We start from the raw sequence: 105,000 nt of genomic DNA, 5'->3' as shown, positions 1-105,000 counted from the left end.
TCAGAACATAACTTGGTATAACAGACCAGATGAGCCATACAGGCTCTTTAGGCCTCTTGTTTGAAGATGTTGATACAATACAATTATCTTATTGTTTATTTGTGATATGGATGTCAACACCATTTGATATTAAAGTTATAAGTGACGTAATTTTCATACCAACGAATCACGAAGAGCTTTTCATATTTTATTCACCATCAGATATTGTCAATTTTGAGAATAATAATACTCACAACGCAAAGGTTTTGGTTTTATAAGTAAATAAAGTATAAACATTAAACATGATTCTGAGCAGTACTACCAAGCATCATCTTATTTATCTATATAGTCATGAAATTAGTACATGTGGTCTAACCATACAACCAAGAAGTTCACAGTTCATACATTCTATGTTGCAAATAAAGTTTATTAGGCACCATACGTGCTAATCCATTATACTGATTTGCACAGTTTATAACTCATTAAATCTGATGGTTTTCAATATAATACTGAAGAATATATAAAATGTCAAAATGTTTGCACCAATACGGTACATACAACTTAAATATACTATTACATTAATTTGCGTTTCAGTTTTCTTTTCTTTGAACTACATGAAGACAATTTATGCATTTTTAGTACTTTTTCTAAATTCCAATACCATTCAGATTTATAAACATCCGTGAAATATACAGGCAGATAACACAAAATTGATGTATATATTGGATGATTGTTTTTTAAGACTAGACAAACAATTGTTGATTGTGTACAACCTGTTCGAATCTTTTAGACCATTGTATTAACTGTTCACCCTCGGTCAGTAACCTTCCAGGGATACCAACCGATAATGTCATGTCCTATAGGGATCAACCAACTAAATAAAAAAAAGACCTTCGAAATGGCCCCTGTGTATACAAGATTGAGCCCAGGATAGAATTTTAACCCGGCCGCTGATTGGCTGGCTAATTATGAATTTCAAAAGTAAAAATATTTTCTGACAGGTAATTATTCCTAGATAACCATAATATCAATTTGGAAATTCATATTGAGATTTAGGTTCAAAATATCAATTTTGATAATGAATAGGTAAAAACATTACAATTTCGGGATATTTTAGTGCAAAATGCGCCTGATTTCAATAAAGCTACCCTGGTTGGAGTTTGAGCAGAAGGACCCAAACTTTTTTTTTCTATCTAGTGTTATATGAGAACCTAGACTTTAATTATAGAACACAATACCTAACTAATGTTTCTTTGTTTTAATAATATAGTACAAAACTTTAACAAAGTTTAACACTGTGGTCTATGTAAAATCATTTAGTTGGTTGCGCTCTATATACACAATGTATACAATTATGGTCAGATGGAATATAATCTACTTGTAATTTAAAATGCATGTGAAGTATGTATTACGTATATGGCCCTGCAGGTAGGGCGTTAGAATTGTACCTGCTGCCCCTATTGCATGATCGTAAAAGGCGACTAAATTTAGGATCTTATCTTTTCTATTCTTCCTACCTGACTTTATCCTTCCTAATGCCTCCCTTGGCACCGCCTCACTTTTGGCCTTGAGTTGAGCGTTCGCCCCTGTGAGGAAGGCTCTGGGTTCTGTCCCCTGGCCGAGACACACCAAAGTCTGTAAAAGTGGTAGTTTCTGCTCCTGCTTAGTGGGACGACTGGTTCGCCCGTTGTCAGTTGCCTGGTGTCTTCAGCGGCATGCTTCAGTGATATAGCACTATAAAAAGGGCAACAGTTCCACTATACAAGAAGACACAACACGAATATACCGCAGTCTCCCAAAACACGCACCTCGCGCAACATACACGCAACACACTGCATACATGGGAGGCCGTCCTTACATGACCATAGCTGTTAATAGGATAGGACGTTAATTAATCAAACAAACAAACAAACAAACAAACCGTTGTCAGTATAATGTGACCGGATGGGGTGTGTTGATTGGTGTCTTCGGCGGCATGCTTCAGTGATATAGCACTATAAAAAGGGCAAAAGTTCCACTATACAAGAAGACACAACATGAATTAATACCGCAGTCTCCCGAAACACGCACCTCGCACAACATACACGCAACACACCGCATACATGGGAGGCCGTCCTTACATGACCATAGCTGTTAATAGGACGTTAATTAATCAAACAAACAAACAAAATATATGTACAAATATGAACCAGTAAATCAACTGTTAACAATTGTAACGTATCTATGTCAAAATAACACTGACAAAAGGTTTCATTATTAACAAAGCAGTCTTAAAACAACTGAATGAAGTCAGTGAATGAGTCGGTGCTTTAATTTACAATGCACAATAACACATATTGTGTAATGGGCAGAATTCTTTTGATCAGAATACAAGGCCAATTCAGTAAAAGATTAGTAGATAACATTCTGTTGTAAACTATAAACAAAAAAATTCCCAAAAAATTGGAATTTACGTAACAACCTTGGCACATGGAAACTTGTTATTGTAGTCTAATTATAATAATGGTATTGGGTTTCAACATTTTGAAATCGATATATTAAGAAATAATTACGACTTGTTTAACTGTCGTCAGCCTAAAGATGTACATCATATTATATATCATGACAGGTGTAAACTGCGAATGGGCTTTTAAAATAAACTTGGCCGCTACTCCCTTAAGTACAACAGTTTCATGTTTATTTACCAACCACTACTGAATACCGTTTTCCTCAAATGTACATACAGATGTAATACTGGCTGGTTTCACACAATACACTCAAGCTGTACTACATGACCATCCATGCATTACAGCCTCGTGACGTCATAGCGTTAAAAATGCTTTTTTTATTGGTACAATTTTATTTTTCTCGGAAAATAGGCTTTTGTTACTTTTAAAGATACGAAAACGAATCGTGAGCACAATTTGTTACATTGTGAATTCCTTTATACGTCAACGCAAGACGGCTCCTTTTAATTTTATTTGGAACTTGATAATGATATACCACTGGCAATACAAATTCTATATGGCTCTGCATGACATAAAAGTAATAGAAATAAGCGATACTTGATCAAGCTCAATGCTTTGACAGGGTAACCAATAAATATCGTTGAATATCTAAAATCATTTTTATCTACATGTAACGATGTAAACTAGGAGACCTTTTATATCAAATATTTTTTGATCAATGTCTTAATCCTTAAATATCATCCTCAATTGATAAAATATTAATCGATATTACTTCAATTTATTAATATTACTTTAATGATTTGTATGTATTGTTAATATTTATGGCGAGGGCGGGGGTCATGTAGGGAGTTGGAAATGATACTTAACAATACTTGCGAGGTTTGTTTGATTCATTAACGTCCTGTTAACAGCCAGGGTCATGAAAAAACGGTCTCCTATGTATGCGTTGTGATGCATGTATGAAGTGCTGATGTGTGTTTTGGAATGCAGCGGTATATTCTTGTATGGTTGAACTGTTGCCCTTTTTATAGTGCTATATCACTGAAGCATGCCGCCGAAGACACTAAGCAAGACACCCCACCCGGTCACATTATACTGACAACGGGCGAACCAGTCGTCCCACTCCCTGTATGCTGAGCGCCAAGCAGGTGCAGAAACTACCACTATTATAGACTTTGGTGTGTCTCGGCCAGGGGACAGAACCCAGAGCCTTCCTCACAGGGGCGAACGCTCAACTCGAGGCCAAAAATGAGGCGTTGCCAAGGGAGGCATTAGGAAAGGGTTAGGAAGAAGAGAAAAGATAAGATCCTAAATTTAGTCGCCTTTTTTAGATCATGCAATAGGGGCAGCAGATACAATTCTAACGCCCTACCTGCAGGTCATAGAGTGTAATGAAAAGCATAATGTAATATAAAAGTCAAAATAGATATAATGCACACCATCGAAACCAAATAATTGTATCATGAAAATTGATACAATATTTTTATATTGATTAGCTTAGCAAACGCTTAAATATCAAGAGAACATTTGTTTGATTGTAGTGATTTTGAGAATATCGTTTGTTTAATTAGAAAGTTAATATGTTTAGGAAAGATAGATGCTTTATTTAGTGTAAATAGGGAACATTGTTATAGTCAAGTCAATCTGTTCTACTCAAGTACGGAGGCCTTTGAGTACGGTAAAGGCTGTGTAATAGTAGTCTGGTATAGGTTTACGCATCTCGCTTTGGTTCGTAGATAGCACCTTGCCATTTAAACGCTATAGTTTACGGAGACACTGAAAGTCAGTTGTTTACACGTAGTGATCATCTAAGTAGAGATGTGTACACTATTTTGGTCAGTGTCGCATTGTGGACATCGCCTTGGTCTATATTAGGCACATGTTGAGCACGTGCATAAGGTAAAAGGTTAGGATTAGTCAATTAAACAATTTGGGAGTTAATAAATATTAATTATTGATGAAGCCGTATATATATAAATATAGGTGCGCGCTTTACATTAAGAGAGTTTTTCCTGTAGTTTTAGAAGTAGGTAGAAGTGCCGTTACTTTGTGAGGATGGGCTTGTAAATAGACTTGTGTGAACATTGTGTGAAAGAGCCAGGATAAGTGTGCAAGTACGATGTGGATTTATACTGTGTTGTCAACTGTATGTACTTTGGATTCACTGTGGATTAATAAGTTTGGAACTGTATTCATTTTGTCAAGTCGTTTAGTTAATCGCACCACGTTTCATCCAAAAAGAACACGTAAACGTTAGATTATTCTAACGTCCTATTAACAGAAAGGGCCATGTATGCAGTGTGTAGCGTGTGTATAGTGCGAGGTGTCTTGGGAGACTGCGGTCTCTTCGTGTTGTGTCTTCCTGTATAGTGGAACTGTTGCCCTTTTTATTGTGCTATATCAATGATACATGCCGCCGAAGACACCAAGCAACACACCCCACCCTGTCACACTATACTGATAACGGGTGAACCAGTCGTCCCACTCCCTGTTTGCTGAGCGCTAAGCAGGAGCAGAAACAACCACTTGTTAAGACTTCTGTGTGTCTCGGTCAAGGGACAGAACCCACATCCTTCCTCACAGGGGCGAACGCTCATCTCAAGGCCAAAAGTGCATTAGGAAAGATAAAGCAATATAAAGCAATTTCAAGGATTTGCATCTATTTCTCTTTTGTTAGTCCTAGCAGTGAGACCCTAATATTGTCCCCTTTCCCCAGAGGATGTTTCTGGTTAAATGTGGTTATAATCTATGCAGGAATTCATGACTTGTAGCGATTAATAGGATTTTCCTCGATCTCCCCTATTGAGCCGCAGGGGTCAAATCCAAAATCATACCACCAACTGTTCCCCTTACCAAAAGAAAGCGTCTCGCCCATACGGAACTCAGTGATGAATAGCAAATTATATTGTTGAACTGTTCCCCTTTTTATAGTGCTATATCACTGCAGCAAATGTATAAATCTTGGCCCGAACCCCCTGGAGCAGAAAGAGTAGAAATATATTTAATTCTTTAAAATCCTTCAGAAAAGAAACAATGGTTCTTTTATCAGAACATTACATGGCATAATATACCAGGTAAGCGATACAGACCCTCTGGGTTTCTTATTTGAAAATGTAGATACATTGTAATTATAAGTGCCTAATTTTTATACCCACGATTCACGAAGCGCTTTTCATATTTTATTAACCATCGATGTTAACATTGGATGTGATTGTTTTGATTCCGTAAAACATGTTCTTTCAGACCTTTGTATTAAATGTTTTTCATCAGCAAGCATCCTTTCAGATTACGTCATATCGTATATATAAAAGTTTGGTTATGTACTCTAAAATGCATGTGGAGTATGTATGTTTACGTCACGTATATATACACATATAAAAACCAGTAATCAGAACTGAAGTTAACAATGGACAACGTCTCCATGTAACAATAATACTGACATAGGGTTTTATTGTTAACAAACCAGTCAAAGGACAATGAATGCAGTCAGTGAATGAGTCGCTGCTTTAATCTATAAAGCACAATAACTCATATTGTAGTTGTGCAATTGGCGGAATTCTTTCGATCAGAATAAAATGGCAAATTGAGGAGTAGATTATATTCTGTTTAAAAATACAGAGCTTCCGTAACGTAACAACCGTGACACACGGAAACTCGCCAATCCAATCTTTGAATTCGATATGACGACATGTTTACCTGTCGTCCATCTGATACAATGGTACATGTATCATATATCATGAAAGGTGTACATGTATATCAAAAATGTGTTGATTTGCCTCTGATTAATGTCTAGTTCGCTATATATGCGCGTATATACAAATGTGACATTTTGGCCATTTTTGATAGCTGAAATCCAAGATGACCGCCCTATGACCCTCATGGGACATTAGTTGTCAATGGCAACAAGCAGTAAATGAAACTAGACATTATACCGGTCCTAAAAACCATGTTTCGAAAAACTGCCAGAGAGGTACATGGGAATCTATATAATTCAATATAAACTTGGCAGGTCCTTATGATATATTTTACAATATGTTTTCCGTAAACAGATCCAAATATGGTGTTAATAATTTGCCAAAAGTGATTCCATGAAATCAGATTGTCATGCACTTGTAAGTCTTTAAAGGAGTACAGTCTTGGCACAATAACTGTCTTACATGTTGTATATGAGTTAGTCTAGATAGGTTAGAGATTAGTACTCTGATAACATGCACAGACAGCGGGTCATTACTTTTTGTTTGTTTGTTTGATTAATTAACGTCCTATTAACAGCTATGGTCATGTAAGGACGGCCTCCCATGTATGCGGTGTGTTGCGTGTATGTTGTGCGAGGTGCGTGTTTCGGGAGACTGCGGTATATTCATGTTGTGTCTTCTTGTATAGTTGAACTTTTGCCCTTTTTATAGTGCTATATCACTGAAGCATGCCGCCGAAGACACCAAGCAACACACCCCACCCGGTCACATTATACTGACAACGGGCGAACCAGTCGTCCCACTCCCTTTTTGCTGAGCGCTAAGCAGGAGCAGAAACTACCACTTTTACAGACTTTGGTGTGTCTCGGCCAGGGGACAGAACCCAGAGCCTTCCTCACAGGGGCGAACGCTCCACTCAAGGCCAAAAGTGAGGCGGTGCCAAGGGAGGCATTAGAAAGGATAAAGTCAGTTAGGAAGAATAGAAAAGATGAGATCCTAAATTTAGTCGCCTTTTACGATCATGCAATAGGGGCAGCAGGTACAATTCTAACGCCCTACCTGCAGGTCATTACATTAATTATAACAACTGCATAAACGCATGGTAAGCTAAACATATAGGGACCTGCTTTAAATTCATAATTTCTTGCAATTTCCAGTTTTACTCGTAATTTTCTAGTAAATGTAGCTATTCCATTTGATTAGGCTTTAATCAATTGCTTTAAAGGCAATTATTAATTTCGAATACCCTAAATTTTTTGTAATCAAAATATTTATATAATAATATGGACTCATGATGAAATATAGTGTCGATGAATCACTGGATATGGTGATTTTTTTGTTTGTTTGATTAATTAACGTCCTATTAACAGCTATGGTCATGTAAGGACGGCCTCCCATGTATGCGATGTGTTGCGTGTATGTTGTGCGATGTGCATGTTTTGGGAGACTGCGGTATATTCGTGTTGTGTCTTCTTGTATAGTGGAACTGTTGCCCTTTTTATAGTGCTATATCATGCATGCCGCCGAAGACACCAAGCAACACATCCCACCCGGTCACATTATACTGACAACGGGCGAACCAGTCGTCCCACTCCCTTTTTTGCTGAGCGCTAAGCAGGAGCAGAAACTACCACTTTTATAGACTTTGGTGTGTCTCGGCCAGGGGACAGAACCCAGAGCCTTCCTCACAAGGGCGAACGCTCAACTCAAGGCCAAAAGTGAGGCGGTGCCAAGGGAGGCATTAGGAAAAATGAAGTCAGTTAGGAAGAAGAGAAAAGATAACATCCTAAATTTAGTCGCCTTTTACGATCATGCAATATGGGCAGCAGGTACAATTCTAACGCCCTACCTGCAGATTTGGCGACTTTTTAGCCCTTTTTTTACTTCTACCCCCTTTATTTCTTACCCAATATCAAAGTACAGATGTACTTAGAGCACTAATGAATAAAAGCTTTAGAGTCATAGATTCGACTAGACATTATGCTATGTCATCGAGCAAAATTAGGTCATTGTGATCTCTATTTTGAATGTTTACCTACGTAAAATTAATCATTTCTTATGAACAATTCTGTACACCACTCGCTATAAGTATTTTTACATCATGGGCTTATTTTAAGTTTTAAGTTTAAGTTTGTTGTACGTGCCGTAAGTTACATACTGACGAATCAATAACTTAGAGCGTTACAATATAAAAACATATTTTTAAAAAACGAAATAAGTTAAACAACTTATGCAAATCACTCTCAATTAATCGGATGTAAGTGCGCGAGGGATCTTAGTGTGGGAGGAAACCGAAGTGGCCGGAAAAAAACCCACGTGATCGGGCAGGTGATCCTTAACCTTTTCACGTCCGTGCCGGGGATCGAACCCTGGCCGGCTAGGTAAAGGCGAGTAGTTGAACCACCACACCACCCGATCACCCAGATAGAGCGTTTCTAGGTTATTTACCACCAACGGTTACCGATAATTGCAATTTGAGAATTACAATACTTACAATGCATAGTTTTTATTGCAGTAATAAAGTACATACGGTCAGGTCTTGAAGCCAAATTGTGGTATATGATTTCAGTTAAAATTTGGTTACAATTGAAAAGTAACTTCTGCAAATATATTTTAGTTTGTTAGTTTGTTTTGAGTCAATTAGTGCCAAACTAACAGTTAGGCATTAATATCAGGATATAAACAATGGCTGTATCTAAAAGATCAGGATAAGAAAAGACAAGAAAGAACTTAATCACAAAGTGTAAATGCTAATTTTATAAAAAAAAGAGTTGCATGGGATAAAATAGTTTTTGCTATAACTCATACACTTTGTTTGATTAATTAACGTCCTATTAACAGCTATGGTCATGTAAGGACGGCCGCCCATGTATGCGGTGTGTTGTGTGTATGTTGTGCGAGATGCGTGTCCTGGGAGACTGCGGTATATTCATGTTGTGTCTTCTTGTATAGTGGAACTTTTGCCCTTTTTATAGTGCTATATCACTGGGGCATGCCGCCGAAGACACCAAGCAACACACCCCACCCGGTCACATTATACTGACAACGGGCGAACCAGTCGTCCCACTCCCTTTTTGCTGAGCGCTAAGCAGGAGCAGAAACTACCACTTTTATAGACTTTGGTGAGTCTCGGCCAGGGGACAGAACCCAGAGCCTTCCTCACAGGGGCGAACGCTCAACTCAAGGCCAAAAATGAGGCGGTGCCAAGGGAGGCATTAGGAAGGATAAAGTCAGTTAGGAAGAAGAGAAAAGATAAGATCCTAAATTTAGTCGCCTTTTACGATCATGCAATAGGGGCAGCAGGTACAATTCTAACGCCCTACCTGCAGGGCTAATACACAATATTGATAAAACGATGCAATGTTGAGTGACATCTTAACATACAAAAGATGCTGCATGCTTGTCTGTATGTTTTAATGAATTCCACGTTTTAATTAATTGAATACCTATAATTGTCAACATATTGCTGCTGAAATAATAACAAAAGGTAAAAATTTCGCCCAGGTATTACACATATAACTTTAAAAAAACGATCCTTTTAGCAAAACGTATATCAGTGTAGCCTATATTTTAACCTTGTGTATTCATTAAAAAATATACTGTGGTTTTGATGCTACATTGTAAAAGTGACCATCATATATTTAGCCGTGACCTAAAGATAAATTTGCAGTACCAGGATTACAAACTTACATGTATATAAATGTAAATGTTTTCTATTACGATAATTATGTATCGGCTCTTGCTGTGCCATATGCTAATTTGACTGCGCGAAATGATAATACTGTCCTTAAGTTACCCCACGTTTTTATTTATAATTAAAATTTTTAAACAAGTTATTATACCAAACCGTATACTAATGAATACCAAACCGTAATTTTGTGCGTACCAAACACGTTCACTCAAGTCGTACAATGTAACATGCTTACTAAACATCATCGATTATGGCACAAAGGATGCATTTACGATAAATTTGAAGTGATAGATAGTTTTTGTTCTATCCTAATTCTTCATTCAACACCTTATCTTAATTATTTGCACCCGATATCTTGTGATATATTTATATTTGCACACATTTTTTTTTCCGGTTTTGTACGGAAATACGATCCAAGTTACATGTTTGAATACTAAAAAGGAAACTTTATGACCACTTTCACATACAGTTGTTGGACACATTAAAATTTAAAGTTTTCAGTAGTAGATACCAAACAAGATCCGTCAAAACTGATTACACAGTAATGTACTATTATCGTAGTCAACAGTCAGATTTACTTCGATGTTCATCTTTATCGATCCTAAGGTCTCAGGCGAATGAAAAGTCATGATCACGTAATCAGACTTATTATAAAATCTGGGTTGTAAAAAAATAGGGTCGCTTGTCAGGTTAGACAGGTAGTCGCTGAAAACAGACCCTTTATATAGTAAAATACGTTGGGGGTCTCAAGAAGGTCACATTAGACAGGGAGTCTCTACATACAGGGGATCGCCCAGACAGTCTCGACTGTACCATAACAAGAGGCCGCAAGTTATCTGAATGCTGACAAAAATATATAGTCAAAGTATATAGTAAGGAAAAAATGGTATATTACAAAAGGTTTCAATGGGCTAAAAATGCTTACTTTTTTACTAACAAATGCTCTTCAATATAATTTTTAGTGTTTGATATATTATAAAACTGTGTTCATGAGAGAAGGTCAAGCTTTCCAAGTTTACACATTTCAGAGTGCTTCATCCAAAATGCTTCACGCGAACTATCCGGAATTCATTTAAAAATATCAATCATGCTCCTTGAATATTTCCATATATTTGAACTCTCTGTAATCTTAACAGCGGGGACGCCCCCTTCGATCCAGTATAAAGCGTCTCATGTACTGTCAAGAAGTCGTTTTAGAAAGGATTTTTGCCAGTTTGGCACATATACTGTGATTCAATGTCAATGTCGTTCATTTGAAACTTTGTTGACCTTCATACAAGAATACTTGGATAATATTTCTAGTGTATTCAGTTATTGAGAAAAAAGGTGTTTTAATCGAAAGCTTATGCACGGCAACAGCGGAGGACAAATAATTGTCGGCCAGCCTGCCCCTTCGGATCAGATATTGAAATGTTCTTTGTTGGATGGTTTTTGGTTTGGTTTGTATAGTTTTACGTCCTATTAACAGCCAGGGTCATGTAAGGACGTGCCAGGTTTGTTGGTGGAGGAAAGCCGGAGTACCCGGAGAAAAACGATTTCCATCCTACAGGAGCTTTGTCTCAAAATACCTGCATTCATGTTTTTAGGTCATCTGACCCGTCCGTCGTGTGCCGTCCGTAAAATCTATCAAACGACTTCTAACTAATCAAAAGGTCCAGGGTACGCATGGTTGGCCTGTAGCATGCTGAGATAAAGGGCTATCAAAGTTGTGAAAATAAATGACCTTGACCTTGGTTGAAGCTCAAGGGGTGAATTAGGCTACCAGCTTTGAACGATTTCTTCTAACTTACCGAAAGGTCCATTGTACTTGTCACAGCGTGGACACATTTTATTTATATACTGCCTGAGTAGCAGTGCTTTAACTGAGCAGAGTGACAACAAAGGCCTTGGTATACATTTAACAATTTAATAAGCATACAACATAGGTAAATATCATAGTGTGGTCTATGTGTAGGGCACCAACTACACTTACGATATCAATGTTAAAGTTCTTGAATTAACATCCGTACACCGTCAACGACACCGCGCGTTCGCGTTCTGATATCTTCGTTCTTGAATCATCTATGTCATTTCACAACCATACTATGATGCGAAACAGTCATTCTTCACATATGTATGAGACATTTAGTCCATGTTATCACCGAGCATACTTAACCGTAGTGTTATTTGCTCCATCATTTTGCGTCACCTCCTTTTTCTCCCTTCCCGCGTCGCGTCCAAGCTTACAATACTGTTTCTGGTTTACCTCACGTTTTTCACTAAGGGAGGAAACTCTTCCTGTCTATAATATATAGGAACCTCTACTCAAAGTTCTGAGCACTATCACATGTACCTCCAATGTCTTTCACAAATATAGTGCCCCCACACACATAAAGCAATATCAGAGAGTCTTCGAAAGAACGGTGATTACACAAAAATTAACTCTAACCTTAATCAAAATTGTCTATTTTGACAGTACTCAAATTTGGCCTGTAGCATGCTGGGATAAAGGTCTAGAAAAGTTGTGAAAATGAATGACCTTGACATACTTTCATGGTCACAGGGGTCAAATATTCTAAAATCTTGAATTTTGAACTTCGTCTCAAGTACTATCTTTGTTGAAAATTGCATGAAAAGATTCTGACATTGTCCCGACCAATTGTTATTTTTTAGGTAGATCCGAAATCCAAGATGGCCACTACAGCCGTGATCAGGAAAAAACATCTTCAACTTCTTCTCAAGTTTTACCAGTGCGATTTGGCTGAAATTTGCATGAAATGATCCTTACATGGCCCCGATCAATGGTTATTTTTTGGTGTGATTCAAATTCTCAGATAGCTTGAAAACATATTTTTAACTTCTTCTACAGTTCTACCAGTGCGATTTTGCTCAGACTTGGCTAAAATTATCCTGACATTTTCCTGACAAAATTATTGTTATTTTTCGGGTCGATTCGAAATCTAAGATGGCCGCTAGAGCCGCCATTTTGAAAAAAACATTTTGAAATCTTCTTCTCAAGTTCTACCGATGCGATTTACCTGAAACTTGTCTGGAATTATCCGGATATGATCTTGACAACTCATATCTGGTTGATGCCAAATCGAAGATGGCTACCATGACACCATATCATATCACCTTTCTAAGACTATTTCATATGTGGATATGACGGATATGGATATTCTGCCCTCTGGTTCACAAGATGTTGCAAAACCCTCGGCAAGCCTCGGGTTTCACTACATTTTGTGATCCTCGGGTAGAATATCCATATCCGTCATATCCACATATGAAATAGTCTTAGAATCTCACATATACTCATTCAACTTTAACAACATTAAGGCCACCAATCTACCAACACATATCCTTGCGCTATGACAAAAGGCCAGAGGGACATGGACTTTAACGGTTGAATACAGAATGAAATAAAGACATATATACTCTATATAATGGACCATCAGACAGTCAATGATTATATCAATTTGACTTTTTATGTATATGAAGAGCATTTAACTCCATTACATCTGTTACATTTCCTATAAAATTACAAAATAATTATCATAAATGTCTTTCCCTGTATATTAACTAAAGCAAATTTGACACCATTCCTAGGGAAAACGTGAGTTTAAAATAGTGATTAATTTGAGACCCCACGGTCACAAATACTGTGGAAAGTCTTAAGACTTTTCAATCTATAAAGTGTATTTGATTCCATGATATCTTTAAATTCAGAAGATTTTTGAGTTATTAAACATTTTGACCCCGTTTGGCTCCGCCTTTCTGGCCGCTGAGGAACAGGGACCTATATGGATATGATGTTAACATACTATCTCATGCTTACAATTGTAACCAAATTTTACTCATTTCCTATGAAAAAAGCTAATAATGCTCATAAATTTGTTTTCCCTATATTAATTATAGTAGATTTTGATGGGACCAAATACACTTGGTCAGGTGACCTAAAAATGGTGCCAAATTCCGGTATGCAATGATGGTTAGTAGTCTTTTATGAAACTGGTTACTATTTGTCGTGGCTGTCGTCAAGATGATCCTATATCACCCTATTGGTTTCTACTAGTTGCAGAAATCCTAGTTCTTATGGTAAAAAAAGTGATTGTGCGAAACTATAAACTCTCGCAGTGACCATACACCATTCAGTTTTAGATGGATATCAGAAATCGGATGATGAAGCTATATATGAAGGTATACTAGATCGTTATGGACAAATAGCAAGCTTAAAAATAAACAAATGATATTTGGATTGGAAGTAAATACAATTCGGCAGATATCTTTCATCACTGTTGGAAGTTAACATTATAAAAAACAAACAAAATATGCTTTGTTGGAATTTTCAGAAAATCTTGATCAAATGCGCGATATAAATTACAATAAAGCAATTAATACACTATATAAAAGTATGGTACAGAGGTCCAAACGATTCTTATAGAACAGTCTTTTTTATCCCTTCCAAAGGGAAAATGGTATGTTGAATAAATCTTTGCATGATAAACGTCTGTTTATAGAATAAAAAATAAGTATTGTCAAGAACTATGTAGAAGGTGGCTTAGAATGATTGACCTCAGTAAATGTATAAAAAATCTCAAACTAACTTGGACGCTTAGAAAAGAATAGATCAGCATATAAACAGAGCACTTAAAATATTATTGATAAAGGAACAGAAACTGTAAAAATAACAATACATTTTGGGAAAAGTTTGCAATGCCTGGTCAGCTATGAATTTGAACTGAATTACAACATGAAGAATAATTGCAATCTCCTATTTGGTACTGCCCAGCTTTAAAATTGGCTGTCTCTCCTTCTTCAGAGAATGATATCAGGAGGGAGTGAAATTTGACTTTTTAGATTCAGATCAAACCTGGGTTTTTTAAATGTTAACCAAAAATTCAAAGAATAAACTTCAAATTTCTTGTTTTAAAAGGAACATGTGAATCAATTTAATTTTATTAAATTAATGATTAAATAAAATAGAAAAAGAATCAAGCTCTATTATCAATAAACCTATTATATTCCATTATGTACATATTTAAAAAAAACACGATGGGATGTAAGGATATGTATAGAAATCTGATGTATTAAAATATTTTGTTGATAATTGTACCATCCATTTGCATCTTGTTTGCAATGGCATTTGTTCAAACCAATAAACCTTTTTATTCGACATAATTTAGTCTTATAAAAACAAGATAGAATGTAAGGATATATATAGAAATCTTACATAATATCAACACACAATATTAATACTGCAGAAATGAAATGGCTTTTACATCCTAACATCCATATAGAAACTAGGAAAAAAATACATGAGTGTATAAACAAATATCTTCAAAATGACACTTGCTGGACACTACAATACAAGGGCTCCAATAAAGGCTGCGACATAGAATTATTCCCCCAAAACTTTAAAAACATTGGAGCAAAGAATTGCAACAAATGTAATTCATGTTAAATATAAACAAAAAGTATTATACATTTATTTTTGGGAATGTGATGAAATTAAAACTCTTTGGCAACATATCATTAGATGGATTGAAATAAAATTGATAAAAAAGTAGCACTAGATATAATATCAATAGCATTTGGGGAAAACAATAATTATCAAACTTACTTTTCTTACTTTCAATAATAATACAATATCGATTTAATGTTAAAAAACAAATGACTTAAAATCAAAACGACAGAGATTTTTTACTTAATTAATTGTTGAGTTTCGTTTGTTATAATACCAATATCCTTACGTTCAGAACATTTAACAAAAAAAATCGATAAGAACAAAAAACAAATCACAAAAATATATAGTATTCAAAAGCATGTCCGTCGTGCATAAATATATTTCTGTTACATTTACAGAATGTCAATGCAATATTGACCATTTTTCTGTATCCCATTCACCAGTCATTCGGTGTTAAATTCAAGGTCAATAACTGAAACTGAGGCCGTATTCGGACGTTGTGTATCCTTTTCCTTACAGAATGTCTGCTCGCGTGACCATTTTGTTTTCTCCCGTTCAGCAGTCATTTGGTTTGAATCTTTTGCCAGACCAATAACTGAAAGTGAGGGCGTAAAAGGATGTTGTGTATCCTTGTCGATTTTGTTACTATGTAATGTCTGCTTGGATGAACATTTTTCTTTCTCCCATGCAGTAGTCATTCGGTTTGAATCGTCTTCAAGGTCAATAACTGAAAGTGTCTGCGAAGTTGTAGGTCTGTCTTGGTTTACTCTGGATTTCGTCGAGAACAACTTAGCCTTGATTAGTCTGTAACATAAAAGCGTATATACATTACCTCCTTTACCATACCTTACTGATAACGTTTTCGGCATTTCATCGAATTACAGAACGAATGTCTCATCAAGATATGTACTACAGGTAAGACGATAATAGGTCTAGTGTGAATACATCAAATTGTTTGCAGCCCCGAGTAGAATGGTTACGTGGATAGTATTATTTTAGTGTACTAAAATTCATTAAATTCGCCATTAATGAATTGTATTTCTTATCGATTTTGGGTCGGTAAAATAACGAGTGTCTATCACAGCTTTTTCGTATGTACTATGCACAAATGAAGAAATGACAAGCTTGATTTAAATGCAAAAGAATTATAAAGATTTTAATTAACTTTTTAAGCATTGGTTGTCATATCTTTGACATGTATTGGTGTGTAACATACATTGGGTGTTCTAGCATAGCTAATGGTGCGCGTTAGCGCACCATGATAGATATACTGGAACCCCAATGTATGATACACACAAATGCATGTAAAAATATGACAAACAATGCTTGAATTTACATTTATATAGTCAATCGTGTTATAAAAAGAAGAGGAGTAAAAGTATGAAAATAAAACTTAACACGTTTGTTTAGTGAAAAATATCATTTGATGGAACAGCCAATATTTGACGGGAAAGGGTTGAGTTCTTGTAACTTCCGGAATGTTGCCACGGACAACCCACTAAACAATAACAGTAGATAAAATAGCCCCATCCATATAATGGCATAATCAACGATCAGTTTAACATTGTATCCCATTTCACATATTTTCATAAGAATATATTTCCATATTGATCATTTTTCAGAATATTGCTATATTCTTCTACTGACGTAAAACCCAGTCATTCCTTGACCTTTTGAACTCTTGATTGTTGTGTTAGTACGCCAGAGCCTAACTGCCAATATAAAAACTGAAAAATATCACACATTGGGTTAAGTAATAACATATATGTACTGTGCAGTGGTAATGAAAATATGTATTCATATTCAACACTAAGCAGTCGTCGTGTATAGATGGTTGTTGAGTTGCCTGTGTAATGACATGCATTTATATTATGTGTAGTTAATATCTTTGTCCAAAACATGTACCACAACATTCTGCTCTAGTAATTTTTCTCCATATATAACCATAAAGGTATGGTTTTTAAATGTATGAGCAAGCGCTCATCCCTGTGAGGTATGCTCTGGGTTCTGACCATCGGCAAAGCCACACCATAGTTTTAAATGTGGTAGTTTCTGCTCATGTTTAGCGCTCAGCATTAATGGTGGTAATAACTGTTTGCTATTTTCATATTTGATCATTATTGTTAGCTCAAATCCTTACTTAGTGTTACTTATTTATTCTCTGTGCAAGGAATTAATATCAACATTAATTTCTTTGGCGAGTTGTTTAAGTCCCAAAAGTATCAGGGTGCGGGTAATAACTATGAGCTAGGTCTTCATTGCGTAATCATAATTTACGTACCCAAGATTTCCGATTGTTTTGACAAAATGTTTATAATATTTTGCAAAAAAATGATTCTAAACGTTAACCCAGCTCTATAGTTTCTCTACATTCGTGGAATGAGAATGCAATTCTTTCAGAAAAAAATTACTTACTCCCATATGACGAACTCTAATGAGTGAAGAGTGATATAGTAAGGAAGGCTTTGGGTTCTGTCCCCTGGCCGAGACACACCAAAGTCTATAATAGTGGCAGTTTCTGCTCCTGCTTAGCGCTCAGCAAACAGGGAGTGGGACGACTGGTTCGCCCGTTGTCAGTATAATGTGACCGGATGGAGTGTGTTGCTTAGTGTCTTCGGCGGCATGCTTCAATGGTATACCACTATAAAAAGGACAACAGCTCCGCTATATAAGAAGACACAACACGACCATACCGCAGTCTCCCAAAACACGCACCTCGCACTTCACACACGCTGAACACTGCATATATGGGAGGCCATCGTTGCATGACCCTGGCTGTTAATAGGATGTTAATATAATCAAACAAACAAACAAATAAACAAGAAATAGAAAAGTGTTGGCTATGTTTTGGGAGACTGCAGTATATTCGTGTCGTGTCTTGTATAGTGGAACTCTTGTCCTTTATATAGTGCTATATTACAGAAGCATACCGCCGAATACACCACACCCGTTAACATTATAGTGACAACGTGCGAACCAGTCGTCAAATTCCCTTTATACTGAGCGCTAAGCATGAGCAGACCAGTGGATAGAACCCATCTGGACGAACAAAAAATTAAGCGGTGTCAAGGGAGACGTGAATTAGGAAGAAAGTAAGTTAGGGAGAGAAAGAAAAGATTAGATCCCGAATTGAGTCGCCTTTGATGATCATGCAATAAACGAAGTTGTAACAATTCTTAAGCCCCTCTCTCACACACGGACCATCAATCCGGGACAGTCCGTGATAATCCGCCATCACTGTGTTAGAGCCGTGTATACATCCGGCGAAATCCAGGATCGCAAACCTTTCCCGGGAGAAAAATTAAATATATTAAATTACAGGAGTGTTCCCCGAAGCTACATGTATAGGGACCTTAAACGTTTCAGTGTTGCCATTTTCCGTGAATATCCGCACAAACCGTAGTGTTCCGGACTGCCCGTGAATCATCCGGCACATTGCGGAGGGTTGTCGGTAATAGAGCCCTGGGACGCCAGATATTCCCGGATGATCAAAATTTCCTATCCGTGGTTATCCGGCGCCTCATCCTTGCATTTGTGAAAGAGGCTTTACGCCCTACTTGCAGGACAGAGTTTGCATGGGAACAATAGTTCATATCAAGTAATTTTACCGTACCTGTTTGTGGCTGCCTACATATATTAGTTGACTAAGTTGTTTTTACTAATGTTTTACATACGTGAAAGCTACTGCAATCCCAATGACGGTGACAAGAACACACACGATAATGACTGCCAGAGGTAAAGCATCATCTAAAAATAGATATTACAACATATTAATTTGGTGAAGTTTGATTAATATTATTCTAATGCGTACATGTCGTTTACACTTCATATGTAATTGACAGACATAACAATCATAAAAATTGCACTTTTATTATTCTTTTAGTCAAGATTGCAAGAAATGACGAGATAATCTTCAGTGAGACCAAGACTCAAAAGATTACAATAATATGTGCCTTAACCGGGCGAAATTTTGATTACAACAGTAATTTATTGAATACCATTTTCGATGAATTAAGCTGTGAAAACAATTCAATAGGTACTGATTATGATTTATAGATATTAGTTAAATCCTATTTTTTGTATAGCACAACATAAAATCTCCAAACTCAAACTTTTACATTATCATATTTTCTGGTTGAATAGTATGTACTCAAAAAGAACAAACACTTGTTACCTTCAGCTATTGTAGGCTCGGTGGCAATTGTTTGGTCACATGATTCCTGCAAGACAAATGTTAATACTATTATTATTATTTTTAATGTTTCTTTAGGCGCCAGCGAAAATTATTTACTTGCATCAATAGGGCCGAATTATGTGCATACGTCCATAACATTCTGATCAATAAAACAATTTTCACAGTAAGTAAAGTTTATTTTTAATTTAAAAGAAATGCTTTTGAATTTCACTGCATAAATGTTAACAGCCTGACACATATACACATACCAGCTTTGTACAGTTCATAGAGATTGCATCGCAGTCATAACATCCTGAATCAAATGCTATGATATTAGTCTCGTTGCTGAAATTGTTGCCGTCATTTGATACGCTTACTAAGTATCCTTCCGCGAAAATCTCCTCACTATCATCAGCCGCTCGTCGTCTACGATGCGAGTCTGGGATTGAACAGACACAGTTAAAATCGTTCAAATATCTCGCAGAAAATGTTATTGAGGATCCAATCTCCCATCGGCTAGCATAAATCTGTATAAATAACAAAATATTTATCTATAAAAAGTAAACGGGTTTAAATATAACAAAGTGATTATTTTTAAATTAAGGTTCAATGAAGGACAGATAAAGTCGAATATTTTAAATCTTCTGTCCAATTGCGCGAATGATTGTACAGATATAGAACGTTCCCCTAAAATTGTATTCTCATCTTCATATTTGGATATCCTGCTAACAAATATAATAAATCTAAGGCATTGTAGCGAATTATATATAAAGTATTTCGATGTTAAACATACGCGTCCTAGGTCTCCGTATTGTTTCAATTAGATGTACTGATATCGCACATCAAATGGCAAATGTTCGTCTACATAAGAAGACACTGCACTACAAACACGGGAGGTCACCTGTTAATAGTTTGTTTGATTGTTTGATTAATTAACGTCCTATTAACAACTATGGTCATGTAAGGACGGCCTCCCATGTATGTGGTGTGTTGCGTGTATGTTGTGCGAGGTGCATGTTTTGGTAGACTGCGGCATATTCATGTTGTGTCTTCTTGTATAGTGGAACTGTTGCCCTTTTTATAGTGCTATATCACTGAAGTATACCTGTTAATAGGACGTAAATATAATAAACCTAAACAAACTCCTACCTTTAGCAGCCGAACACGACAGGTTAAACTGACGTCAAGAAAGTTATTCCCAGAAATGACGAAGTTTTTGCAGGACCTTTTGTCAATTGAACAAGTCAACCCACCAGTGAGTATTTCAGGTGCAGTGTCAAGTTCACGTGCACAGTTGTCGCCATAAAAACCAGCTTGGCAGTCACATTCTCCTAAAAAGAGAGGATTGATACTTTATAATTTGAAAGATTTTTTGTTGGCAGATGTTTGCTTACGTCAGAGACACGTCATTGTGGAAAGTGAGCCAAACCTAATATTACAAATATGTTTGGTATTTATCTGCCATTATCATAAAAAAATACATATATTTTCTATTTGTTATAATGCTGTAAACCTACCTTATGTTGTGTGCGTTTAGGGTAAATCAACGTAATTTTCATCTCAGGAATGTTCAATCATTTGTTTTTGAAATCCGCGAATGTTAATTTTTGCATTATTGCATTGAAATAGAAATCGCAAAAATAAGTAGCCGCAAAAGAAAACTAGTTTACAGAATTATTGCCTGTTATACTAAAATACACATGTTAACAACGCAGAGTATTTTATCAATCCCAGTGATTTACTTATTATACCCTTTTTGCAATATCCGTTCCCTGAACAATTTTCGGGACAACTGATTTCCAGCAACTCGTCAAACATAGTTGACTCGCTTCCATTCGGTCCTTGGGACGTAAGGTTTTCAAAAAGTACCGCCTGAATCAAACAGTTTTTTTGTATAGCTTTCAGGGTGTCTTCCATGTAACCATCATGTCCGGACAACTGAAATAAGATTTAACAAAGAAAATACTATACTATGAAAGATGGGATGGGATTGTTAGATATGTTTGGCGGCATGCTTGACTGAAACAAGAGGCCTAGTGGACCTGTATTTTTCACATAGTCTGTAAAACCAACCAATGTACAGATTCAGAGTTTATGTTTAGAAGTAGTCCCCGCCTCTTCTAGATCCTGTTCAAGAGGGGTCAGAGCCTTTATTGACACAAACTCTATTTGCCTTTTCCCCCCAACATATTGTTGTCGAAAATCTACTACCAATCCATACCTATGAACGTCTTCTTATATAAGTTAACGCCGTTGACCACTATTAGCCCCCCTTCTACCTCAGGGAGGTTAGAGCTAACATGTATACACACTCTGTTCCCCTTCCCCAAATGTCAAGGCCAAATGTAAACCTCTATGACTAGAAACGATTTCAATAATTTACCACTGTAAATCCCTATTAGGCCTCGCATGTCCTGCCCGAGGAGATCATGAACTAAATCTATACAACCTCTGATACCCTTCCCCAAGGATGATTCTGGTCAAATTTGGTTACCATTTATGCAAAAAAATATGCCTAGTAGCGCCCTTCGAACATGATGAGCTAAAACGGTAAAGTTGTCCATTAAAACAAGGATTCCTAACAGAAAAATAGCACAGCCTCCCAGAAACACACATGCATCTACACACCACAACACATTGCACACATCCTTGAATGGCCCTAGCTACAATTGGAATATTGATTTGATAAATCGAAAACAAAATATTGGGGGAAAAAATTGCAAAATACTCAGCATGTATCTACTATCGTACTTCAATACATTATCATAAAAAATGTTTACCATAATATCACCAATGCATTCCTGTATCCCGTTTGCTGTAACATCATTCATCGCGGATACGGCGTCTTTACATTTAGTGACCATTGGATCGTTATCCATTGTGTTCCGGCAGGCCTCCTCTGCTAGAGACTGATTCCAACCATTTATCCAGGTTATAGTCTTATAAACAATTGCAAACAAAAACGTTATTTAAAGTAAATGGTGATAATTGATTGGCTTCCACAAAATATAAATTATATTGTTTACGTACTTGTAATGTGTTGAATCGATAGACTCTACATAATAGATGCCAACTGACTCAAAAGATATTTCATACCTTAATATATATATACACTCACCAGCACTTCATGCACGCTTCACACGGCATACATGGGATGCCGCCCTTACATCACCACGGCTGTTAATATGACGTTAATTAATCAAACAAGCAAACAATAAAAACATTCAAAATATATTGAAATCGTTTTTAGGGTCATTTCAATGTTTAAATTTTGTTTTTAATGAAGACAACTTTGGGGTTGCTTAGATTCCGGATCGACAGGGAACGTAAGGCTTTGCAAGTGTTTTTACGATTATCGGGCTATTTCTTTAGTTTCACCTTACTGGTATAACGTGTAAAGCGTATTAAATTAGAACATGCTATAACGAGAAACCCATATATATATCGTTCATCTTGTTTGTTATTCCAAGTTATGTAATAAATATTGGATCACAATGTCTTTCCTCAAGGATTTAAAGATTAACCTCTACTTTCCATTTTTGCCACAGCGGTCGGAGCCAAAATTTAACAAACTCTTTTCTTATTCCCCAAAAAACATTTATGGTCAAAGTTAAGAATAGTAGTATTTGAAAGGGGCAATATTAATGCCTTACATGTTCCTCGGGAATATTGCTGGCGAAATGGTTATAATCCATGCAGACCTGTACCACAAGTAACGATTTAAAGGATTTACCTCTATTTTCGTATTGGGCTTCCTCCAGAGGATCAGAGTAAACAAATTTACAAATCCTGGTCCCATTTCCCAGAAGACGTTTCATTTGAAAGGTTATAACTCATGAACAAGAGGCCCATAGGTCTCACTACGGGCGCAACGCTTCTCTTTCCAAAAGTAACGGTACATTTACTGTTTGTCAAACGAAAATAACGTGGTCTACTGATCTACTTCACTTGTTCAGTGAATCTGTCCAGTGAAATATTCCTTTCAGGTTGATTGATCGAATACTAACAGCTGATTGGCTGATGACATCTGTGTGGCTTCCCACTCTAGCTGTTTAGTATGCACACTTTCTCACTACGTATGCACGCTCCCTTATGACGGTCAAATACTGGGGCAATCTTGATTGGCTAAGAGGAAAGTTACAGGATTGCAAGACATCTGTCAAGAGAGCTGGCGGTGCATATATCGATATAAGTTCAAACACGTTTCCTTATGACGGTCAAATACTGGGACAATCTTGATTGGCTAAGAGGAAAGTTACAGGATTGCAAGACATCTGTCAAGAGAGCGGGCGGTGCATATATCGATACAAGTTCAAACACGTTGTCAGTTTCAGCAGAGAACAGATACGTCACGAAAACGTTAATGTTTGGATAGGGCTTTCAATTGCAATCTGAAATTTTGATAACTACATAATCAACTCCATGTTTTAATACTAATCAAAAGTGGAAATTTTCTGCAAAGAACGTATTAGTCATTATCTAATTACTGACTTGGCATGGCCTATAATTATATTAAGAAAGTGTAATATTTTACAAGACATTTTTCGCTTGCAAATCACGTTGCCGTGTAACCAGTTTTGACGAATTAATCACGGGACATGAAAGATCGATTTGGTGGGATTTTCTCGCAAGATGTTGTTTCAAAACTATTAAAATCACAATGCAGGTGCACATATTACATTTAGTACCATTTCTGCCAAGTGATAGAATCGGTTTTATTGATAATGTCTGTCACAGACTGGGGAAATCTTGATTGGTTGAGAAGAAAGTTACATGATTGCAAGACATCTGTCAAGCAAATTAATCAAACAAACAAAATCAAACAAATGGTCAGTTGCTTTCAACAGAGAACAGATAAGCCATGATAACGTTAGGATTTGGGTTAGAACTACGAATCCACAATAGACTTTCGTCGCGAATGAGTTTTGTATATCACACTGAAAGAAGCTACTGCAATTTATGTAGGCTTGTTTTCCTTGTTCTTGTGAGTTTTCTCAAGTGGCGAGTCCCAGACAAAATCACGAGCGAATCTCCAAAGTATACGTGAATCCTCGCAATAGCACGTTCTCTGTATGATTTATTTTAATCATATCATTCAATTAGAAAAAAAAATGTTTTAAATTATGAAAGTCTTTAAAAATACACATACGTGTTGCTTATCTAAGTGGCATGCTCTAACGTAAAAAGGGATATCTGTTTGTATATGTTTAATATCATTTTTACAGCCAATTCTTCCTGGTCTATAATAAATGAAAAATAAATATATGGATATTATAATTCAAAAGATTCATTAATGATAATGTCACTGTTCGGTAGGACAACATACGAAAATTATCGTTTTATACGTTATTTATATACTGCATGTTGTTATAAAAATGTTTTTAAATAGAAAAGAAAACCGACTTAAATAAAACACAAAGGTAATTGATCAGCGCAGAAATTACAGCAAATACATTATATGTATTGTCAAAGAAATTTGAAAGTGAAACATAATATACATTTAAAGTTGATTCAAACAAAATGTTTAATTTACAACCGATATTTGACCGATTAAATAGCAGACAAAACCTCAACACTAGCGCTGTTACTCACCGCAGTACTGATACAACAACTGTCACTCACCGCAGTACTGATACAACACGCCGACCATACGGAACTAAAAGTGCGCCACATTACAAACACGCAACACAGCATACATGGGAGGCCGTCCCTACATGACCATAGCTGTTAATAGGACGTTAATTAATCAAAAAACAAACAAAAAAAACGTGCCAAAAATACCCACTGACAGGACCCACTATATTGTGACTGAGGTGTTAATGGATTGATGATTGCCATTCATGATCTAATTGTCATGGCTAGTTGGCGTTTTGGATCCGTACCTCGGTTGGTTTATTTCTGGATGACTGATATTTTTTGGGTGCGCTTGATAGCAAAGTCCTAAAAAATATGAGACTTCGCAACAAAAAACGGGGCGCGGCCAGGACGACGATTGAAAAATCTAACTACGGTAGATTCTAGATAACACTCTTTTGAAGTCATCTGACCCTAAGAGTCAGGATGATCTATTGTCATTATGCACCGTCCGCCGTCGTGCGCCGTGCGTAAACTTTTCATTCAAACGACTTCTTCTCAATTTCCGAAAGGCCAAGGGTACTGATATTTGGCCCGCTGGGATGAAGTGCTACCAAGTTTGTTCAAATGAAAGACCTTGGCCTTCATCCATGGTCAAAGGGTCAAATAGGCTGAAATCTTAAAATAACTTTTTGTGAATAACCAAGAGGTCTAGAGACCTGATATTTGGCCTGTGACATTGGGCATATCTTCATTCAAGGTTACAGGGGTCTAAATGGCTAAAATCTTTAAATGACTGTTTTGTATTGTGCCAATAGTCAGATGACCGTTAAGGCCCGTGGGCCTTTTATTATTCTAGAAAAATAATTTTTTACATCAAGCTTTCGCGACAAAGGCTTATTGTTGATTCTTAGTTCTAAACCATATCCTAACGTTATCGTGACGTATCGGTTCTCTGCTGAAACCAACTGACAACGTGTTTGAACGTGCTTGATAGATGTCTTGCAATCATGTATCTTTCCTCTCAGCCAATCAAGATTGTCCCAGTATATGACCGTCATAAGGGAGTTGGCGTACGTAATGAAAAAATGTGCATACTAAACAGCTACGGTGGGAAGCCACACAGATGCCATCAGCCAATCAGCTGTAAGTATTCGATCAATCATTTTACTACTGAGTCACTTCACCACTTTTTGGCTAGAGAAGCGTTGCGCCCGCAGTAACGGTCACCTGGTATTTGTTACAAATTACTAGCCAATTAAGAACAAACATCTAATTGCATACAAAGTTTCATTAAGCTTGGTACATATTTATTCACATTACCGTGTTCATAAGGTACAATAATTATCGGACAATAACTCCGTTAATAACGTAAAGTCGAATCAAGCTTATTTTCAAACTTATTCGAGATATTTCCAGTGTTAGTCTATATGAAAATTTTCATTAAGCTAGGATCTTTTACTCAAGTTGTCATGTTCAAAAGATTCAATAATTATAATTGCAAAGAACAATAACTCCGTGAGTAATGATCATTAAGCTCAGTTTACATTTACCAAAGTTCTCGCGTTCTTAAGGTCTAATAGTAATTATTAGTGTAAAGGGCAATAATTCCGCAAATTACTGTCGAATCGTGCTTATTTTCGAACTCGTCCGAGATTTTCCTAAAGTTAGTCTACATACAGAACTTCAATAAGCTCAGTTCATATTTACTCAAGTTATCGTGTTAACAAGGTTCATTAATTATTATTGCAAAGGGCATTAGCACCATAAATTATTGTTGAATCTTGTTTATTTTCGAACTCGTTTGAGATCGTCCCTATGTTAGTCTACAACAATATTTCATTAAGCTCGGTTTATATTTACTAAAGTTATCGCGTTCCCAAGGTCCAGTAGTAAGTATTAGTGTAACTCCGTAAATTACTGTCAAATCAAAATGATTTTCAAACTCGTGAGATCTTTTCAATGTTAGTTAACGTACAAAATTTCATAAAGCTCGGTTTATATTTACTTAAGTTATCGCGTTTACAAGGGAATATTTACGGACAACGCACGACGGACGACGAAAGACTATCGACACAGTTCACCATGACCTATGGTCAGGTGACCTAATAAACTAAATGACTAGTAGCGATCTAAAGGAGATGTTGACGTATGGACGGACGGACGGACGGCGGACGTTGCTCTATGGCATAAGCTGAGCGACTCTTCGGCCAGTTGAACTAATCACAACACCATGACTAAAAAAGTTTTCCACGGGTAGAAATACATGTGTGTAATTGAAATACAAAGGATTAGAAAAAAAGATATGTCTAGTTCCTTTCATGTTCGATTCTATCATTGATCCTAATAGATCTAATATTTCGTAGTGTTAATCTTGAGAAAATTAGAAATGGGGAAAATTTCAAACGGCACAAAGATATCTTATGGAAGGTCAGTTTTAGAGTTTTGCATTTTGATGATCTTAAGACATTCTATTTTTAAAAACAGTAATACTATTAAACAACAGAAAAAATAGATAAATATTAATGCTACAATGTAGCTTTCGGAAACGTATATCAACATATCTTCCCTCTGCATACGTTTCTTTCCCAAACATACCTCCTCTCGAATATTCTCATATGCTTCATCAAAATTAACATCGTATCTCGGCACTTCAAATTCGTCATCTGATTCTGCATATCTTTTGTAGACGTTTGAATGCGTCTCCCTCTTCTCCCGATTTGTTTCGCACTGTCGAAAAAACCCATCAAAATTGGTGTGCTTTTTACATTTTGTTATAGGTGAATTCATGTTGCATTGCGCTACTGGAGTTTGGTTTGGATCAATCTTGGGACATTTGCAATACTGTAACGGTGTAATCGCGATATCTTCCAGGGTATCATTGGTGAAAAGCGAGGGTCCGTCTATCGTTTTATCATGTCTGTAATAAACCAGGTGACAGAGATGTCAATCAACAAAAAATAATTATTATCAAATAATCATAGAAATATAATTTTTCATTTGATACATGTATTCTAATTATTATTTCATGATAATACAAAAATAAAGCTTTAATGCTGTACCCTATGTATTTTACTAGTTACACTCTAACTATGATATCAATATAACAAGACGCACTATCTAACCGAGTGTCTAAAATAACATGGTGAAGTGCTCCTGTTTTCAGCAGTTTGCTACTTTGTCCTTACTTTAGAATAATTAGTTCCTAAAATAACAAAGGTTTCCTTAAAATTGTTATTGATATTTTATTTACTTCTTTTGTTAAATCATGTACAGTCTATACTCATTGTTAATGGGAAATAACTAATCTAAGCGCTGTATATTTTTAAACCATTTTCTTTGTTAAAATGAAATTTTCAATTTGATGAAATAAACGTTGTATATTGTAACACAATCACAACATTACCTCCAAATCAATCCAAAGCCTCTAACATTTTTGCCATCTCTATCTTTGATGTCATTATCGGGATCCCCATCTAGAAAACCACACATTCCACTGGTCGCTCACCAGTCTACTAGCGTTGGTCGTAGTATAAACATATTGATATGTATGTTTAATGTACCTATATGTAGTCCAAGGTCGATGGTTGTTCCATGAGGAAGTGTAACCTATAGAGAGACGTTATCATATTTAAACAACAGATAGGAAGACGTTTAGTTTTGACCTTTTTCGTATTTTGTCCGCTTTCTATTCCCATAATAGTTTTTGACAAATTGATTCCATTTCAAATGAGGCATTATTTGTTACATTAATCTGTTTTTTTTACTAACTTTCAAACATTTTCCAATATTATTTGCCCCTTTAATTATCTGTCTTTTGCATATATCTATCATATAGATTTGTCTGATTTAATCAATAAATGAAGCTATGCCTTTGACCTAAATTCAAGATTGCGGTCATCTATCTCAATGACATCATGACCGGAAGTACTTGCAAACTTGGGAATTGTTAACCAATTGATTCCCATTTTAAATGGGATTCATTTTAAACAATATATGCTTACCGAAATTCTTTATGTTTGTTTTTGTTTATAATTGTAATAAGAATTATGATTATTACCTATGATCGTCACACTGGTTATTATCTTGGATTTTATTTTTTCAAAATGTTCTCAAACTCTTTTCCACCAATCAAATTTGGAATTTCCTGATTTATGCAAAATTACTTAATACCTTCAGTCATTCACTGACCTTATTTCCTGAAATCGGTTAATATTTACAGTATTACTAGATCAAAAGGAATATAAGGTAGTTTGTGAAGGTATGCAATGTTGTAGCACGGATTATACCGCTTTTCCCTTGTGATAAAGATGTATATACTTATAATTCTCCTTTCGTGCTCACCTTAAATATTCCGTTTTTTAACTCAACTTGCATGATGGAGTCATCACATGCTCTCAATTCTGCGTATCTGTTGACTTTGGATGATTTTAGCCATTTACTCCCAATGTCTTCTTTGCATAAGTTGAGTACGTAAACGGCGTTATGGTATCTGATTGCAACACCACACATGCAGGCTCCTCTCCATCTCTGCCAACACCAGTCTAATATTACGTGGATCTAAAAATATAGTAAAAACAAGTGATTTGACTCCTTAGCTATATTTTTGTTATTTAAAATCAACCCATGTGACATCTTAAAGTGGAAAACTCATTGCAACCACTTTACAAAATCATAACAAAAATACAAAATATCCTGCCTTTTGTTTATTAAAACATGATCATAACAAATATCATACTTACTCGAACAGGTAGGAATTCATGTTTAAACACGATGAACTCCCCACTTTGATTGAACAGGATGTGTCTGCAAGTGGAAAGGAAACAAAAAATATAAGTCTTAAGTCGTTATCTCAAAATCACTTGACTCGAAATTCCTGTTGAGTCGAATTGATTTTGAAATCCCTTTTTTCCCCTTCTTTTCATATGTATTTTAAGAGCGGATGACTCGAATTTCGATGACCCGAAACTCCAGTTGAGTCAAAGTCAATTCCTGGTCCATAGAACGGATATTCAGCTAAAAAATGGTCGCTATCTCAAATTTAATTTCAGTCAAAATTTCAAATTAAAAAAAGTCATTTACGTAAATATACAATGTATACAAACAATTGAAATTCACCGCATTAAAATAACGCATGATTGGTTTACCTGCACATCTCGCGATCGGTATACGCAGGCCTATGGAACATACTACAACAACGACTGCTAATTATGATTGTTTTAATAATCCTCTCAAGTCTGGCTTCCTAATTAGTGTCATTTTACAATTGTGATTTACCAGACATAATCAGGACGCGTGCTTATACAATGCACAGCATGGCTCGATCAGCGTGACTGAGCTTAACCGGAAGCTTGAACGAAAGAGTGAACATGTGTGTGAGAGCCGGAAACGAAGTGTGTAGTCTGTTACGGTAGGTGAAAACCATTGTTTTTTTGTCATGTTATTATTTTGAAATACCATTATTTTTTGAATTTAGAAAGATGCTTGCTTTTAATTGTTCAACTGCTACATTCCGTATAAGTTTTTTGTATGAACCACTGAAGTCAGTATACCACCTACGGGAAATCAGGGTATATGCCTATTATCGTGATGATCATATGTAGTCATAAAATAAGGACCGTTAAAAACACGTTCTGATGAAACCTTGTGACATTGTGTTTGAGTCGAATTCCGGGTGAGGCAAATTATTTTCGTTGGTTCATGGAATTTCGAATATCCATGAAACTTAGTTCAATGTCTTGACGAAATCCTTATTACACCAGAGGCCCAGAGGGCCTGTAGCGCTCACCTGGTTTGTATTACCAAGAAATGTTCTGAATACAGGTTCATTGTAGATATTCAAACATTTATCTCTAATTTACCTCACTCATTCTGCTCCAGGGGTTCAGAGCAAAATTTATACAAATCCAGTTATCCCTTCCCCAAAGATGTTTCTAGCCACATTTCGTTGGAATACATGCAGAACTCTTTGCCTAGTAGCAATGTAAAGGCTTTACTACTATTTCTTCTATTGGGCCCGCCCCTCTTGCCCACGGAGAGTCAGAGCCGAAATTTATACAATCTCTGTTCCCCTTACCCAGATAATGTTTCTGGTCAAATTATTTGGTTAACATCCATGCACAACTATATGACAAGTAGCGATTTAAAGGATTAACCTCTATTTCCCAAATTGGGTCCCTCCCCTCCTGCCCCCGAGGGATCAAAGCAAAAATTCAAACAAACTATGTTGCCCTTCCCAAGAGGATAATATACGTTTTTGTCAAAAAAAATCCTGCACAAACATGTATGGTAAACTGAGAGCAATTTAATTTATAAAAGTATAAATTACAAAATCATACTAAATTCGTAATTGCATGTAATAACATAATTATATAACATATGTCCCTTTGTCCCGCACATGTATTCAAAATGAGCATGCGAATACAATGAACACTTCGAGTACAAATACAGAATGTATTTTGCTGTGAGTATCAATGATTTTAATATTAAGTGATCTTCGATTTCTAATTTAGAATCCTTAAACAGTTTCCTTTGTGTCTGCATGACACCTCACATATCCATAAGTCGATTGTTGATGTGTCGAATTATATCCCCTTTTAGATTTTTCTTTTTTAAATCTGTTTTAAAGGTGTGTTTTGCTCCATATCATAAATTGGATTCCAAGATCAATTTTACTTTTTTTTTAAATTTATAATTTCCTCATCACAAATATCATTAAAAATTATATTTCAATATCACAAACTTAATTTGATATCCATAAGAGTGAATTTAAGGTAAATGTGTAACTAATTATCCCCCGCCCAACCAAGTCTAAAACCAGTAGAGATATGTCCACGAAACTTCATACACACATTGGTCTTATGGTCTAGTAGTGCCTTTTGCTATTTTTAGGTTTTCATTTTTTTGCATTTTTTCCGTAACCATGGAAACATTGCTGAAAATATCATATTTTTGTACCAGGTTCGTTTCCGGAGCATAACTCTAAAACCAGAAGAGATATTTCCACGAAACTTCATAGACACATTGGTCTTTGGTCTAGTAGTGCCTTTTGCTATTTTAAGGTTTCCACTTTTTGTACTTTTTTCCGTAACCATGGAAACATTGCTGAAAATGACAGATTTTTGTGTAAGAATCGTTTCCGGAGCACAACTCTAAAACCAGCAGAGATATTTCCATGAAACTTCATAGACACATCGGTCTTATGGTCTAGTAGTGCCTTTTGCTATTTTTAGGTTTTCATTCTTTGTACTTTTTTCCGTAACCATAGAAACATTGCTGAAAATGACAGATTTTTGTGTAAGAATCGTTTCCGGAGCACAACTCTAAAACCAGCAGAGATATTTCCATGAAACTTCATAGACACATTGGTCTTTGGTCTAGTAGTGCCTTTTGCTATTTTAAGGTTTCCACTTTTTGTACTTTTTTCCGTAACCATGGAAACATTGCTGAAAATGACAAATTTTTGTGTAAGAATCGTTTCCGGAGCACAACTCTAAAACCATATGAAAATATCATATTTTTGTACCAGGTTCGTTTCCGCAGCATAACTGGAAAACCGATTGAGATATTTCCACGGAACTCCATAGGCACATTAGTCTTATGGTCTAGTAGTGCCTTTTGCTATTTTAAGGTTTTCACTTTTTGGTCTTTTTTCTGTTACCATAGAAACATTGCTGAAAATATCATATTTTTGCAGCAGGTTCATTTCCGGAGCATAACTCTAAAACCAGCAGAGATATTTCCACGAAACTTCATAGACACATTCTTTTTAGGCCCTTTATGACACTGTCATTGTACTAGTTTTCACCTATATGCTTCACATTCATAACACTATTCACCTTGCTGTATCTGCCTTACCAGAAAAGAAAGAAAAACATTTGGATTATATTCGTGGCAGTGTTATTTGGTGGATGAAAGAAAATACGAGTTTAAAACTGCGGTCAAATTTGAATGATATATGTATCTTAAGACATTAGACAACACAGACCTTGAATTTAATACTGAGTAAAATATTTAAAAAAAAAAAAAAAAACGGGAAAATTATCGCCAGCAAATGGCAAGGCTGTATACCTGATTCAACAATTGCAGCCCCGCTCTACTTGAATTATACTTCATCTTTCTTTAGCTCAACTTCCTTTTTCCTGGTTTTTTCATACACATAAGTCTCCACAATCAAACTTACTTCAGCTTTGATATCTCCATTGGCGGGGGATCTGAATGACTATGTCCTTGTTATCACTATAACTGCATGTTACATCTATTTTGATTCAATAGCAATGTTGCAATGATATGGCTAGTGGAATGCACACGAACCCATATAAAAAAAATCGTACATGTATGTATTTATTAGACACTATGATAAGCACTTTCACCTGTATAACCAATTCAGTTCCATTCAACTATCCAAAAGTGGGATAGTTGAAGTTGCAATGTTTGATCGGGTTCAAAAGGGGATGGTAAAGGACTGTGTATAGTTTTGAGCCAATTTGGCCCCCAAATTGTCCAAACTGTTATTGAATATTTAAACAGTTGGATTTGACATATTAAGTACATCACTAATTTAGTTGTAATTCTAATTTTAGCAGCTTCAGTTGCTATGGTCGGAGTGATTTTGTTTTAGAGATAGAGCGCTTGCTTGAACAAACATTTTTTTCTCCTTAAGATGTATTGGAAGTGCATATAATACGTGCATATAATGGAAGCAAATATAATACGTTTGTTCAAGAATGCGCTCTACAGTTTCATAGACAAAGTCTTTGCACAAATGACCAAAATTGTCAAAATTCCCACATTTTCATAATTTATGCATATTTTGGGGTGGTACCTTTGCGACTACAGCTGCAAAATCAGAAAGCAAACATTATAGCTGAATCATGAATGAAATAATATTTAAAATACAACAAATTAATCACAAAAAGTTTTGAAAATTGTATGTATTTGGGGAACAAAAAGGCCCAACACAACACATAGTCCTTTGGATAGATCTAAGCCTCTAGTTGGTATAGAATAGGTCTGGGTTTTATCTGGCCTATCCTATACTTAAGTCCTTTCTGAAAAGTGTAACTACAACTTAGTGTGTCAAAAGAACTGTAAGTGTCCCCGGGTAGAGGATGATATGAAATAGCAGGTTTATACAGAAGCTATCATCTGTGCCGCAAAATTATATGGATATATTTACAGTCAGTGGTGAATTGATAGTATAAACCCTGTTGATTTCAACCAAAGGCTACTCAACTTTATTTCTCGATAAATTGAGTATGTCACACGCAATTTGGAGCCGCGCGGATGAATTTATGATGGTCCAAATCAGAAACTTTTGGTGTTTTCAGTAACCGGATGTAAAAAAATGTAGAAAAGTTACATTGTTTATGTTACTACCGTACCTCTTTGAGCAATGCTTCCGTGCGTATGATAAATAAACAATGTTGTACAATGTACAGTTTTGCACATTCCGATGACGTCGCAATGTTTACATGTTGTGTGTCTGTGAGTCTGTGTTGTTCTCTACAACATGTAGCCTAGATCTACATTATATTCGTATTTTTAACATCTTTGGTTGTACGCGAATGGATGAGATATGTCAGAACACGTCAGTATTTGAGTTGGATAAGTGTAACCAAAACGACCTAGCACGACAATGCATTTTTGTTCACCTCGGCGGACAGACAAGTCCTGTACGTTATCTAGAATCTACTGTGAATCGGCGAGAGTAGGACTTACATACACAATGTACGTTTGGGTGTTTCGAAATATCAATGAAACGGAATCCTTCAATTGTAGCTTTACAATACTTGTAATAGATACCTCTAATATTTATTGAAGTGTTTAAAACAACAATATAAATATAGCTAACATTTTGAGAGCGGTACAGTAAACGTTTACAGTAGTGGGCCTACCTGTGTTTGTACATGTTCCTCGAAACGACGTCCGATACATTTGAAAATCTCTAAAATCCGGAAAGAATGACATGGAACTATGTAAACATCCGTGTAATCAAGAAATTTCAAACGTGAACTGATTAAGTAGAACTCAAGTGATCACAAAATTGAAGAAACTCTCTGTTTGTCACACCTCCTTGACTCAGGCGGTTTGAATCGGACGCCGCGTCACAACTACGTTAAATATCCTGCCACGTTATGAATTGTGTAAGCGTGTGAAATCATACGAAGCAAAATATTAAAACCAAACTGCTTTGCACCATGGTGTTTTTAACAACAGATAAATAAAATGATTTATAGTTCCATACCGGGAAAACCTCAGATATATGCTTCATCAGACGGAACTCATTTTATTGGTATGTTCATTGATAAATTGGCGGGAATTTCCGCCACTTCAAGTGGCTGTTCGAAATGCCTGTCGGAACCAAACGATATAATTCAATTTTAGTCTTATAAATGCCATAAACACTATTACCGCTTTGCGGTCCATTCCAAATATCGATACCCTACTCAACTTTATCCTTCGATAGAACCACCAGAAAGAGACTTTAATCCTTAAATAAAAAAAAATCCAATAATTTACTGAAATCACTTTAAGATGCTCCAAGGCCGACAGAGCATAAACCGTACCCATCATTTGAACAATAACTGATGTGTAATCGTGTTTATATGTGTCTTACTAATACAAAAGTATCTATCAAATAATTTATTCAGCTTTTCGTGTATGCACAATATGTTCTTAATTTCATATAGGGCATACTGCTGTGGTTTTTTCGGTACACAATTAATTACTTTTAATATTTTTGTTTTGAATTAAACTAAGAAGCTCAAACTGTTCAATAGTTGTAATGGTGTAAAGTAAGTAAATTTAGTAACCGAAGGAAAAAAGATAAATTACCGTTTACATGATATAATTGCTGTTTTAAGAAGAATTAACACAAGGAAACTTATCTACCATAATAAATTCCACAATTAAATTTCAATATTTTCTTACCTCTTACGTCATCTTAACAAAAAGTCCGAAAAATACCTATCTTAGAACTGACGGGTTATTGTGATATTCCGATACTGATGTTAACATTTCTTTTTTGAATCCTGCAATATTTTGAAACAACTAAACAATTGTCTTGTTTTGACAATATTGCTTTAAAAAATAAATGAAAAATATGTTAAGTTTGCGTTTGCAAAATTGATATCTGCTAGTAGAATTTCCAAATCTACTAATTTTGGGTTCTGTTTTGTGCAAAGAATTAATCCCGTCAGTATAGACAAAGTATATATCGCTTATATCAAACCTCTATAATCCATAACTAGATTATTTGTAGTAAATGTATTCCGTTTAAAGTGAACAGTCGGGCAAGGATAGCTGAAGTCGGTAAAAATGGTGTGAATGTATCCAGTATAATTTCTTATGAAATGGAAAAATAAAATCTCTCGTCAAAATCTGTCTGCGTACGAAGATATTGATTTAAAGTATTGAAATTCTAAAACGTCCTCCCGGCTCACTATGTCCGTGTTTACACTTCCACGCAGCCTCGCTTTCAACGCTTTCAACTTTTCTTTACTTTAATGGTCAGAACTGGTAAACTAAGCAGAACTTGACCGTCGTGTTAATATGTGAGAACTTTTGAAAGGCCAATGAACGCATTTAGACTGCTTTTCTTTGCCCGACTATTCACTTTAATTATTCCATATTAATAATATATCTGTTTCTGAAATTCGATTTCCAAATTTACTTTGCAGATGGGATCATCATCAGTTTTACTTTGGTTTCACCGTCTTTCCTTTTATACGATTCACGTCGGCCTTGCTGGTTGGACATTATAATTATACCTGCTTGATCGTAAAAGGCGACTAAATATAAGATCGGTTTTCCGGTAGTCTTCTTATATCAGTTTTGATTAATAAGACTAATAGTTTTCTCAGAATAACAACATATGCTACCCATACCCCTTTATTTTGAGCTAAAAATGCACGATTTTCAGCCATTTTTGCTAAATTTAACACTTTATAAAAAAGTTTTGGTATTAAAGTTTTGATTATATTTTGCATATCCATAGGAAAATGGTTGGTCGGCAAACTAATTGGGGATCGTTGTCCTTACTTTTTTGCCCCATTTGAATATTTTTAGTATTTCGGAGTAAAACATAAAAGTGCTCAAATTATCATTAAATGGCAAAACAAAGTAACAAAAGTGTATCATTTCACACATTAATGCTCAATTTTTTAATCACCACGAACCTAGTAAAGATTTACAGCCAAAGTTTGCTCAATACAGCTAAAAATGCTGCGCAGTGATTATTATTTAAGCAAAAACCAATTTCAGTGAAAAATGGGTAAACTGTGGCTTTACTCACAGTAGAATAGAATTGGGAAAAGAATGGTCCCCAAATTGGTTTCCAAAATGCCCGCCAAAAACCCCCTTCTACGACCCATAGCTCACGTTCTATACCTGCTAGGACTGCTTAGGAACAGTGTGGTAGCGTTAAACTTCAAGTAGAAGAACCACCATTTTGTATTTCAAGATGGCCGTCAAATTTACTACCTATATATATATATAATATAATAATTGGCTAAGCTAACTTTAAAAAATAAACAACTGCAAATACAGTGAATATTTATATTTTGTAGTATTTCATGCAAAATATTTCAATACTTAATTGAATTTAAAAACCTGAAATACAAGATGTACGGCATACTTAAAGTAAAGGTAAATAGATTAACCAAAACGACTGATAATTTCCGAGTCCCAAAACTTCTGTAAATATTATAGTAAGCATTATAGATCTCTGAACCAATCTGAATATATAAATTAAATGCAAACGTTAATTTCCATAAAGCTGGTCGTTTATGATCGTCGATGTCGTCCATATAAACACACCATTATTGGCTTTCACTTCGGTTATTAGTGAACTTTTCATCATTTCATCCTTTAGACAGGTATCGGACTTTTAACTTTTTTACTTTACAGCAGCTTGAAAAACATTCATGTTTGACATCTATTTTCATGACTAAAAATAAGTATAGTTTTAGAATCAAATTTTACGCGATAGCAATATTTGTCATTCAGGAAAGAATAGTTACACAAATACTTTGGCAGAGACGTTTTAACACAAAATACAAGTTCATTAGAGTAAATTAGAGAAAAATCACAAAATGCTCTGCGTAATCGTCTATATTGTGACAAGATGAGATCTTGTGTTTCTGTGATGTACACGTTTAGTGCGATATTATTTCGATCTGTATTAATATCAGAACATTTGTGAATAAACATTAACTAGAAGATATTAGGAAATGTAATGTATCTATTTGTAAATGGTTTCCTGCTATTGTAATCGTCCAATATTCAGATAAAGCATGAGCAATCCATCGAGATAAAACATGGTTAGTTACAGGAAGGATGAACCGGAAAGACGTAGTACGCAAGTTGTCGTCTGTGAAATATCCCTCTTTTTAGTACGAGCGAGTAAAGCAGAATCCGGACGGAAGTACAGTACGTATAATGTAAATTATAACTTATTTTGTAGGATAGAATGGGTTTATTTATTATATATAATACAAATGTTGCAAATTGTGTACGCAACATTTCCAACAAAAATCCAGCAATAGAATAATCTCGCGTTATTGCTATGGTTTTACACCAATGCTCCAACAATATTCCGTTACTTCGGGGTTGGGATTTCACTTCTGCTTTAAGAGTGTACCTTTCCGCTAGGGATACAAGAGGTTGGTCCTCGATCCTGATGCGGCTTTTTTGTCACGGGTTTTGTGTATGTGTACATGTGAAAGTGTTATATGTAGAGAATTTTCCAGTATATTATAGGATTTTCGTAACTAGGAAACTCAGAGATAGTTTGTCAATATTAAGGGATGGATTGCATCGTCAACTCTACTGACTCTAGAGAATCGTTTAGGGAAACTATTCAATGATAGATTTTTATATAAAATACATTTTTATTCAGAAGGATTAGGGAATTATTTTTATAATTTTAATTGCTGGAGATTGCTGGATTTATACTAAAAATATTGGTAGGAAATATTGTAATGTAACCATATGATAGCTACTTTGAAAGTGTGTTGAGAGAGGAATAGGTCATAGGATTGTTTCATATCGTAACAATATGATGAAATTGGATATAAGCTATCTTGAAGAGGATGTCACTACATCAGCACCATGACCTATTGACATGCCTTACACTGTCTACAAATGCACGATGTGCCCAAATTTACTGTAGAGACTCATCAATGTCATTTGGAAGAGAGATAGGATATCAGATTAATTGTAAAGAGTAGAGAATGTTTTTTCGAAAGATACAAAATGTAAACAACAAAAAGCAAATGAGGATCATCTGCATTATTAATGAAGAATGGAAGACATTTTTGCCAGAGGAATGATCATTACGGCAAACGAATATATTTTGGCTAAAGTAGGAAGGCCTTCAAGGCTTTAAATGGTAAATAATGACTGCAACTAATGTATGCATATGGATGATATCACACCACTATTCCTAGCCACAGCAAGATAATTATGAGAAAAATGTCTAGACGAAATCACTTTGGCAGGCATCCGAGAGATACCTTGTGTGATGGATATTCATCTTAATAGCAGACCTACAAAAATAATAACTAAATGCAAGGATATCATTTGTGATTCGACTTCTAAAGGAGACTTCATGGATAAGATGGCCACACTTTTATTGTATAACCACGTCAATGCCAGGCCTTCAACCGCATCACAAGTAATTTGATGTGGATTCAGGGGAAGCTATTACCACTATTGTTAATAATCAGATATAATGTCGACGTACGAATAAAAGTGCATAAAAACATTTCGAAAATAAAGCAAGTTGTCGCTTTTGTCGTTGGATACTTTTTTTTCTATGGTCATACGGTACTTGCTTATAATGGGGAAACTTTGCATCCATATTTGAACTAAACGGGGTATCATTTGCACTTAGCCGGTTTTCTAATTAGTATTTCATAAATTTTATATCTTTTTCTTTTAATTCATAATTTTTAATCTTTTAAAATCACTGTTATCCGGTATTGATATTTGCGCAGAAAGTAATCACATAATCATTCTAATCGAATTTTAACTTACTTGGGAAAATGTCACCATTATAAATATTTATATTCAAATGCATGTTGGTAAAGGCTATAAGTATGCGAAATACTTCAACGAGGAACTTATCCTTTTTTACATTAATGAATCGTTTAAATTTATAAGCCGGTACATTTGATATATGATTTTATAGCCGATGTCCATAAAAGCTTAACGGACACCATTTACTGATCATTTCTCGTCAAGTAAGTATGCCTTTAGTTAGATTTAGATATTCAACAAATGTTTGCAATTATTTCTGGTAAATGTCTGATATAACGTCGTCTTCCTGAAGATTTGTTCGTTTTTATTAGAAGACTGTTGTAATATATTCCTCTTCAGTTCCGGTGAATGTGTAAGATACGTTTGGTTGGCTATACATACATATGCAAATGAAGTTTACTTTTGATAAATAAACATTCTTCTTTTCAATGCATAAACTACAAACAGAACAAATTGATTAAATAGACAGATTCACTCTTTTAATGTGAAATTTGAATTATGTATTTTGTTAGCTGTGGTTGGTTAATGGATATCAGTGAAGCCTACTTTGAATAATCATAAATGTGTATAGTACTACCGCATTAACGAATATTTGCATTCGATACGGGCGCTTGAGATCCAAAAACGGCATGAGTAAAATTTACCGTTGATTAGTCCCACCTACCGCAAATTGTGCAATCATCGCATGACGTCATAATCAATGAATGGTGCGACAATGTAAAACGATACCTAGACAGCATTACATATTACTTACCTGTTATCAAACGTGTTGACGTGAGGGTCGGTTTGGATACAGCATGTTTTCCCCGATAGTTTTTGGTCCTCATCAAATAACTGTAACTGTAAATACGAATGGATATCCCTTAAATGGTTTATTGTTGAATAGCAAACATGCATTGTTAACGTAAAAAAACTGTCAATTGACACTGTTTCGGTAACAACGGAAACTTATTCAAAAACACTTTATAAAAGTCACTAAACTGTTCAACTGATTTCCATGGTCTGACATCAGCATCTTATATATCGAATGTATATGTTATAGCATTTACTAAAATGGTAAGACTCAATTTAGTGGAAAGAAATAAAAAGAATAAAGGCATGGTTTATTACATTTTTTAGCAAATATCAAGATATCATATCTGAAGATCACCTTTGTGGTCTCGTTTGCGCACCCAACGAAGCTCTTTTAGGTAAAAATATCTTAAGCCAGATATCGATTTTAATTGAAAATGTTAATATACAATAAGAATGTGATGAACATTGATGTGTTCTGAATATATTGCTGTGTTTTTGTATCTCTGTGTTCAATATATGGATTCTTTGCAGTTTTCTTCCTAACCAAGAGAATATAGTCCTATATAATTCGTAACGTTACATGTACACACATTGAGATTTTAAAAGAAATGCGTCATGCGTCGAACGTTGTTCATTCCGCAAATCTTTACAATTTTAGCTCATTTCTCACTTTTTGCATAATTTAATCTAAACAATATTTTACTTCAAAAATCTTAATTTTGTTCCAACAAACTGTTATTTTTTGAAGGGTCAGTCATTGCAGCAATCTAGGCGACAACGCGACACATTCAGGCAACAAATGATATTTATGTAACATTGGCGTGCGATTTTGTCGCTATGTCGTTTTATCAAATTGACGGGTTACTTTTGTCGCGTTGTCGCATTGGCAAAAATTACCCAACATAGTATTTAGTGACAGGAAATTCTGAAAGTGAAAACAAACGACTTCTCCTCATGGAGATTTGTACAGTATGCAACTATCTAAATACTGAACACGTGTTGTATTATCGTTCAATGTTGTGTTATCATTTCACTGCGCAGAGAAAAATAACATCTTTAAAGCGTGTGTGATATCAGAATGTTTGATGGCAGCGCAAGCTTCCTTACTGCAAACAAGTGTTTATTCAATAATCTGAGCTAATCGAAAATTATGTCAGTTTTCCATACATGTATGACATGTCGTGTGGAATGCGTGATGTGTCTTTACTCAATCATTTTAACTGACGCAGATACTGTCTTGATGCCGACGTCGTGGTGAGATGATAGCTCTATGAAGAACTTTTGACTTCATAAATCAATGATGTCATGAGAGTATTTTGACATGTCAGAAGAAATCGTGGCAATTCAGCGAATGGGGTCATTAACAAAGGGATAAAAAACATTATGACCCAAATATGTTGAAACAATATACATCGAATCAAAATAAAACTTAAGTTTTGTTCATTTTATTATATAAGTAAAAGTAAAAGTTTGTTTTCAGAAAACATCCCATGAAAATGTTCAGTTAAAGACAGTGACAGCGGTTTTTTTTCACTACTATACAAAAAGGATCCATTTAAGCATTGAAAGCAAATGAACGACGTTCAATGCTTATATTTATATTTGGTTAAAATTTTGTATTGAAATACTACGGGATTTTACATCTATCATGAATTATGCATTCGTTATCGTCAAGGATACATAGTAAGACTGCAGTGAAAATGTAAATATATAACTTACAAAACTTTATTTTTCAACCATCGAATACATTACAACTGTTTGAGCGATCCAGAATGATAATAAAAAACCTTTGTGCATAGCACATAAAGTAGTAGTAATCTTAGAGCAAAGATGAAATGCATTTTAGATTAAATACTTAACTCCAATAACAATGTAATACAATACACATCACAAAAATATTTGACTGTTTAAAAACAAAATAGTTACCAGGGAGCAATACTGTTTTTCTAGATTTCTCTTATCATTCGAACCGGCTGCATAGGAGTACACTCAGGTACTTACCACTCCTGGTTTTAATGGGACTAATTTACGTACCACGTGATACTCGATAACGTTTGAGCGGGACTAGTGCTGTATCTCCAGTGGTAATGGAACGTAACTTTTTGTAATTTTCCGTTGAAATGACGTTATCCCGCGATAACGTTATTTATCGTCATTGCACGGCATTCACGGCGATTTCATGGCAATTTATTTAACGTTTTCTTGCCTATCTACATTTTTAAGGTGATTTATTTTCACGATTTGAAAAATAATTGAAATAATCGCAAGCAACAATAAGGAGGATAACAGACATTAACACTTTTCTATGGATTGAGATTCTAAAACATAAGATCATATAATTAGATAATCGAGACACATTATCTTTTTGAGATGAATTTTTTTTATTTAAAACAACGTATGTTTCGAATATAAGCAAATACATATTTTAAAAATGATACAAATGAGTGCAATGATATTTAAATTACCTTGATGTCTGGCATTGTTGCACCAGTCCATGCAGGACTATGAGGAAATACATCTGCTTTTAAACGAATGTAACTCGTTTTGGTGTTGTGAGTGGAAATGATGCCGTCAGCCGAACCATACACTTTTATGGTTTTTGTAGTGTTCCATTCATTGTATTTAAAAGTTAACATACAATTGTCGTTACGGAATGAAACTGGTTCATCAGTGACCCCACCTAGTGTACATGCGAGATTTCCATTGTCGTCGTAATGTGACGGGATTTTCGTACGAATGGTAACGATACAGTTTTTCTCAACATCATCTAATCTGAAAGGATAAGATATATATAAATAAATAAAAGTAGTATCTCATTGTGATGGAGCAAAATATGAAAAAAAAACAATTATTGAAAACAAATGTTTCCCCGAAAACTTCCGCAGCTACCGCTGCTCTTCATGGGGTGATGCTTATTGATGACGTAGATATTAAAAAAGGATTGATGATGTCATTATAAACAATACATTGTGACGTTATAAAAAGAACGTCTTTGAAGTCTTTGTATACGGCCGCCCTCTACCAAACACTAAAACCTAATTCTAAAAACAAAACTATTGACTTTCTCTCTTCGTAACATCCTCAGTGGATTAGAAAATAGGATTTGTTTCAATATTTGTTTTTTTTTTTGCATTGAATCATCAACGGAAAACAATTTCAACAGAAAATTCAATTCATACCTTTGGATCAACAACACATAGTGTATATGATACATTGTGTTTTAAGTAATTATGACATAACAAAGAAACACAATTTAACAAAGGATGCCAATTTATTGACGCGTGCCCTATCCGGACATCGAACTCGCGATCTACGGCACCCAATTGCCTAGCCAAACATACCTGCGCTTTTTACCACCGCGCCACATTCACGTCCCCAAAAAGGACGTTCTAATGACGAAGTGATAGTCGGTTCGATATGCTGACATGATCACAATGGAAACTGTCAATTAGATTATTTGAGTTCCTGGATCGCACTGTCAATGTGTATACATACATGGATACGAATTGTACTTATATTTTATATAATTATAAATCATAAATTTTTGTTGTAAATCCGCTACAAAATGGATTTCAGCCTCATGTTAGCAGTACGATGACCTCATTTTTGGTACATGAAGCGGTTACATATGCAAATGAGCAAAGTAATAAGTTATTTACGTGTTTTCTTGATGCCGCTAAAGCATTTGATTGTGTTTGGCACTACGGATTATTTATGAAAATGTATGATTTAGGATTTGATATAAAATTTATCAAAATTTTAACTTCAATGTATTGTGATATGCAAAGTGCGGTTGTTTATAAAGGTTTTGTTTCTAACACGTTCTCTATAGAACAAGGTACTAGGCAAGGTAGTATTTCATCACCCTGGCTGTATACATTGTTTATCGATGATCTTTGTGAAGAATTATGTAAATCAAAGTCTTCACTAATGATAGAAGATGTTAACGTTACCTGTCCCACTCAGGCTGACGATATTGTACTTTTATCTTACACTAAATGTAATCTAGATGTTTTGATGAATTTATGTTATGAATATAGTTGTAAATGGAGGTTTACGTATAATGCTTCCAAAACATGTATTGTAGTTTTTAATGAATCTAAAACATGTTTTGCAAGATCCGCACGCAACTGGAGTTTGGGTGGTAAAACTGTGAATGAGTCTGAACATACGACACATGTTGGAATATTTTTAGACAAATTTAAACTTGGTTGTCCTGATATTGAAAATGTACTTCACAAATTTAGAAGCACTTGCTTCTCGTTTTTAAATGGAGGCTTAATCGGTAATTCGATAAACACTCTCATTGGTTTGAAGCTATTTCGCTCTATCACACTTCCGTGCAGTTTATTTGGCTCGGAGTTATGGTTTTCATTAAGCTCGAAAGATTGGTCGCGGCTTGAAATAATTCAACATTTTTGTGTCAAAGTCATTCAGGGGTTTCCTTTAAGAACTAGATCGGACATGGCACTTGGTATGCTGGGCCTTATTTCTTTGAAGGCAAAAGTCGAACAGTCTAAACTTCATTTTTTTTGGTTCGATGTGTCGTCTGAGATCTTCAGCGGCAGTAAACAGCTATTTCTGTTAAGATTATACCAGAAACATCTTGGTGTTTATAAAAGTACTAAAGGTGTCATTAACGACATCTGGGTTATTATTTTTAAGTACGGCTTAGAAGAAGACTTGAACATATTTCTGGAAGACGGGTTTTTCCCTTCCAAACAGTCTTGGAAATTGTTTGTCAAAAATGCTATTTATTGGAAAGAACAATCTGAATGGCATGTGCGCCTTAGCAATTGTGATGATTTTAGTCGATTTAAATGTTTGCATGGATCACTTCGTCCGTCGTCTCTTTGGTTTCTTTGGAAACACTTATCTTCTTTTCAAGCTAATATTTGCAGTAGAGTAGCAAGTCTGTGGTTGTTAAGCCCACGTTGTGAGCTGCTATGTGCGAAATGTAATGTGATATATCATGATGCTTTAGCCCATTGCTTACTTGATTGTAAACATCAAGATCTATTTGATCTACGTGATGAATTCTTTACAAATATTGTCAACAATTATCCAGTTGAATTATACGTAAAATTAGACAATTTAGATAGACACGAATTTGTGTCCTATTAGGGTACATCCCTGATTATATACAGGAAATATTACCGGATGATGTGTATTCTATAAGATTTTCTTACGTTTGTTGTTGCTTTTCTGTGAAAGCTGCTGAATTAGCGTTTCAGTAAATATGTGTACATTCTTACATTTATATCATGATGTCTTTGAAGATGTCAGTTTGTATTTAATCATTTTTCCTTATTGATGTATTGAATTTTTCCCTCTCTCTCTATATATGTATTTTCCTCTCAATTTTCTTACAATATTGTCCTGATTTATGACGTCAAATATGTGTTATTTATGTAATCGCTTTCATTTTTCTTTTTGTAATTCTTTGTCTTAAAGTTTTGTATAAACTCTTCATTTATGGAGGAATAAAGTCAAAGAAGAAGAAGTACAATTTCAACAGGAAATTTAAATTAAATCTTTGGATCAACAACACGTTGTGCATGTGATACACATTCTGTTTAGTAATTATGACATATCAAAGAAACACAAACTTTCTTTTCATAAACATGTATATATTAAAGCATTAATAATTGAGTTTAGGTCATTTGTGACGAAGTCTTAAGTGACATTTTCTAATCGTCTTTTGTTCGTCTTGCGTCGTACATGTATGTTCGTGAACAGATTAAATTTTCGACTTCTTCTTCAAAACTACTGAAGAAATTTCTGTGAAATTTTGCACAAAAATTAATTTTGCAGGCAACTCAATCAGATAATTACGTTTAAAGGTGCGATTCCATTGTTTTTTTACAATTGGATTATTTTTTCCAAATTAATACGCAAAGTCGACGTCTCCAGTGTGACGTCATGATAACGTCGGTTTTTCGAGTAATACTTCAGGTAATATTCTCAATGCAAAGTTGGCAAAGCAAGCAAATAATAGGTTTACGTAATATTGCAATACAATGATATGACAGAAGCTAACGAATCAAACAATGATATAAGGAAATAGCTGTAGCATCGATGGTAAAAACCAAAAGAAATATAGTATCGATAACTGGCCTGAACAAATTATTTATTCTATGATAGGGAAGGGTTGTTTTTCTATGACGTGTGATTCACATATACGGAACAAAAATACCTTTCATGGTCTCTGTTTGCAGAAGGTTAACCCCTTTTTGTGGCGGTCCTGTGAGGAATGCTTATTAAGGTTATCTCAGTTATCAAATAGGAAAGGATAGGCGTTATGCTATATTTTCCTTTTCAATAGTTCCTTTTCGAAGGATTACATTCGTGTGTAATTAAAGGATTTAAATAATTTGATAGAGCATTGAAGGAAACTTGTAATGGTCTGATTGAGATATATTTTGTGACGAAAACTAAATATTAAGCTATAACATTATGTTTAAAATCAACTAGGTTTATATGATGCCGACTGACAATATTATTAAGATGTTCTAATCATTTCGTGTGTCAATTTCATTATGCTAATAAAATGACCATCCAATTAAATCATTTCAAACCCAATAATGGTATTCTAAGTCAAAGTTACAAAATGCTTACGGATATTGCGTGCTATTTTCAAGGTACACACAATCGATTGGAATCGTAAGTCCAACATTTATATTGGTTTCTCCATCCTCTTGAAGCGAATACGTGTGAGCGTCAGTCTGGATAATAAATGAATATTGATATTGATATGAAAACAATTATGACAAGTAAGACTATTGGAGTTCAGTAAACGGTAAATGATAATCAATTCACCATGTATATGTAGTTATTTTAATTATGGTTTCAAAATAGTTCTGGTGATAGAATGTTTAATAGATAGCATTGTGTATTGGACAACTAACTTTAACAGTTTCCTTACAAATGATTGTTTTCTTCTTGATGATGTTTTAAAATAAAAGACAGTATACGTAAATTACTTTGAACCCTGCAAAGAAGTCATCGCTGTAGGTATACGGGGTTGGCGTACTGTCTGTCTTGGTTCGGGCACGGACTGCACATTTCACCTGTATGAAGAGATGGAATAAAATATAACATTTAGTGTTTTTGTTTTGTTTAAATGAATAGAACAATAAATACTGCTCAAACGTCACAACATAGTAGCAACTCTTCGCTGCCTTTTAAGTAGATTTTTATAATTGTACCTGTACAAGGTACCATTATTGCGACTTACTTTAGGAAACTGCCTTTTCCTTCTTTCTTACTACTGACTCACTTGCAGCGTTGACCTATTTGATAGGTTCTGATAAACAAGGTTACAGTAAGTGTTTCAAGCAACACACGTCTCCTTCTGTCAATTACATTTTCTAATCTATGGCAAGTCATCATTATTGCTTAGTTATGTTATCATTGTATTGAGTTTGAACAGATTATGTTGATGTATTCTCAAGTTATCGTCCGACAACTACAATTTTTGAAACAATCTAGTTTATTTTAAGTAACCTTGACCTTTCTTGTTGAACTTTTCACCCAAAATGAGGAAATTGTATTTTCTCATATGCTATCATTGCATGAAGTTTGAACAAATTCTGTTGATGTGTTCTCAAGTTGTCGTCCGGAAACTAAAGGTAAAATAATCTATTTGTATTAACAGTGAACTTTGCAGTTGACCTTTTGACCCCTAAATCCCAAGCTGTATTTATTCATATTCTACCTGTTATGTATGGCACTAAATACATGTAGTTATTAGATAAGAGATAACTCCTATATATAAAATATGTGTCTCCTATAGTTATATAATTGATTTAGGATATAGGACTTTCTAGCATATTATCAAATTATCATGTATACACATACATGTTTGTAAACATGTTTTTTATAAGTAGGAATCTAGAATGATCTATTTCCAGAAAGTTCTATGTGTTTATTTGTTTACTGTTTTAATAAGATATTTCTAGAAGCAGAAGGTTCTCCAATATTCTTGAATTAGTGTTTAGCTCTATATACTGCAACAGTACAAGGCTAATCAGAACTGTAATGAGGTTGTGAAGAACTAGTTTATACATTATCAAGTATCGCACAATGTCATATTAGATTCTAATGGGAGAGTTATTGTGACTTTATCTGTGGAATGTTACAACACATTGTGTGGATTTATTCATATTGCCTGGAACTTTACAAATTATCTGTTGACATTCATTTTCCTCGTGGATTTGTGAACATTATTAATTCAGAATCTGAAAGGATTAAGGTTTATACCAGGACATTCACATTCAGATAAGTAACATTTTAAATTGTCGTATTACTCTTGTACCATTACCAATTACTTTAGATATTGTAAACCATCTATGTGTAAAAATTGTATATTTAAGTAAAATGTGTTTTGAATTTAGGTGCTGGTTTATCATTTTTGTAGATACCATTGTGTGAAGTTTGGTCAAAATCCGTTGACGTTTTCTCGAGTTGTCGTCTGGAAACTTATATTTTGTGAAACAATCCATTTTTAGAAACAGTGACTTTTGTAGTTGACCTTTGGACCCGACATTCAATCCTAAACTGTATTTGCTCATATACTACCATTGTGTGAAGTTTGATCAAAATTCATCAATTCGTTGTAAAGTTATCTGGAAACCAAATACGGACGGGCAGTCAGACAGACGGGAACAAATAATATAGTCCCCTCCGATTTCGCCGGCAGGGGACTAGACGTCTCCCATTTTGCTCGATATAGAGTACGGTCACCGACACGGACGGAAATTCGGGGGTTATCTTTATAAACAAATTCAAAAAATTAAACTCACCTTACTTTTTCATTTTCAGTCCATGTTTATCCGAATATACATGTATATAGAATAGAATAACGATTATTGTTTAATTCAGATAAATCAATCAGGTACTAATTAAGCTTAGATTTCCATGTTTATTCTTACTTTTACAATAAAACAAATCGAGGTGTGGCACATTGATATCTTATTCAATAATTTGGCCAATGACTGCGCCGTTTTTAAAATTTTGAAATGTTCTGTTTGTGTGACGTTATATTTATTTCGGTCTATGGAAAAATTTGCCCTCATTTTCGATGACTGAAATGTACATTTGAAAGAAAAAAGGCTCCTCCTGCACATTTACGTACCTCCATTTAGAAACTTTTTATATATGAACTAATAAATTTCTTTCCGGATTTTCCCCCGTCGACTGTACATGTTTTACCGTTACTGCGTGATATCGATGCTGACCAGGAAAGCTTTTATTGATATTTCACGGACGAAACTTAGCCATTGGTATGAAACACAATGGAAGCTTTTGTGCATCATATTTAGTTGTCAAAAAATAATAACTCGGTTTGAGAATTTTGTGAATAAGCGTCTTTAAGATTCATACATCTGCTGGATTGTCTCAAAACTTTTAATTTTTACAATGATTTCAGATAATTTGGACTATTTAAAACTAAATTTCACTGTAATGATATGTCGCTTAAATATTTAATATTTGAACATGGACATGTAACTTGATGACTTAGCTCCAAAACGCATATGTCGGCCTATAAGACAGCCGAAATCTAGGGATAATATATTCATGACTTGAATAAAGCGCCTTCAATCACCGCCATGTTCAGTACCTTCGAGTATTGTCGGAATTCCGAATCGTATCACGTGACTAACGTCGACACGACCTGCACGTGGTGAGCCAGGTAACTAGCGTAAGCGCACGTGTGTTTGTTTAGTAATACGTTTTAATTCATGCTCGTACATGTATATGTCCACAGAGTGATTATTTCAAACATCTAATTCACATGTTGCCGTAAAATGTTGTATGTGTCAAATATTGTAATGCGGGAGCATTATTTTCATTGTAGATCCAGTCTGCTGAGGTCGACCGCATGTTTTGTTCATGAAAAATTGCTGACATTTTCTCTTGTTTTTACAACTCTCGTGTAACTTCGGGCGAGTTCACGTGAAACTCGCGGGTTGAGCTAAGTGACGTAAAACCCTATTTATAGACTCTAGTTCGAGAGTCGTGAATAAAACGCGTTGATCTACTCCGAGAGAAACTCTCCGAACCCTGGGTCTCAGCTGGGTAAGACACGGGTAGAGTTCAAAGTTCAAATTACGTCACACGCACCGCTCGTGTTAACTCTAGAGTTTCAAGTTAACTTGCCCGTGAGATCGTCGCGACGATGTTCGGAAGAGTTCGGAATGATTCGACATCTATCGAGCCTATTGTTCGCGTTTACACGTTAAAAAGTTTTATTTTTATAATTTAAAATACTTCTAGTGCTGCATCTTCATAAAAAGTGTTAAAATTAGACGGACACAGACAGAAAAATGTAAACACTCAAACATTTTTTACTATGACAAAAAGCGAAAGCTATAGACCATACAACCTTAAACTTTATCTCAATCAGTAGGGGTAGGTGGGGTTATATGTATAGAGCAACTAGAAGACAAATCGAAAATGTTAAGATTTGGAAGGGAGGGGGGTTCTTACTATATGTATTTAAGCAAAAAATTAGATATATACCAGTAATTGTTACCGACCATGCACTGTCACTATTGACACACAGGCTTTCGACTCTGTAGATATACGGACACATATATCCTTTATACGTGTAATCCATACATTTCTACCACAATAGGCGCTGTTATTCAGCTCTCATGGTATCAAATAAACGATGCAGCTTTTGATTTAACAATTTGTTTATACCACACGTGGTATAAACTCTGTACGCATACTGATTGGCTGGCACGATGAAATTTGACCGAACTACGTCTTTCTCAGTGTCGTATCACTATTTGTCAACGTCATGAATAATCGAGTGACGTCATGCTATGCTGTGATATCGCCGCTTGACACCAAAACTGCTGTTGGATTGCGTACTTATCCTCGTCGTATTTCTATCTGCTAAAATCGGATATTATTGTGGTAGAAACAGGTTACACGACTCGTGGTTGTTGGATATGGAATTTATTCCACACTCGTAAGTTATTTTTAAAAAGTTACAAAAGACACTCGCTAAAGCTCGTGTCTTTTGCAGCTTTTAAAAAATAATAACTCACTCGTGTGGAATAAATTCCATATCCAACAACCACTCGTTGTGTACCCTCTATGTATACAATAGTCCAAAGCCTGTGTATCAAATGAAAAACTATACGATATCAGTCTGAATATGCACTCAAGCATGACACAGATAAGTCAGCCTTCACGTGCATAGAGACAGGACAGTACTGTAGCAGACGACTAATTTGAGCTGAGAAACAACTATAAATGCATTTCATATCAAGCATGTATAATAATCAAACTTAAACAATGAATACAATTAACAAAATTGAAAGGAATGTAATAACATATTTAAAATTATATAGAAGTTGCAAGCAGTATTGAATTTATAACAAAATGTCATGAACGCACAAATTTTGTATATATCATCAACGTCCTTATTATATATAAACAAAGTGTTCCAAATTATACCCGAGGTATATTTCAAAGACACAAATTTGATTGCCCCCCCCCCTGATCTTAAGCGAGCCAATGAAATGATAAATTTTGGTAATTAAAATGTATAATTTGCCTTAGTAACGCCTATATGAATTGGGTTTTGTTTAAAACAGCTTTTTATATATATTCTGTTTGGTGTCATTTACATTTGATTGTATATCCTAACATTATACAAGTCTGCACTATTGCCTTGGAACAGCATCGTCCTTAGGGTTAATAGGAAACAATATGCTCAGCCACAGAAAAAAATGAATGTACAAGTACACAAAACTCTATGAAGCTGCTGTTAGTCGGTTACAACAGTTCAATATGAAAAACAAATGTGTGGAAATGAAACTTCCTTTAAATTTACTAAAATCAAACCTGTCACTCTAAATGGTTAATAAACTTAGTTTGTCTTTGGTCCCATGTGATGTCTATTATAATGCATGTTGTCATGTGTGAAAGTGCAAATTGTGTTTTTGCGAAAGAGAAATCACCAGTAAAGTTTGTTTCGGAACTGCGCACCATGGGTCTTGTCTCTGTCCTTATAGCAGAAAATAATATTCGGGGTGTTTGGGGAAGTGCAGGAACAGGCGATGAAGCGTCACATTTGAATGAAGCTTGGGACATTGGATTCTGCTGACATAACTATGAATATATAATTATTCAGTGCTCAATATATAGAGGGAATACAGGAGTAAATTCCTCCAAAATATTAATACTTTCTTGTTTTGTATGATTTGGAGTTTTTATTTCTTTTAAATTTACTATGATCTATCTCTGAAATCTATTTTTTTGGCAACATCAAAGTAAAATTTTGTTAAATTGATGTTGACACAATTTCATGTCTTTATCATCATGTACATTTATTTATTTTTAAACCATCTCAGTGTTTACTGCTATATTTAAATGCAACGAAAAAATTGTCGACACCATGTTGACGTCACTGTGAGTCTTTATACAGTCAAACCTGCCTTAGCGACCACCTTTGTATAAAGACCACCTTCTAAATAAGACCACCTTTTCAATGGTTCAAATGGCCAATTCAACTCAATATGACCTGTGTATAGAACACTTGGCTATAAAGACCTGTTCTTCTGGGTGCCTTGGGTGGTCTTTATAAGACAGGTTTAACTGTACTGGTATATCTAATATATTTTATTAGGTCTCCTTTATCTTTATGTAACTAGTATGTTACTATGTTGAGATGGCTGATCTTCATGGTCCTCCATACCGCAGGAAAGTAGTTTCAAGATCGCTGCTTCCTTCCTTTAATTTCTCATTTTGTATTGCTTTTGAAGACAAAAATTCATAGCAATACACATTTTAAAGCTATAAAAGAACACCCTAGTACATATGTTGACTTTTGAAATTGTTATTTATTGAAAAAATTGTTAAAATTACTCAGCAAAATTATGTTCCTACATTTTGTATGTCTTTAGAAAAACAGTGTTATGAAATAGTTATTTTTAGCTTTTGCACTGTATTTTTATAAGCAAAGCCACCTGTGTATAGTTCTCACTCCACTGAACATGTTGAGCTATAAATCATTACCATTGCATCAGAAATAAATAACATGTGATGTCTCTTATTAGTCCCAAAATGACTTTACCGGAACCTTAACAACTACATTGTATACGTAGTCAGCGGACAGTGACTTTATAGACAAATAACCACGGTATTCAATGATTATATTCTATACTAGGTAGTCAGCGAAACACTTTTCGAGTGTCACCTGCCAACGAGAGTTGACGACTATAGGACAGTAATATAACCACAATGTGTTTGGCGACTATTCGGTAGGTCAGAGACTCGGTCAGAGACCACGGATACTGTACCAATCCGCATGTGGGTAACTGTAGTTATGCTCTCCAAAAAAGGCGACCGCTGATTTAGGTAAGATTTCATATACCACGGTTTATGTATTTTGCGATACTTGTTTTATTCATGCCTTACGAATTAGTTTTGTTTAACATCAAAATTTAAAGCCTAACGTATGCGTAAATGAATATGAATAAGCTAAAAAAGACACCACAAAATTGACGATTAGTGAATAACTGAAATTTAAATGTGCGTAATTGAAATGTGATTATTTATGTGATTTGTGACAAATATGGAGAGTAACTGGCGAAGCAGGCTTAGATCGATCAACCTATTATTGTTATTTTCTCTCTCATTATTCATCCTTAGAATGTACGTGCTATAATTTTGACTCATTGTGTTTTCGTTAATCATTCAAAATAACGTTGAATTTAAGTCCCACGTACGCTGTGTCATTAGTTTATGATTGATTTATCTTTGTTTTCATACTCAAGCCGTATTTCTGATTTGCCGATTCTTTTCAAACCACTAGAAAACTTGAAAGTTTTGGTTTGTTGTTAGAGTTTGAAGTGTCAGATGACACAAAGATATTTAAATAATTTATATAAAAACAAGTTTCAAATGATTGTAAATAAGTTGTAAACTATAGATGTTATGTCCACTCTCCCTATCTCTATCTATCTACATGTATTTATTTCTTCTCTCTGATCTGTTCCGCTTTAAGAAAAATAATTATGGGATAATATTTAAAATATAAAGCCATCATGATATCTATCTTTTCTATTTGAAACAAAATCTGGCTTTCTGATTGACCGATTTATTTTTTTTCATGCCAGTATGAAAAAAAAAATCAGAGAATGGCGCAAATACCCGACGTTATTGTGACGTCACACTAGAAACATTGACGTTGCGTATTTATTAAAAAAATAATCCCTTAGAAAATCGATCATCGTACGAATAAATGTATTTACCAAGTAGTCAGGGAAACTAATTTTAAGCATTGATGTCATTACACACACACATATATATATATATAGTCTAACAAAAATTTTTTATGTCCCGATGAAGTTCAAAATATTGACATTATTGCTTAATTATCCTGACGTCATTGAAAAAGGAAAGTCCCTGTACGCTATTCTGTTTTTTGCATATTACAGAGTTAGCTTCCCTTGCTGTTAGGTATCCATTGTGTCGTCGTTAATTTGTGAGCGCAATTCACGTCGTTTTCGTAAAACATTATGACGTTACGCTCGCAAATACATGCCACAATCAATACCTACCCTTAAGTGCAGATAACTGTGTTATATGCAAATACATAATAGAGATTATGAAGTTACATCTAAGGAGAGATTCCCTTTTGACTAAGGTTATTGGACTCGGAATAGTATCCGTCCAGATTCCTTGCGCACTATCGCCCTTAAATACACCTGAGAAACGCAAAAAAAAACAACAACAAAAACCAGTCATATATTAAATGCAGATATCATGCATATCTATTGATCCGTTCATATTATCCATCATCTTTCGATAAATTAATTGTGATTATGAATATACCTGATTTAAATTCGCTGTCACTTGAGGGTGTCAAGGTGGAGTTTTTGTGACGAAATTATCAGTATCTATTCCTGCCTGTACACAACAAACAGAAATATATCAACGAGATTAACACCTGGTCGGATATAAATTTATTGAAATTTAGAAATCGTTATTTACAAACAAAAATGGATATACCTATATTTGACAGGGAGAGTATAGATTTGAATACCCTTGTATAGTGATGTTTAGTACAGCTGTATATACATGTATTAGTCCGCTAAACCTGCATATATTATTAGGGTTTTACGTATTTATTTTTTGCCTAATCTAATACATAAAAAAGGTAAAAAAAAAGTAACTAATAATATAATGTTCTTATAATTCGTGTAATTAATTCAATTTGAATTAATTATATAATCTTAATTTTTAGAGCAAATGATATAGATTATTTTAGTGTGTTTTGTATTTTTTTCACAAGACACTTACTATCCCATTACATTTCAGTTATTCAGATCTAGAGACTCAGTCACTCACTGACAAGATCATAACACGTATTCAGTTACCTTCCAAATGGTCATATTTACATGGCTATTTTCTTCTTTTATAGAGAAAGACATTTGATTGCCACGCTTCATACATTAGTTATTCTATCTTATAAACACATGTCATTGACAGCACGGCCAGCATTGCCCTACAGACATGTAAACTGAGGTATGCGAAATCTGACCAGAGCAGCGGTCACCATGTATATAGAGCGTAACTACAGTTACCCACATTCGGTTGGGTACAGTGACGGACTGGTCGCGACTAAAGGGTAATCGATGAATGATTGATTACGTTGCAATATATCATTGTGTTGTGCTACATACCCAATCATTAAGATAGGAGTCGACGGTAAGTCAGGTCATTGTACATATAAAATATTATAATGTTTTATAATGTTTTACGCTGCCAAATATTAGTAATATCTATATATATTTGCATCTGTAGACTATTAATTAACCAGGATTATTCACTACAATTGACAAACTGATTTAGAAAAGTCATATATTTACTTCCGCAGAAACGCACTATAGTATATAATGGGGAAAAGGTACATGTAAATTCTGCTTCATAAAGGGAATGGGCGACTGATTTGGCCATTGCTATTATAATGTAATCGGGTGGGTGCGTTTGTTTTTGATATCAATATAAAAAGGGCAATAGTTTCACTATCATATGTGCACACAACACACATATACTGCAGTCTCCCATAACATACCTACATTCACACGTCGGAACACATTGCACACGCAGGTAGAGCGTTAGAAATGCACCTGTTGCTTCTATTTCATGATCGTTTAGGCGACTATATTTTGAATTTTATGTTTTCTCTTCTTCCTAACTAACTTTCATCGTCCTTACTTCTCTCTTAACACCGTCTCACTTTTGGCTTTCGGTTGAGCGCTCGCCCCTATGAGGAAGGCTCTGGGATCTGGGTGAGACACACCAAAGCCTATAAAGGTGGTAGGTTATGCTCCTTCTTAGCGCATAGCATACAGGGAGTAGGGCGACTGGTTCCCCTGTTGTCATTATTATGTGACCAGGTGGTGTGTGTTGGCGGCATGCTTCAATTATATAACATTATACAATTTTATACCACTTTACAAGAAGAGTATACACGAGTATACCGCAGTCTCCAAAAACACACATCACACCGCATACATGGGAGGCCGTCCTAACATAATACTTGTTGTTTATAGGACGTTAATTTAATCAAATAAATAAATAACATATATGAACATTTATGGAAATTACTAGTCATTTTCCATATATTCATTAATGGGAGGTCGTCCGTACATGACTGTAGCTATTAAATTGTAATAACACGTTGATTAATCAAATAAACACACCAACCTTACATTACCCTGGGTGTTAAAAGGACGTTAATTAATTAAGCAAACTAGTTTAACGAGTTTAAAACAATGTGATATTTGGTAAAAAAAAAACAAGACCAAATTGGGACGTTCGATTAAACAGCTTACCTGAAATCCAAGTACATACTTTCCACTCCATTCCATCTGATTTAATCCGGCTTGAGTGAGATTGGCATATCTTATGTTTCTATGTATCGTGATGGTATTGTCATTAATGAACCATTGTACATCATACAAGTAGTCCTGCAAATCAGAATTATCCTCACTTCTGAGTTTACACAGGAAAACAATACCCTTTAATACTGCAGGTCTCCCATAATAATTGAATGATGTATTATGAAGTCCCGGTGTCACTTCAGCGACCAATGTAACATTAGGAGCCTCTGTAAAAAAATAATTTGATTTTCAATATTATATAGAAACCTGAAAATACTGATTCTGGATTTGCCGAACTGTCCATATATACTCACATGTGGTTAACGGATTAGGTTTACTGCAGTTACCCGTATCCAACATGGAGACGGTTAAAAAATACAAGTCCACAAGTATTGTGTTCGTTACATTATCGAATAGTATGAATTTAAACCTTAGGGTATTTAATAAACTAGATAGACTATTCATACCTAGCCATATTGACATTTTATTTAAAAATAGTAAGGGATATAAAGACATGAATTTATGTTTAATTGAACAAATAAATGTTTGATAACATCAGAGCGGAAATGGAAGCAATTAGCTGTTTGTATCGAAACTTACACGTGAAAAACAAATATAAAATTACCAAAGTACATCAATACTATGGTTTCAGTATAGACTACAACACCGTATACTCCATTGGAATAATTATTTAAACACTATAAGTTCTTCTGAAAGTAATATACGTAATATCTGCAATACAGAAGTTGAAACCATTTAACACGTTTTTTTGGTATTGTCAAAAATGTTTTCTAATATGGCAAGTTATGAAAAAAAATGTGAAAAAACTAATATATTGTGGAATTTATGTTCGAAAAGGACTCTTTGGTGAGACCTAAAATTTTTCAATACCGCTCAATTCTGTTATTCTCTATATTATGAGGTTTTAGATGTTTTCTGCATCAAGAAAAAAATATATATGGAAGGTTTGAGTGAGTTTTTGTATCCAAAATATGATGTTGAAAGGAGCTATCAATTCAGATGGATATATTGAGAAATTTAATCAAAAATACATAAATTGGAGACATATATTTGAATAGTTTTTTAAATATGCAAATTAATGTTTGCATTATGTTTTATGTTCAAGTACTTAGATATGTATTGTCTTTAATTCTTCATATATGTGTGCGTCTTTTTGTACTAGTTTTGTTTAAACAAATATCTTATCCTCTCTACTGCAAAATTAAACAAAAGCAATAAATACTAAAACATTATGTTATCAGAATATTCAATACGCATGTAATTTTCAGATTTTTTTTTCGCACATTTTCACATTTTTCACAAGTTATATCCTTTTAACTATAATTGCTTTCAAAATTTATCTGTTTCAATAACATTGGTATCACTAGAAATAAAATAAATCAGTATTATATTCATATTGTTGCATGAAGTGCGAGAACCCTCCTATGCGAGGACAATATTGTTCGAGGAGTTGACCTCAGGGTGCCCCAACTCTTGCAGCTCTTATAAAATACACCGATGTGTATATATATTCTTGCAATGCCACAGATGTATATACACATCACTCTTCTGCTCGGGGAATAAAATATTAGTACCTTAAAAAAGAAACTACTACAGTTGCAATTTGACCGTAGATTGTGATGGAAGAGGTTCCCCCAATTGTAAATTTTAACATTAAGGTTTGAAGTTTTAGGCATGCGTTAAATTAATAAACGAGAAAGCATTTGTACATGTTTTTCGGTTATCTCAATATACTATCATTATAATATAAAAAAGTTTCATTTGAATTTATAAAATAAACTATTCGGCCAGTGTTAGACTTAAGCTACTCGTGTATGTACATGTATACGGTCTGTTATATGCACACATGTTGGTCATATCATAAGCCCTGATTAGTCTTGTATAACACGGAATGGATACATTGTGTGGGCTGTTGCAGTAGTAGATATCAGGTATTAGATATCATGGCCAAATACTGATGTGTAAACCTACCTGCTTTCTAGATCTTGTTACATGTACTAACTATTATAAATATAGCTGACCAGTGATATATCACGGAGACAGCTAGACAGGGCTAGAGAGAGGGAGCTATCCTGGTCATAGCACCAGTATAATAAAATGGATTTTGAATCTTTTTGTAAAGTTGTCAAATTCTTTGGTTCCATAGTTTCTTGAGTGTTGTAGTGTGTAGATTTGTCGTTGAAATGATGAATAACTTCTACTGTTCTGTCGACATTTTAATATTTTACATTTAATATTTACAAGAACAGTACAGGTATAGATATTGTTGCTGTGTGGCCCAAAATGGGACCACACACAAGGTATGTGCTCCAGGATAGCTCCCTCTCCCTCTAGCCCTGTCTAGCTGTCTCCCTGTCTATATCACTGGTCAGCTTTATTTATAATAGTCAGTACATGTAACAAGATCTAGAGAGCAGGTAGGTTTACACATCAGTATTTGGCCATAGTATCTAATACCTGATATCTACTACCGCAACAGCCCACACAATGTATCCATTCCGTGTTATACAAGACTAATCAAGGATTATGATATGACCAACATGTGTGCAGATAACTGACCGTATACATGTACACACACGAGTAGCTTAAGTCTGACACTGGCCAAATAGCTTTTTTTATGAATTCAAATGAAACTTATTATATTATATTTTCTAGTTCTTGAATGAAAAAAATGTGACCAGATGCATTGCGGCGATCAATCTAAAAATGCCTTTATATGGAATGATCATCCAAAAGTAGCACAAATGATCAATTATTTAAGGAATTATCTATCTAGTCGGCTTATTCTCAAACTAAGCACATGAATTAGGAATAACTTACCTCCACATTCAGAACATACAACCGCACCAGCTGTAAGAAGAATTAATGTTACTATGTATAAGTGTGTAGAAATGTACACCTAACTATTTATATGCCTATGAACTTGACTGTTAATATAACGAGAATGTAATCAAAGAAAAACTGTGCAACTAGGATATTATGGAGATAACAAATAGGCTTGAAATCTTTTATAACAATCAATAAGAAGCTATGGAAGTTTTATGTATTTTCCTTCTAATAAACTGCATATTACTGTAATTTTTGTCGCAAAAATATTACGGCAAAGGAATTTAAAACAAAAATATAAAAGAATGTTCTTACCAAAACAATATGCCGAACTGCAAAGAGTAGCTTGCTTCAAATAGTAGACGTAAAATTGGTCACATTTCTTCACTCGGATGTTCCAATGGAAAGAACAATCGCTGAATATTGTCTTTATACAAACTTTGACATCCGTTGTAACGGTAGATGTTGGTAAATCTGAAACAATATGTTGTGATAGTCTCAATATTGTATAACGTTTTGCGATATCAAAAAGTCAATGAAATATATAATTATTCAAAAAGCAGTCAACAACGTCAAACAAATGTATTTAAGGCCTGTTGGTACTTGCGCTAATAGCGTACCATAACGTATTGAGAGACTAACGTACATATACTGCAGCGTAGCTTAGCTTACAAAAGCGTACATTAACGTACTTTAACTTATCTGAACGTATATACTAGTGCACCTCTACCCCTAATTTATCCGACGATTTAACGTAATGTGATATTAAATTTTGAACATGCACAAAATTGTGGTACGCTAACCTTATTTGATATAAGCGTAGCGTCTCGTACCGTAACGTAGAATAATGTACCTTTCTGTGCCCGAATGTATTGTTAATCGTGTCGTAACGTGACGATAACGGAGCACGACCTGTATATCGAACGGATGAAGAAATATTCTAGGTTAACGTATAAGTGGTAGCACAAATACACAACCTGCTACTAAAACAACCTGGGTTAAAAACCTACTGTCATTCATCCATATAGGGTAAGAAGTTCCACATCTATTCATGTTTGGTGCTGTGGTTGGCATGTTGCCACCCAGATGTCGATACCATCCTTCTCTGATAGTTGCGTCACAATATTCTGAGCCAGAAGGTGCAGTATAGCTGGGCGAACGCCAATCCTCATCAATAGTATCGTGGTGATCAGGATGACAAGGATCTGTTAAAACATGTTTAAAAAAACATTATTTTGTAAGTAAATCCGACAATATTAGTGGGGTTAATAATATCAATACGGAGGTGATTTATTGTGGAAAAAAAAGAAGTTTTTGATTACCCTCTCTTCTGTACAGCACATGATACATGCTACATTGAACATCCTTAAATAATATGAAGCTTGTTTTTTTTTCAAAAGGGAGACTAAATTTAAGATAATGAAATTGGTGTATATAAACGGTGAACACTTCACTTTTCTCCCATCCGTCTATGTAATTTTATATTATTCGATAAAATTTATTTCTTTTGGTATCTTTATTTTGCGTAATGCATTTCTTATATTATTGTGTTCAAATAATATATCACCATGAATACGTAGTTCACTTCCATAAGGCTATGCACACACATACAGTGCTATATAGGGAACAACCAACTAAATGAAAAAATGACCTTCGAAATGGCCCCTGTGTATACAAGATTGAGCCCAGGATAAAATTTTAACCCGGCCGCTGATTGGCTGGCTAATTATGAATTTCAAAAGTAAAAATAAATTCTGACAGGTAATTATTCCTAGATAACCATTATATGAATTTGGAAATTCATATTGAGATTTAGGTTCCAAATTCCAATTTTGATAATGAATAGGTAAAAATATTAGAATTTCAGGATTTTTTAGTGCAAAATGCGCCTGATTTCAATGAAGCTACCCTGGTAAGAGTTTGAGCAGATGGACCCAAACTTTTTTTTTCTATCTAGTGTCATATGAGAACCTACACTTTAATTACGGAACACAATGAAAATGATACAGTACAAAACTTTTGGAAGCATGTTTATCTGAAAGTACTGCTTGATGATGATACATGTAGGAATGCTTTCGTTACATTCAGAAGTGATATATTTGCCATTTGAAGTTATAAAAGACTGCAGAAAGAAATCCGATCTGAACATGCATTCTTTCATTAACGTTCATTAACTCGCATATATTCTTTCAAAGAACCGTCGGACCGTTTTACGGCCTTTCACTAATAAGCAAAAAAATTTGCATGAAGACACCGTCAGCTGCTAATCAGAATGTCCTATTTCTCCTAGGCTCATTATATAATTGTAATTTTAGTGGTCAAATGTCAAAGGGTGAAAAGTCACATTTATTGTTTAAGTCCTAATTTATTAAATATATGAATTGCAATGATATATTTTTTAGTGATTTCAACAAATCTTGGGTTTGTGAAGTTAAGTTTACTGAAGAAAAGTTGAATAAGTAGGTCACAGTAACCAAGTGTAGCATATATCTCAAACATCATAGACAGGGTTTCTTTGCCAGTAAAACTTTCCTGTCAATACAAACCAGTTATTTCCAAAGTTATACTCTCTCTCTCTCTCTTATGGTGAGCCCTAGGTGTTAAATACATGATACTGCTTGCTTATTTACCACGAGATAAAAGTTTCATATTTAGCCGCATTTTACAATCATGCAACGGGGCAGCAGGAACAATTCTTAAAAAAATACTTGCACGTAGGTATTGCTAGAGGTTCTCTACTAAAACACACTTGCTTTAGATATGGAAATCCCAGAAAATACAAAGTTGACAGAAGATATCTTTCATTAAATATAACCTATTTCATCCCCGTAACCAAACACAAGTGGCCCTAAGATGCAATCATCTTAAGCATATCATGACCAAATCCAAATAAAGCTCTAAATGTCACTTTAAAGCTATGAAATGGTTGAACAATTAATTACAAGTATTTTCATCTAGGTAACCAATTTTACTGGAGGCGTTTATTGAAATTACCTCATAAAACACGCTTAGAAAATTACAAAAGCCTGCTTTAAACATGGGAAACAGCGGATGCTTGTCCTAATTTATGCACGTGACCGAGCCAATGAGGCCCTAGGATGTAATCATCTTAAGCAGGTCATGTCAAGATCCACATGAAGTATTAATCAATCTGAAGCTATCAAATCGTTGAAAAATCTTATTTATCGCCAAAAATAGTTAAGTTTTTAATGCTCAAATAGAGCAATTACTTAACTAGGTCACTGTGACCAACTTTTTGAATTTCTCATCAGTATTTTTATTCCATATACAAACAATAAATATAAGATCTTTGAGCTCTGAAATTACGATGCACCCAGACAAAATTGGGTATTCTGAATAGCATACAACATGCAAAATATTTTGCTTATCACTGAGTGGCCGTAAAACTGCCGAAAGTGATACCCTCCTTTGTTTTTACAATTTGTCATATTTCTGATCAAGTTCATAAAAATGTGATCAATAGGTATGAAAAAATGATACTTTATTAAATGAGTACTAAACCTCATAGTCACCTATTTACGTAGCTGTCGGGCATACGTTTCTCTGTAACTGATCCGAAAATAAATATCTCCGAAGGCTTACAAGTGGTGAAATTCATGGATCAATATAGCGATAAAGGATTTTTTTCTAAGAATATTGATTTATATCTCGCGTTTAAAGAAAACAAGAGGCCCATGGGCCTTAACGGTCACATGAGTTTGAATATATAATGAAACGAATTAAAGACATATATACACTATATACTGGGCCATGAAGTTGGTCAGTGATTTATAAATTTGACTTTTTAGTCTATAAAGAGTATTTGTTTCCATCAAACCTGTGAGCCTAGAAGAAGAATTCTTTGAGATTTAGTCGTTTTGACTCTGTTTGGTCCTGTCCCTCTGGTCCCCCAGGGGGTCAGCGAGGACCGATAAGGATATTAAAATGCTGTATTTTTGTTTGTTTGATTAATTAACGTCCTGTTAACAGTTATGGTCATGTAAGGACGGCCTCCCATGTTTGCGATGTGTTGCGTGTATGTTCTGCGAGGTGCGTGTTTTAGGAGACTGCGGTATATTCATGTTGTGTCTTCTTGTATAGTGGAACTGTTGCCCTTTTTATAGTGCTATATCACTGAAGCATGCCGCCGAAGACACCAAGCAACACACCCCACCCGGTCACATTATACTGACAACGGGCGAACCAGTTGTCCCACTCCCTGTATGCTAAGCAGGAGCAGAAACTACCACTTTTATAGACTTTGGTGTGTCTAGGCCAGGGGACAAAACCCAGAGCCTTCCTCACAGGGGCGAACGCTCAACTCAAGGCCAAAAGTGAGGCAGTGCCAAGGGAGACATTAGGAAAGATTAAGTCAGTTAGGAAGAAGAGAAAAGATAAGATCCTAAATTTAGTCGCCTTTTACGATCATGCAATAGGGGCAGCAGGTACAATTCTAACCTGCTATAATTCTAATCAAGTTTGACTCATTACCTATGAGAATTGAGCAAATAATGTTAATAAATGTGTTTTTCCTATATAAAATAAAGAAAACTACCCCCCCCCCCCGGGGGTAACGTGAGACCCGCCCCTCTGCCCCCATGGGGTCGGCTAGGACCAATATGTTTATGATGTTAAAATGCTATCTGAGGCTAATAAATGACCAAATTTGACTTATTTCCAATGAAAATGGAGAAAAAAACCCCTTAAAAATGTGTTTCCCTATATAAATTATAGTAAACGTGCAACCCTTCCCAGAGGGTAACGTGAGACCCCAGGGTCACATAATTCACAATTTTTGTAAAGGACCTTAAGACCTTTCTTTCTTTAAAAAGTATTTGTTTCTAACAAGAAGATTTTTGAAGTTTTAGCCTATTTAACTCCTTTTGACCCTGCCCCTAAGGCCCCTGGGGGTCAGTCATAGAAAATTTGTTAATATGATTTAATCGTCATCTTATACTGATGATTCTGACAACATTTGACTCATTTCCTATTACAAATGACTAAATAATGTTCAAAAATGTGTGGTCCCTATATAAACTAAAGTAAACTTGACCCCCTCCCCAGGGGGAAACGAGAGACCTCAGGGTCATATAATTCACAATTTATGTAAAGGACCTTAAGAACTTTCTACCTATGAGGAGTATTTTATTCTACCTCATATGTGAGTAGAGAAGATGATTTTTAAATGTTTAGTCAATTTTACCCCTTTTGACCCCTCCCACAGCCCCATGGGGGGCTATAGAATTCATAATGTTGATTTGCTTTATGCCTTATAAGTTTTCTAAAAATCTCATTGAAATTGCTTCAGCAGTTTCGGACAAGAAGTCGAAAATGGAAATTGTTTACGGACATACGACGGACGACGCACGACGACGGACAAAAGGCGATTAGAACAGGTCACTTGAGACTTCGTCTCAGGTGACCTAAAAACATGAATAATGGTATGATCTAAAGGCGAGCGTAACGTCTAGCTGTTTGTACTGTGCATATAGTTATAAAGTGTCTGTATATTGGACATGTCGATATATCGGCTAAATAACTAATTTGTAGACTTAAGATTCGTTGATTCTCGTGGATCAGTATACGTATGTGGCAGGCTAACCAACATTAACCTCGAACGCTTGTTCATGGTTAGATGAATTACAAGAATCAACAGTATCTAACTGAAATGTGCCATGCGTGATTTCAACGTCAGCGGATCTCTGTGCATATGACTTCCGCTTCAAAGTTTGCTAATATTGTTACAAGACACGATATACGATGATTATGCCAGAAAAATACCCGTCTATTCTGTGAACACCAAGAGTTAATTAAACCTAATATGGAAAAAATCATTTCGTTTTGAGGCTGCCCAGGTGTGGATCAGTCTGCCTAATGAACTCCGGATGGTTGATGACTACCAGACCTTTCGCAGAATGCTGCACACCTTGGACAGCCAGTTGTGTTCTTGCGCTATTTGTGATATTTGTTTTGATTGTTGTTTGAGTTTTATGACCCATCGACACCGAAGGTCATTTAGGGCCAAACTACAAGTTAGGCATTAATATCAGGATATAATCAATGACTGTAACTAAAAAATAAGGATAAGGAAAAGGCAAGTAAGAACTAAAACACAAATTGTAAATATTGATTTTATAAAAGAGTTGCATGAGATAAAATAGTATTGGCTAAAACTCGTGAGAAAACTCATTATGTATCTGTGAGAAAAAATTAATTCTACTCTTAGTTCTTTTTCATATACCACGTGTAAAGTTTCTTTGTGTAAAATCATTTTATATTGCTCACTGCTAAGATGAATTATCTTTTTATTTATTGTCCTCTTTGTGCTTTGTTTGTCTTATTTTATATTTTTTGTATGTATTTTTTCTTACTATCCACATTCTATGCATTACAAATGTGCTCCATTTAATTTAGGTTATGCAATACAAGCATGTATTATGTCAATTTTTAACCTACGAGCCTTGTCTAGCGGCATTTAGTTTGGTGTTTAGTATGAAACATGGACCATTTCATACAGCATCATGTTTGGCTATGAATTTTTAACATGTCCCTCTGAATGTATCTACTATATAGTATATGTCTTTGTTTTGAAACTGTATTCTGTGATAAATTTAAACTATTTACAACTTGACATTATTTTTACTTATATAATCGTACATGGGTTTATCAAGTGGACAGGGATATCTCAAACCGAGTGAAAGATTTTGGCAGTCAACCCAGGACAAGCCTCGGTATGACCAGCCAAAATCTTTCACTCGCGTTAAGATATCCCTGTGCTCTTGACATAACCTTATTTGATTCTTTTTCTCTCAAACTTATTTGAAAAAATATGAAAAATTCTTTGCTTTCCAGCACTTTCATCGCGTCATGATCAAAGGATGTCAAATTTGATGACGTCATCGACAATGCACGCCGAAGCTCCGCCGCATGTATTGATGATATCACGTTATTGTCTAGCGCGTGCGCACTGTCTTACACCCCTCTGTGTAAAATAGGGTTATCTTGTTCTCTAGCAACCACGGGATATCCTTGTGAAGTATGGGAGAATATCCTATCTTTTACATTGATACTATCTAATCTGTTATTAAATTTTTATACCATTGTTTGTTGTAAGAATAGCTCTATAGAGCTAATGTTTTGCCATTGTATGTATACGACACTAAATAAAGATTCTTGTATGTTGAACTTCATTTGCATTTTTTAGTATAAAAAATATTGTTAAATAAAAAATCTAATTTGATGAAAATTATGTTGTTGTCGAAAGGCTCGATGTCATGCATTCAGCATATTGTTTTTCTATTGCTGTGAAGTTCATTCGTTTTAATCATTTGAACATTGATATCATTAAAAACATTTTAAAATAAAGATAACGTATTTTTGCATTTTTCGTGTTTTTTTTATCACTGTCCCATGATTTTGATTCTGTCCTGTTACCATAGCAATTATTGTTAATTTTTCCATAATGTTGTCAAGCTGGATATGCTGTTCCCTGGTGACACATAAACTATCACACCCTGTTATGTACATTTGCAGCTATACACATGAAGCCAAAACTTCCATATGCCTATTAAAATAAGAGTCATCAAATCTGAAGAATTTTATTACAGAAGATTATTATTTTCTTAGTGTTACCAAATGTTGCGCTACATGAGAGTATCGCCAAAATCTCTCGGAACATTTTTTAACATATTGTATTACTGTCCTAAGAATACACGAAATATGGATAATGGTCAAGCCTGTTATCTTCTGTGTTGTTACTAACATAAAAGAACAAACCACAAAAAAGAAAGAAAAAAAGACAAAACAAATCTTGAAGATTTATGTCATTAATATATGTCCTACTCTGAAGAAACAAGAGGCCCATGGGCCATTACGGTCATCTGACTATTAGTACAATACAACATAGTCATTTAAAGATTTTAGCCTATTTGACCCCTATGGCCTAGAATGAAGATCAAGGTCATTCATTTGAACAAACTTGGTAGCCCTTCATCCCAGCATGCGACAGGCCTAATATCAGGTCTCTAGGCCTCTTAGTTATTCACAAGAAGTTGTTTAAAGGATTCTAGCCTATTTGACCCCTGTGACCTTGAATGAAGGTCAAGGTCATTTATTTGAACAAACTCGGTATCCCTTCATCCTAGCATCCTACAGGCCCAATATCAGTACCCTAGGCCTTATGGTTCTTGAGAATATGTCGTTTAAAGATTTTAGCCTTTTTGACCTTGAATGAAGGTCAAGGTCATTCATTTGAACAAACTTGGTAGCCCTTCATCCCAGCATGTCACAGGCCCAATACCAGTACCCTGGGCCTTCTGGTTCTTGAGAAGAAGTCGTTTAAAGATTTTAGCCTATTTAACCCCTATGACCTTGAATGAAGGTCAAGGTCATTTATTTGAACAAACTTGGTAGCCTTTCATCCCAGCATTCTACAGGCCTAATATCAGGTCTCTAGGCCTCTTAGTTTATTTACAAGAAGTTGTTTAAAGGATTTTAGCCTATTTGACCCCTTTAACCTTGAATGAAGGTCAAGGTCATTCATTTGAACAAACTTGGTAGCCCTTCATCCCAGCATGTCACAGGCCCAATACCAGTACCCTGGGCCTTCTGGTTCTTGAGAAGAAGTCGTTTAAAGATTTTAGCCTATTTAACCCCTATGACCTTGAATGAAGGTCAAGGTCATTTATTTGAACAAACTTGGTAGCCTTTCATCCCAGCATTCTACAGGCCTAATATCAGGTCTCTAGGCCTCTTAGTTTATTTACAAGAAGTTGTTTAAAGGATTTTAGCCTATTTGACCCCTTTAACCTTGAATGAAGGTCAAGGTCATTCATTTGAACAAACTTGGTAGCTCTTCATCCCAGCATGTCACAGGCCCAATATCAGTACCCTGGGCCTTCTGGTTTTTGAGAAGAAGTCGTTTAAAGATTTTAGCCTATTTGACCCCTGTGACCTTGAATGAAGGTCAAGGTCATTCATTTGAACAAACTTGGTAGCCCTTCATCCCCGCATCTTACAGGCCCAATATCAGTACCCTGAGCCTTCTGGTTTTTGAGAAGCATCATTTAAAGATTTTAGCCTATTTGTCCCCTATGACCTTGAATGAAGGTCAAGGTCATTTATTTGAACAAACATGGTAGCCCTTCATCCCAGCATCCTACAGGCCCAATATCAGTATCCTGGGCATTCTGGTTTTTGAGAAGAAGTCGTTTAAAGATTTTAGCCTATTTGACCCCTGTGGCCTTGAATGAAGGTCAAGGTCATTTATTTGAACAAACTTGGTAGCCCTTTATCTCAGCATGCCACAGGCCTAATATCAGGTCTCTAGGCCTCTTAGTTATTCACAAGAAGTTCTTTAAAGGATTTTATCCTATTTGACCCCCGTGACCTTGAATGAAGGTCAAGGTCATTTATTTGAACAGACTTGGTAGCCTTTCATCCCAACATGTCACAGGCCCAATATCAGTACCCTGGGCCTTCTGGTTCTTGAGAAGAAGTTGTCTAAAGATTTTAGCCTATTTGACCCCTATGACTTTGAATGAAGGTCAAGGTCATTTATTTGAACAAACTTGGTAGCCCTTTATCCCAGCATCCTACATGCCTAATATCAGGTCTCTAGGCCTCTTAGTTATTCACAAGAAGTTGTTTAAAGGATTTTAGCCTATTTGACCCCTTTGACCTTGAATGAAGGTCAAGGTCATTCATTTGAACAAACTTGGTAGCCCTTCATCCCAGCATGTTACAGGCCCAATATCAGTACCCTGGGCCTTCTGGTTCTTGAGAAGAAGTCGTTTTAAAGATTTTAGCCTTTTTGACCCCTTTGACCTTGAATGAAAGTCAAGGTCATTCATTTGAACAAACTTTGTAGCCCTTTATCCCAGCATATAACAGGCCCAATATGAGTACCCTGGGCCTTACGGTTATTGAGAAGAAGTCGTTTGAATGAAAAGTTTACGGACGTCGGACGGCGCACAACGACGAACGGTGCATGATGACAATAGGTCATCCTGACCCTTTGGGTCAGATGACCAAAAAACTAATCACAAGAATATCACATATCTAACTACTTTGAATTACGTATTCGGTTGTTGAAAGACAACCAAAAAGCAGAATTCTTGTTTAAAAACGTAACAGGACAGGGAATTGATATTTGTGTGTCTTTTCAATGTATGTCTAATTGTTATAGTAAATCTGACTGCAAGAAAAAATTCTTCCTGGAGCCAAGGATAGTGTCGTAAAGAACACGGGTCATAATTTTGAATATCTGCTAGTTCATTTAAGCAAGCGCACTTTATGGAATTTGCATCTGTCAAGTTGACATTCATATTGGATACCTTACAATTAGTGTCCTTTGGAACCTAAATACGTTTTTATTTTCTGAATTAAACCAACATACATATATTTCCGGCAAGAACAAAATATTTTGACATAATTATGACGTCATAAGTGGACACCATGTATCACTTCAAAGGTTGGAATCCACATATATGGTGTCCTAATAGCGACAACAGCATAGTAACATAACATCATGTTTAAATAAAAGTCTTTTTGTAAAAGTGGAACACAATACAAAGTCTGATTAGCATGCTTCGCACAGGGTATAAATTAAATTAATTTTTTCAGTAGTGATATTATTAACGTTGACTAGCCTGACAAGACTAATTTTTAATCCATCAATAGTCATATCGTTTTCTCTTTTTCACACATATGTCACAAAATGAAACATCATAATTGAAAATGTGTTTATTTCATTAGATAAAGCGTCCTGTTTGAAGATTGAAATTATACGTAATGTTTTCCTTTTTGGCTGTATCCTTTATTTACAGTGTGAAAAATTTGCGATATTCGTGTCATATGTATGATTTTTTGTATTGCTATAGAAACATTTAAACAAACCTAGAATTTATGAAATATCAGTGTAACGAATACTGGATAAATCTACTTTCAGTAGGGTTCAAATGGCATCTTGAAAAGTCATAAAGGCATGACCCTGGCTGTTAAAATTAAAGCTTTATATAATTAATATTTAGACCTCAACCATCACATATCATTTTTTATTCCTCATACAAATATATAAAAGTAAATGTTTATGTCTTTGTATATATTTTTGTTTTACATTTTGACACTGTTTTTCCAATGAGGGTGTGTGTGGGTGTATTTTCATAACTTCAACGCCTTGTCCGGGTGAGGGAATTCAAATACAAATTTAAGTCTTAACATTGTCTTGGATTTTCTCTTCTACGTTCAATAACTGAATGATATTACTCTAATAAATGCTCGACATGGTACATTCATATAGACCTGATATCCCCCTCCGAATGATAAAGAATATGCAGCCAGATCAGGGTTTCAAAATGGGACTTACCTACTCTGGCCAGATGCTCTGCCGATTGAGCTACATGTACCAAGTAAAACAATGTTACACAGAGCTCTTAAAATGGCCACCGAAAAAGAAAAACACGAATAGACAATTTCAACTCTTAAAAGCGACATTAGTCAATTACGCACACAACTTACTCAACGGGAGAAAATCATAACTAATCTAGAGACACGAACAATACAAATTTAAACGAAGCAAAAATTAAAGTACCAGAAATACTGAAAGACTCGGCTCAGGAAAACCAGAAACTGGATCCAGTAAATGATTTTATTCAAAAGCGAGAATAAGCACGTCAAATGTTGATGTACAATAGAACAATGAACCCAGTAAATACGTGCTTTCCTCATACGCTGATGTACATATGTAACAAGAAAATCGAGAGTTGAGTAGCATCCCAAGCAAGTTTGTCCGTTACACTCGATGATAGCAAACAAGTCGTCTCAGAAAGACCACACCGCAATGTGACCTTCTTTGGATACAACACACAACAACAAATGGGTCCGGCTGATGAGCATTCAGCACAATACCAATTTCGTGGCGTCAAACGCAATCCCCGAAAAAACAGCTTCTTATGTCTAGAATCATTGCGGAAGCGTCAGAAGACGATGTAATAAACTCCATCGTTACACATGCGGCAAATGGCGGTATTAAAGTGACATACATGAAGATTATTAAGTTCTGGGGAGGTGAAGTCCCGACATACACTGCCCGACTTAATGTCCGAGAACAGGATTTTGAACAAGCGATGGACCCAAGTTTCTGGCCTGAAAATGTACTCGTACGTGAATGGGAACATCGCGCCAAAATAAACAATCATCGTGATAGTGAGACCAGCATACCAAAATCGGATATGTTTACTGTTTGTAATGGTAACCCTACTCACCTGGAACATACGGGGTATAATGTACGGGACCCCGATGCTCTCGAAGCTCTTGAATGATACAGACATTGCCGTCATCACTGAGCACTGGCTTCTGCCAGAGCAAATCAACGTTCTCAATACCATTGACCACCATTTCAAAGCCTTCGGAGTGTGTGATAGCCGTATACCGTTAGAACCCGAAAATAGGACAAGTAATCGTGGTTTCGGTGGGATTGCTATTCTATGGAGAAGCGGAATAAATGTATCGCCTATACTGGACGAAGGGAATGATAGAGTTATCTGCTGTTCCATTGAACTTCGTGACAAATCATGCATATTTTTAATAGGTGTGTTTATGCCATCTACAAATATCTCTATACAAGCATATGTAGATACTTTAAAATGCATATCTGATATCTATGAACGCTATTCCGAACAAGGTCATGCGATTGTCCTTGGTGATTTTAATGCACAAATCGACCGATCCTTTGGGTACAAAAACCACAGTAAAGCAAACGACAGAGGAATCCTACTACAGAGTTTTATACGCGAACGAAACTTGGTCTCTGTAAATTCGCAGACATGGACAAATAGCGGGACATCTACTTTTGTCTCCAAAGGCGGACATGCATCTTTAATAGACCATATCTTAATTGAAAATTGCAAAGTTGATTGTGTGCAGGAGTGCTCTATATTAGATGACCATAACCTAAACGTGTCTGATCATTTACCTGTATGGATGCGCTATACACATCCCCAAGTCATTAAAAATAATCATAAATGTAGCACATACTCCGTCAACTGGACGAAGTGCACGCCTACACAAAATTCGGGCTACGCCAACAGTATTAACGAGAAAATTTGTCAAAAACAAGCGCTTTTCTCAACGTCTAAAGATATCAACTTTCTTGAAAAGCAGTTCAAGACTTTAGTTAATTGCATACATGACGCTGCACAAGAAACGCTTCCAAAAAAACGCTATCGGCCGTATCTCAAACCCTACTGGAACTACAACCAAGTGAAATATCTGCATAAAGCGATGCGTGAAAAACGCTCTCTATGGCTTGAGGAAGGTAGACCACGTAGGATGGAATTTCACTCATATCGACAGTATAAAGAACAAAAACGTATTTTCAGGAAAGCGCTCGATAACGCGCAGCAAAAGTACGAGCAAAACCAGCTTTATGAACTACAGGTAGCTGCAGAGGTAGATTCTGAAACATTTTACAAGGCAGTTCGTGCTCGAAAAATTAAAGGCCATGAAACGTCCGAACTGAGAATTGGTGGCAAGATATCTCGTGACCCAGATGTTAATAGACAGGCATGGACAGATCACTACAGTACGCTAGCGAGTCCGACACTCAAACCTCATTTTGACAGCACGCATAAACAACTAATAGACTCTAATGTCAGTAGCATTTACGCGCAGAGTTATCATAATGAGAACAAGATTTGCCAAGATGACATTACGGAACTAGAAATAATAAACGCTCTTAAACATATGAAGAACGGCAAAGCTGGAGGTCATGATCATGTTGTAGTAGAACACATTCGGTATGGAGGCACGCACCTGTTTAAAACACTAGCTTTCTTATATAACTCTATTTTCGAAATCGAAGACTATTCACCTTGTTTTAAGCACGGACTAGTTATTTCTTTATTTAAGGGTGGAAAGAGAGACAGATTGGACACAAACAACTATCGAGACATCACATTGACCCCAGTGTTACAAAAGTTGTTGCTGAAAGAACATTAAAGTTCTGCGATAAAATTGACTTTCTACATCGATTACAGCAAGGCTTTAGGCCAAAGTGCGGAAGTATTACTGCTGCATTCACAGTAAAGGAATCTATATGCCATCATCTTGAACGCGATACTAGAGTCTACGCTGCATTTCTAGACAACGCAAAGACATTCAATAGTGTATGGATAAACGGCCTCCTTTTCAAGATATATAATATGGGACTCAATGGCAAAATCTGGCGAATTATCTCTAATTCATTTAACAACGTATATTCGTGTGTGTTATATGAGGAAAAAACCAGAAATCCATACAAGGTCAAGCAAGGGGGCGGTCAAGGTTGAAAATTGTTTTCATGGTTCTTCCTAGTAATGATCAATGATCTCATATACGAACTTGATTCAACTAACTCCGGTCTTAATATTCAGGATCTACATTTACCAGGGATACTCTTAGCCGATGATACCCTACTTATGGACTGCTCTACTGGTAATTTGCAGAGCCTCTTGGAAATAGTATACGATTTCTCCTGCAAATGGCGCTTGAGTTATAATCCCGTAAAAAGTTCACTCATGATGTTTCACAGTGGCAGTAGAAAGCGCGTTCCAAGACTGAATGTAAGCTAGGAGGACAACCTATCCAATGGGTCACCACCAAAGAGTACGCGGGGATAACTTTCACTGCAAATCTTCACTGTGATCAAAACATCAGGTCATCATGTGCGAAAGGGAAACAGATACTGAATTCTCTTATTAGTGTTGGCATACACAGTGGAGGTATGAACCCATTGACAAGCTGTAAACTCGTGCAATCTATGGTTCAGTCACGAATTCTGTATGGATCGGAGCTTTGGGCTAATCCAACACAATAATCTCGCCAGGAACTCGACATTGTACAACGATACGCCGCCCGGAGGTGCCAAGGTTTCGAGCAAACGTCTCCTTCTTTAGTCACAACACGCGCACTCGGGCTATTAGACATCTACGCCGAAGTTGAACGTAGAAAGCTCATGTTCTTCAATAAGCTTTGTGTGGCAAGTAGTAAATTTGTGTGGAAAATTATCTTTACGATTAGACTGTGCTCCTTTATGTTCGGTGATATAATGATTTAAACAGAAAGTTTTGTTCACGATATATTCATCATGGCGGGAAATCTAAACATCTCATCCCTGTTGCTGGACTATGTGTTCGACGGATTTTGTCCTTCGCGAACAACATGGTAGAACTTTTGCAGAAAAACAGTCGAGGATTTATATTATTAAAACTGGCTAGACGCTATGTTATCTTCTAAAATACTACAGACGTACAATTCAATTCACTACACTCATGGTCCTAATCCGCTATGGCTACTGAGTCTAGAATACCCGAAATATACATGGAAACTTGCCGAACTGGTTAAATTATCATATCGTCATGAGAAAAATACGGTGACATGTAAAATATGTAAGAAAGAAACTGATGATATAACCGTTCATTTTCTAGTCCAGTGTCCGGCACTATTCAAAAGTCGCGATGCGTTATTAGAGTTTTTAGTAAACGTATTAGACGTATCTATCTACTTTAATAAATGCTCGACATGGTAAATTCATATGGACCTGATATCCCCTTCCGAATTATAAAAAATATGCAGCCAGATCAGGGTTTCAAAATGGGACTTCCCTACGCTGGGCTGATGCTATACCGATTGATCTACATGTACATGTACCAAGTAAAACCATGTTACACGGAGCTCTTAAAATGGCCATTATATGTCAGACACAACGGTCATGTCTCTGTTTATGTTTTAACTTTAACTTGATATATATTAAATTATAGAAATGGTGGTTATCTCTTCCTTACCGAAGAAAGTGCGTAGCAAATAGCCCAAATTCCACGGCGCACCACGTTTCGGGCAAACGGGGCTAGCGTGGTCGCCGGGAACATAGTGTAAACCTAGCATAAGATACCAGGGTAAATCAATACCCTGTATCAAGTGTTCGTCAATGCGTATTGTGCCTCTTATTAACATAGTGAAATATTTTATATGATATGTGATTTAATATTAAACTATATTTTCATAAGCTGTTACATAAATAAATAAACCGAGAGAAACCTGTATTTCATATTTTCAAAATTTACTAATTAAAGAACAAAATGGTGCGCATTAATTTAATAATTTAGAACTCAATGGGTATCCCATTATTAAGATTTAATGATAAATCAATTGACGTACCGTCAATTTTCAAGTTCCGATCAATCAATTTTTAATCAACATTTGACTTTCAATGTTTGTCACACATTTACATTTACTATATGTTGACGTGGCAAAAATATCATTTAAGTGTTAGAATCATCCTATAGTGAGTGGTTTTTCAACACTTTTAAGGAAATAATGACAATTTTTATATCTTAATAAACCTGAGTCGAATTACAACGTTGTGTATCACTGTAGTACAATTGTTAGTTTTTAATTCTCATCAGGACTAATCTGTTTAATAATTATTTTGTTAATATTAGGAAAGATAACATTTAAAAATGCTCCAACGCTGACGAATGGTACAATTTCTCTATCGAAAACATAAGCAGAAGAATTAGTTTTTTTCTTTACTTTCGAAAGTTGCTCACTTTACAAAATTACAACCATTGAAAAATTCTTATTTTAATTCAAATAAAAATATATATTATATATAAAAAAAATAATAAATTGCGTCCCGAAAAAAACCTCCCTGACACTATGCCCTATATGACTTTAAGTGCTGATTGTGCATGCACCAAAAACAAAACGAAATATCTTAATTCGATACATAAAAATACGATTATACATAAGTTATTGTTCATATGATGTATATCGTTTATGTTCTGTTGGCGATGGAGCATCTTTAAATTTATTTATACAAATTTAAAGTATAAAGTACTTTCATTGCAAAATTCCAATTAGAAGTACATACCATCTTCAGGGGTAACGAGAACTAAAAGAACAAGAAATAGCCACACTTGAAATCCAAACATTATGTCAGGATACACATACTCCCCGGCTTAAAGCTTAGACCAATGTGAATCTGCAGTAAACGATTGTCTACTTTATAGGCCCGACGTTACGCATTAATGACCGGCAATAATACACGTAGCAATACAGTGCACATATATATTTAGTAGGCTCTGTTGATTTTGGAATGTCTGTAAAAAAAGTAAACAAAATAATAAATTCAATAAGACAACACATTGACAACTTCTTTATCGATGATTTTGACTCATTTTTCATTTCATACCGCAATCTGAAGCACAAATATAAAAAAATGTTTAAAGGAATTTACTGCACACAATACACAATTCAAGGGAAACAAATGATATTGGTCAACAATATTGATGATTAAATAAAGAAAGTAAAAATATTGAACACAGGTAATAATGATGAAAACCTGTTTCGTCATGTACTTCTTTAGGTAAATAATACAGTAAACATCTAGTGAAAGATTTAAAGTTATATGTGCCGTAACTGGGCGATAATTTTGACATGCTATTTTTTCATCATTAATTTATTTAAAACCATAAGGTTTGATGAATAAAGCTGTAAAAATCATTCAAATGGCTTCAGATGACTTATAAACGTTAGTTATAACACAGTAATTTTGTACTGAAAAAAATGTTGCTTTTATGCCTTAAATATGATTAAATGGAAACATACCTGCAGAAGTCACTTTATAATTACTAAAAACATTGTAAAAATGTGTAATGAAATTGTAGACCACAATTTGGCTTCATGGTCTCACAGTATGTACTCATTTCACTTCACTATTGGTGTAAATAAATGATTTTTGGCAGTACTGCCAAAAATCATTTTCCGCTCTTATTTGTACATGTAGAATTAAAACCTATGCATTGAAAACATCTTGATTCGTGAGTATAATAAATTACGGCACATATAACTTTAAAGGTCTAAATAGTAATTTAACTATAAAGTGATACATCTTCCAAGCCTTTTTATGCTTTGTATATATCACAATTTTTGTATATGATTGGAAAGATAATTTGAGATAGATAAATATACTTTTAACTTAAACAAATATGTATGTAAAAACTTCGGTCGGAGATGAAAATAATAATCATCTTATGTAACAATTTCAGTCATATCTACACTTAAATGCGTATACCTAAATGATAATTTGATATACTTCTGTCTTTGTATAAAATATAATTTAGGGTGAGAAATAGCCATGGCAAAAAAGCAAGGTTGATGTTATTCAATTGTAGCGGGATATCCATGGTGTAGTGTGGGAAGAGTTAAGCCTAATTTATTTGATAATTAAAAGGGGTGGAATGATTATTCAAGGTCTCAGATACAGTTTACGGGATATCTTAACTGATTACATCAGACCAACAGCAGGAGAACAAGTTGTGACTAGCTCTGTAAGCAGGAAACCCAATTATGTTATATTTAGACAATTATGTCATGGTTCTTGATAATTCAAACGAATCGCGTTAGATCTCTTCTTACAATAGTTTAAATTAATTAAGCTTGTTAACGGACAACAATTTTGTGTACTCTTTATAATCAAAGAAAAGTGAATTGATAATATATAGATAAAGGAATCATTGAACTTTTAAAAATATTTAACACAAAATGGCATGGTTTACTGTATATTCGTATTTTAATGAGTTAAAATATGTGTTTAGTTATACAGAGTCCGACCGAACACTAGACATGGCCGCCCGGTAGACATTGCTCTCAGGCAGCATCGGGGAGGTGCCCGACGCGTTTTAACCAAAACTGAAAATTTCTCCGTTGTCCTGGTTTTTTTCTATAATCGGCCTCCTATCCTTCATACATTGCATAGTATCGTTCAACATTCGACCCAGCCTTATACAAGCATTGTTTGTTAACACTGAATAGTACGATTATCACCTTGATATCATAGGATAATCGCCAATTTGAATTAGATGTACGTTCGTCATTCTCTGCCTCAACAAGCCTCATTTTTTTGGAAACAGCCACCGTACGATTACCACAAGGCCTCGAGACGGTGCCATTTATTTAAATGATGTGTGACTTTTTTTAACCAGTGTTGGCCGATATCAACACATGGCAAAAACCATAAGTTTACTCCCGATTACTTCCAACACCGTTGGTTTTAGTCATTTTTCCCGACTTTGGACAACAACACCGGTCAAACAAAAGTGAATGTTTTGAGGGCCGGCGAGGCATTGGACACCGAATAGTTAACGCTAATCGGCCGATACGATACTTGTACATGTGTTGGGCGGTGTGTTTAATTTGTCGATCTATTCCCGACCAGACATCGGACGATAATATATCGATATGTGAGGGATATGCAGCCAATTATGAAATTCGAGATAAAACGTCCTTGGCACCTTCTTATAGTTTCAGCCTCGTAAAGTCCGGCCATGTCTGATGCTCGGCCGTGGACAAGACCAAAATGGCTCTCCTTCCATGTGATACTTAGCCATGTGTGGAAGGCTCTGGTTTCTGTCCCCCGGCCGAGATACCCAAAGTCTATAACAGTGTTAGTTTCTGCTGCTCCTGCTTTGCATTCAGCAAAAAGGCAGCTGGACGACTGGTTTGCTCGTTGTCAGTTTAATCAGGAGGTCGAACGTGTCTTGGTAGGCGAAGGTGACTTTTTTATTTGTAATAAATTATATCCACATAAGGCCACTTGATATTTATTAAGGAGCAAACATTTATAAGAACCCGCACCCCGTCCCCCTCCCTCCGTGGCTGCATGTTCGTTCTTTCTGTCCGTGCGATCCTGTTCCGCCTCGAGGGATCAGAAATTTACGCTGAGTATGTAAATAAAGGGCCCGCTAATACATTTGATGTTTAGTCCATTATAGAATTTTTACACAAAATCAATGTAACACTCTAAACTATCTACATCACATATGGCACTGCCAAATATCTTCATCACTTGTATGTGAACAGACCACATCATATAAAAACCGGTGGTATCCACGACTGCGGATGCCAATGATTGCGTTAAACGAAATCAAATGATCGATACTGTAAATTCAGCGATTTTTTCACAGTGAAAACAGGGTAAACATTGTTTGATACAGGATTGTGTCTATCATACGGCCGTTCTTAAATTTCGTGAAGTGGTGAATAGATTACGTGATAGATTAGATAACAACATTTGACGATCATATCACACATTGATAGTTGTAGTGGTATGTTACGCAGGTGTACTTGCACAAGTGATTACATCCATTAGTGTTTACAACAACACAATGCATATCTCGTTTGTTTCTAAAATCAAACGATTGAAAAAATAAAAAATAGAATTGAAACTGAACGTCTTGTTCAAACCATTGACAATTTTTTTCAAAATATGTATCAATTTTCGTAAATCTTATCGGCAATTAAAAAGAACCGATCCAATAATGAAGTTTATTGATAAAAGAAAATTTGAAAAGAGAAAAAAGAAAAGTTTGACGGACGTTAATGAGGAACATCAAATGTTACTTGTTACAATCTGAGAGCAGACCATTTGTTTATGAAGTGGATATATTTCTAATCAATATCCATGTAAGGGATACCATACAGATGTAGGTATCAGCTACTCCTGTGGATTAATGTTTCTATTTCTTCTCGTTTAAGTATAGTATACTTTTGTTTATAAATGATTTAACAGTTTATGAGTTTTAATGGTTTAGATCATTATAAACATATCTGTGATAATGATCACTTCAAACATCAAACATGTGTATTTCCTCGATACAAAAAAAAAAGAAAAAAAAAAAAAAAAAAATGGACGACAAAATGTGAAAAGTGCCTTTCAATTCCGTGAAATGGAGCCAGATAAGGTAAAAACAATAAATAGGTTAAGGAATTCCGTGTATCGTATATGTATTGTATCTTATTTCAATGTGTCGTGTTGTTGTCTTTATAGGTAAGATTGCAGATCTCAAACTTGTTACATGTAACCTTTAAATTGTCATTTAAGGTCGATACCTATGTATGGAGATTCCTGGAACTAAATGTTTCGCAGATTTGTTTTGTGATATATGTACTACACGGATGACCTACTGATATTCTGTGTTACAATAATGCATGTTATCTGATCTATCCGACAATGTTAATCCCACAAACCCAAAGAACTGCATTATATCAGGTATAAATTGTGGGAATGTGCAATAGCCGACCAGGTTAATTGTTAAGCGGCATACATCAGAATACAAATACTAACGCCTTCTTACTAGGTAATTAAAATGTAAGTTTAGCTACTAATTATGTACTGAATGTATCGTTTGCTGAACATGTATGGTATTGATCCTAATGATATGAACTTTACATATATATATATTTACACTTGCTAGGCTTGGTCACTATACGCTAATACTAGCCGATTTTGTTTACCATAACTGCATGGTAACATTGAACTTTGAACTTGCGTATGAAAATGTTCTGTGCAACGTAAAAGGACTACTTTTTTTAAAAGCAACACATGGCTTTGTTTACATTTTGACGCAACATTACGTGTATATTGTTGTTTTTCATAGAATTTTGGAAAAATGTAAACAATATATACATGTTTTATATTAATATATGATTCAAACAATTTTTAAATTAACAATTGTATAAAGAAACGAAAAAATATCCCGACCGGGGCGACGTGCTTTCATTTTTGTTTAAAATGATGGGTGTCAAATGTAAACATTACCTCTGTGCCTATGTTCGTCCTACGATCGAGCCTTTGGGGTGGACGGGCGTGAGACCCTCTGATAGAGGTCAGTTATAAACATATCCTCTTGTCTTTGTTCTTTGCGAATTTAATAATGTGTATTATAAAACATGCACCGCTAATAATCCACGTGTTGACACTTATGCGTCACCACACATACATTGTATCCATCGAACACAAGTGAATTTGTTTCATCTATCGATGGCGATATGGATCTAAGCGTAGATTATATAATCACATGGCTCCCAAGGATGTAATATCGTCAAGTCAGACGACATCTCAAACACATTGAGCTACTTGAAAATCAGTGTTTTGACAACTTCGGAAACTCAAGTGTGTAAGCGTGCGTCAGCTTCGCCTCGCTGCACAAAAACGGTCACCGAGTTCACACATGTGCCGAGTACAAATTCTTTATGTAATTACGCTATATATTAACTTTTAGCAAAATTTAATATATATTTAAAGTTCTGATCTGATTAAATAAAATTATCTCTGAAATTTACTTTGTTTGTCATGTTTATTTTACACTAAAATATTGAACTTTTTTGTCGTCGCGGATGAATGATTCTACCTTACGTGAAGCGTCATCATTCGCTGTTCAATTGAGTATGCTCCTCCCACTTTTGACCGACTTTTATTGAATAATTACGTCACTTTCAAATGACGATTTTATTGCATAAAATATAAATAAAAATTCGTGTGAGTGTAAATATAGGGATTGGATTTCGTTTTTATGTTAACCATGCTTGTATGGAGCAATTCCTCTAAGAATATATTCAATATGGGGCGCTAACGCGCCCCATAGAATATATTCTTAGAGGAATTGCTCCATACAAGCATGGTTAACATAAAAACGAAATCCAATCCCTATTTAAAAGTTGACATAAAAGTCATCTGCTTTGATTTGTTATGATTCTACCGATATGCCACACAATCATGACTACATTTAATCAACAATATATATTATATGACAGTTTTGCGGATATAAATAGGGTAGTAACTCCAGCTGATTCATAGCTGAAGTCATAGATAGAGTCTAATAAGAGTTGTGTGTCCTTGGACCATTAGATAATAATGGTCCACACTAACCACCTTCATCTTAGTATTCTACTATACTCATACTCCACGTTTTTACAGTCATAGAGACTGATTCCTACATAAATAAAATCATAAGTGAAATGAAGTCAAACATATTTTTAATTATCAAATAATAACTTTAATAATATGCAATTTCATATATTTACTTGTTCTCCATTCCTTCTCAAACTTTTATCACCATTATGATACACAAAGATCATTTACAATGAGATCCTTATGTGAATTAAATTATATGTGTATATTATTCATTTACATTAAGATACGACCATGATGAAATCCAGCCTGCATCAGTAGCATGAAAATAGTTAAAAAATACTGAATATAATTTGTCTCTGTTATAACCCTATATATCATCTCTGTTTCCTCAAATGAGTGTTAGACCCCGGACCTCAGATAAACCCGCTAGCAAAGTCTCGGACACATGTCTATGAGTTTCCATGTACACAATGTATGCAATATCACCAAAATAGCCCACAAAAAACAATCGATACAAAACAGGTACATACAAGTCAATATATTTATAACACCTTTGATATAGAAGAAAACCGTCTTCCCTACACAGAGAACAACTGGCAGCGTACAGTGAACTTCACCCTTAAGTAAATGGATCTTTACAGGAGAGTCACTGAAAAATAATTGTTGCCACGTGCGGATATTCCACTGCTTGCATCTGTCCTGGAGAATAGTTCTTGCAATCTTGCAACATTTATACAAATTAAAATTAACGAAATTTATCTTATACTACACAATAAGTTACAAATAACACGTACCATAATCTTGTACTAAAGCAGTTATTTTAATTTATAACAACTTGAATACTATGTCATTACCGGTACATCACTACTTCACATCTCACACGCACTCATTCTGGTCGTGTTATTACATAGTACTTATACATTCTGGCTGGTCCATGTATTATCTATGGTTCAATTAGTTTATATTGTGATGACAACTCTCATCTTTATTCTGCACTGACATCCAATAATCGTAAACTTCCTTACATTATTCGTCTACTCCGGATCAACACTTTTACCATTCATTTATTATATATTGTGATATGTTGTTCCATGTAAAGACCTTCTATATCAGATAGATCAAATATACATTTTTGTTCACCTTGATACATTGTGACTCCAGTTCATAGGTGACGTACCAGAAGATATGTTCTAGTGCCATTTTGGATCATCCAACTATGTAACCGTCTATGGAATATTGGTAATAGTCGAAAATTCAATATAGCTTCAGCGATTATTTATTTAACGTTTGTAACCGGTATAATTATATTTTATAATGATAACCACTTCATGGTCGTCCAAAATCAACCATTAATCAACAATATCAGCATCGAACCCACCTAATTTATGTAATTTTAGGAACAAATTGGACGGATCATAGAACGAGTCATAATGGGCTATGAACAAATTATGTATGGTGAGACAGCCTAACACTGTATATGAAAAAAAACCCTTATTATTTGGAATTTCCACAATCATGTCTTTTATTCGGGGGCTCTTGTATGGCTTGCCGATTGTCATGAAGGAATTGATCGTATGGTTTGTAGTGATATTTTTGTCGATTGCTACCGATTTGCTGTAAGCGTCTCTTTGAACTTTTTCGATAGATATATATATATATACTAGTGCTTAGTGTAATATTTTTAGACAAATTTAATTAATGACACTTTGTAATTGAAATTCAAGTTAATTTTAATCTTAATAACACGTATAACGAATATAAAATAACAACAAACGTATACACGGGAATATATCTAGAGCCTTTACGACGTTATTGATGGCGCAAGATATGTCTCAAGGTGCCAAATAATATGCATTTAGCTATATTTTCTTCATTCCAATCCTAGAGTGGTGGACATAATAAGTAAGATATATTTTATTATAGTGTCACACATTTCAAACACAATTATAATTATATCACATACGTACATACAAAAAGATAAAAAGTACAGCCTCAAAAGACTTACGAGATACCGATTTTAATGAGTATTCCGGCCCTGCCTGCAGATGTTTTAATTGTCGTTGCTGCACCTATTGTATAACTGTTAAAGGCGATTAACTAAGGATATCTTTTTTTCACATCATACTAACTAAATTTCTAGTTCCTATGGTCTAATACCGAGGGTTACCTAATACGATCTGCGTCATTTTCCCGATGGAAGTCTCTTCGGAAATTCCGATCAATCAGAATAACGGTTTCGTGGCATTTTGAGAGAAACATACATATGTAATCAAGGTGTACATCAACTTTGAGGTTGAAACTTTCTTAGAAAATGGAAATATTGTTACAATGTTATACCGTATTGATAAAGATTAGGTACATTTAGATTATTAGTATTTCTTTAATTTTAACGTTTCATTTTTCATTTTAATGAAAACACATTGATAAAAATGAAAAAAAAAATGTAACTAATCTCACTGCGAGCATTGAACACCAGATCATGGGATCACAGATTAATCAACATTTTTTCTCCAAAAAGTAATTTTATTCAATAATCAATTTATACATAAGAATATGTAACATACATTTAAACATTCAAAACAAAATACACATATATTGCATGTTAATTCTTTGTAAGTATATTCGCATGCACACATTTTCACGCCATTATAATTGAAACAATGTAATCATTACAGCAGCAAAGAATAGTCAGAATATAGCTGGAAAGAAATATATATAAGTAATAGGATAAGATAAATAGAAACAAATGAATATACAATTTCCCCTCTCTTACATAAAAGATGAAACTTGGACTAATTACGCAAAAAAAAGTTATCACTGAATTACATTTAAACCAGACCCCAATACACTCACAAAACGATTAAGATTTTCAAAATATTTTGTAAATAATTGAGCGTTCAGATTTGTCAGATAATAAGAAAAACTTATTTTGTATAGCTCTTTAGTGTAGATTTAAAGAAAGACTTAATATCTACGAAACCTTCACCACACATACTTAAATTACGTCGCTTAAAGATACAAAACCTAGCGACAGCCAACAAAAGTTGACAGAATAAAAATTAACAAACCTTGGTCCAAAAAGAATTAAAGTTTCGTATTTTATGGAATTGAGGATCAAAACATCTGCCTTCGCAAAAAGATCTATGAGTGTAACAGGATAATCATGGATTTTTTTAAAATTTAGAACATTGTACAAAAAGGTGAAGAATATCCTCAGATCGTTCTTTACAAACAGGACACAGGTCTGTAGTACACATATTATAACGAAAAAGTTTATCTCCAGTGAATATGACATTGTGAGAAACTTTGAAAAGTACTTCGACACAATTACTTGGGTAATAGCTTGCGTGTATAATTTGAAAAGCGCGCTTTAAATCAAAAGTAGGAAACACACCGGACCAGTACCCGATTGACACGGGATCAGTGAAATCACGCCGCACGAATGCCTTGTAGATTTCACGTGTAGAGGACGGAACAAACCGCGTGCCTGTGTCGTTTATCATAAGAGGACAGGGTTGTATACCGTTATTCGAAATTGGATTACATTGATTCTCTACAGTTTTAATCCATGATTGTGGCAAACTTTCTTTTATGGACGAATATCTGGCCAGAATTTCCTCTCTCTCAATATTTGGATTTAAATCATGGATTATTTCAGTGATGGCTGATTTAGACAGGAATCCCGGAACACATTCGTAAGTGAAATGTTTTAAGGTGCAACACACCCTTGGTCACATGGATCTTTGACCACAGATATGATTAATATAAATTTCATTAAAACAATATAGAAGCCAAAGTCAGATAAGCATATTTAACTCTAACATCATTCTATTACACATTTTTTCACTTCAAATTCTTTTGCATAATTAAGTATAAATACTTCAAAATGTGACAAACTTTCCATTATGAAACAAGGAAAAGCAGTCATTTAGTGAGAACACGTGAAACTAAACTTAGGAAGAATTCAAATAAGAAATGAATGTACCATTGCATACTTAGCAACAAAATCTAAGACACACAAACTCTTATATATCACGACAAGTCCGAAATGACACATAGTTTGTGAGAGAAATGCTGATGGAGGCCGCCATCAAAATCTTAAACGAAACTTAATACAGTTTGTAAGTTACCGATTTCCAGCGATCGCTACAGGTTTCGCACACCAAGAATTTAAGTCTTTAGTGATGAAATGACACACAAACAAATATAGTTCGATGCCACCAATAACATATACGAACCATGAGTCCCTTTCTCAACTTTCGGTTCTCGATGTTTACATCCGGACTTACTTCTAAGCGTATTCCTACGCCACGGTAAAATTAATTCTAAATAAATCATTTACTCCCATTGCCTTTATCATTGTGTTATTCTATTCATTTCTTGTTAATAGTATGTACGTATTTCATCAATAATTCGTTTCAAATAACTTAACAACATTGTTTTTGTTTTTGCAGTTGAGCAACTAAATTACATCGTACCTACTTCCGGTGATGGTGCAATTAGGTCAGAATTGGAAAGCAGCTATATTTTTCTTCTATTCAAAGGAAAGCGATAACTGTATCGGTGAGTATTTAGTATTGACATTTGAATTTTTTTTATTTGGAAGATTTCTGTTTATTTCAGCAAGCGATCGGTGCAAAACTTTAAACGAATTTTAAGATTTTCTTCCAGTGACAGTTGGTCAGAAAGGTGAAGTTGACTTCCCTTTCGTAACTTATGTTTTCACTAATTTTTTTTACTTTCTTTTCCATAAACTAAACACATATTAGGTAAATACAATACGAATAAAGACTTTTCTACAAATTTTGATTTGTATTAGTTATCTATGTTAGTTATACGGTAGTCCATGCCTGCATGTTGTCATGGTCTTTACTATTGGCCCAGTGTACGTTTACGAAATACTAACCTAAGGATTTGATATTGGATACTTATGAATGAAAATGGCGATAAACAAAAAGAAAAGGCATGCTAGACGCTTTGGTCTCGCTGGAGGAATTCACCAGAGGAGAAGAAAAAATCAGCTTGTGACGAAACATCTAGAGCCAAAGGAACAGACGATGTATGGATGCACTAAAGGGGACGGTCTGAAACTAAAATTCAAAAGAAGTGTCTGTATTACACTTAGGACTGCATTTAAAAACACTCGTGCACATCAGTTATACCGGCACCCTTGTACTGGACGCTTACGGTCACGCCATGTGAAGCAGTTGTTTGATGGTAATATCAATACTGGATATAGATTTAATAACTTGCACCTCCTTGAACACCACATTTCCCAGCTAACTATGCACTCTGTTATCTGTGATAAAGCCCAGGAACTGGTTATAAATGGAATAAGCCCTATCAAATTGTGTGCTGAAGTGTCAAGTATGGGCCTAGCTTCAATCTTGTCATTTCAATGTAAGGGTTGCAAAAAGGACTTTTTATTCAATACCAGCCCCAAACTGGAAACAGATCAATCCAAGCATTTTGACATCAATGTCCGTGCAGTCTGGGGGAGCATTGCTACAGGTCAGTGTCATTTGGTACCTGCAGGTACATTTAATTTAGGGCTGTACAATTTCAAAGGTGTATCCATTTCTATATTTTTTTAATTATTTCATTTTTTGTGTGTGTAATATTTTCAAAAATAAACAACATCTCCATATATAGTCAGCATGTGAAGCAGTCAAATACTCAGTCCCAAAGCATACTTTAACTTACCAATCATATTTACAGGAGTATAGTACTCTATTTTTCACGTAAAAATTGTCTCCAGCACTGCTTTGAATATATATACATATTTGAAATAAGAAAATTTAAGTGAATTGGCATTTCCAAACATACAGACCTCTGGATTTATTCAGTTTGAAAATCACTGCAGGTAATGGCAATGCCCATCTGAATGAGTTCATGGCCACTTGTGATGCCCCAGGTCTTGGACAAAGTTCCTTCCAAAGTATAGAGCACCAAATAAATACTTGGTGGTGTGAAGTCTTGCAGAAAGACATTGACAACAATATCCAAGAAGAGAAACAAATAGCCATTTCTAAAGGAAGGTAAAGTATTGCCTGATAGGAGAAATAGTGGTAAATATTAAAATTCATTCGGAAAAGAAACAATGAACCTGTATTCAGAACATAACCTGGTATTACAAACCAGGTGAGCGATACAGGCCATCTGGGCCTCTTGTTCATTTACAATAAAGTATTAAATCTGCCTAATGAAAGTGCATGATTACACTCAGTGTTTTCCGTAATTTGCCTGCACATATAAGTTCTTGTTCTTCACTGAAACAAAGCTATCATCATCCAATAGTCAAAAGATAATTTATGATAATGTGGTGCAATTATCCTTATACGTTAAGAGCATTTTTACTGGTAGTTGGGTATAAGATGGCCTATTTCACTAATGAGTTCTAGCTTTTTGACATGTTGATTTACCGGTGTTGCGTTCTAACTCTGACTTTCCTCATTAATTTACAGGAGTTCCTGCTATCATAGTGATCTGTGATGGCGGATGGTGTAAACGCTCCCATAAACACAGTTACAATGCCCTTGGTGGGGTTGCCATCATAATTGGATCAGAAACAAAGAAAATTCTCCATATTGGAGTTAGGAATAAACATTGCTACATTTGCAGTTGTGCGGAAACTGCAGGAACTCAGCCCAAACCCCATGAGTGTATCAAAAATTGGAACAATAGCAGCCAAAGTATGGAATCAGATAATATCATTTTGGAAGGGTTTTTAAAAGCTGATCACTATGGATATGAGACTCATCGGAGATGGAGACTCGTCTATTTTTGCAAGCATCAGGGAAAAAGTGCCCATATGGGGACCTCATGTTGAAAAACTTGAATGTACAAACCGTACATGTAAATGCTTACGTGGTAACCTTGAGAAATTAGTAATTGACAATCCTTCTTTTAAAGAAAAAGGTAATCTAACCAAGGCGGTGCGTATTAGAATGGTTACAGCAGTTAGATGTGCAATTAGAATGAGATCTAGCAACCCCAACAAAGAGGCAGCAGTAAAACTTTTAGCACGATATTAGAAATAGTGTTCATCATATTTATGGTGACCACACGAAAAGCAGTAAAGGTTTCTGTAAGTTCAAAACAGTGGAGTACACCACAAATATCACGGTGAATGAGGGTGAGCTGGAGGCAGGTGATACACCTGACCTCATATCAGAACAAGCGATTTACTGGACAGATGGAATGTCACTCCAGGAACAGGACAAGTGAAGAGGGAGTACCGGTGTAAGGACAGGAGACCTCAAAACCTCTCAAGAAATGATGAAAGCCATATCACTGATCTTCAACCGAGTTGCTGAAAGAAGCCATCGACTAATAGGAAATTTCACTTCAAATCTGGCTGAATGTTGGATGTCGATAAGGACCAAGTTTGATGGGGAAAGGTATTCAACCATTGTAATCGATTGTCATGGAACACACGGTGCTATTCTGTTACTCTACGCATGAATTTGGGAACAGAGTGGCCTGTGATCACTTGGGAGACCTGCACCAAGACTCCAGCAGGCCGAGAATTTCATGACGCATACAAGAAAAGAGAGAGGTCCAGACAGACATGCTGTCAATCAAAGGCTAAGCCAGAATGTTTGTCACGAAGATGGAGAAAGAGGAGAATGATCAATAAAGTTAATAACACAAAGAAAGCAAGGGAGTCCTATGATGATGAGGCCTTAGATGTAACACCAGATTTGTCATCAAAAGAATTACAAGTTAAGAAGGATGAATTTTTTTAAAAGGGAAGTGCAAGTAACAACAGCGCAGATCAACAACATCCAAAAAAGTACGGTAGCTTAATCTGAGTGCAAGAAATGGTGAGAAGAAAGAAGGAAGCGGTTGACTGCATCTAACTTTGGACAAATCATGAAAAGAAAAAGCTCCATACCAGTAGCTCCATTGTTAAAAAGATAATTATATCTATCCTTTCGTGGGACTGCCTTTACTTCAATCGGAACAAAGAAGGAAGCCATCTCGATACAGGAGTATATTAATTACAAAGGAGGAGATCTCACTGTGGTGCCATCTTGGGTGGCTATTCATCCAAAACATCATTTCCTGGGTGCAAGCCCAGATGGTATTCTGATGGAGAACAACGAAGAGATTTGAGTCATAGAAATTAAGAATGTACTATACAATAAACCTTTCAACCTCACAAGTGCAGCGAAACTCTAATCTTAAGGATTTTTGTTTGGAACTGGTAGACGGTGAACTAAACTTGAAAAAAACTCACAATTTTTATTACCAGTGCCAGGGTGTTGTAAACATCACTAATCACCAATGGATTGACCTCATTGTTAGAACGGAGAAACCTTATCAGATTCATATTGAGAGAATTTATAAAGATGTTGGATTGTGGGAAAAAATAATGGTACCTGAGTTGAAAGCCATTCTCCCGGAATTTGTATGTCCAAGACATAATCATAGTCCTGACATTCGAGAACCTGGTATATGGGTATGTATTTATGGTCGTTTACAACTGAAATACTGAGTTAACAGTATATCAGTTCATAATTTGTAATATATAAATAAGAAACATTGTTGGGAGCTCGGCAACATAATTTGTAATATATAAATAAGAAACAAGATGAGCGATACAGATCCTCTTGGCCTCTTGTTTTGTTTGGTTATGTTTTGTTTGAAGATTTGAACAAGTTATTTATAAGTTATATTATTTCTGTAATTGCAGTATGATGTCGAGAAATCTGGCAAAGACAAAGTTTGTGGGTCGGAGAATATCACACCAGTGGATAGTAGACGAAGGATCAGACACTCTTCAGTGATATTCTGGAACAGTACTGGCACTTGTAAGGGGAAAAGACGGTGCAGACAATGCTGTTAAGAGGTTCAGTATGACAATGATGACGAATCCTTTGAGGTGGACCACCTAATCGAAGACTACAAGGCATCACAAGTGAAATTTATTGATGTATAAAGGTATATATATTTTATAGATTAATGATATAATAGCAAACCAGTTTTGGGGTTATAAATTTAAAATTGTAAAAATGGTTGATTACATTTCATAAGTGAACAATACCGGCTCTCTGGGCCTTATTTTTAAGATTATTGTAATATTGAGTTCAGATATTATCAACCGGTATGTAAGAATCTTTGTAGGAAGATAAATATTGGTTTTTGTCAGTTTTCACTTTACTACATTACTACTGTATTAACTTTGCTCTATTTGGGCCTCCATACTTTCTGAAAAGTAGTCCTGTAATGGCTGCTCACTTGAACTTAAAACTTTGGGAACTGGATTTCATTTATGTTTTTATGACAGTGTATAGGTACATTAATGGCTATTAAAGGGTTGTGCATTGTTTATTAAACCTTTATTTAGTTATTTTCTTTTATTTAATCTAGATACCAGTTTGCAATTGGAAGAGTGACTGGTTTTGCTGAACAGAACATTAAGGTACAGTAATGCTTTATGGAGATAATTTGGACATTTATGGATTGCCTTTTATAATTCTTTACATCAAACAGAGGAATTTAGTATATAATAACCTATGTTTTATCATAAAGTAGTGCTACATGACACTTATGCCTTAGTTGGTATGTTGCACCTTAACTGTATTAATCCTGCATTTATAAAGATTTTGTTATATAATTGTTTATCATTTTCCGTAACCAAGGGATTGCAAAACACGGGCTGGCAATAAGTTTGACGAACATTAAAATCAAAATCTAAAAAATCACGGCACTTTGACCATGCAGACAGCATTTCTTGATAAAATATGGGAATGGTTGCTACTATTATAATTACAGTACAGGCCTAACATAACAAGTTTCATGCCATCTATATCCGATATGAAATATTTACATGTATCAATCCAGAGTGTATGCACATTTTCATTATAATACAATAGTCTGAAAACAAATTTTATTCTAAATGCTTTTTGCTTTAAATCTATATCAGGGACCTGCAAATCACCCATTCGTTTACCGCCAATTAGTGTTTTATATGACACGAGATGTGATTTATATCCCACAAAAAATCAATACACATATTCTTTAGTTTAGTTTTGATAGCATCCGGTATACTCGTTACTGAAAGCGTATACCAACATTTAGATAACATTAACAACGATATAACTGTCGCCCTACCATGAATCGTCAAATTTCTTTGTGACCATAACTGTAAAAGCTTCTTAATGGAATCAATCTTTTGTTTCCAATTTAGTTCATTACACAATAACTTATTAGGACCCAAATGTACACCAAGAATTACTATTATATCTTTTAACAATTTAAACTGAAATACCTTAGATTCATTTTCCGATATTTCAGCATTACCAATACAAAATAATTCAGTCTTTAATTTGTTAACTTTTGCACCAGAAGATCGACTGTAGGTATCTAAAACTTTTAAAACTTCCGGTATCGATTTCTAATCAGAAAGCGTCAACGTGGTATCATCCGCATGTTGAATTTTTTTTTTCGAAACGATGTTAGACATAGGGATAGGTATACCACAAATATTATCATTTTTAATGATTAAATGCCCAAGAGGCTCAGCAACCAGGACATAGAGTAACGCAGAAATCGGACAACCTTGCTGAATTTTTTATTGAAAAAAATTTGGTTAAAAACCCGTTGCATTTTACACTACTGTAAATATCAGAATAAAATATTTTTATCCAGCTGATGAATTTCTCACCCAATCCAAATTTTTCCAGTACCTTAAACATATATTTATGGTCAACTCTATCAAAAGCCTTTTCTTGATCAAATTTTAAAATATATCCACTTAAGTTATCCCTTTCAACTAGGTCTATGACATCTCTGACATTCGATAAATTATCAGCAATGTCCCTACCCAATACACAACAACTCTCATATGGGGAGACACTCGAAGGTAAGCCTCGTTTTAACCTATTGGACATAACCTTAGCAAGAATTTTATAATCAACATTCAGGAGACTAATAGGTCTCCAGTTTTTAAGATTATTTTTTTCACCCTTATTCTTATATACTATACTAATAACACCCAATTTCTTAGATTTAGATAATTCGCCATTTGCTGCAATCGCTCTGAATAAATGTAATAAAATAGTCTTAAAATCATCATAAAATCTGACATAGCATTCAACAGCAAGGCCGTCTTTTCTGGGACTTTTATTACGAGACATTCCAGTCAATGCAGACTTATTTCCTCACTATCTAAAGAAAGGTCACAAAAATTCCGATCACCCGAAGATAATTTCTTATCAATACATTGTAAAAAATCATCCGTTTCATCCTCATTAACCTGTACACAAGAATATAGATTTCTATAGAATAAATAAATTTCATGCAATAAAGAATCCGTTGTGGTTAACAAAACACCACTGTCATTAGTTGACTTATTTTCTTTAAACCTTGATTGCGCTTTTCTAGTCTTAAAAATATGCTGTATTTCTGTCACTATCGATAGCCCATTTAGATTTAGACCTTAAGATAACCCCCTGACATTTCTCAGTTTCGAATTTCTCCCAATCCGATTTTAATTCTCTTATTTTTTGTATGAACCCCTCGTTCTGACTACAATTGTATCTACAAGTTTAGCAGATAAATCACTCAATTCATTCTGAATTTTGTTGTAGTCAGAATTGATTTTTTTGCGTTTAAATTTACCGTACAGCCGCGAAACACATGTACACTTAATCTCATCCTTTAGATTATCCCACCAGATCAAAGGAAATGTACTATACATTTCGTCCTGTCTCCTTTCAGAAATTATCTTTTTAATTTTTAGGACACACTCTTCTTCAAAAAGAAATATATTATTAAGAACCCAAAGTCCCGGGCCATTCTCTACGTCATCCAATTCAGCTTTTAGAGACACCATACCATGATCACTTAAAGACGTGTCATTGTAATACACATTTTGGATATGATTAAGAAGTTCACGTGAAACAATGAAATAATCTATCCTGCTTTGAGACATTACTCCATTTCTATTTTGTTTACGTGAAAAAAAACGAACATTGTTTATTTCGGCTCCTCCAAACATCAACCAAATCATGTATGTCAATTATCTCTTTTAGCAATTTAACACATTTTTTTCAAGTAGTTCCATTTTCTATCTAAATAACATAGAGTGGTGTTATAATCACCACCCATAATAATATAACCGTCCAAACTTTCCAGCTTTGTATTAACTAGGCGAAAAAGTTTAGCCTATCATTCAATACATTAGGTACATAAACGTTAATTACATGTAATGCATTGTTATCTATTTTTAATTTAATATATAAAAACCGACCATCCAATCCCTCACTACTCACAACACAATGTTTGATATCATTACCTATCAAGACAGCCACACCCTGATATCTACTGTCATTTTTACAAGCAAATATTTTACCATTCCATTAATCGTTAATTTGACTTATAAATGTATCATTCCAATGAGTCTCTTGCAGAAGTATAATATTACAATTCCTCTCCTGAAACCAAGCAAAAACCTTCTGTAACTTTAAAATATCTTTCAATCCATTACAATTTAAAGATGTGAAATTGATCATTACCAAACAGATAAAAAAGATAATCCTTACTTTTGATATTTTGGAATAAATGTTCTCCTTTGTTTTCGCCGTGTTTAAACTTGTGATTGTGTAATAAATTGTGACCTCCTCTTGCGTAACTTTTTGTTCTGTGGTCGGCTTTCTTTCTGAGTCTGAGAAACGCCTTCAGTTTCCAACATATCGGATTCCCAAAAAGTCCCTTTCAATTTTTCAACCCCCTCATCCCCAACGAGAGATAGCTTATCATCGTCAACATCGATATATTGCACCGAATGAACCTCAGACTAAGAATTCCTTTCAATAGTGCGACCACTTGTGGAGATTCAATACATACATATACCTTTCCACTCAGTAAATAAGGTGAATTAACAACTGGAGAATTATCATTGCACGTTTTTACAGTGCCGGACTTGTCAGGTAAACCAGTGCCAATAAGAGATTCTGTTGCCAGTGGGACGCGTTCAATCATCTCTCTCCATGTCACAACGACAATCAAACGAACCACAAATGTCACACAGGCCTACCGATACGGGTGCAGTAAGTTCATATGGACAATCTACTCGAATATCACCACTACGTGTACATGGCTCAGTCTTACAGTTACGCGCGTAATGACCCTGCCCTTTGCATTTGTAACAACAGAACTGGGGACAGTCTCGAAATAAATGTTCGATTGAATGACAAAGCGAACACATTCTCTTTTGGTTGATATGAACAACACGATAATAAGAGTTGTCAAGCTTAACTGTATATGGAATGGAAGGCAGTGTAGGTAGTAGTCTTACTTTGACAAATCTCGTGCCGTCCGCTATTTCCGTACCCGGATAATAGCGCCTTTGGAATGGCGACAGAATAGTTACTCCTGGCATTGTCAGTTTGTTTTCCAGTTCCTTGTCCTCAAAGTAGGCAGGAATGTGGAGGAATGAAACAACAATAAATGATTTAAGTGCTATTTGACTTGACTATGTCAGTTGTATACGGGTATATGCAGAATATCTGAAATACGACTTTTAACTTAAGAATTCAAATTAATAGCACACCATATGTCTAAAATCAAGTAAAAAACACAATGGTGTTGTCAAAAAATAAATATATATTCCAATTTAATATGTAACTTAATTAAAATCAAATTCCAGAAGTGTACGAAATTCTAAGACACCACTATATGTTATGGTCTAAAATATCAATAATTATCCTATCATATCTTCAATCTTGCGTATTTACTTTTAGAATTTAATGATAACACCATATACTAAAATAACAGACCAAAACTTGAGCCGAATATCTGTCAAAAATGGCTTCACGAGGTAGACATGTTGTTTCCATAAGAATAGTTCGTATGAGGCCATTTAGGGTACATTGCGTGAAGAGATTATAACAAATAACAATATTCCTACTTCCTCAATTAGTAGCGATGATGGTATTAATATATTTATTAGGTTAATATATTGTAAAACACGAAAATACCGCTCCCTATATTTTCAACAACACAATCATAACCTGTGGTACTCCCCTGGAAATGTCCACAACGCACCTGTCACAATTCTGTCATTTTGACGACGAGCTTAACATTTTCTGCTGAATGTTGGGAAATATGGCTTGCGATTGTTTGCTTAATCTATGCATGACAAGCATATACTTATAAGTCAATTGTCATGTTACATTAAGTCTCGCCATTGAAATCCGTTAGACCGAAAAATATAATTTGTACGTAAACCGGAAATGGTTGCCCAATATGTCATCGCAAAATTATGATAATGTTTTATCGGTAAACTCATATCGAGTTGACATTTGATGCTAAAATAATGTTAAGTATCAATAAATGAAACATGGCAAATAAACATATTGCTGTGATTAGTCGTTTCACTTGATATTTCCTTTCAAAGACTTTGCCGTGGCTTAGTATTTTTAATGACATAAACGACAAAATGGCGAGAAGAAACTGAAAGTAAAAAGCATGCCGACGATAGATACGTAATTGTGGATGCTGTCATGTGTTGATTGCAAGGTATTTACGTTTTTTGTTATCGGCAACAAGTCAGATTTGATTTGGCAAAGGATTTGTTCGAGATTAGCATAGTTTCGGCTGTATTAGGTTTTTATTCCAGCCACGTGTTCCGTCCCACATTGCTTGTGTGTACGGCAAATGTGTCCAAAATTCAAACCAACGTGTAGCTTGCACAGGCGAAAAAGTAAACAAACCTCGGTAAATACATGTAACCAAAATAACACTGAACATGTATGGAAGGGTTTTTGTTTACAAATATGCATTAATATGATGAATTTCAAACAGTTCTTAACACCGACTAAAGTTAGAATTTTGTTGTTACAAAGTTATTTTTTTCATAAATGTCGAGTTTCAACGTTTATGTATGTATTTTAAACAAAATCAGGAAAATGTTAGAGCATTCCGTGCAGTTAATAGCTTGTTTGACAAAATACGTTTCACAATCTCCAAAATGGCGATATTGTTGTCCAATAGCCCTTAACAACTTCAGAGACTTCTCGAAGCTTATCAGCCACAATAATTCCATCCAACAAAATCTGGGCCGACGCCTTTCCGTCTAGAGTTATCTCATATTCATTACCACCTTTAGGGACACAGGCATATAACGCGCCAGAGCCATACAAATTCTCAACCGAACCAATGACATTCTGGGGTGTAATTACCTTGTTGTCGCCAACATCAATAAGGTAGGAGCAGTCCTTCTTGTACTACCTGCTGTTCTTGTTCCGAGAACTCTGTCCGCCATTACGGCCAGGGCCCTGACCAGAGGCCATATCAAAGATATGGCAGTGAAATAAAACACAATTTCACATTACGATTTCGTTCAAAAATAATCAGTAGAATCTATCAATGTTCAAGTCACATACACACAATGAGAGACAGGGTATACACTTAATTAATAACTGATGACCGCAGATTTTGGACTTCGATATGAAACACGTCCATTACATCTGAGATCATAACCGGAAGGCCGGAAGATCAATCGCTTTATCCACTACACTAATTTTAATGATATCAAATAACCAAATCAATATAAAATTCTTTTGTGTCTTTCACCCTTCTTCCTAAAAGATATTTTTTACAAATGTAATTTTCAGAACAGTGCTCTTGTCAATCTAATTAAAATTAGATTTTTAATTCCGCTCCACTACGATGCTCTACGTTACGATCCAATACAAGATCTAACTAATCCCGTTCTTGGTCACATCAGCATGACCCTGGCTTAGAATCGGAACATCTTAGCCGTTTATATTTCCGACCAAACCACACCAAAGATTTCGTAGGCGAGACGCTGATTTGCTTACCACAGGGGTTATGCTGAGACGACCCCGAACAGGGCATTTTTAGATCTTTTATTTGGAGTTAAAAGGTCAACTACAAAGGTCACTGTTACTAAAAATAGATTGTTTCACAAATTTAGTTTCCGAATGGTAACACATCAACAGAATGTATGCAAACTGCTTGCAATGATAGCATAATGAGCAATAATAACAGAAAATGTAATTGACAGCAGGGGACATGTGTTGCTTGCAACACTTACTGTTAGCTTGTATTATAAGGTTAGTTGATATAACGAGTCCCACTTATTTTGCCCTTTGGTATTGAAGCTTCGGTTGTAAGAGGACTGCCAGTTGTCGTATCACACGATTCCTATGGAAAAAGAAAAGGAAAAACTAAATAAACAATTTTCAAATCTTGCTACCTTCAGAAATATAATATGAATATTTGCAAAAGAATATGAAACACGTCGTAAAGTAGTTATTGCATCTTACAATCGCATTAATCATGATTGGAATATACAATGTAAAACTATATAAAAATATGAGGATTTTATCAACGTCGTGCCGTCATTAGACTTTTAGAAATTTTAGATTTTTTTTAGAAAAAAAACTAGCATCTAAAAACATGTAAAAATATTGGAATTGATTCACTGTTATTTTTATATATTAAGAAATAGTTATGGTTCCTGACGCAATAAAACAGCGTGCGAACAGCGCGTGACATTGCATTTTTGTTTTGTATTGTGTATCTTATGATTCAACATTGAACAGTTTCAGCGTTGAAACAGTGATATCAAACATCCATATTCAGTAAAAGTGATGAAATAAACATTACCATTTGCAGGCGCTCTTGACGCGTTAAGTTGACGTCAATAAAGACACCCCCCAGTAATCACGAAATTAATTTCTGCAGGTGTTTTGGTCCAGTAAACGTTGTCCCGTACTTCGTATACCAGGTGGTGTCAGAAGCTACTGTACAACTCTCTTCATAGAAACCATCTATGCATTCACAAATTCCTTAAATAAACGCTTCATTTTGAAATATTCCAAGTTTGCATTATTTCGTTGCAGAGTGATTTTCGAATCAGATGTAATATTTGTATGTGATTGTCGAATTAGATGTAATATTTGAAGATCTTTTCATAAAGAAAATAGAAAAAACCAATACTTAAAATCAAATCAACAAGTACTTTTTACATCATATGAATATTTGTTTCCTGTGTACTAACAGGGTTCCTATAGAGTGATAGCGATAAAGGTACTGGGACGTGGATTTATTTTAACCTGTAATAGACAATAGAGATGAGGTTACTGATGTCGCACAATTGACATGATGGTAGTAACGTTAGTTACCCAAACAGTTAAAAGGGATAAAAACATATTTTAAATATGCTACTTTTGTGTTGATATTTGTTAATTGTGATGCACGTTGTGATTTCCAACAAAAAATGCAGATTCTCTTGCCTAGAAAGATTTCATCGCTTGTCGCCCGTGATATCACCAGGTGGCCGCAGATTCATGACGTCATCTGAGACATTATATTCCATGGGGTAGTGTTGCGTTATTGCCGATTATGAATACTTAAAACTGTCGTAATGTTTTCTTATATTGATAAGTGGACATGTATCCGTATATAAAATACAACCTATAACATACCCTGATATAATAAAAACAATCGTTTCCTCATTCTAATAAAATTGTTATGTTCAGTAAGTAAAAAAACATTTCACATCGTGCACTTGTGTGTCAACTAAGGTTCGTGGGGCTGGGTAGCGCTTGACTTTTGTCTATCAACAACATAGACTTTTACAGTTTATATCAACAAGAAAAAATATAAGTTTACAAGAAAATGGGACCAAACGACAACAACGTGGGTTTCTACACGTATACATGTATTTATAAATTCAGGCCCCGCCATTCGCCATATCCTATCTAAAACCCTATCTTACCGTGAACAACCGTGCCCCTTCGCCGCCTTATATATGTACTACTTACCTATTCCTTCAGAACATCGCACAGAAAGCGTAACTTATCTAAATCTTAATGTTATGAGTTTTACAGATTTATTCGGCAAAATTTCGGGGTATTCCGTGTACGAGAATAGATCTATAATATAATCATAACAATATACGCACTGCCGATATAAACAGACGGGATAAAGCACTGAATAACAATGTATAATATACACATGTAATCGTTCCACTAACGCAAGGCCATGAAACAACATATATTTGTTATAAATTCTGCTTCATCATGATTACATTATCTAACTACGAAATGACAAACCTAACCACCTTTAAGTTTTCATCCTGCAACTGTCCCACATACTGACCGATAACTACTGCCGGATAAACTTGTGCTTTATCATGTATCCGTCAATACGAAATGCGTTATCCGTCAATACGATCACGTGAATTTGTTCCATATCTGACGGAACTTTTTCTAAATTGACCCAGAACTTGAACCTTCCGGTGAATGAAACGTCATTCAGTCCCGCTAAAACGTGACGTCACATTCACCGAAATGACGTCATTTTTACGATATCGAAAATCTCGTATGGCGGTGTCGTCTTTTTCTTGGCTCATGACAAAGGTATGTTTTGTTAAGTAATTCTTTAATGGGTATTTATGTTATTTGAGTATTTTCATTTCCTTTCAGTGATATATCACACTGAATAGAATTACGGTTACTTTTTGTGAATGCGCTTATTTATTTCCTACGGCAGTAAAAAGGAGTACATTCTTATTCGGTTAAGTGAATGAATCTTTACCTCCGCATCAAAGAAGCGTCTCGCTTCGAGCAAAACAAAGTAAGGAACTGTCAATTTGCTTTCGTTTTGAATGCCATAATGGTTGCAGGATAAACAGAATACACGGTTAGTATCTTACAATACAAGTTTTATTTTGGTGCTCGACACGGAAAGCCGAGATGACTCGGCAAAGCCTCGTCATCTCAGCTTTCCTAAGTCTCGCACCAAAGTAAACCTTGTATTGTAAGATACTAACCATGTATTCTCTATTTAAAGGTACATGGTAAAGGGACTGTAGTTTATATCAATTTGGACACGCTAGATTGACCACTATGAGACAAGTTAGGGGTCTAGATCAAAATTTGGTAAAATACATATTCTACATGTACTATACGTAAATATATAGAATATATTTTTATCGATCTTTGGTCCACACCCCTGAATTGTGAAAAAAATGACGTATCGCTACTCTCGTGGGGCCATATTGATATACTCTGGTATTGGTTATTAACCTCTGTAATTTTTATAAACTCACACAGAATATATTTGATTTGTTGAGCATTTGATGACCAAAAGCAACTTGTTTTATGAAATATGGAACATTTCAGTACCCGTATAATGACCTCTTCTCGTGTAAATCTGTAAATGTGATGACGTCATCATAACGTGAATGCTTTTTAGCAAAATGAAATTATTTGTCTTGATCATCCATTCAACAAAAGGTTAGATTGCAGGTTTCATACCAAAATGTCTTTTTTGTTGCTCATGTACGTCAAAAGTAATATATCATTTTGAAAGTGTAACATGACTTATGAACATGTATAAAATATTCAATATCATGTATTGTTAAATACGTGTATCTTTTATGATGTAGGCTTACTGAACATTTTTACGTGTATAAATAGGTATATAGATATAGAAGATTTCCAGTACAGGAACTACTAATTGTTCCTCTTCATCGGACTCAAAGTATTAGTTATTAATCATATCATATTCCGGTTTTAGAAGCATTATAGTTAAATAAGATATCTTGATTTTTCCACTTTTAACCCAGTCTATTTTTAAAACAGGTAATATTAGGTGCCGATACAACTTCCTCAGCAAGACTGTTCCATAGCTTTACTGTTCTCATAGTAAAAATGTTCCTTCGTAGTAGTACCCTCGATTGCTCTGGAAATATCATTCTTGTGTTCCCTCTTCTACTATGTCTTGTTGCAACATGATCCCACAATTTTAAAACTGAGCATGTCTCTTCATCATAGATTCCGTTTGTTATTTTGTACAACTCAATCATATCCTCCACTAATCCTTCGATATGATAGTGTTAGGAGGTTTAGAATTTTTAGTCTGTCTGTGTATAGTAAATGACTCAATCCTGGAAGGCTTTTAGTTGCTCTTCACTGTACCTGTGAGTTTATCTACGTCCTTGATCTTGTGTGGAGCCCAAACCGAGCTAGCATAGTCTAGTTGTGATCTCACCAAACTTTTGTACAGCGGGATGAATGATTTTGTATTCATAAAATTGAAAGTTCTCTGTAATATACCGAGATCTGATTGGCCTTCTTGCTCTTTTCACTGATATGATAATCAAAAGTTAGATCGTAGTCAATAGATATATATATACACATGATATATGTTGTCATGTCCGTACGCTCAAGGTCGTAACCAAAAAGTTTTTAAAAACTCGCTGTTTTGGCTATTCGACGTTTTTTGCCTATGTGCATGTGCTTACATTTTTTAGGATGCATACTAAGCAGCTATGTATCACTACAAGTCCCCATTAAATTTTATATATCTTTGTGTCATCTTCGAACAAATACATATCTGATTTTACTATTTCTGGGAGGTCATTCACGAAAATTAGAAAAAAGTAGTGGACCGAGGACTTAACCTTGTGGAATACCTGATGATACATCTGTCCATTCGGAGTTCGTTTCATTTATAGAAACCTGTTGTTTTCTTCCTTCTAAAAACTTGTTATCAACAATGTTATTTGGTTAGAGAATTGGTATGCTCGAAGTTTGTTGATTAAGCGCCTGTGTGATACAGGGTCCAATGCCTTCTGGTAGTCCATATATACACAATCCACTTCGAAACATTGGTGTATAACCTTCGTTCATTTACCCAAAACTTCCAAGAGTTGTAATTAGGTAGATGGTCCCGATAAAAAACCGTAGTGTTGTGGTGAGAATAGATTATTTTAACGCATGTATTTGTTGACGTGTTCACGTATAACTTTTCCCATTACTTTGCACACGACTGATGTTAGGCTGACAGGTCGATAGTTCCCCGCCGCGCTTTTATCTCCTTTTTAGATAGCACACATCCGAACATGTTTCCATTGAGTCGGGATACTGCCATTGTTCAGGGTTTGATTGGAAATTATTTATTATTAATTAAATAAACACAAATGATACCCAAACCATCTATCTGATTTAATACTATCTAATTAATTTCTATACAGTTGACCATTGTAGCGAAAAGATACCAAAGAAAATAAAATAAAAGTACAGACTAAAACTGATACTGTAATGTATGCGATGCACTCTGTTATCATCATTTTTGCAATTTTCATTTCCAGAACAATTTTTAGGGCAACTTAGTTCCTGCAACTCATTAAAAATGTCTTAGTATTACCATTTGGACCTTGTGTTGTTTGATTTTCTTAGCGAACGGCTTCAACAATGTGACAGTGTGCCGTCCATATACCCAGTGTATCCAGATAACTGAAATTGATATGTTACTGTTATTATGATTTTTCAAACAGAAAACATATACATGTACCTCCATAGGCCAAAACCATAAGGAGTTTGGAAAATTGATAGCAATATTCAAATAACAAAGTCAGATTACTTATTACAATACATGTTGAAATGATGTAAACTTGGTACCATTCTAATACCAACCATAAAACAGTCTTTATTGTGTTCACTAGCAAACGTAAGAAAATTGACGTAATTAAGTTTTCCATAGGCTAAATAATATAGAAAACGCATTAACATACAATGTAATATCACTCATACATTCGTGAATACCGCGGACTGCAACACGATTCATCCCTACTACCGCTTCTTTACATTTAGTCGGCATACGATCGTTATTAATTGTGTTCT

The 105,000-nt window shown here is 35.1% G+C and overlaps 2 protein-coding genes across 2 annotated transcripts; both read right to left on the bottom strand.

Annotated features, from left to right (window-relative positions):
* Nucleotides 1–11,704: 11,704 nt before the first annotated feature.
* On the bottom strand, nt 11,705–24,698 carry LOC138328007 (von Willebrand factor D and EGF domain-containing protein-like). Its single transcript, XM_069274569.1, has 7 exons — nt 22,210–24,698; nt 21,181–21,367; nt 20,579–20,760; nt 19,699–19,956; nt 19,430–19,475; nt 18,930–19,002; nt 11,705–16,059 (listed from the first exon to the last, which is right to left on the bottom strand). Exons 1-7 carry the CDS (start codon nt 22,306–22,308, stop codon nt 15,699–15,701), a joined length of 1,206 nt encoding a protein of 401 aa, XP_069130670.1. The 5' UTR covers nt 22,309–24,698; the 3' UTR covers nt 11,705–15,698.
* Nucleotides 24,699–27,785: 3,087 nt separating this feature from the next.
* Nucleotides 27,786–77,621, bottom strand: LOC138328005 (von Willebrand factor D and EGF domain-containing protein-like). Its single transcript, XM_069274562.1, has 13 exons — nt 77,507–77,621; nt 61,608–61,802; nt 60,913–61,071; nt 60,592–60,621; nt 57,703–57,977; nt 47,824–47,910; nt 47,459–47,565; nt 43,306–43,612; nt 40,800–40,885; nt 29,746–29,809; nt 29,348–29,563; nt 28,410–28,612; nt 27,786–27,923 (listed from the first exon to the last, which is right to left on the bottom strand). Exons 1-12 carry the CDS (start codon nt 77,565–77,567, stop codon nt 28,508–28,510), a joined length of 1,692 nt encoding a protein of 563 aa, XP_069130663.1. The 5' UTR covers nt 77,568–77,621; the 3' UTR covers nt 27,786–27,923; nt 28,410–28,507.
* Nucleotides 77,622–105,000: the final 27,379 nt, after the last annotated feature.

This window comes from Argopecten irradians, chromosome 7, assembly GCF_041381155.1.
Source record: "Argopecten irradians isolate NY chromosome 7, Ai_NY, whole genome shotgun sequence".
NCBI classification, from domain to species: domain Eukaryota; kingdom Metazoa; phylum Mollusca; class Bivalvia; order Pectinida; family Pectinidae; genus Argopecten; species Argopecten irradians.
Note: the sequence above shows the minus strand (reverse complement) of the source record. Positions and strands in the feature narration are given on the sequence as shown.

Bases quoted from the DNA above. Each gene is read 5' to 3' on its own strand.
- LOC138328007 (XM_069274569.1), bottom strand. From the start codon at position 22,308: ATGGATAACGATCCAATGGTCACTAAATGTAAAGACGCCGTATCCGCG. The intron at 21,368-22,209 runs GTAAACATTTTT...ATCTTATTTCAG, and splicing joins AATGCATTGGTGATATTATG to TTGTCCGGACATGATGGTTA. The intron at 19,957-20,578 runs GTAGGAGTTTGT...TTATTTATACAG, and splicing joins GTCGTGTTCGGCTGCTAAAG to ATTTATGCTAGCCGATGGGA.
- LOC138328005 (XM_069274562.1), bottom strand. From the start codon at position 77,567: ATGTTTGGATTTCAAGTGTGGCTATTTCTTGTTCTTTTAGTTCTCGTT. The intron at 57,978-60,591 runs GTAAGTTATTCC...ATTTTTTTACAG, and splicing joins TGTATGTTCTGAATGTGGAG to AGGCTCCTAATGTTACATTG. The intron at 43,613-47,458 runs GTAAGCATTTTG...TTATCCTTTCAG, and splicing joins GAAAATAGCACGCAATATCC to ATTAGATGATGTTGAGAAAA.